Below are 144,179 nucleotides of genomic sequence, written 5' to 3' on the forward strand. Positions count from 1 at the left end.
CTGGGAGGCACTCAGGCTGCTGTGACCTCCCAAGCACAGCCAGCAGGGGGCGCTGGACACTTACCTAGGAGGCACTGAGTCTGCTGTGACCTCACAAGCAGAGCCAGCAGGGGACGCTGGACACTAAACTATGAGGCACTGAGGCTGCTGTGACCTCACAAGCCCAGCCAGCAGGGGACGCTGCACACTAAACGATGAGGCACTGAGGCTGCTGTGACCTCACAATCACAGCCAGCAGCCATGAGCCTGCCACTGGCCTAGGAGGCATTCAGGCTGCTGTGACCTCACAAGCACAGCCAGCAGCCATGACCCTGACCATGGTCCTGTGAGGCACTGAGGCTGCTGTGACCTCACAAGCACAGCCAGCAGCCATGAGCCTGCCACTGGCCTAGGAGGCATTCAGGCTTCTGTGACGTCACAAGCACAGCCAGCAGCCATGACCATAATACTGGCCGGAGAGGCACTGAGGCTGCTGTGACCTCACAAACACAGCCAGCAGCCCGGAGGTGCCACTGGCCTATGAGGCACTGAGGCTGCTGAGACGTCACAAGCACAGCCAGCAGCCATGACCCTGATGCTGACCTGAGAGGCACTGAGGTTGCTGTGACCTCACAAGCACAGCCAGCAGCCATTAGCATGGCACTATCCATGGAGACACTGAGGCTGCTGTGACTTCAGAAGCACAGCCAGCAGGGGGTGCTGGACACTAAACTATGAGGCACTGAGTCTGCTGTGACCTCACAAGCACAGCCAGTAGGGGGCGATGGACACTAACCTCTGAGGCACTGAGGCTGCTGTGACCTCACAAGCACAGCCAGCAGCCATGATACTGACACTGGCAGAGGAGGCATTCAGTCTGCTGTGACCTCACAAGCACAGCCAGCAGCCATGAGCATGATACTGGCCTGAGAGGCACTGAGGCTGCTGTGACCTCCCAAGCACAGCCAGCAGGGGGCGCTGCACACTATCTTTTGAGGCACTGAGTCTGCTGTGACCTCACAAGCAGAGCCAGCAGGGGACGCTGGACACTAAGCTATGAGGCACTGAGGCTTCTGTGACCTCACAAGCACAGCCAGCAGCCATGAGCCTGCCACTGGCCTAGGAGGCAGTGAGGCTTCTGTGACGTCAGAAGCACAGCCAGCAGCCATGAGCCTGATACTGGCCTAGGAGGCACTGAGGCTTCTGTGACCTCACAAGCACATCCAGCAGCCATGAGTCTGATACTGGCCTGTGAGGCACTGAGGCTGCTGTGACCTCACAAGCAGAGCCAGCAGGGGGTGCTGGACACTACCCTCTGAGGCACTGAGGCTGCTGTGACCTCACAAGCACAGCCAGCAGCTATGAGACTGCCACTGGCCTCAGAGGCACTGAGGCTGCTGTGACCTCACAAGCAAAGCCAGCAGGCATGAGCCTGCCACGGGCCTAGGAGGCACTCAGGCTGGTGTGACCTCACAAGCACAGCCAGCAGCCAGCAGCCTGATATTGGCCTGGGAGGCACTGAGGCTGCTGTGACCTCACAAGCACAGCCAGCAGGGGGCGCTGGACACTAACTTTTGAGGCACTGAGTCAGCTGTGACCTCACAAGCAGATCCAGCAGGGGACGCTGGACACTAAACGATGAGGCACTGAGGCTGCTGTGACCTCACGATCATAGCCAGCAGCCATGAGCCTGCCACTGGCCTAGGAGGCATTCAGGCTTCTGTGACCTCAGAACCACAGCCAGCAGCCATGAGACTGCCACTGGCAGAGGAGGCACTGAGGCTGCTGTGACCTCACAAGCACAGCCAGCAGCCATGAGACTGCCACTGGCCTCAGAGGCACTGAGTTTGCTGTGACCTCACAAGCACAGCCAGCAGGGGACGCTGGACACTAAACTATGAGGCACTGAGGCTGCTGTGACCTCACAAGCAGAGCCAGCAGGGGACGCTGGACACTAAACTATGAGGCACTGAGTCTGCTGTGACCTCACAGTCACAGCCAGCAGCCATGAGACTGCCACTGGCCTCAGAGGCACTGAGGCTGCTGTGACCTCACAAGCACAGCCAGCGTCTAGGAGCCTGATATTGGCCTGGGAGGCAATGAGGCTACTCTGACATCACAAGCAGAGCCAGCAGGGGGCGCTGGACACTAACCTATGAGGCACTGAGTCTACTGAGACCTCAGAGTCACAGCCAGCAGCCATGAGCCTGCCACTGGCAGAGGAGGCACTGAGTCTGCTGTGACCTCACAAGCAGAGCCAGCAGGGCGTGCTGGACACTGGTCCTGTGAGGCACTGAGGCTGCTGTGACCTCACAAGCACAGCCAGCAGGGGACGCTGGACACTAAACTATGAGGCACTGAGTCTGCTGTGACCTCACAATCACAGCCAGCAGCCAGGAGCCGGATATTGGCCTGGGAGGCACTGAGGCTGCTGTGACCTCCCAAGCACAGCCAGCAGGGGGCGCTGGACACTTACCTAGGAGGCACTGAGTCTGCTGTGACCTCACAAGCAGAGCCAGCAGGGGACGCTGGACACTAAACTATGAGGCACTGAGGCTGCTGTGACCTCACAAGCCCAGCCAGCAGGGGACGCTGCACACTAAACGATGAGGCACTGAGGCTGCTGTGACCTCACAATCACAGCCAGCAGCCATGAGCCTGCCACTGGCCTAGGAGGCATTCAGGCTTCTGTGACCTCAGAAGCACAGGCAGCAGCCATGAGACTGCCACTGGCCGAGGAGGCACTGAGGCTGCTGTGACCTCACAAGCACAGCCAGCAGCCATGAGCCTGCCACTGGCCTAGGAGGCATTCAGGCTTCTGTGACGTCACAAGCACAGCCAGCAGCCATGACCATAATACTGGCCGGAGAGGCACTGAGGCTGCTGTGACCTCACAAACACAGCCAGCAGCCAGGAGGTGCCACTGGCCTATGAGGCACTGAGGCTGCTGAGACGTCACAAGCACAGCCAGCAGCCATGACCCTGATGCTGACCTGAGAGGCACTGAGGTTGCTGTGACCTCACAAGCACAGCCAGCAGCCATTAGCATGGCACTATCCATGGAGACACTGAGGCTGCTGTGACTTCAGAAGCACAGCCAGCAGGGGGTGCTGGACACTAAACTATGAGGCACTGAGTCTGCTGTGACCTCACAAGCACAGCCAGTAGGGGGCGATGGACACTAACCTCTGAGGCACTGAGGCTGCTGTGACCTCACAAGCACAGCCAGCAGCCATGATACTGACACTGGCAGAGGAGGCATTCAGTCTGCTGTGACCTCACAAGCACAGCCAGCAGCCCTGAGCATGATACTGGCCTGAGAGGCACTGAGGCTGCTGTGACCTCCCAAGCACAGCCAGCAGGGGGCGCTGCACACTATCTTTTGAGGCACTGAGTCTGCTGTGACCTCACAAGCAGAGCCAGCAGGGGACGCTGGACACTAAGCTATGAGGCACTGAGGCTTCTGTGACCTCACAAGCACAGCCAGCAGCCATGAGCCTGCCACTGGCCTAGGAGGCAGTGAGGCTTCTGTGACCTCACAAGCACAGCCAGCAGCCATGAGCCTGATACTGGCCTGTGAGGCACTGAGGCTGCTGTGACCTCACAAGCAGAGCCAGCAGGGGGTGCTGGACACTACCCTCTGAGGCACTGAGGCTGCTGTGACCTCACAAGCACAGCCAGCAGCTATGAGACTGCCACTGGCCTCAGAGGCACTGAGGCTGCTGTGACCTCACAAGCAAAGCCAGCAGGCATGAGCCTGCCACGGGCCTAGGAGGCACTCAGGCTGGTGTGACCTCACAAGCACAGCCAGCAGCCATGAGCATGGCACTGGCAGAGGAGGCACTGAGGTTGCTGTGACGTCCCAAACACAGCCAGCAGCCATGAGCCTGATACTGGCCTGTGAGGCACTGAGGCTGATGTGACCTCACAAGCAGAGCCAGCAGGGCATGCTGGACACTAAACTATGAGGCACTGAGGCTGCTGTGACCTCACAGTCACAGGCAGCAGCTATGAGACTGCCACTGGCCTCAGAGGCACTGAGGCTGGTGTGACCTCACAGGCACAGCCAGCAGCCATGAGCCTGATATTGGCCTGGGAGGCACTGAGTCTGCTGTGACCTCACAAGCAGAGCCAGCGGGGGGCGCTGGACACTAACCTATGAGGCACTGAGTCTGCTGTGACCTCACAAGCACAGCCAGCAGGGGGCGCTGGACACTAACCTATGAGGCACTGAGGCTGCTGTGACCTCACAATCACAGCCAGCAGCCATGAGCCTGCCACTGGCCTAGGAGGCATTCAGGCTGCTGTGACCTCAGAAGCACAGCCAGGAGCCTGACACTGGTCTAGGAGGCATTCAGGCTGCTGTGACCTCACAAGCACAGCCAGCAGCCATGAGCCTGCCACGGGCCGAGGAGGCACTCAGGCTGCTGTGACCTCACAATCACAGCCAGCAGCCAGGAGCCGGATATTGGCCTGGGAGGCACTCAGGCTGCTGTGACCTCCCAAGCACAGCCAGCAGGGGGCGCTGGACACTTACCTAGGAGGCACTGAGTCTGCTGTGACCTCACAAGCAGAGCCAGCAGGGGACGCTGGACACTAAACTATGAGGCACTGAGGCTGCTGTGACCTCACAAGCCCAGCCAGCAGGGGACGCTGCACACTAAACGATGAGGCACTGAGGCTGCTGTGACCTCACAATCACAGCCAGCAGCCATGAGCCTGCCACTGGCCTAGGAGGCATTCAGGCTGCTGTGACCTCACAAGCACAGCCAGCAGCCATGACCCTGACCATGGTCCTGTGAGGCACTGAGGCTGCTGTGACCTCACAAGCACAGCCAGCAGCCATGAGCCTGCCACTGGCCTAGGAGGCATTCAGGCTTCTGTGACGTCACAAGCACAGCCAGCAGCCATGACCATAATACTGGCCGGAGAGGCACTGAGGCTGCTGTGACCTCACAAACACAGCCAGCAGCCCGGAGGTGCCACTGGCCTATGAGGCACTGAGGCTGCTGAGACGTCACAAGCACAGCCAGCAGCCATGACCCTGATGCTGACCTGAGAGGCACTGAGGTTGCTGTGACCTCACAAGCACAGCCAGCAGCCATTAGCATGGCACTATCCATGGAGACACTGAGGCTGCTGTGACTTCAGAAGCACAGCCAGCAGGGGGTGCTGGACACTAAACTATGAGGCACTGAGTCTGCTGTGACCTCACAAGCACAGCCAGTAGGGGGCGATGGACACTAACCTCTGAGGCACTGAGGCTGCTGTGACCTCACAAGCACAGCCAGCAGCCATGATACTGACACTGGCAGAGGAGGCATTCAGTCTGCTGTGACCTCACAAGCACAGCCAGCAGCCATGAGCATGATACTGGCCTGAGAGGCACTGAGGCTGCTGTGACCTCCCAAGCACAGCCAGCAGGGGGCGCTGCACACTATCTTTTGAGGCACTGAGTCTGCTGTGACCTCACAAGCAGAGCCAGCAGGGGACGCTGGACACTAAGCTATGAGGCACTGAGGCTTCTGTGACCTCACAAGCACAGCCAGCAGCCATGAGCCTGCCACTGGCCTAGGAGGCAGTGAGGCTTCTGTGACGTCAGAAGCACAGCCAGCAGCCATGAGCCTGATACTGGCCTAGGAGGCACTGAGGCTTCTGTGACCTCACAAGCACATCCAGCAGCCATGAGTCTGATACTGGCCTGTGAGGCACTGAGGCTGCTGTGACCTCACAAGCAGAGCCAGCAGGGGGTGCTGGACACTACCCTCTGAGGCACTGAGGCTGCTGTGACCTCACAAGCACAGCCAGCAGCTATGAGACTGCCACTGGCCTCAGAGGCACTGAGGCTGCTGTGACCTCACAAGCAAAGCCAGCAGGCATGAGCCTGCCACGGGCCTAGGAGGCACTCAGGCTGGTGTGACCTCACAAGCACAGCCAGCAGCCAGCAGCCTGATATTGGCCTGGGAGGCACTGAGGCTGCTGTGACCTCACAAGCACAGCCAGCAGGGGGCGCTGGACACTAACTTTTGAGGCACTGAGTCAGCTGTGACCTCACAAGCAGATCCAGCAGGGGACGCTGGACACTAAACGATGAGGCACTGAGGCTGCTGTGACCTCACGATCATAGCCAGCAGCCATGAGCCTGCCACTGGCCTAGGAGGCATTCAGGCTTCTGTGACCTCAGAACCACAGCCAGCAGCCATGAGACTGCCACTGGCAGAGGAGGCACTGAGGCTGCTGTGACCTCACAAGCACAGCCAGCAGCCATGAGACTGCCACTGGCCTCAGAGGCACTGAGTTTGCTGTGACCTCACAAGCACAGCCAGCAGGGGACGCTGGACACTAAACTATGAGGCACTGAGGCTGCTGTGACCTCACAAGCAGAGCCAGCAGGGGACGCTGGACACTAAACTATGAGGCACTGAGTCTGCTGTGACCTCACAGTCACAGCCAGCAGCCATGAGACTGCCACTGGCCTCAGAGGCACTGAGGCTGCTGTGACCTCACAAGCACAGCCAGCGTCTAGGAGCCTGATATTGGCCTGGGAGGCAATGAGGCTACTCTGACATCACAAGCAGAGCCAGCAGGGGGCGCTGGACACTAACCTATGAGGCACTGAGTCTACTGAGACCTCAGAGTCACAGCCAGCAGCCATGAGCCTGCCACTGGCAGAGGAGGCACTGAGTCTGCTGTGACCTCACAAGCAGAGCCAGCAGGGCGTGCTGGACACTGGTCCTGTGAGGCACTGAGGCTGCTGTGACCTCACAAGCACAGCCAGCAGGGGACGCTGGACACTAAACAATGAGGCACTGAGTCTGCTGTGACCTCACAATCACAGCCAGCAGCCATGAGCCTGCCACTGGCCTAGGAGGCACTGAGGCTGCTGTGACCTCAGAAGCACAGCCAGCAGCCATGACCCTGACACTGGTCCTGTGAGGCACTGAGGCTGCTGTGACCTCAAAAGCACAGCCAGCAGCCATGAGCATGATACTGGCCTGTGAGGCACTGAGGCTGCTGTGACCTCCCAACCACAGCCAGCAGGGGACGCTGCACACTATCTCAGAAGCACTGAGGCTGATGTGACTTCACAAGCAGAGCCAGCAGGGGACGCTGGACACTAAACTATGAGGCACTGAGGCTGCTGGGACCTCACAATCACAGCCAGCAGCCATGAGCCTGCCACTGGCCTCAGAGGCACTGAGGCTGGTGTGACCTCACAAGCACAGCCAGCAGCCATGAGCATGGCACTGGCCTAGGAGGCACTGAGGCTGCTGTGACCTCACAAGCAGAGCCAGCAGGGGGCGGTGGACACTAAACTATGAGGCACTGAGTCTGCTGTGACCTCACAAGCACAGCCAGCAGGGGGCGCTGGACACTAACCTCTGAGGCACTGAGGCTGCTGTGACCTCACAATCACAGCCAGCAGCCATGAGCCTGCCACGGGCCTAGGAGGCACTCAGGCTGCTATGACGTCACAAGCACAGCCAGCAGCCAGGAGCCTGATATTGGCCTGGGAGGCACTGAGTTTGCTGTGACCTCACAAGCACAGCCAGCAGGGGACGCTGGACACTAAACTATGAGGCACTGAGGCTGCTGTGACCTCACAAGCAGAGCCAGCAGGGGACGCTGGACACTAAACTATGAGGCACTGAGTCTGCTGTGACCTCACAGTCACAGCCAGCAGCCATGAGACTGCCACTGGACTCAGAGGCACTGAGGCTGCTGTGACCTCACAAGCAGAGCCAGCAGGGCGTGCTGGACACTGGTCCTGTGAGGCACTGAGGCTGCTGTGACCTCACAAGCACAGCCAGCAGGGGGTGCTGGACACTAAACTATGAGGCACTGAGTCTGCTGTGACCTCACAAGCACAGCCAGTAGGGGGCGATGGACACTAACCTCTGAGGCACTGAGGCTGCTGTGACCTCACAAGCACAGCCAGCAGCCATGATACTGACACTGGCAGAGGAGGCACTGAGGCTGCTGTGACCTCACAAGCACAGCCAGCAGCCAGGAGCCTGATATTGGCCTGGGAGGCACTGAGGCTGCTGTGACCTCACAAGCACAGCCAGCAGGGGGTGCTGGACCCTTACCTATGAGGCACTGAGTCTGCTGTGACCTCACAAGCAGAGCCAGCAGGGGACGCTGGACACTAAGCTATGAGGCACTGAGGCTTCTGTGACCTCAGAAGCACAGCCAGAAGCCATGAGCCTGCCACTGGCCTAGGAGGCACTGAGGCTTCTGTGACCTCAGAAGCACAGCCGGCAGCCATGAGCCTGATACTGGCCTAGGAGGCATTCAGTCTGCTGTGACCTCACAAGCACAGGCAGCAGCCATGAGCATGGCACTGGCAGAGGAGGCACTGAGGCTGCTGTGACGTCCCAAGCACAGCCAGCAGCCATGAGTCTGATACTGGCCTGTGAGGCACTGAGGCTGATGTGACCTCACAAGCACAGCCAGCAGGGGACGCTGGACACTAAACGATGAGGCACTGAGTCTGCTGTGACCTCACAAGCAGAGCCAGCAGGGGACGCTGGACACTAAACGATGAGGCACTGAGTCTGCTGTGACCTCACAATCACAGCCAGCAGCCATGAGCCTGCCACTGGCCTAGGAGGCATTCAGGCTTCTGTGACCTCAGAAGCACAGCCAGCAGCCATGACCCTGACACTGGTCTAGGAGGCACTCAGGCTGCTGTGACCTCACAAGCACAGCCAGCAGCCAGGAGCATAATACTGGCCTCAGAGGCACTGAGGTTGCTGTGACCTCCCAAGCACAGCCAGCAGCCAGGAGCCTGATACTGGCCTGGGAGGCACTGAGGCTGCTGTGACCTCACAAGCACAGCCAGCAGCCATGAGCCTGCCACTGCCCTAGGAGGCACTGAGGCTTCTCTGACTTCAGAAGCAGAGGCAGCAGCCATGAGCCTGATACTGGCCTAGGAGGCACTGAGGCTGCTGTGACCTCACAAGCACAGCCAGCAGGGGACGCTGGACACTAAACTATGAGGCACTGAGGCTGCTGTGACCTCACAAGCACAGCCAGCAGCCATGAGCCTGCCACTGGTCTAGGAGGCACTGAGGCTGCTGTGACCTAACAAATACAGCCAGCAGCCATGAGCATGGCACTGGCAGAGGAGGCACTGAGGCTGCTGTGACCTCACAAGCACAGCCAGCAGGGGGCGCTGGACACTAACCTATGAGGCACTGAGGCTGCTGTGACCTCACAAGCACAGCCAGCAGGGGGCGCTGGACACTAACCTATGAGGCACTGGGTCTGCTGTGACCTCACAAGCACAGCCAGCAGGGGGCCCTGGACACTAACCTATGAGGCACTGAGTCTGCTGTGACCTCACAAGCACAGCCAGCAGGGGGCCCTGGACACTAAGCTATGAGGCACTGAGGCTGCTGTGACCTCACAACACAGCCAGTAGGGGGCACTGGAGATAACCTATCAGGCACTGAGTCTGCTGTGACCTCACAAGCACAGCCAGTAGGGGGCGATGGACAGTAACCTAGGAGGCACTGAGGCTGCTGTGACCTCACAAGCACAGCCAGCAGCCATGAGCCTGCCACTGGCCTCAGAGGCACTGAGTCTGCTGTGACCTCACAAGCACAGCCAGTATGGGGCGCTGGACACTAACCTATGAGGCACTGAGGCTGGTGTGACCTCACAAGCAGAGCCAGCAGGGGACGCTGGACACTAAACTATGAGGCACTGAGGCTGCAGTGACCTCAGAAGCACAGCCAGCAGGCAGGAGCCTGCCACTGGCCTCAGAGGCACTGAGTGTGCTGTGACGTCACAAGCACAGCCACCAGCCAGGAGCCTGATACTGGCCTGGGAGGCACTGAGGCTGCTGTGACCTCCCAAGCAGAGCCAGCAGGGGGCGCTGCACACTATCTTTTGAGGCACTGAGTCTGCTGTGACCTCACAAGCAGAGCCAGCAGGGGACGCTGGACACTAAGCTATGAGGCACTGAGGCTTCTGTGACCTCACAAGCACAGCCAGAAGCCATGAGCCTGCCACTGGCCTAGGAGGCACTGAGGCTGCTGTCACCTCAGAAGCACAGCCAGCAGCCATGAGCCTGATACTGGCCTAGGAGGCACTGAGGCTGCTGTGACCTCACAAGCACAGCCAGCAGCCATGAGCCTGATACTGGCCTGGGAGACACTCAGGCTGCTGTGACCTCACAAGCACAGCCAGCAGCCATGAGACTGCCACTGGCCTCAGAGGCACTGAGGCTGCTGTGACCTCATAAGCACAGCCAGCAGGGGGCGCTGGACACTAACCTATGGGGCACTGAGTCTGCTGTGACCTCACAAGCAGAGCCAGCAGGGGACGCTGGACACTAAGCTAGGAGGCACTGAGTCTGCTGTGACGTCACAAGCAGAGCCAGCAGCCATGAGCCTGCCACTGGCCTAGGAGGCACTCAGGCTGCTGTGACCTCACAAGCACAGCCAGCAGCCATGAGTCTGATACTGGCCTGAGAGGCACTGAGGCTGCTGTGACCTCACAAGTACAGCCAGCAGGGGGTGCTGGACACTAAATTTTGAGGCACTGAGTCTGCTGTGACCTCACAAGCAGAGCCAGCAGGGGACGCTGGACAGTAAACTATGAGGCACTGAGGCTGCTGTGACCTCACAAGCACAGCCAGCAGCCATGAGCCAGCCACTGGCCTCAGAGTCATTCAGGCTGCTGTGACATCACAAGCACAGCCAGCAGCCATGAGCCTGATACTGGCCTGAGGGGCACTGAGGTTGCTGTGACCTGAAAAGCACAGCCAGCAGCCATGAGCATGGCACTATCCACGGAGAAACTGAGGCTGCTGTGACCTCACAACACAGCCAGTAGGGGGCGATGGACACTAACCTATCAGGCACTGAGTCTGCTGTGACCTCACAAGCACAGCCAGCAGGGGGCGCTGGACACTAAACTATGAAGCACTGAGGCTGCTGTGACCTCACAATCACAGGCAGCAGCCATGAGCCTGCCACTGGCCTAGGAGTCATTCAGGCTTCTGTGACCTCAGAAGCACAGCCAGCAGCCATGACCCTGACACTGGTCCTGTGAGGCACTGAGGCTGCTGTGACCTCACAAGCACAGCCAGCAGCCATGAGCATAATACTGGCCTGAGAGGCACTGAGTCTGCTGTGACCTCACAAGCAGAGCCAGCAGGGGACGCTGGACACTAAGCTAGGAGGCACTGAGTCTGCTGTGACGTCACAAGCAGAGCCAGCAGCCATGAGCCTGCCACTGGCCTAGGAGGCATTCAGGCTGCTGTGACCTCACAAGCACAGCCAGCAGCCATGAGTCTGATACTGGCCTGAGAGGCACAGAGGCTGCTGGGACCTCACAAGTACAGCCAGCAGGGGGTGCTGGACACTAAATTTTGAGGCACTGAGTCTGCTGTGACCTCACAAGCAGAGCCAGCAGGGGACGCTGGACAGTAAACTATGAGGCACTGAGGCTGCTGTGACCTCACAAGCACAGCCAGCAGCCATGAGCCAGCCACTGGCCTCAGAGTCATTCAGGCTGCTGTGACATCACAAGCACAGCCAGCAGCCATGAGCCTGATACTGGCCTGAGGGGCACTGAGGTTGCTGTGACCTGAAAAGCACAGCCAGCAGCCATGAGCATGGCACTAGCCACGGAGAAACTGAGGCTGCTGTGACCTCACAACACAGCCAGTAGGGGGCGATGGACACTAACCTATCAGGCACTGAGTCTGCTGTGACCTCACAAGCACAGCCAGCAGGGGGCGCTGGACACTAAACTATGAAGCACTGAGGCTGCTGTGACCTCACAATCACAGGCAGCAGCCATGAGCCTGCCACTGGCCTAGGAGTCATTCAGGCTTCTGTGACCTCAGAAGCACAGCCAGCAGCCATGACCCTGACACTGGTCCTGTGAGGCACTGAGGCTGCTGTGACCTCACAAGCACAGCCAGCAGCCATGAGCATAATACTGGCCTGAGAGGCACTGAGTCTGCTGTGACCTCACAAGCAGAGCCAGCAGGGGACGCTGGACACTAAGCTATGAGGCACTGAGGCTTCTGTGACCTCACAATCACAGCCAGCAGCCATGAGCCTGATACTGGCCTGTGAGGCACTGAGGCTGCTGTGACCTCACAAGCAGAGCCAGCAGGGGGCGCTGGACACTAACTTTTGAGGCACTGAGTCTGCTGTGACCGCACAAGCAGAGCCAGCAGGGGACGCTGGACACTAAACAATGAGGCACTGAGGCTGCTGTGACCTCACAATCACAGCCAGCAGCCAAGAGACTGCCACTGGCCTCAGAGGCACTGAGGCTGCTGTGACCTCACAATCACAGCCAGCAGCCATGAGCCTGCCACGGGCCTAGGAGGCATTCAGGCTGCTGTGACGTCTCAAGCACAGCCAGCAGCCAGGAGCCTGATACTGGCCTAGGAGGCACTGAGGCTGCTGTGACCTCACAAGCACAGCCAGCAGCCATGAGACTGCCACTGGCAGAGGAGGCACTGAGGCTGCTGTGACCTCACAAGCACAGCCAGCAGCCAGGAGCCTGATATTGGCCTGGGAGGCACTGAGGCTGCTGTGACCTCACAAGCACAGCCAGCAGGGCCTGCTGGACACTTACCTAAGAGGCACTGAGTCTGCTGTGACCTCACAAGCAGAGCCAGCAGGGGACGCTGGACCCTAAGCTATGACGCACTGAGTCGGCTGTGACCTCACAATCACAGCCAGCAGCCATGAGCCTGCCACTGGCCTAGGAGGCATTCAGGCTTCTGTGACCTCAGAAGCACAGCCAGCAGCCATGAGCCTGACACTGGGCTAGGAGGCATTCAGTCTGCTGTGACTTCACAAGCACAGCCAGCAGCCAGGAGCCGGATATTGGCCTGGGAGGCACTGAGGCTGCTGTGACCTCACAAGCAGAGCCAGCAGGGGACGCTGGACACTAAGCTATGAGGCACTGAGGCTTCTGTGACCTCACAAGCACAGCCAGCAGCCATGAGCCTGCCACTGGCAGAGGAGGCACTGAGGCTTCTCTGACCTCAGAAGCACAGCCAGCAACCATGAGCATGATAATGGCCTAGGAGGCACTGAGGCTGCTGTGACCTCACAAGCACAGCCAGCAGGGGGCGCTGCACACTAAACTATGAGGCACTGAGGCTGCTGTGACCTCACAATCACAGCCAGCACCATGAGCCTGCCACAGGCCTAGGAGGCATTTAGGCTTCTGTGACCTCAGAAGCACAGCCAGCAGCCATGAGCGTGACACTGGTCTAGGAGGCATTCAGGCTGCTGTGACCTCACAAGCACAGCCAGCAGCCAGGAGCCTGATACTGGCCTGGGAGGCACTGAGGCTGCTGTGACCTCACAAGCACAGCCAGCAGGGGGCGGTGGATACTAACCTATGAGGCACTGAGGCTGCTGTGACCTCACAAGCACAGCCAGCAGGGGGCGCTGGACACTAACCTCTGAGGCACTGAGGCTGCTGTGACCTCACAATCAGAGCCAGCAGCCATGAGCCTGCCACTGGCCTAGGAGGCATTCAGTCTGCTGTGACCTCAGAAGCACAGCCAGCAGCCATGAGCCTGACACTGGTCTAGGAGGCATTCAGGCTGCTGTGACCTCACAAGCACAGCCAGCTGCCAGGAGCCGGATATTGGCCTGGGAGGCACTGAGGCTGCTGTGACCTCACAAGCACAGCCAGCAGGGGGTGCTGGACACTTACCTATGAGGCACTGAGTCTGCTGTGACCTCACAAGCAGAGCCAGCAGGGGACGCTGGACACTAAACAATGAGGCACTGAGGCTGCTGTGACCTCACAAGCAGAGCCAGCAGGGGACGCTGCACACTAAACGATGAGGCACTCAGGCTGCTGTGACCTCACAATCACAGCCAGCAGCCATGAGCCTGCCCCTGGCCTAGGAGGCATTCAGGCTTCTGTGACCTCAGAAGCACAGCCAGCAGCCATGACCCTGACACTGGTCCTGTGAGGCACTGAGGCTGCTGTGACCCCACAAGCACAGCCAGCAGCCATGAGCATAATACTGGCCTGAGAGGCACTGAGGCTGCTGTGACCTCCCAAGCACAGCTAGCAGCCATGAGACTTCCACTGGCCTGTAGGGCACTGAGGCTGCTGTGACCTCACAAACACAGCCAGCAGCCAGGAGGTGCCACTGGCCTATGAGGCACTGAGGCTGCTGAGACGTCACAAGCTCAGCCAGCAGCCATGACCCTGATGCTGACCTGAGAGGCACTGAGGTTGCTGTGACCTCACAAGCACAGCCAGCAGCCATTAGCATGGCACTATCCACGGAGACACTGAGGCTGCTGTGACTTCAGAAGCACAGCCAGCAGGGGGTGCTGGACACTAAACTATGAGGCACTGAGTCTGCTGTGACCTCACAAGCACAGCAAGTAGGGGGCGATGGACACTAACCTCTGAGGCACTGAGGCTGCTGTGACGTCACAAGCACAGCCAGCAGCCATGAGCCTGATGCTGCCCTGTGAGGCACTGAGTCTGCTGTGATCTCACAAGCACAGCCAGCAGGGGGTGCTGGACCCTTACCTATGAGGCACTGAGGCTGCTGTGACCTCACAAGCAGAGCCAGCAGGGGACGCTGGACACTAAACTATGACGCACTGAGGCTGCTGTGAGCTCACAATCACAGACAGCAGCCATGAGCCTGCCACTGGCATAGGAGGCATTCCGGCTTCTGTGATCTCAGAAGCACAGCCAGCAGCCACGACCCTGACACTGGTCTAGGAGGCATTCAGTCTGCTGTGACCTCACAAGCACAGCCAGCAGCCATGAGCATAATGCTGGCCTGAGAAGCACTGAGGCTCCTGTGACCTCCCAAGCACAGCCAGCAGGGGACGCTGCACACTCTCTTTTGAGGCACTGAGTCTGCTGTGACCTCACAAGCAGAACCAGCAGGGGACGCTGGACACTAAACTATGAGGCACTGAGGCTGCTGTGACCTCACAAGCACAGCCAGCAGCCATGAGCCTGCCACTGGCCTAGGAGGCACTGAGGCTTCTGTGACCTCAGAAGCACAGCCGGTAGCCATGAGCCTGATACTGGCCTAGGAGGCATTCAGTCTGCTGTGACCTCACAAGCACAGCCAGCAGCCATGAGCATGGCACTGGCAGAGGAGGCACTGAGGCTGCTGTGACCTCAGAAGCACAGCCAGCAGCCATGAGTCTGATACTGGCCTGTGAGGCACTGAGGCTGATGTGACCTCACAAGCACAGCCAGCAGGGGACGCTGGACACTAAACGATGAGGCACTGAGTCTGCTGTGACCTCACAAGCAGAGCCAGCAGGGGACGCTGGACACTAAACAATGAGGCACTGAGGCTGCTGTGACCTCACCATCACAGCCAGCAGCCATGAGCCTGCCACTGGCCTAGGAGGCATTCAGGCTTCTGTGACGTCACAAGCACAGCCAGCAGCCATTACCCTGACACTGGTCTAGGAGGCACTCAGGCTGCTGTGACCTCACAAGCACAGCCAGCAGCCATGAGCCTGACATTGGTATAGGAGGCATTCAGGCTTCTGTGACCTCAGAAGCACAGCCAGCAGCCAGGAGCATAATACTGGCCTGAGAGGCACTGAGGCTGCTGTGACCTCCCAAGCACAGCCAGCAGCCATGAGCCTGATACTGGCCTGGGAGGCACTGAGGCTGCTGTGACCTCACAAGCACAGCCAGCAGGGGGCGCTGCACACTACCTTTTGAGGCACTGAATCTGCTGTGACCTCACAAGCAGAGCAAGCAGGGGACGCTGGACACTAAGCTATGAGGCACTGAGGCTGCTGTGACCTCACAAGCACAGCCAGCAGCCATGAGCCTGCCACTGCCCTAGGAGGCACTGAGGCTTCTCTGACTTCAGAAGCACAGCCAGCAGCCATGAGCCTGATACTGGCCTAGGAGGCACTGAGGCTGCTGTGACCTCACAAGCACAGCCAGCAGCCATGAGCCTGATACTGGCCTAGGAGGCACTGAGGCTGCTGTGACCTCACAAGCACAGCCAGCAGCCATGAGCATGGCACTGGCAGAGGAGGCACTGAGGCTGCTGTGACCTCCCAAGCACAGCCAGCAGCCATGAGCCTGATACTGGCCTGGGAGGCACTGAGGCTGCTGTGACCTCACAAGCACAGCCAGCAGGGGGCGCTGCACTCTACCTTTTGAGGCACTGAGTCTGCTGTGACCTCACAAGCAGAGCCAGCAGGGGGCGCTGGACACTAAACTATGAGGCACTGAGGCTGCTGTGACCTCACAATCACAGCCAGCACCATGAGCCTGCCACTGGCCTAGGAGGCATTTAGGCTTCTGTGACCTCAGAAGCACAGCCAGCAGCCATGAGCCTGACACTGGTCTAGGAGGCATTCAGGCTGCTGTGACCTCACAAGCACAGCCAGCAGGCATGAGACTGCCACTGGCCTCAGAGGCACTGAGGCTGCTGTGACCTCACAAGCACAGCCAGCAGGGGGCGGTGGACACTAACCTATGAGGCACTGAGTCTGCTGTGACCTCACAAGCACAGTCAGCAGGGGGCGCTGGACACTAACCTCTGAGGCACTGAGGCTGCTGTGACCTCACAATCACAGCCAGCAGCCATGAGCCTGCCACTGGCCTAGGAGGCATTCAGTCTGCTGTGACCTCAGAAGCACAGCCAGCAGCCATGAGCCTGACACTGGTCTAGGAGGCATTCAGGCTGCTGTGACCTCACAAGCACAGCCAGCAGCCAGGAGCCGGATATTGGCCTGGGAGGCACTGAGGCTGCTGTGACCTCACAAACACAGCCAGCAGGGGGCGCTGGACACTTACCTATGAGGCACTGAGTCTGCTGTGACCTCACAAGCAGAGCCAGCAGGGGACGCTGGACACTAAACTATGAGGCACTGAGGCTGCTGTGACCTCACAAGCAGAGCCAGCAGGGGACGCTGCACACTAAACGATGAGGCACTCAGGCTGCTGTGACCTCACAATCACAGCCAGCAGCCATGAGCCTGCCCCTGGCCTAGGAGGCATTCAGGCTTCTGTGACCTCAGAAGCACAGCCAGCAGCCATGACCCTGACACTGGTCCTGTGAGGCACTGAGGCTGCTGTGACCCCACAAGCACAGCCAGCAGCCATGAGCATAATACTGGCCTGAGAGGCACTGAGGCTGCTGTGACCTCACAAGCAGAGCCAGCAGGGGGCCCTGGACACTAAACTATGAGGCACTGAGTCTGCTGTGACCTCACAAGCACAGCCAGCAGGGGGCCCTGGATACTAAGCTATAAGGCACTGAGGCTGCTGTGACCTCACAACACAGCCAGTAGGGGGCACTGGAGATAACCTATCAGGCACTGAGTCTGCTGTGACCTCACAAGCACAGCCAGTAGGGGGCGATGGACAGTAACGTAGGAGACACTGAGGCTGCTGTGACCTCACAAGCACAGCCAGCAGCCATGAGCCTGCCACTGGCCTCAGAGGCACTGAGTCTGCTGTGACCTCACAAGCACAGCCAGTATGGGGCGCTGGACACTAACCTATGAGGCACTGAGGCTGGTGTGACCTCACAAGCAGAGCCAGCAGGGGACGCTGGACACTAAACTATGAGGCACTGAGGCTGCAGTGACCTCAGAAGCACAGCCAGCAGGCAGGAGCCTGCCACTGGCCTCAGAGGCACTGAGTGTGCTGTGACGTCACAAGCACAGCCAGCAGCCATGAGCCTGATACTGGCCTGGGAGGCACTGAGGCTGCTGTGACCTCCCAAGCAGAGCCAGCAGGGGGCGCTGCACACTATCTTTTGAGGCACTGAGTCTGCTGTGACCTCACAAGCAGGGCCAGGAGGGGACGCTGGACACTAAGCTATGAGGCACTGAGGCTTCTGTGACCTCACAAGCACAGCCAGAAGCCATGAGCCTGCCACTGGCCTAGGAGGCACTGAGGCTTCTGTCACCTCAGAAGCACAGCCAGCAGCCATGAGCCTGATACTGGCCTGGGAGACACTCAGGCTGCTGTGACCTCACAAGCACAGCCAGCAGCCAGGAGACTGCCACTGGCCTCAGAGGCACTGAGGCTGCTGTGACCTCATAAGCACAGCCAGCAGGGGGCGCTGGACACTAACCTATGGGGCACTGAGTCTGATGTGACCTCACAAGCAGAGCCAGCAGGGGACGCTGGACACTAAGCTAGGAGGCACTGAGTCTGCTGTGACGTCACAAGCAGAGCCAGCAGCCATGAGCCTGCCACTGGCCTAGGAGGCATTCAGGCTGCTGTGACCTCACAAGCACAGCCAGCAGCCATGAGTCTGATACTGGCCTGAGAGGCACTGAGGCTGCTGTGACCTCACAAGTACAGCCAGCAGGGGGTTCTGGACACTAAATTTTGAGGCACTGAGGCTGCTGTGACCTCACAAGCACAGCCAGCAGCCATGAGCCTGCCACTGGCCTCAGAGTCATTCAGGCTGCTGTGACATCACAAGCACAGCCAGCAGCCATGAGCCTGATACTGGCCTGAGGGGCACTGAGGTTGCTGTGACCTGAAAAGCACAGCCAGCAGCCATGAGCATGGCACTATCCACGGAGAAACTGAGGCTGCTGTGACCTCACAACACAGCCAGTAGGGGGCGATGGACACTAACCTATCAGGCACTGAGTCTGCTGTGACCTCACAAGCACAGCCAGCAGGGGGCGCTGGACACTAAACTATGAGGCACTGAGGCTGCTGTGACCTCACAATCACAGGCAGCAGGGGGCGCTGCACATTACCTTTTGAGGCACTGAATCTGCTGTGACGTCACAAACACAGCCAGCAGCCATGAGCCTGCCCCTGGCCTAGGAGGCATTCAGGCTTCTGTGACCTCAGAAGCACAGCCAGCAGCCATGACCCTGACACTGGTCCTGTGAGGCACTGAGGCTGCTGTGACCCCACAAGCACAGCCAGCAGCCATGAGCATAATACTGGCCTGAGAGGCACTGAGGCTGCTGTGACCTCACAAGCACAGCCAGTAGGGGGCCCTGGACACTAAACTATGAGGCACTGAGTCTGCTGTGACCTCACAAGCACAGCCAGCAGGGGGCCCTGGACACTAAGCTATGAGGCACTGAGGCTGCTGTGACCTCACAACACAGCCAGTAGGGGGCACTGGAGATAACCTATCAGGCACTGAGTCTGCTGTGACCTCACAAGCACAGCCAGTAGGGGGCGATGGACAGTAACCTAGGAGGCACTGAGGCTGCTGTGACCTCACAAGCACAGCCAGCAGCCATGAGCCTGCCACTGGCCTCAGAAGCACTGAGTCTGCTGTGACCTCACAAGCACAGCCAGTATGGGGCGCTGGACACTAACCTATGAGGCACTGAGGCTGGTGTGACCTCACAAGCAGAGCCAGCAGGGGACGCTGGACACTAAACTATGAGGCACTGAGGCTGCAGTGACCTCAGAAGCACAGCCAGCAGGCAGGAGCCTGCCACTGGCCTCAGAGGCACTGAGTGTGCTGTGACGTCACAAGCACAGCCAGCAGCCATGAGCCTGATACTGGCCTGGGAGGCACTGAGGCTGCTGTGACCTCCCAAGCAGAGCCAGCAGGGGGCGCTGCACACTATCTTTTGAGGCACTGAGTCTGCTGTGACCTCACAAGCAGAGCCAGCAGGGGACGCTGGACACTAAGCTATGAGGCCCTGAGGCTTCTGTGACCTCACAAGCACAGCCAGAAGCCATGAGCCTGCCACTGGCCTAGGAGGCATTCAGGCTGCTGTGACCTCACAAGCACAGCCAGCAGCCATGAGCCTGATACTGGCCTGAGAGGCACTGAGGTTGCTGTGACCTCAAAAGCACAGCCAGCAGCCATGAGCATGGCACTATCCACGGAGAAACTGAGGCTGCTGTGACCTCACAACACAGCCAGTAGGGGGCACTGGAGATAACCTATCAGGCACTGAGTCTGCTGTGACCTCACAAGCACAGCCAGTAGGGGGCGATGGACACTAACCTAGGAGGCATTGAGTCTGCTGTGACCTCATAAGCACAGCCAGCAGGGGGCGCTGGACACTAAACTATGAGGCACTGAGGCTGCTGTGACCTCACAATCACAGGCAGCAGCCATGAGCCTGCCACTGGACTAGGAGGCATTCAGGCTTCTGTGACCTCACAAGCACAGCCAGCAGCCATGAGCCTGACACTGGTCTAGGAGGCATTCAGGCTGCTGTGACCTCACAAGCACAGCCAGCAGCCATGAGCATGATACTGGCCTGAGAGGCACTGAGTCTGCTGTGACCTCACAAGCAGAGCCAGCAGGGGACGCTGGACACTAAACTATCAGGTACTGAGGCTTCTGTGACCTCACAATCACAGCCAGCAGCCATGAGACTGCCACTGGCAGAGGAGGCACTGAGGCTGCTGTGACCTCACAAGCACAGGCAGCAGCCATGAGCCTGATACTGGCCTGTGAGGCACTGAGGCTGTTGTGACCTCACAAGCAGAGCCAGCAGGGGGCGCTGGACACTAACTTTTGAGGCACTGAGTCTGCTGTGACCTCACAAGCAGAGCCAGCAGGGGGCGCTGGACACTAACCTCTGAGGCACTGAGGCTGCTGTGACCTCACAATCACAGCCAGCAGCCATGAGACTGCCACTGGCCTCAGAGGCACTCAGGCTGCTGTGACCTCACAATCACAGCCAGCAGCCATGAGCCTGCCACGGTCCCAGGAGGCATTCAGGCTGCTGTGACGTCTCAAGCACAGCCAGCAGCCAGGAGCCAGATATTGGCCTGGGAGGCACTGAGGCTGCTGTGACCTCACAAGCACAGCCAGCAGGGGGCACTGGACACTAACCTATGAGGCACTGAGTCTGCTGTGACCTCACAAGCACAGCCAGCAGGGGGCGCTGGACAGTAAACTATGAGGCACTGAGGCTGCTGTGACGCCACAAGCACAGCCAGCAGCCATGAGCCTGCCACTGGCCTCAGAGGCACTGAGGCTGCTGTGACCTCACAAGCACAGCCAGCAGCCATGAGACTGCCACTGGCAGAGGAGGCACTGAGGCTGCTGTGACCTCACAAGCACAGCCAGCAGCCAGGAGCCTGATAATGGCCTGGGAGGCACTGAGGCTGCTGTGACCTCACAAGCACAGCCAGCAGGGCGTGCTGGACACTAATCTATGAAGCACTGAGTCTGCTGTGACCTCACAAGCAGAGCCAGCAGGGGACGCTGGACACTAAGCTATGACGCACTGAGTCTGCTGTGGCCTCACAATCACAGCCAGCAGCCATGAGCCTGCCACTGGCCTAGGAGGCATTCAGGCTTCTGTGACCTCAGAAGCACAGCCAGCAGCCATGACCCTGACACTGGTCTAGGAGGCATTCAGTCTGCTGTGACTTCACAAGCACAGCCAGCAGCCATGAGCCTGATACTGGCCTGGGAGGCACTGAGGCTGCTGTGACCTTACAAGTAGAGCCAGCAGGGGACGCTGGACACTAAGCTATGAGGCACTGAGGCTTCTGTGACCTCACAAGCAGAGCCAGCAGCCATGAGCCTGATACTGCCCTAGGAGGCACTGAGGCTTCTCTGACGACACAAGCACAGCCAGGAGCCAGGAGCCTGACACTGGTCTAGGAGGCATTCAGGCTGCTGTGACCTCACAAGCACAGCCAGCAGGCATGAGCCTGATACTGGCCTGGGAGGCACTGAGTCTGCTGTGACCTCAGAAGCACAGCCAGCAGGGGACGCTGGACACTAAAAGATGAGGCACTGAGTCCGCTGTGACCTCACAAGCAGAGCCAGAAGCCATGAGCCTGATACTGGCCTAGGAGGCACTGAAGCTGCTGTGACCTAACAAGCACAGCCACCAGCCATGAGCATGGCACTGGCAGAGGAGGCACTGAGGCTGCTGTGACCTCACAAGCATAGCCAGCAGCCATGAGCCTGATACTGGCCTGTGAGGCACTGAGGCTGCTGTGACCTCCCAAGCACAGCCAGCAGGGGGCGCTGGACACTAAGCTATGAGGCACTGAGTCTGCTGTGACCTCACAAACACAGCCAGTAGGGGGCGATGGACACTAAACGATGAGGCAATGAGGCTGCTCTGACCTCAGAAGCACAGCCAGCAGCCATGAGCCTGCCACTGGCCTCAGAGGCACTGAGGCTGCTGTGACGTCAGAAGCACAGCCAGCAGCCATGAGCCTGCCACGGGCCTAGGAGGCAATCAGGCTGCTGTGATGTCACAAGCACAGCCAGCAGCCAGGAACCTGATACTGGCCTGAGAGGCACTGAGGCTGCTGTGACCTCACAAGCACAGCCAGCAGGGGGCGCTGGACACTAAGCTATGAGGCACTGAGGCTTCTGTGACCTCACAAGCAGAGCCAGCAGGGGACGGTGGACATTAACCTATGAGGCACTGAGTCTGCTGTGACCTCACAAGCACAGCCAGCAGGGGACGCTGGACACTAAACTATGAGACACTGAGTCTGCTGTGACCTCACAATCACAGCCAGCAGCCATGAGCCTGCCACTGGCCTAGGAGTTATTCAGGCTTCTGTGACCTCACAAGCACAGCCAGCAGCCATGACCCTGACACTGGTCTAGGAGGCACTCAGGCTGCTGTGACCTCACAAGCACAGCCAGCAGGCATGAGCCTGACATTGGTATAGGAGGCATTCAGGCTTCTGTGACCTCAGAAGCACAGCCAGCAGCCAGGAGCATAATACTGGCCTGAGAGGCACTGAGGCTGCTGTGACCTCACAAGCACAGCCAGCAGCCATGAGCCTGATACTGGCCTGGGAGGCACTGAGGCTGCTGTGACCTCACAAGCACAGCCAGTAGGGGGCGCTGCACACTACCTTTTGAGGCACTGAATCTGCTGTGACCTCACAAGCAGAGCCAGCAGGGGACGCTGGACACTAAACTATCAGGTACTGAGGCTGCTGTGACCTCCCAAGCACAGCCAGCAGGGGACGCTGGACACTAAGCTATGAGGCACTGAGGCTTCTGTGACCTCAGAAGCACAGCCAGCAGCCATGACCCTGACACTGGTCTAGGAGGCACACATTCTGCTGTGACCCCAGAAGCACAGCCAGCAGCCAGGAGCATGATACTAGCCTGAGAGGCACTGAGGCTGCTGTGACCTCCCAAGCACAGCCAGCAGGGGACGCTGCACACTAACTTTTGAGGCACTGAGTCTGCTGTGACCTCACAAGCAGAACCAGCAGGGGACGCTGGACACTAAACTATCAGGTACTGAGGCTTCTGTGACCTCACAATCACAGTCAGCAGCCATGAGACTGCCACTGGCCTAGGAGGCATTCAGGCTTCTGTGACCTCAGAAGCACAGCCAGCAGCCAGGAGCTTGACACTGGTCTAGGAGGCATTCAGGCTTCTGTGACCTCACAAGCACAGCCAGCAGCCATGAGCCTGCCACGGGCCTAGGAGGCACTGAGGCTGCTGTGACGTCACAAACACAGCCAGCAGCCATGAGACTGCCACTGGCAGAGGAGGCACTGAGGCTGCTGTGACCTCACAAGCACAGCCAGCAGCCATGAGACTGCCACTGGCCTCAGAGGCACTGAGGCTGCTGTGACCTCAGAAGCACAGCCAGCAGCCATGAGCCTGCCACGGGCCTAGGAGGCACTCAGGCTGCTATGACGTCACAAGCACAGCCAGCAGCCAGGAGCCTGATATTGGCCTGGGAGGCACTGAGTTTGCTGTGACCTCACAAGCACAGCCAGCAGGGGATGCTGGACACTAAACTATGAGGCACTGAGGCTGCTGTGACCTCACAAGCAGAGCCAGCAGGGGACGCTGAACACTAAACTATGAGGCACTGAGTCTGCTGTGACCTCACAGTCACAGCCAGCAGCCATGAGACTGCCACTGGCCTCAGAGGCACTGAGGCTGCTGTGACCTCACAAGCACAGCCAGCGTCTAGGAGCCTGATATTGGCCTGGGAGGCAATGAGGCTACTCTGACCTCACAAGCACAGCCAGCAGGGGGCGCTGGACACTAACCTATGAAGCACTGAGTCTACTGAGACCTCACAAGCACAGCCAGCAGCCATGAGCCTGCCACTGGCAGAGGAGGCACTGAGTCTGCTGTGACCTCACAAGCAGAGCCAGCAGGGCGTGCTGGACACTGGTCCTGTGAGGCACTGAGGCTGCTGTGACCTCACAAGCACAGCCAGCAGGGGACGCTGGACACTAAACTATGAGGCACTGAGTCAGCTGTGACCTCACAATCACAGCCAGCAGCCATGAGCCTGCCACTGGACTAGGAGCACTGAGGCTGCTGTGACCTCAGAAGCACAGCCAGCAGCCATGACCCTGACACTGGTCCTGTGAGGCACTGAGGCTGCTGTGACCTCACAAGCACAGCCAGCAGCCATGAGCATGATACTGGCCTGTGAGGCACTGAGGCTGCTGTGACCTCCCAACCACAGCCAGCAGGGGACGCTGCACACTATCTCAGAGGCACTGAGGCTGATGTGACTTCACAAGCAGAGCCAGCAGGGGACGCTGGACACTAAACTATGAGGCACTGAGTCTGCTGTGACCTCACAATCACAGCCAGCAGCCAAGAGCCTGCCACTGGCCTCAGAGGCACTGAGGCTGGTGTGACCTCACAAGCACAGCCAGCAACCATGAGCATGGCACTGGCCTAGGAGGCACTGAGTCTGCTGTGACCTCACAAGCAGAGCCAGCAGGGGGCAGTGGACACTAACCTATGAGGCACTGAGTCTGCTGTGACCTCACAAGCACAGCCAGCAGGGGGCGCTGGACACTAACCTCTGAGGCACTGAGGCTGCTGTGACCTCAGAAGCACAACCAGCAGCCATGAGCCTGCCACTGGCCTAGGAGGCATTCAGTCTGCTGTGACCTCAGAAGCACAGCCAGCAGCCATGAGCCTGACACTGGTCTAGGAGGCATTCAGGCTGCTGTGACCTCACAAGCACAGCCAGCAGCCAGGAGCCGGATATTGGCCTAGGAGGCACTGAGGCTGCTGTGATCTCACAAGCAGAGCCAGCAGGGGACGCTGGACACTAAACTATGAGGCACTGAGTCTGCTGTGACCTCACAAGCAGAGCCAGCAGGGGACGCTGCACACTAAATGATGAGGCACTCAGGCTGCTGTGACCTCACAATCACAGCCAGCAGCCATGAGCCTGCCCCTGGCCTAGGAGGCATTCAGGCTTCTGTGATCTCAGAAGCACAGCCAGCAGCCATGAGCATAATACTGGCCTGAGAGGCACTGAGGCTGCTGTGACCTCACAAGCACAGCCAGCAGCCATGAGACTGCCACTGGCAGAGGAGGCACTGAGGCTGCTGTGACCTCACAAGCACAGCCAGCAGCCAGGAGCCTGATATTGGCCTGGGAGGCACTGAGGCTGCTGTGACCTCACAAGCACAGCCAGCAGCCAGGAGCCTGATATTGGCCTGTGAGGCACTGAGGCTGCTGTGACCTCACAAGCACAGCTAGCAGCCATGAGACTTCCACTGGCCTGTAGGGCACTGAGGCTGCTGTGACCACACAAACACAGCCAGCAGCCAGGAGGTGCCACTGGCCTATGAGGCACTGAGGTTGCTGAGACGTCACAAGCTCAGCCAGCAGCCATGACCCTGATGCTGACCTGAGAGGCACTGAGGTTGCTGTGACCTCACAAGCACAGCCAGCAGCCATTAGCGTGCAGTATCCACGGAGACGCTGAGGCTGCTGTGACTTCAGAAGCACAGCCAGCAGGGGGTGCTGGACACTAAACTATGAGGCATTGAGTCTGCTGTGACCTCACAAGCACAGCCAGCAGGGGGCGCTGGACACTAACCTCTGAGGCACTGAGGCTGCTGTGACCTCACAATCACAGCCAGCAGCCATGATACTGACACTGGCAGAGGAGGCACTGAGGCTGCTGTGACCTCACAAGCACAGCCAGCAGCCAGGAGCCTGATATTGGCCTGGGAGGCACTGAGGCTGCTGTGACCTCACAAGCACAGCCAGCAGGGGGTGCTGGACACTTACCTATGAGGCACTGAGGCTGCTGTGACCTCACAAGCAGAGCCAGCAGGGGACGCTGGACACTAAGCTATGACGCACTGAGGCTGCTGTGACCTCACAAGCACAGCCAGCAGCCATGAGCCTGCCACTGGACTAGGAGGCATTCAGGCTTCTGTGACCTCAGAAGCACAGCCAGCAGCCACGACCCTGACACTGGTCTAGGAGGCATTCAGTCTGCTGTGACCTCACAAGCACAGCCAGCAGCCATGAGCATAATACTGGCCTGAGAGGCACTGAGGCTTCTGTGACCTCAGAAGCACAGCCAGCAGCCAGGAGCCTGATATTGGCCTGGGAGGCACTGAGGCTGCTGTGACCTCACAAGCACAGCCAGCAGTGGGCGCTGGACACTAACTTTTGAGGCACTGAGTCTGCTGTGACCTCACAATCACAGCCAGCAGCCATGAGCCTGCCACTGGCCTAGGAGGCATTCAGGCTTCTGTGACCTCAGAAGCACAGCCAGCAGCCATGACCCTGACACTGGTCTAGGAGGCACTCAGGCTGCTGTGACCTCACAAGCACAGCCAGCAGCCATGAGCCTGACATGGGTATAGGAGGCATTCAGGCTGCTGTGACCTCACAAGCAGAGCCAGCAGCCAGGAGCATAATACTGGCCTGAGAGGCACTGAGGTTGCTGTGACCTCCCAAGCACAGCCAGCAGCCAGGAGCCTGATACTGGCCTGGGAGGCACTGAGGCTGCTGTGACCTCACAAGCACAGCCAGCAGCCATGAGCCTGCCACTGCCCTAGGAGGCACTGAGGCTTCTCTGACTTCAGAAGCAGAGCCAGCAGCCATGAGCCTGATACTGGCCTAGGAGGCACTGAGGCTGCTGTGACCTCACAAACACAGCCAGCAGGGGACGCTGGACACTAAACTATGAGGCACTGAGGCTGCTGTGACCTCAGAAGCACAGCCAGCAGCCATGAGCCTGCCACTGGTCTAGGAGGAACTGAGGCTGCTGTGACCTAACAAGCACAGCCAGCAGCCATGAACATGGCACTGGCAGAGGAGGCACTGAGGCTGCTGTGACCTCACAAGCACAGCCAGCAGCCATGAGCCTGCCACGGGCCTAGGAGGCACTCAGGCTGCTGTGATGTCACAAGCACAGCCAGCAGCCAGGAGCCTGATAATGGCCTGAGAGGCATTGAGGCTGCTGTGACCTCACAAGCACAGCCAGCAGGGGGCGCTGGACACTAACCTATGAGGCACTGAGTCTGCTGTGACCTCACAAGCACAGCCAGCAGGGGGCGCTGGACAATAACCAATGAGGCACTGAGTCTGCTGTGACCTCACAAGCACAGCCAGCAGGGGGCCCTGGACACTAAACTATGAGGCACTGAGTCTGCTGTGATCTCAGAAGCACAGCCAGCAGGGGGCCCTGGACACTAAGCTATGAGGCACTGAGGCTGCTGTGACCTCACAACACAGCCAGTGGGGGGCACTGGAGATAACCTATCAGGCACTGAGTCTGCTGTGACCTCACAAGCACAGCCAGTAGGGGGCGATGGACAGTAACCTAGGAGGCACTGAGGCTGCTGTGACCTCACAAGCACAGCCAGCAGCCATGAGCCTGCCACTGGCCTCAGAGGCACTGAGTCTGCTGTGACCTCACAAGCACAGCCAGTATGGGGCGCTGCACACTAAGCTATGAGGCACTGAGGCTTCTGTGACCTCACAAGCACAGCCAGCAGCCATGAGCATGATACTGGCCTGAGAGGCACTGAGGCTGCTGTGACCTCACAAGCAGAGCCAGCAGGGGACGTTGGACACTAAGCTATGAGGCACTGAGGCTTCTGTGACCTCACAAGCACAGCCAGCAGCCATGAGCCTGCCACTGGCCTAGGAGGCACTGCGGCTTCTGTGACCTCAGAAGCACAGCCAGCAGCCATGAGCCCGATACTGTCTAAGGAGGCACTGAGGCTGCTGTGACCTCACAAGCACAGCCAGCAGCCATGAGCATGGCACTGGCAGAGGAGGCACTGAGGCTGCTGTGACGTCACAAGCACAGCCAGCAGCCATGAGCCTGATACTGGCCTGTGAGGCACTGAGGCTGCTGTGACGTCACAAGCACAGCCAGCAGGGGGCCCTGGACACTAATTTTGAGGCACTGAGTCTGCTGTGACCTCAAAAGCAGAGCCAGCAGGGGACGCTGGACACTAAACGATGAGGCACTGAGGCTTCTGTGACCTCACAGTCACAGCCAGCAGCCATGAGACTGCCACTGGCAGAGGAGGCACTGAGGCTGCTGTGACCTCACAAGCAGAGCCAGCAGGGGGCGCTGGACACTAACTTTTGAGGCACTGAGTCTGCTGTGACCGCACAAGCAGAGCCAGCAGGGGACGCTGGACACTAAATAATGAGGCACTGAGGCTGCTGTGACCTCACAATCACAGCCAGCAGCCAAGAGACTGCCACTGGCCTCAGAGGCACTGAGGCTGCTGTGACCTCACAATCACAGCCAGCAGCCATGAGCCTGCCACGGGCCTAGGAGGCATTCAGGCTGCTGTGACGTCTCAAGCACAGCCAGCAGCCAGGAGCCTGATACTGGCCTAGGAGGCACTGAGGCTGCTGTGACCTCACAAGCACAGCCAGCAGCCATGAGACTGCCACTGGCAGAGGAGGCACTGAGGCTGCTGTGACCTCACAAGCACAGCCAGCAGCCAGGAGCCTGATATTGGCCTGGGAGGCACTGAGGCTGCTGTGACCTCACAAGCACAGCCAGCAGGGCCTGCTGGACACTTACCTAAGAGGCACTGAGTCTGCTGTGACCTCACAAGCAGAGCCAGCAGGGGACGCTGGACACTAAGCTATGACGCACTGAGTCTGCTGTGACCTCACAATCACAGCCAGCAGACATGAGACTGCCACTGGCCTAGGAGGCATTCAGGCTTCTGTGACCTCAGAAGCACAGCCAGCAGCCATGACCCTGACACTGGTCTAGGAGACATTCAGTCTGCTGTGACTTCACAAGCACAGCCAGCAGCCAGGAGCCGGATATTGGCCTGGGAGGCACTGAGGCTGCTGTGACCTTACAAGTAGAGCCAGCAGGGGACGCTGGACACTAAGCTATGAGGCACTGAGTCTGCTGTGACCTCACAAGCACAGCCAGCAGCCATGAGCCTGCCACTGCCCTAGGAGGCACTGAGGCTTCTCTGACCTCAGAAGCACAGCCAGCAACCATGAGCATGATAATGGCCTAGGAGGCACTGAGGCTGCTGTGACCTCACAAGTAGAGCCAGCAGGGGGCGCTGGATACTAACCTATGAGGCACTGAGTCTGCTGTGACCTCACAAGCAGAGCCAGCAGGCGGCGCTGGACACTAAACTATGAGGCAATGAGGCTGCTGTGACCTCACAATCACAGCCAGCACCATGAGCCTGCCACTGGCCTAGGAGGCATTTAGGCTGCTGTGACCTCACAAGCACAGCCAGCAGCCATGAGCCTGACACTGGTCTAGGAGGCATTCAGGCTGCTGTGACCTCACAAGCACAGCCAGCAGCCATGAGCCTGATACTGGCCTGGGAGGCACTGAGGCTGCTGTGACCTCACAAGCACAGCCAGCAGGGGGCGGTGGACACTAAGCTATGAGGCACTGAGTCTGCTGTGACCTCACAAGCACAGCCAGCAGGGAGCGCTGGACACTAACCTCTGAGGCACTGAGGCTTCTGTGACCTCACAAGCACAGCCAGCAGCCATGAGACTGCCACTGGCCTAGGAGGCACTGAGGCTTCTGTGACCTCAGAAGCACAGCCGGCAGCCATGAGCCTGATACTGGCCTAGGAGGCATTCAGGCTGCTGTGACCTCACAAGCACAGGCAGCAGCCATGAGCATGGCACTGGCAGAGGAGGCACTGAGGCTGCTGTGACCTCACAAGCACAGCCAGCAGGGGACGCTGGACACTAAACGATGAGGCACTGAGTCTGCTGTGACCTCAGAAGCAGAGCCAGCAGGGGACGCTGGACACTAAACGATGAGGCACTGAGTCTGCTGTGACCTCACAATCACAGCCAGCAGCCATGAGCCTGCCACTCTCCTAGGAGGCATTCAGGCTTCTGTGACCTCAGAAGCACAGCCAGCAGCCATGACCCTGACACTGGTCTAGGAGGCACTCAGGCTGCTGTGACCTCACAAGCACAGCCAGCAGCCATGAGCCTGGCATTGGTATAGGAGGCATTCAGGCTGCTGTGACCTCACAAGCAGAGCCAGCAGCCAGGAGCATAATACTGGCCTGAGAGGCACTGAGGTTGCTGTGACCTCCCAAGCACAGTCAGCAGCCAGGAGCCTGATATTGGCCTGGGAGTCACTGAGGCTGCTGTGACCTCACAAGCACAGCCAGCAGCCATGAGCCTGCCACTGCCCTAGGAGGCACTGAGGCTTCTCTGACTTCAGAAGCAGAGCCAGCAGCCATGAGCCTGATACTGGCCTAGGAGGCACTGAGGCTGCTGTGACCTCACAAGCACAGCCAGCAGCCATGAGCCTGCCACTGGTCTAGGAGGGACTGAGGCTGCTGTGACCTAACAAGCACAGCCAGCAGCCATGAGCATGGCACTGGCCTAGGAGGCACTGAGGCTGCTGTGACCTCACAAGCACAGCCAGCAGCCATGAGCCTGCCACGGGCCTAGGAGGCACTCAGGCTGCTGTGATGTCACAAGCACAGCCAGCAGCCAGGAGCCTGATAATGGCCTGAGAGGCACTGAGGCTGCTGTGACCTCACAAGCACAGCCAGCAGGGGGCGCTGGACACTAACCTATGAGGCACTGAGTCTGCTGTGACCTCACAAGCACAGCCAGCAGGGGGCCCTGGACACTAAACTATGAGGCACTGAGTCTGCTGTGACCTCACAAGCACAGCCAGCAGGGGGCCCTGGACACTAAGCTATGAGGCACTGAGGCTGCTGTGACCTCACAACACAGCCAGTAGGGGGCACTGGAGATAACCTATCAGGCACTGAGTCTGCTGTGAACTCACAAGCACAGCCAGTAGGGGGCGATGGACAGTGACCTAGGAGGCACTGAGGCTGCTGTGACCTCACAAGCACAGCCAGCAGCCATGAGCATGGCACTGGCAGAGGAGGCACTGAGGCTGCTGTGACGTCACAAGCACAGCCAGCAGCCATGAGCCTGATACTGGCCTGTGAGGCACTGAGGCTGCTGTGACGTCACAAGCACAGCCAGCAGGGGGCCCTGGACACTAATTTTGAGGCACTGAGTCTGCTGTGACCTCAAAAGCAGAGCCAGCAGGGGACGCTGGACACTAAACGATGAGGCACTGAGGCTTCTGTGACCTCACAATCACAGCCAGCAGCCATGAGACTGCCACTGGCAGAGGAGGCACTGAGGCTGCTGTGACCTCACAAGCAGAGCCAGCAGGGGGCGCTGGACACTAACTTTTGAGGCACTGAGTCTGCTGTGACCGCACAAGCAGAGCCAGCAGGGGACGCTGGACACTAAATAATGAGGCACTGAGGCTGCTGTGACCTCACAATCACAGCCAGCAGCCAAGAGACTGCCACTGGCCTCAGAGGCACTGAGGCTGCTGTGACCTCACAATCACAGCCAGCAGCCATGAGCCTGCCACGGGCCTAGGAGGCATTCAGGCTGCTGTGACGTCTCAAGCACAGCCAGCAGCCAGGAGCCTGATACTGGCCTAGGAGGCACTGAGGCTGCTGTGACCTCACAAGCACAGCCAGCAGCCATGAGACTGCCACTGGCAGAGGAGGCACTGAGGCTGCTGTGACCTCACAAGCACAGCCAGCAGCCAGGAGCCTGATATTGGCCTGGGAGGCACTGAGGCTGCTGTGACCTCACAAGCACAGCCAGCAGGGCCTGCTGGACACTTACCTAAGAGGCACTGAGTCTGCTGTGACCTCACAAGCAGAGCCAGCAGGGGACGCTGGACACTAAGCTATGACGCACTGAGTCTGCTGTGACCTCACAATCACAGCCAGCAGACATGAGACTGCCACTGGCCTAGGAGGCATTCAGGCTTCTGTGACCTCAGAAGCACAGCCAGCAGCCATGACCCTGACACTGGTCTAGGAGACATTCAGTCTGCTATGACTTCACAAGCACAGCCAGCAGCCAGGAGCCGGATATTGGCCTGGGAGGCACTGAGGCTGCTGTGACCTTACAAGTAGAGCCAGCAGGGGACGCTGGACACTAAGCTATGAGGCACTGAGTCTGCTGTGACCTCACAAGCACAGCCAGCAGCCATGAGCCTGCCACTGCCCTAGGAGGCACTGAGGCTTCTCTGACCTCAGAAGCACAGCCAGCAACCATGAGCATGATAATGGCCTAGGAGGCACTGAGGCTGCTGTGACCTCACAAGTAGAGCCAGCAGGGGGCGCTGGATACTAACCTATGAGGCACTGAGTCTGCTGTGACCTCACAAGCAGAGCCAGCAGGCGGCGCTGGACACTAAACTATGAGGCAATGAGGCTGCTGTGACCTCACAATCACAGCCAGCACCATGAGCCTGCCACTGGCCTAGGAGGCATTTAGGCTGCTGTGACCTCACAAGCACAGCCAGCAGCCATGAGCCTGACACTGGTCTAGGAGGCATTCAGGCTGCTGTGACCTCACAAGCACAGCCAGCAGCCATGAGCCTGATACTGGCCTGGGAGGCACTGAGGCTGCTGTGACCTCACAAGCACAGCCAGCAGGGGGCGGTGGACACTAAGCTATGAGGCACTGAGTCTGCTGTGACCTCACAAGCACAGCCAGCAGGGAGCGCTGGACACTAACCTCTGAGGCACTGAGGCTTCTGTGACCTCACAAGCACAGCCAGCAGCCATGAGACTGCCACTGGCCTAGGAGGCACTGAGGCTGCTGTGACCTCAGAAGCACAGCCGGCAGCCATGAGCCTGATACTGGCCTAGGAGGCATTCAGGCTGCTGTGACCTCACAAGCACAGGCAGCAGCCATGAGCATGGCACTGGCAGAGGAGGCACTGAGGCTGCTGTGACCTCACAAGCACAGCCAGCAGGGGACGCTGGACACTAAACGATGAGGCACTGAGTCTGCTGTGACCTCAGAAGCAGAGCCAGCAGGGGACGCTGGACACTAAACGATGAGGCACTGAGTCTGCTGTGACCTCACAATCACAGCCAGCAGCCATGAGCCTGCCACTCTCCTAGGAGGCATTCAGGCTTCTGTGACCTCAGAAGCACAGCCAGCAGCCATGACCCTGACACTGGTCTAGGAGGCACTCAGGCTGCTGTGACCTCACAAGCACAGCCAGCAGCCATGAGCCTGGCATTGGTATAGGAGGCATTCAGGCTGCTGTGACCTCACAAGCAGAGCCAGCAGCCAGGAGCATAATACTGGCCTGAGAGGCACTGAGGTTGCTGTGACCTCCCAAGCACAGTCAGCAGCCAGGAGCCTGATATTGGCCTGGGAGTCACTGAGGCTGCTGTGACCTCACAAGCACAGCCAGCAGCCATGAGCCTGCCACTGCCCTAGGAGGCACTGAGGCTTCTCTGACTTCAGAAGCAGAGCCAGCAGCCATGAGCCTGATACTGGCCTAGGAGGCACTGAGGCTGCTGTGACCTCACAAGCACAGCCAGCAGCCATGAGCCTGCCACTGGTCTAGGAGGGACTGAGGCTGCTGTGACCTAACAAGCACAGCCAGCAGCCATGAGCATGGCACTGGCCTAGGAGGCACTGAGGCTGCTGTGACCTCACAAGCACAGCCAGCAGCCATGAGCCTGCCACGGGCCTAGGAGGCACTCAGGCTGCTGTGATGTCACAAGCACAGCCAGCAGCCAGGAGCCTGATAATGGCCTGAGAGGCACTGAGGCTGCTGTGACCTCACAAGCACAGCCAGCAGGGGGCGCTGGACACTAACCTATGAGGCACTGAGTCTGCTGTGACCTCACAAGCACAGCCAGCAGGGGGCCCTGGACACTAAACTATGAGGCACTGAGTCTGCTGTGACCTCACAAGCACAGCCAGCAGGGGGCCCTGGACACTAAGCTATGAGGCACTGAGGCTGCTGTGACCTCACAACACAGCCAGTAGGGGGCACTGGAGATAACCTATCAGGCACTGAGTCTGCTGTGAACTCACAAGCACAGCCAGTAGGGGGCGATGGACAGTGACCTAGGAGGCACTGAGGCTGCTGTGACCTCACAAGCACAGCCAGCAGCCATGAGCCTGCCACTGGCCTCAGAGGCACTGAGTCTGCTGTGACCTCACAAGTACAGCCAGTATGGGGCGCTGGACACTAAGCTATGAGGCACTGAGGCTTCTGTGACCTCACAAGCACAGCCAGCAGCCATGAGCATGATACTGGCCTGAGAGGCACTGAGGCTGCTGTGACCTCACAAGCAGAGCCAGCAGGGGACGCTGGACACTAAGCTATGAGGCACTGAGGCTGCTGTGACCTCAGAAGCACAGCCAGCAGCCATGAGCCTGCCACTGGCCTAGGAGGCACTGCGGCTTCTGTGACCTCAGAAGCACAGCCAGCAGCCATGAGCCCGATACTGTCCTAGGAGGCACTGAGGCTGCTGTGACCTCACAAGCACAGCCAGCAGCCATGAGCATGGCACTGGCAGAGGAGGCACTGAGGCTGCTGTGACGTCACAAGCACAGCCAGCAGCCATGAGCCTGATACTGGCCTGTGAGGCACTGAGGCTGCTGTGACGTCACAAGCACAGCCAGCAGGGGGCCCTGGACACTAATTTTGAGGCACTGAGTCTGCTGTGACCTCAAAAGCAGAGCCAGCAGGGGACGCTGGACACTAAACGATGAGGCACTGAGGCTTCTGTGACCTCACAATCACAGCCAGCAGCCATGAGACTGCCACTGGCAGAGGAGGCACTGAGGCTGCTGTGACCTCACAAGCAGAGCCAGCAGGGGGCGCTGGACACTAACTTTTGAGGCACTGAGTCTGCTGTGACCGCACAAGCAGAGCCAGCAGGGGACGCTGGACACTAAATAATGAGGCACTGAGGCTGCTGTGACCTCACAATCACAGCCAGCAGCCAAGAGACTGCCACTGGCCTCAGAGGCACTGAGGCTGCTGTGACCTCACAATCACAGCCAGCAGCCATGAGCCTGCCACGGGCCTAGGAGGCATTCAGGCTGCTGTGACGTCTCAAGCACAGCCTGCAGCCAGGAGCCTGATACTGGCCTAGGAGGCACTGAGGCTGCTGTGACCTCACAAGCACAGCCAGCAGCCATGAGACTGCCACTGGCAGAGGAGGCACTGAGGCTGCTGTGACCTCACAAGCACAGCCAGCAGCCAGGAGCCTGATATTGGCCTGGGAGGCACTGAGGCTGCTGTGACCTCACAAGCAGAGCCAGCAGGGCCTGCTGGACACTTACCTAAGAGGCACTGAGTCTGCTGTGACCTCACAAGCAGAACCAGCAGGGGACGCTGGACACTAAACAATGAGGCACTGAGGCTGCTGTGACCTCACAATCACAGCCAGCAGCCATGAGACTGCCACTGGCCTCAGAGGCACAGAGGCTGCTGTGACCTCAAAATCACAGCCTGCAGCCATGAGCCTGCGATGTGCCTAGGAGGCAGTCAGGCTGGTGTGACCTCACAAGCACAGCCAGCAGCCAGGAGCCTGATATTGGCCTGGGAGGCACTGAGTCTGCTGTGACCTCCCAAGCACAGCCAGCAGGGGGCGCTGGACACTAAGCTATGAGGCACTGAGGCGGCTGTGACCTCCCAATCACATCCAGCAGCCATGAGCCTGCCACTGGCAGAGGAGTCATTCAGGCTGCTGTGACGTCACAAGCACAGCCAGCAGCCATGAGCCTGATACTGGCCTGAGAGGCACTGAGGTTGCTGTGACCTCAAAAGCACAGCCAGCAGCCATGAGCATGGCACTATCCACGGAGAAACTGAGGCTGCTGTGACCTCACAACACAGCCAGTAGGGGGCGATGGACACTAACCTAGGAGGCACTGAGTCTGCTGTGACCTCACGAGCACAGCCAGCAGGGGGCGCTGGACACTAAGCTATGAGGCACTGAGGCTGCTGTGACCTCACAAGCACAGCCAGCAGGGGGCGCTGGACACTAAACTATCAGGTACTGAGGCTTCTGTGACCTCACAATCACAGTCAGCAGCCATGAGACTGCCACTGGCAGAGGAGGCACTGAGGCTGCTGTGACGTCACAAACACAGCCAGCAGCCGGGAGCCTGATTCTGGCCTGTGAGGCACTGAGGCTGCTCTGACCTCACAAGCAGAGCCAGCAGGGGGCGCTGGACACTAACTTTTGAGGCACTGAGTCTGCTGTGACCTCACAAGCAGATCCAGCAGGGGACGCTGGACACTAAACAACGAGGCACTGAGGCTGCTGTGACCTCACAATCACAGCCAGCAGCCATGAGACTGCCACTGGCCTCAGAGGCACTGAGGCTGCTGTGACCTCACAAGCACAGCCAGCAGCCATGAGCCTGCCACGGGCCTAGGAGGCAGTCAGGCTGGTGTGACCTCACAAGCACAGCCAGCAGCCAGGAGCCTGATATTGGCCTGGGAGGCACTGAGTCTGCTGTGACCTCATAAGCACAGCCAGCAGGGGGCGCTGGACACTAAGCTATGAGTCACTGAGGCTGCTGTGACCTCACAAGCATAGCCAGCAGCCATGAGCCTGCCACGGGCCTAGGAGGCATTCAGGCTTCTGTGACCTCAGAAGCACAGCCAGCAGCCATGAGCCTGATACTGGCCTGGGAGGCACCGAGGCTGGTGTGACCTCACAAACACAGCCAGCGGGGGGCGCTGGACACTGAGCTATGAGGCACTGAGGCTGCTGTGACCTCACAAGCAGAGTCAGCAGCGGATGTTGGACACTGAGCTATGAGGCACTGAGGCTGCTGTGACCTCACAATCACAGCCAGCAGCCATGAGCCTGCCACGGGCCTGGGAGGCATTTAGGCTTCTGTGAGCTCATAAGCACAGCCAGCAGCCATGAGCCTGATGCTGCCCTGAGAGGCACTGAGGCTGCTGTGACGTCACAAGCACAGGCAGCAGTGGCCGCTGCACACTAACTTTTGAGGCACTGAGTCCGCTGTGACCTCACAAGCAGAGCCAGCAGGGGGCGCTGGACACTAAACTATGAGGCACGGAGGCTGCTGAGGCCTCACAAGCACAGCCAGCAGCCATGAGCCTGCCACTGGCAGAGGAGGCACTGAGGCTGCTGTGACGTCACAGGCACAGCCAGCAGCCATGAGCCTGACACTGGTCTAGGAGGCATTCAGGCTGCTGTGACGTCACAAGCAGAACCAGCAGGGGGCGCTGGGCACTAACTTTTGAGGCACTGAGTCTGCTGTGACCTCACAAGCAGAGCCAGCAGGGGACGCTGGACACTAAACGATGAGGCACTGAGGCTGCTGTGACCTCACAATCATAGCCAGTAGCCATGAGCCTGCCACTGGCCTAGGAGGCATTCAGGCTTCTGTGACCTCAGAAGCACAGCCAGCAGCCATGAGACTGCCACTGGCCGAGGAGGCACTGAGGCTGCTGTGACCTCACAAGCACAGCCAGCAGCCATGAGACTGCCACTGGCCTCAGAGGCACTGAGGCTGCTGTGATCTCACAAGCACAGCCAGCAGCCATGAGCCTGACACGGGCCTAGGAGGCACTCAGGCTGCTATGACGTCACAAGCACAGCCAGCAGCTAGGAGCCTGATATTGGCCTGTGAGGCACTGAGGCTGCTGTGACCTCACAAGCACAGCCAGCGGGGGACGCTGAACACTAAACTATGAGGCACTGAGGCTGCTGTGACCTCACAAGCAGAGCCACCAGGGGACGCTGGACACTAAACGATGAGGCACTGAGGCTGCTGTGACCTCACAATCACAGCCAGCAACCATGAGCCTGCCACTGACCTAGGAGGCATTCAGGCTTCTGTGACCTCAGAAGCACAGCCAGCAGCCATGAGACTGCCACTGGCCTCAGAGGCACTGAGGCTGCTGTGACCTCACAATCACAGCCAGCAGCCAGGAGCATAATACTGGCCTGAGAGGCACTGAGGCTGCTGTGACCTCCCAAGCACAGCCAGCAGCCATGAGCATGGCACTGGCAGAGGAGGCACTGAGGCTGCTGTGACGTCACAAACACAGCCAGCAGCCAGGAGCCTGATATTGCCTGAGAGGTACTGAGGCTGCTGTGACCTCACAAGCACAGCCAGCAGGGGGCGCTGGACACTAACCTATGAGGCACTGAGTCTGCTGTGACCTCACAAGCAGAGCCAGCAGGGGACGCTGGACACTAAGCTATGAGGCACTGAGGCTGCTGTGACCTCACAATCACAGGCAGCAGCCATGAGCCTGCCACTGGCCTAGGAGGCATTCAGGCTTCTGTGACGTCAGAAGCACAGCCAGCAGCCATGACCCTGACACAGGTCTAGGAGGCATTCAGGCTGCTGTGACCTCACAAGCACAGCCAGCAGCCATGAGCATGATACTGGCCTGAGAGGCACTGAGGCTGCTGTGACCTCACAAGCACAGCCAGCAGCCAGGAGCCTGATATTGGCCTGGGAGGCACTGAGTCAGCTGTGACGTCACAAGCACAGCCAGCAGGGGGCGCTGGACACTAACCTATGAGGCACTGAGGCTGCTGTGACCTCACAAGCAGAGCCAGCAGGGGACGCTGGACACTAAACTATGAGACACTGAGTCTGCTGTGACCTCACAATCACAGCCAGCAGCCATGAGCCTGCCACTGGCCTAGGAGTCATTCAGGCTTCTGTGACCTCACAAGCACAGCCAGCAGCCATGAACCTGATACTGGTCTAGGAGGCATACATGCTGCTGTGACCCCAGAAGCACAGCCAGCAGCCAGGAGCATGATACTAGCCTGAGAGGCACTGAGGCTGCTGTGACCTCCCAAGCACAGCCAGCAGGGGACGCTGCACACTAACTTTTGAGGCACTGAGTCTGCTGTGACGTCACAAGAAGAACCAGCAGGGGACGCTGGACACTAAACTATCAGGTACTGAGGCTTCTGTGACCTCACAATCACAGTCAGCAGCCATGAGACTGCCACTGGCAGAGGAGGCACTGAGGCTGCTGTGACGTCACAAACACAGCCAGCAGCCGGGAGCCTGATTCTGGCCTGTGAGGCACTGAGGCTGCTGTGACGTCACAAGCACAGCCAGCGGGGGGCGCTGGACACTAACCTATGAGGCACTGAGGCTGCTGTGACCTCACAAGCAGAGCCAGCAGGGGACGCTGGACACTAAACTATGAGGCACTGAGCCTGCTGTGACCTCACAATCACATCCAGCAGCCATGAGCCTGCCACTGGCCTAGGAGGCACTGAGGCTTCTGTGACCTCAGAAGCACAGCCAGCAGCCATGAGCCTGCCACGGGCCTAGGAGGCATTCAGGCTATTGTGACCTCACAAGCACAGCCAGCAGCCATGAGCATGATACTGGTCTGAGAGGCACTGAGGCTGCTGTGACCTCCCAAGCACAGCCAGCAGGGGGCACTGGACACTAACCTATGAGGCACTGAGTCTGCTGTGACCTCACAAGCACAGCCAGCAGGGGGCGCTAGACAGTAAACTATGAGGCACTGAGGCTGCTGTGACCTCACAAGCACAGCCAGCAGCCATGAGCCTGCCACTGGCCTCAGAGGCACTGAGTCTGCTGTGACCTCAGAAGCAGAGCCAGCAGGGGACGCTGGACACTAAGCTATGAGGCACGGAGGCTGCTGTGACCTCACAAGCACAGCCAGCAGCCATGAGCCTGCCACTGGCAGAGGAGGCACTGAGGCTTCTGTGACCTCACAAGCACAGCCAGCAGCCATGAGACTTCCACTGGCCTCAGAGGCACTGAGGCTGCTGTGACCTCACAAGCACAGCCAGCAGCCATGAGCCTGATACTGGTCTAGGAGGCACTGAGGCTGCTGTGATCTCACAAGCACAGCCAGCAGCCATGAGACTGATGCTGCCCTGTGAGGCACTGAGGCTGGTGTGACCTCACAAACACAGCCAGCAGCCATGAGCCTGCCACTGGCCTAGGAGGCATTCAGGCTTCTGTGACCTCAGAAGCACAGCCAGCAGCCATGAGCCTGATACTGGCCTAGGAGGCACTGAGGCTGCTGTGACCTCACTAGCACAGCCAGCAGCCATGAGACTGCCACTGGCAGAGGAGGCATTCAGGCTTCTCTGACCTCAGAAGCACAGCCAGCAGCCATGAGACTGCCACTGGCCTCAGAGGCACTGAGGCTGCTGTGACCTCACAAGCACAGCCAGCAGCCAGGAGCATAATACTGGCCTGAGAGGCACTGAGGCTGCTGTGACCTCAGAAGCACAGCCAGCAGCCATGAGACTGCCAGTGGCAGAGGAGGCACTGAGGCTGCTGTGACGTAACAAACACAGCCAGCAGCCAGGAGCCTGATATTGGCCTGGGAGGTACTGAGGCTGCTGTGACCTCACAAGCGCAGCCAGCAGGGGGTGCTGGACACTTACCTATGAGGCACTGAGTCTGCTGTGACCTCACAAGCAGAGCCAGCAGGGGACACTGAACACTAAGCTATGAGACACTGAGGCTGCTGTGACCTCACAATCACAGCCAGCAGCCATGAGACTGCCACTGGCCTAGGAGGCACTGAGGCTGCTGTGACCTCAGAAGCACAGCCAGCAGCCATGAGCCTGCCACTGGCCTAGGAGGCACTGAGGCTGCTGTGACCTCACAATCACAGCCAGCAGCCATGAGACTGCCAGTGGCAGAGTAGGCACTGAGGCTGCTGTGACCTCACAAGCACAGCCAGCAACCATGAGCCTGATGCTGCCCTGGAGGCACTGAGTCTGCTGTGACCTCACAAGCACAGCCAGCAGGGGGCGCTGCACATTAGCTTTTGAGGCACTGAGTCTGCTGTGACCTCACAAGCAGAGCCAGCAAAGGACGCTGGACACTAAACTATGAGGCACTGAGGCTGCTGTGACCTCAGAAGCAGAGCCAGCAGCCAGGTGCCTGCCACGGGCCTAGGAGGCATTCAGGCTTCTGTGACCTCACAATCACAGCCAGCAGCCAGCAGACTGACCCTGGCCTAGGAGGCATTGAGGCTTCTGTGACCTCAGAAGCACAGCCAGCAGCCATGACCCTGACACTGGTCTAGGAGGCATTCAGGCTGCTGTGACCTCACAAGCACAGCCAGCAGCCAGCAGACTGACCCTGGCCTAGGAGGCATTGAGGCTTCTGTGACCTCAGAAGCACAGCCAGCAGCCATGACCCTGAAAGTGGTCTAGGGGGCATTCAGGCTGCTGTGACGTCACAAGCACAGCCAGCAGCCATGAGACTGCCACTGGCCTAGGAGGCATTGAGGCTGCTGTGACGTCAGAAGCACAGCCAGCAGCCATGACCCTGACACTGGTCTAGGAGGCATTCAGGCTGCTGTGAGCTCACAAGCACAGCCAGCAGCCATGAGCCTGCCACTGGCCTGGGAGGCATTTAGGCTTCTGTGACCTCACAAGCACAGCCAGCAGCCATGAGCCTGCCACTGGCCTGGGAGGCATTTAGGCTTCTGTGACCTCACAAGCACAGCCAGCAGCCATGAGACTGCCAATGGCCTAGGAGGCATTCAGGCTTCTGTGACCTCAGAAGCACAGCCAGCAGCCAGGAGCCTGATATTGGCGTGGGAGGCACTGAGGCTGCTGTGACCTCCCAAGCAGAGCGAGCAGTGGGCGCTGGACACTAAGCTATGAGGCACGGAGGCTGCTGTGACCTCACAAACAGAGCCAGCAGGGGACGCTGGACACTAAACGATGAGGCACTGAGGCTGCTGTGACCTCACAATCATAGCCAGCAGCCATGAGCCTGCCACTGGCAGAGGAGGCATTCAGGCTTCTGTGACCTCAGAAGCACAGCCAGCAGCCATGAGACTGCCACTGACAGAGGAGGCACTGAGGCTGCTGTGACCTCACAAGCACAGCCAGCAGCCATGAGACTGCCACTGGCCTCAGAGGCACTGAGGCTGCTGTGACCTCACAAGCACAGCCAGCAGCCATGAGCCTGCCACGGGCCTAGGAGGCACTCAGGCTGCTATGACGTCACAAGCACAGCCAGCAGCTAGGAGCCTGATATTGGCCTGGGAGGCACTGAGTCTGCTGTGACCTCACAAGCACAGCCAGCAGGGGGCGCTGGACACTAACCTATGAGGCACTGAGGCTGCTGTGACCTCACAAGCAGAGCCAGCAGGGGACGCTGGACACTAAACGATGAGGCACTGAGGCTGCTGTGACCTCACAATCACAGCCAGCAACCATGAGCCTGCCACTGACCTAGGAGGCATTCAGGCTTCTGTGACCTCACAAGCACAGCCAGCAGCCATGAGACTGCCACTGGCAGAGGAGGCACTGAGGCTGCTGTGACTTCACAAGCACAGCCAGCAGCCAGGAGCATAATACTGGCCTGAGAGGCACTGAGGCTGCTGTGACCTCCCAAGCACAGCCAGCAGCCATGAGCATGGCACTGGCAGAGGAGGCACTGAGGCTGCTGTGACGTCACAAACACAGCCAGCAGCCAGGAGCATAATACTGGCCTGAGAGGTACTGAGGCTGCTGTGACCTCACAAGCACAGCCAGCAGGGGGCGCTGGACACTAACCTATGAGGCACTGAGTCTGCTGTGACCTCACAAGCAGAGCCAGCAGGGGACGCTGGACACTAAGCTATGAGGCACTGAGGCTGCTGTGACCTCACAATCACAGGCAGCAGCCATGAGCCTGCCACTGGCCTAGGAGGCATTCAGGCTTCTGTGACCTCAGAAGCACAGCCAGCAGCCATGACCCTGACACAGGTCTAGGAGGCATTCAGGCTGCTGTGACCTCACAAGCACAGCCAGCAGCCATGAGCATGATACTGGCAGAGGAGGCACTGAGGCTGCTGTGACCTCACAATCACAGCCAGCAGCCATGAGCCTGCCACTGGCCTAGGAGTCATTCAGGCTTCTGTGACCTCACAAGCACAGCCAGCAGCAATGCACCTGACACTGGTCTAGGAGGCATACATGCTGCTGTGACCCCAGAAGCACAGCCAGCAGCCAGGAGCATGATACTAGCCTGAGAGGCACTGAGTCTGCTGTGACCTCCCAAGCACAGCCAGCAGCCATGAGCATGATACTGGCCTGAGAGGCACTGAGTCTGCTGTGACCTCACAAGCAGAGCCAGCAGGGGACGCTGGACACTAAACTATCAGGTACTGAGGCTTCTGTGACCTCACAATCACAGCCAGCAGCCATGAGACTGCCACTGGCAGAGGAGGCACTGAGGCTGCTGTGACCTCACAAGCACAGGCAGCAGCCATGAGCCTGATACTGGCCTGTGAGGCACTGAGGCTGTTGTGACCTCACAAGCAGAGCCAGCAGGGGGCGCTGGACACTAACTTTTGAGGCACTGAGTCTGCTGTGACCTCACAAGCAGAGCCAGCAGGGGGCGCTGGACACTAACCTCTGAGGCACTGAGGCTGCTGTGACCTCACAATCACAGCCAGCAGCCATGAGACTGCCACTGGCCTCAGAGGCACTCAGGCTGCTGTGACCTCACAATCACAGCCAGCAGCCATGAGCCTGCCACGGTCCCAGGAGGCATTCAGGCTGCTGTGACGTCTCAAGCACAGCCAGCAGCCAGGAGCCAGATATTGGCCTGGGAGGCACTGAGGCTGCTGTGACCTCACAAGCACAGCCAGCAGGGGGCACTGGACACTAACCTATGAGGCACTGAGTCTGCTGTGACCTCACAAGCACAGCCAGCAGGGGGCGCTGGACAGTAAACTATGAGGCACTGAGGCTGCTGTGACGCCACAAGCACAGCCAGCAGCCATGAGCCTGCCACTGGCCTCAGAGGCACTGAGGCTGCTGTGACCTCACAAGCACAGCCAGCAGCCATGAGACTGCCACTGGCAGAGGAGGCACTGAGGCTGCTGTGACCTCACAAGCACAGCCAGCAGCCAGGAGCCTGATAATGGCCTGGGAGGCACTGAGGCTGCTGTGACCTCACAAGCACAGCCAGCAGGGCGTGCTGGACACTAATCTATGAAGCACTGAGTCTGCTGTGACCTCACAAGCAGAGCCAGCAGGGGACGCTGGACACTAAGCTATGACGCACTGAGTCTGCTGTGGCCTCACAATCACAGCCAGCAGCCATGAGCCTGCCACTGGCCTAGGAGGCATTCAGGCTTCTGTGACCTCAGAAGCACAGCCAGCAGCCATGACCCTGACACTGGTCTAGGAGGCATTCAGTCTGCTGTGACTTCACAAGCACAGCCAGCAGCCATGAGCCTGATACTGGCCTGGGAGGCACTGAGGCTGCTGTGACCTTACAAGTAGAGCCAGCAGGGGACGCTGGACACTAAGCTATGAGGCACTGAGGCTTCTGTGACCTCACAAGCAGAGCCAGCAGCCATGAGCCTGATACTGCCCTAGGAGGCACTGAGGCTTCTCTGACGACACAAGCACAGCCAGGAGCCAGGAGCCTGACACTGGTCTAGGAGGCATTCAGGCTGCTGTGACCTCACAAGCACAGCCAGCAGGCATGAGCCTGATACTGGCCTGGGAGGCACTGAGTCTGCTGTGACCTCAGAAGCACAGCCAGCAGGGGACGCTGGACACTAAAAGATGAGGCACTGAGTCCGCTGTGACCTCACAAGCAGAGCCAGCAGCCATGAGCCTGATACTGGCCTAGGAGGCACTGAAGCTGCTGTGACCTAACAAGCACAGCCACCAGCCATGAGCATGGCACTGGCAGAGGAGGCACTGAGGCTGCTGTGACCTCACAAGCATAGCCAGCAGCCATGAGCCTGATACTGGCCTGTGAGGCACTGAGGCTGCTGTGACCTCCCAAGCACAGCCAGCAGGGGGCGCTGGACACTAAGCTATGAGGCACTGAGTCTGCTGTGACCTCACAAACACAGCCAGTAGGGGGCGATGGACACTAAACGATGAGGCAATGAGGCTGCTCTGACCTCAGAAGCACAGCCAGCAGCCATGAGCCTGCCACTGGCCTCAGAGGCACTGAGGCTGCTGTGACGTCAGAAGCACAGCCAGCAGCCATGAGCCTGCCACGGGCCTAGGAGGCAATCAGGCTGCTGTGATGTCACAAGCACAGCCAGCAGCCAGGAACCTGATACTGGCCTGAGAGGCACTGAGGCTGCTGTGACCTCACAAGCACAGCCAGCAGGGGGCGCTGGACACTAAGCTATGAGGCACTGAGGCTTCTGTGACCTCACAAGCAGAGCCAGCAGGGGACGGTGGACATTAACCTATGAGGCACTGAGTCTGCTGTGACCTCACAAGCACAGCCAGCAGGGGACGCTGGACACTAAACTATGAGACACTGAGTCTGCTGTGACCTCACAATCACAGCCAGCAGCCATGAGCCTGCCACTGGCCTAGGAGTTATTCAGGCTTCTGTGACCTCACAAGCACAGCCAGCAGCCATGACCCTGACACTGGTCTAGGAGGCACTCAGGCTGCTGTGACCTCACAAGCACAGCCAGCAGGCATGAGCCTGACATTGGTATAGGAGGCATTCAGGCTTCTGTGACCTCAGAAGCACAGCCAGCAGCCAGGAGCATAATACTGGCCTGAGAGGCACTGAGGCTGCTGTGACCTCACAAGCACAGCCAGCAGCCATGAGCCTGATACTGGCCTGGGAGGCACTGAGGCTGCTGTGACCTCACAAGCACAGCCAGTAGGGGGCGCTGCACACTACCTTTTGAGGCACTGAATCTGCTGTGACCTCACAAGCAGAGCCAGCAGGGGACGCTGGACACTAAACTATCAGGTACTGAGGCTGCTGTGACCTCCCAAGCACAGCCAGCAGGGGACGCTGGACACTAAGCTATGAGGCACTGAGGCTTCTGTGACCTCAGAAGCACAGCCAGCAGCCATGACCCTGACACTGGTCTAGGAGGCACACATTCTGCTGTGACCCCAGAAGCACAGCCAGCAGCCAGGAGCATGATACTAGCCTGAGAGGCACTGAGGCTGCTGTGACCTCCCAAGCACAGCCAGCAGGGGACGCTGCACACTAACTTTTGAGGCACTGAGTCTGCTGTGACCTCACAAGCAGAACCAGCAGGGGACGCTGGACACTAAACTATCAGGTACTGAGGCTTCTGTGACCTCACAATCACAGTCAGCAGCCATGAGACTGCCACTGGCCTAGGAGGCATTCAGGCTTCTGTGACCTCAGAAGCACAGCCAGCAGCCAGGAGCTTGACACTGGTCTAGGAGGCATTCAGGCTTCTGTGACCTCACAAGCACAGCCAGCAGCCATGAGCCTGCCACGGGCCTAGGAGGCACTGAGGCTGCTGTGACGTCACAAACACAGCCAGCAGCCATGAGACTGCCACTGGCAGAGGAGGCACTGAGGCTGCTGTGACCTCACAAGCACAGCCAGCAGCCATGAGACTGCCACTGGCCTCAGAGGCACTGAGGCTGCTGTGACCTCACAAGCACAGCCAGCAGCCATGAGCCTGCCACGGGCCTAGGAGGCACTCAGGCTGCTGTGACCTCACAAGCACAGCCAGCAGCCAGGAGCCTGATATTGGCCTGGGAGGCACTGAGTTTGCTGTGACCTCACAAGCACAGCCAGCAGGGGATGCTGGACACTAAACTATGAGGCACTGAGGCTGCTGTGACCTCACAAGCAGAGCCAGCAGGGGACGCTGAACACTAAACTATGAGGCACTGAGTCTGCTGTGACCTCACAGTCACAGCCAGCAGCCATGAGACTGCCACTGGCCTCAGAGGCACTGAGGCTGCTGTGACCTCACAAGCACAGCCAGCGTCTAGGAGCCTGATATTGGCCTGGGAGGCAATGAGGCTACTCTGACCTCACAAGCACAGCCAGCAGGGGGCGCTGGACACTAACCTATGAAGCACTGAGTCTACTGAGACCTCACAAGCACAGCCAGCAGCCATGAGCCTGCCACTGGCAGAGGAGGCACTGAGTCTGCTGTGACCTCACAAGCAGAGCCAGCAGGGCGTGCTGGACACTGGTCCTGTGAGGCACTGAGGCTGCTGTGACCTCACAAGCACAGCCAGCAGGGGACGCTGGACACTAAACTATGAGGCACTGAGTCAGCTGTGACCTCACAATCACAGCCAGCAGCCATGAGCCTGCCACTGGACTAGGAGCACTGAGGCTGCTGTGACCTCAGAAGCACAGCCAGCAGCCATGACCCTGACACTGGTCCTGTGAGGCACTGAGGCTGCTGTGACCTCACAAGCACAGCCAGCAGCCATGAGCATGATACTGGCCTGTGAGGCACTGAGGCTGCTGTGACCTCCCAACCACAGCCAGCAGGGGACGCTGCACACTATCTCAGAGGCACTGAGGCTGATGTGACTTCACAAGCAGAGCCAGCAGGGGACGCTGGACACTAAACTATGAGGCACTGAGTCTGCTGTGACCTCACAATCACAGCCAGCAGCCATGAGCCTGCCACTGGCCTCAGAGGCACTGAGGCTGGTGTGACCTCACAAGCACAGCCAGCAACCATGAGCATGGCACTGGCCTAGGAGGCACTGAGTCTGCTGTGACCTCACAAGCAGAGCCAGCAGGGGGCAGTGGACACTAACCTATGAGGCACTGAGTCTGCTGTGACCTCACAAGCACAGCCAGCAGGGGGCGCTGGACACTAACCTCTGAGGCACTGAGGCTGCTGTGACCTCAGAAGCACAACCAGCAGCCATGAGCCTGCCACTGGCCTAGGAGGCATTCAGTCTGCTGTGACCTCAGAAGCACAGCCAGCAGCCATGAGCCTGACACTGGTCTAGGAGGCATTCAGGCTGCTGTGACCTCACAAGCACAGCCAGCAGCCAGGAGCCGGATATTGGCCTAGGAGGCACTGAGGCTGCTGTGATCTCACAAGCAGAGCCAGCAGGGGACGCTGGACACTAAACTATGAGGCACTGAGTCTGCTGTGACCTCACAAGCAGAGCCAGCAGGGGACGCTGCACACTAAATGATGAGGCACTCAGGCTGCTGTGACCTCACAATCACAGCCAGCAGCCATGAGCCTGCCCCTGGCCTAGGAGGCATTCAGGCTTCTGTGATCTCAGAAGCACAGCCAGCAGCCATGAGCATAATACTGGCCTGAGAGGCACTGAGGCTGCTGTGACCTCACAAGCACAGCCAGCAGCCATGAGACTGCCACTGGCAGAGGAGGCACTGAGGCTGCTGTGACCTCACAAGCACAGCCAGCAGCCAGGAGCCTGATATTGGCCTGGGAGGCACTGAGGCTGCTGTGACCTCACAAGCACAGCCAGCAGCCAGGAGCCTGATATTGGCCTGTGAGGCACTGAGGCTGCTGTGACCTCACAAGCACAGCTAGCAGCCATGAGACTTCCACTGGCCTGTAGGGCACTGAGGCTGCTGTGACCACACAAACACAGCCAGCAGCCAGGAGGTGCCACTGGCCTATGAGGCACTGAGGCTGCTGAGACGTCACAAGCTCAGCCAGCAGCCATGACCCTGATGCTGACCTGAGAGGCACTGAGGTTGCTGTGACCTCACAAGCACAGCCAGCAGCCATTAGCGTGCAGTATCCACGGAGACGCTGAGGCTGCTGTGACTTCAGAAGCACAGCCAGCAGGGGGTGCTGGACACTAAACTATGAGGCATTGAGTCTGCTGTGACCTCACAAGCACAGCCAGCAGGGGGCGCTGGACACTAACCTCTGAGGCACTGAGGCTGCTGTGACCTCACAATCACAGCCAGCAGCCATGATACTGACACTGGCAGAGGAGGCACTGAGGCTGCTGTGACCTCACAAGCACAGCCAGCAGCCAGGAGCCTGATATTGGCCTGGGAGGCACTGAGGCTGCTGTGACCTCACAAGCACAGCCAGCAGGGGGTGCTGGACACTTACCTATGAGGCACTGAGGCTGCTGTGACCTCACAAGCAGAGCCAGCAGGGGACGCTGGACACTAAGCTATGACGCACTGAGGCTGCTGTGACCTCACAAGCACAGCCAGCAGCCATGAGCCTGCCACTGGACTAGGAGGCATTCAGGCTTCTGTGACCTCAGAAGCACAGCCAGCAGCCACGACCCTGACACTGGTCTAGGAGGCATTCAGTCTGCTGTGACCTCACAAGCACAGCCAGCAGCCATGAGCATAATACTGGCCTGAGAGGCACTGAGGCTTCTGTGACCTCAGAAGCACAGCCAGCAGCCAGGAGCCTGATATTGGCCTGGGAGGCACTGAGGCTGCTGTGACCTCACAAGCACAGCCAGCAGTGGGCGCTGGACACTAACTTTTGAGGCACTGAGTCTGCTGTGACCTCACAATCACAGCCAGCAGCCATGAGCCTGCCACTGGCCTAGGAGGCATTCAGGCTTCTGTGACCTCAGAAGCACAGCCAGCAGCCATGACCCTGACACTGGTCTAGGAGGCACTCAGGCTGCTGTGACCTCACAAGCACAGCCAGCAGCCATGAGCCTGACATGGGTATAGGAGGCATTCAGGCTGCTGTGACCTCACAAGCAGAGCCAGCAGCCAGGAGCATAATACTGGCCTGAGAGGCACTGAGGTTGCTGTGACCTCCCAAGCACAGCCAGCAGCCAGGAGCCTGATACTGGCCTGGGAGGCACTGAGGCTGCTGTGACCTCACAAGCACAGCCAGCAGCCATGAGCCTGCCACTGCCCTAGGAGGCACTGAGGCTTCTCTGACTTCAGAAGCAGAGCCAGCAGCCATGAGCCTGATACTGGCCTAGGAGGCACTGAGGCTGCTGTGACCTCACAAACACAGCCAGCAGGGGACGCTGGACACTAAACTATGAGGCACTGAGGCTGCTGTGACCTCAGAAGCACAGCCAGCAGCCATGAGCCTGCCACTGGTCTAGGAGGAACTGAGGCTGCTGTGACCTAACAAGCACAGCCAGCAGCCATGAACATGGCACTGGCAGAGGAGGCACTGAGGCTGCTGTGACCTCACAAGCACAGCCAGCAGCCATGAGCCTGCCACGGGCCTAGGAGGCACTCAGGCTGCTGTGATGTCACAAGCACAGCCAGCAGCCAGGAGCCTGATAATGGCCTGAGAGGCATTGAGGCTGCTGTGACCTCACAAGCACAGCCAGCAGGGGGCGCTGGACACTAACCTATGAGGCACTGAGTCTGCTGTGACCTCACAAGCAGAGCCAGCAGGGGGCGCTGGACAATAACCAATGAGGCACTGAGTCTGCTGTGACCTCACAAGCACAGCCAGCAGGGGGCCCTGGACACTAAACTATGAGGCACTGAGTCTGCTGTGATCTCAGAAGCACAGCCAGCAGGGGGCCCTGGACACTAAGCTATGAGGCACTGAGGCTGCTGTGACCTCACAACACAGCCAGTAGGGGGCACTGGAGATAACCTATCAGGCACTGAGTCTGCTGTGACCTCACAAGCACAGCCAGTAGGGGGCGATGGACAGTAACCTAGGAGGCACTGAGGCTGCTGTGACCTCACAAGCACAGCCAGCAGCCATGAGCCTGCCACTGGCCTCAGAGGCACTGAGTCTGCTGTGACCTCACAAGCACAGCCAGTATGGGGCGCTGCACACTAAGCTATGAGGCACTGAGGCTTCTGTGACCTCACAAGCACAGCCAGCAGCCATGAGCATGATACTGGCCTGAGAGGCACTGAGGCTGCTGTGACCTCACAAGCAGAGCCAGCAGGGGACGTTGGACACTAAGCTATGAGGCACTGAGGCTTCTGTGACCTCACAAGCACAGCCAGCAGCCATGAGCCTGCCACTGGCCTAGGAGGCACTGCGGCTTCTGTGACCTCAGAAGCACAGCCAGCAGCCATGAGCCCGATACTGTCTAAGGAGGCACTGAGGCTGCTGTGACCTCACAAGCACAGCCAGCAGCCATGAGCATGGCACTGGCAGAGGAGGCACTGAGGCTGCTGTGACGTCACAAGCACAGCCAGCAGCCATGAGCCTGATACTGGCCTGTGAGGCACTGAGGCTGCTGTGACGTCACAAGCACAGCCAGCAGGGGGCCCTGGACACTAATTTTGAGGCACTGAGTCTGCTGTGACCTCAAAAGCAGAGCCAGCAGGGGACGCTGGACACTAAACGATGAGGCACTGAGGCTTCTGTGACCTCACAATCACAGCCAGCAGCCATGAGACTGCCACTGGCAGAGGAGGCACTGAGGCTGCTGTGACCTCACAAGCAGAGCCAGCAGGGGGCGCTGGACACTAACCTATGAGGCACTGAGTCTGCTGTGACCTCACAAGCAGAGCCAGCAGGGGACGCTGGACACTAAGCTATGAGGCACTGAGGCTGCTGTGACCTCACAATCACAGCCAGCAGCCAAGAGACTGCCACTGGCCTCAGAGGCACTGAGGCTGCTGTGACCTCACAATCACAGCCAGCAGCCATGAGCCTGCCACGGGCCTAGGAGGCATTCAGGCTGCTGTGACGTCTCAAGCACAGCCAGCAGCCAGGAGCCTGATACTGGCCTAGGAGGCACTGAGGCTGCTGTGACCTCACAAGCACAGCCAGCAGCCATGAGACTGCCACTGGCAGAGGAGGCACTGAGGCTGCTGTGACCTCACAAGCACAGCCAGCAGCCAGGAGCCTGATATTGGCCTGGGAGGCACTGAGGCTGCTGTGACCTCACAAGCACAGCCAGCAGGGCCTGCTGGACACTTACCTAAGAGGCACTGAGTCTGCTGTGACCTCACAAGCAGAGCCAGCAGGGGACGCTGGACACTAAGCTATGACGCACTGAGTCTGCTGTGACCTCACAATCACAGCCAGCAGACATGAGACTGCCACTGGCCTAGGAGGCATTCAGGCTTCTGTGACCTCAGAAGCACAGCCAGCAGCCATGACCCTGACACTGGTCTAGGAGACATTCAGTCTGCTGTGACTTCACAAGCACAGCCAGCAGCCAGGAGCCGGATATTGGCCTGGGAGGCACTGAGGCTGCTGTGACCTTACAAGTAGAGCCAGCAGGGGACGCTGGACACTAAGCTATGAGGCACTGAGTCTGCTGTGACCTCACAAGCACAGCCAGCAGCCATGAGCCTGCCACTGCCCTAGGAGGCACTGAGGCTTCTCTGACCTCAGAAGCACAGCCAGCAACCATGAGCATGATAATGGCCTAGGAGGCACTGAGGCTGCTGTGACCTCACAAGTAGAGCCAGCAGGGGGCGCTGGATACTAACCTATGAGGCACTGAGTCTGCTGTGACCTCACAAGCAGAGCCAGCAGGCGGCGCTGGACACTAAACTATGAGGCAATGAGGCTGCTGTGACCTCACAATCACAGCCAGCACCATGAGCCTGCCACTGGCCTAGGAGGCATTTAGGCTGCTGTGACCTCACAAGCACAGCCAGCAGCCATGAGCCTGACACTGGTCTAGGAGGCATTCAGGCTGCTGTGACCTCACAAGCACAGCCAGCAGCCATGAGCCTGATACTGGCCTGGGAGGCACTGAGGCTGCTGTGACCTCACAAGCACAGCCAGCAGGGGGCGGTGGACACTAAGCTATGAGGCACTGAGTCTGCTGTGACCTCACAAGCACAGCCAGCAGGGAGCGCTGGACACTAACCTCTGAGGCACTGAGGCTTCTGTGACCTCACAAGCACAGCCAGCAGCCATGAGACTGCCACTGGCCTAGGAGGCACTGAGGCTTCTGTGACCTCAGAAGCACAGCCGGCAGCCATGAGCCTGATACTGGCCTAGGAGGCATTCAGGCTGCTGTGACCTCACAAGCACAGGCAGCAGCCATGAGCATGGCACTGGCAGAGGAGGCACTGAGGCTGCTGTGACCTCACAAGCACAGCCAGCAGGGGACGCTGGACACTAAACGATGAGGCACTGAGTCTGCTGTGACCTCAGAAGCAGAGCCAGCAGGGGACGCTGGACACTAAACGATGAGGCACTGAGTCTGCTGTGACCTCACAATCACAGCCAGCAGCCATGAGCCTGCCACTCTCCTAGGAGGCATTCAGGCTTCTGTGACCTCAGAAGCACAGCCAGCAGCCATGACCCTGACACTGGTCTAGGAGGCACTCAGGCTGCTGTGACCTCACAAGCACAGCCAGCAGCCATGAGCCTGGCATTGGTATAGGAGGCATTCAGGCTGCTGTGACCTCACAAGCAGAGCCAGCAGCCAGGAGCATAATACTGGCCTGAGAGGCACTGAGGTTGCTGTGACCTCCCAAGCACAGTCAGCAGCCAGGAGCCTGATATTGGCCTGGGAGTCACTGAGGCTGCTGTGACCTCACAAGAACAGCCAGCAGCCATGAGCCTGCCACTGCCCTAGGAGGCACTGAGGCTTCTCTGACTTCAGAAGCAGAGCCAGCAGCCATGAGCCTGATACTGGCCTAGGAGGCACTGAGGCTGCTGTGACCTCACAAGCACAGCCAGCAGCCATGAGCCTGCCACTGGTCTAGGAGGGACTGAGGCTGCTGTGACCTAACAAGCACAGCCAGCAGCCATGAGCATGGCACTGGCCTAGGAGGCACTGAGGCTGCTGTGACCTCACAAGCACAGCCAGCAGCCATGAGCCTGCCACGGGCCTAGGAGGCACTCAGGCTGCTGTGATGTCACAAGCACAGCCAGCAGCCAGGAGCCTGATAATGGCCTGAGAGGCACTGAGGCTGCTGTGACCTCACAAGCACAGCCAGCAGGGGGCGCTGGACACTAACCTATGAGGCACTGAGTCTGCTGTGACCTCACAAGCACAGCCAGCAGGGGGCCCTGGACACTAAACTATGAGGCACTGAGTCTGCTGTGACCTCACAAGCACAGCCAGCAGGGGGCCCTGGACACTAAGCTATGAGGCACTGAGGCTGCTGTGACCTCACAACACAGCCAGTAGGGGGCACTGGAGATAACCTATCAGGCACTGAGTCTGCTGTGAACTCACAAGCACAGCCAGTAGGGGGCGATGGACAGTGACCTAGGAGGCACTGAGGCTGCTGTGACCTCACAAGCACAGCCAGCAGCCATGAGCATGGCACTGGCAGAGGAGGCACTGAGGCTGCTGTGACGTCACAAGCACAGCCAGCAGCCATGAGCCTGATACTGGCCTGTGAGGCACTGAGGCTGCTGTGACGTCACAAGCACAGCCAGCAGGGGGCCCTGGACACTAATTTTGAGGCACTGAGTCTGCTGTGACCTCAAAAGCAGAGCCAGCAGGGGACGCTGGACACTAAACGATGAGGCACTGAGGCTTCTGTGACCTCACAATCACAGCCAGCAGCCATGAGACTGCCACTGGCAGAGGAGGCACTGAGGCTGCTGTGACCTCACAAGCAGAGCCAGCAGGGGGCGCTGGACACTAACTTTTGAGGCACTGAGTCTGCTGTGACCGCACAAGCAGAGCCAGCAGGGGACGCTGGACACTAAATAATGAGGCACTGAGGCTGCTGTGACCTCACAATCACAGCCAGCAGCCAAGAGACTGCCACTGGCCTCAGAGGCACTGAGGCTGCTGTGACCTCACAATCACAGCCAGCAGCCATGAGCCTGCCACGGGCCTAGGAGGCATTCAGGCTGCTGTGACGTCTCAAGCACAGCCAGCAGCCAGGAGCCTGATACTGGCCTAGGAGGCACTGAGGCTGCTGTGACCTCACAAGCACAGCCAGCAGCCATGAGACTGCCACTGGCAGAGGAGGCACTGAGGCTGCTGTGACCTCACAAGCACAGCCAGCAGCCAGGAGCCTGATATTGGCCTGGGAGGCACTGAGGCTGCTGTGACCTCACAAGCACAGCCAGCAGGGCCTGCTGGACACTTACCTAAGAGGCACTGAGTCTGCTGTGACCTCACAAGCAGAGCCAGCAGGGGACGCTGGACACTAAGCTATGACGCACTGAGTCTGCTGTGACCTCACAATCACAGCCAGCAGACATGAGACTGCCACTGGCCTAGGAGGCATTCAGGCTTCTGTGACCTCAGAAGCACAGCCAGCAGCCATGACCCTGACACTGGTCTAGGAGACATTCAGTCTGCTGTGACTTCACAAGCACAGCCAGCAGCCAGGAGCCGGATATTGGCCTGGGAGGCACTGAGGCTGCTGTGACCTTACAAGTAGAGCCAGCAGGGGACGCTGGACACTAAGCTATGAGGCACTGAGTCTGCTGTGACCTCACAAGCACAGCCAGCAGCCATGAGCCTGCCACTGCCCTAGGAGGCACTGAGGCTTCTCTGACCTCAGAAGCACAGCCAGCAACCATGAGCATGATAATGGCCTAGGAGGCACTGAGGCTGCTGTGACCTCACAAGTAGAGCCAGCAGGGGGCGCTGGATACTAACCTATGAGGCACTGAGTCTGCTGTGACCTCACAAGCAGAGCCAGCAGGCGGCGCTGGACACTAAACTATGAGGCAATGAGGCTGCTGTGACCTCACAATCACAGCCAGCACCATGAGCCTGCCACTGGCCTAGGAGGCATTTAGGCTGCTGTGACCTCACAAGCACAGCCAGCAGCCATGAGCCTGACACTGGTCTAGGAGGCATTCAGGCTGCTGTGACCTCACAAGCACAGCCAGCAGCCATGAGCCTGATACTGGCCTGGGAGGCACTGAGGCTGCTGTGACCTCACAAGCACAGCCAGCAGGGGGCGGTGGACACTAAGCTATGAGGCACTGAGTCTGCTGTGACCTCACAAGCACAGCCAGCAGGGAGCGCTGGACACTAACCTCTGAGGCACTGAGGCTTCTGTGACCTCACAAGCACAGCCAGCAGCCATGAGACTGCCACTGGCCTAGGAGGCACTGAGGCTGCTGTGACCTCAGAAGCACAGCCGGCAGCCATGAGCCTGATACTGGCCTAGGAGGCATTCAGGCTGCTGTGACCTCACAAGCACAGGCAGCAGCCATGAGCATGGCACTGGCAGAGGAGGCACTGAGGCTGCTGTGACCTCACAAGCACAGCCAGCAGGGGACGCTGGACACTAAACGATGAGGCACTGAGTCTGCTGTGACCTCAGAAGCAGAGCCAGCAGGGGACGCTGGACACTAAACGATGAGGCACTGAGTCTGCTGTGACCTCACAATCACAGCCAGCAGCCATGAGCCTGCCACTCTCCTAGGAGGCATTCAGGCTTCTGTGACCTCAGAAGCACAGCCAGCAGCCATGACCCTGACACTGGTCTAGGAGGCACTCAGGCTGCTGTGACCTCACAAGCACAGCCAGCAGCCATGAGCCTGGCATTGGTATAGGAGGCATTCAGGCTGCTGTGACCTCACAAGCAGAGCCAGCAGCCAGGAGCATAATACTGGCCTGAGAGGCACTGAGGTTGCTGTGACCTCCCAAGCACAGTCAGCAGCCAGGAGCCTGATATTGGCCTGGGAGTCACTGAGGCTGCTGTGACCTCACAAGCACAGCCAGCAGCCATGAGCCTGCCACTGCCCTAGGAGGCACTGAGGCTTCTCTGACTTCAGAAGCAGAGCCAGCAGCCATGAGCCTGATACTGGCCTAGGAGGCACTGAGGCTGCTGTGACCTCACAAGCACAGCCAGCAGCCATGAGCCTGCCACTGGTCTAGGAGGGACTGAGGCTGCTGTGACCTAACAAGCACAGCCAGCAGCCATGAGCATGGCACTGGCCTAGGAGGCACTGAGGCTGCTGTGACCTCACAAGCACAGCCAGCAGCCATGAGCCTGCCACGGGCCTAGGAGGCACTCAGGCTGCTGTGATGTCACAAGCACAGCCAGCAGCCAGGAGCCTGATAATGGCCTGAGAGGCACTGAGGCTGCTGTGACCTCACAAGCACAGCCAGCAGGGGGCGCTGGACACTAACCTATGAGGCACTGAGTCTGCTGTGACCTCACAAGCACAGCCAGCAGGGGGCCCTGGACACTAAACTATGAGGCACTGAGTCTGCTGTGACCTCACAAGCACAGCCAGCAGGGGGCCCTGGACACTAAGCTATGAGGCACTGAGGCTGCTGTGACCTCACAACACAGCCAGTAGGGGGCACTGGAGATAACCTATCAGGCACTGAGTCTGCTGTGAACTCACAAGCACAGCCAGTAGGGGGCGATGGACAGTGACCTAGGAGGCACTGAGGCTGCTGTGACCTCACAAGCACAGCCAGCAGCCATGAGCCTGCCACTGGCCTCAGAGGCACTGAGTCTGCTGTGACCTCACAAGTACAGCCAGTATGGGGCGCTGGACACTAAGCTATGAGGCACTGAGGCTTCTGTGACCTCACAAGCACAGCCAGCAGCCATGAGCATGATACTGGCCTGAGAGGCACTGAGGCTGCTGTGACCTCACAAGCAGAGCCAGCAGGGGACGCTGGACACTAAGCTATGAGGCACTGAGGCTGCTGTGACCTCAGAAGCACAGCCAGCAGCCATGAGCCTGCCACTGGCCTAGGAGGCACTGCGGCTTCTGTGACCTCAGAAGCACAGCCAGCAGCCATGAGCCCGATACTGTCCTAGGAGGCACTGAGGCTGCTGTGACCTCACAAGCACAGCCAGCAGCCATGAGCATGGCACTGGCAGAGGAGGCACTGAGGCTGCTGTGACGTCACAAGCACAGCCAGCAGCCATGAGCCTGATACTGGCCTGTGAGGCACTGAGGCTGCTGTGACGTCACAAGCACAGCCAGCAGGGGGCCCTGGACACTAATTTTGAGGCACTGAGTCTGCTGTGACCTCAAAAGCAGAGCCAGCAGGGGACGCTGGACACTAAACGATGAGGCACTGAGGCTTCTGTGACCTCACAATCACAGCCAGCAGCCATGAGACTGCCACTGGCAGAGGAGGCACTGAGGCTGCTGTGACCTCACAAGCAGAGCCAGCAGGGGGCGCTGGACACTAACTTTTGAGGCACTGAGTCTGCTGTGACCGCACAAGCAGAGCCAGCAGGGGACGCTGGACACTAAATAATGAGGCACTGAGGCTGCTGTGACCTCACAATCACAGCCAGCAGCCAAGAGACTGCCACTGGCCTCAGAGGCACTGAGGCTGCTGTGACCTCACAATCACAGCCAGCAGCCATGAGCCTGCCACGGGCCTAGGAGGCATTCAGGCTGCTGTGACGTCTCAAGCACAGCCAGCAGCCAGGAGCCTGATACTGGCCTAGGAGGCACTGAGGCTGCTGTGACCTCACAAGCACAGCCAGCAGCCATGAGACTGCCACTGGCAGAGGAGGCACTGAGGCTGCTGTGACCTCACAAGCACAGCCAGCAGCCAGGAGCCTGATATTGGCCTGGGAGGCACTGAGGCTGCTGTGACCTCACAAGCAGAGCCAGCAGGGCCTGCTGGACACTTACCTAAGAGGCACTGAGTCTGCTGTGACCTCACAAGCAGAACCAGCAGGGGACGCTGGACACTAAACAATGAGGCACTGAGGCTGCTGTGACCTCACAATCACAGCCAGCAGCCATGAGACTGCCACTGGCCTCAGAGGCACAGAGGCTGCTGTGACCTCAAAATCACAGCCTGCAGCCATGAGCCTGCGATGTGCCTAGGAGGCAGTCAGGCTGGTGTGACCTCACAAGCACAGCCAGCAGCCAGGAGCCTGATATTGGCCTGGGAGGCACTGAGTCTGCTGTGACCTCCCAAGCACAGCCAGCAGGGGGCGCTGGACACTAAGCTATGAGGCACTGAGGCGGCTGTGACCTCCCAATCACATCTAGCAGCCATGAGCCTGCCACTGGCAGAGGAGTCATTCAGGCTGCTGTGACGTCACAAGCACAGCCAGCAGCCATGAGCCTGATACTGGCCTGAGAGGCACTGAGGTTGCTGTGACCTCAAAAGCACAGCCAGCAGCCATGAGCATGGCACTATCCACGGAGAAACTGAGGCTGCTGTGACCTCACAACACAGCCAGTAGGGGGCGATGGACACTAACCTAGGAGGCACTGAGTCTGCTGTGACCTCACGAGCACAGCCAGCAGGGGGCGCTGGACACTAAGCTATGAGGCACTGAGGCTGCTGTGACCTCACAAGCACAGCCAGCAGGGGGCGCTGGACACTAAACTATCAGGTACTGAGGCTTCTGTGACCTCACAATCACAGTCAGCAGCCATGAGACTGCCACTGGCAGAGGAGGCACTGAGGCTGCTGTGACGTCACAAACACAGCCAGCAGCCGGGAGCCTGATTCTGGCCTGTGAGGCACTGAGGCTGCTCTGACCTCACAAGCAGAGCCAGCAGGGGGCGCTGGACACTAACTTTTGAGGCACTGAGTCTGCTGTGACCTCACAAGCAGATCCAGCAGGGGACGCTGGACACTAAACAACGAGGCACTGAGGCTGCTGTGACCTCACAATCACAGCCAGCAGCCATGAGACTGCCACTGGCCTCAGAGGCACTGAGGCTGCTGTGACCTCACAAGCACAGCCAGCAGCCATGAGCCTGCCACGGGCCTAGGAGGCAGTCAGGCTGGTGTGACCTCACAAGCACAGCCAGCAGCCAGGAGCCTGATATTGGCCTGGGAGGCACTGAGTCTGCTGTGACCTCACAAGCACAGCCAGCAGGGGGCGCTGGACACTAAGCTATGAGTCACTGAGGCTGCTGTGACCTCACAAGCATAGCCAGCAGCCATGAGCCTGCCACGGGCCTAGGAGGCATTCAGGCTTCTGTGACCTCAGAAGCACAGCCAGCAGCCATGAGCCTGATACTGGCCTGGGAGGCACCGAGGCTGGTGTGACCTCACAAACACAGCCAGCGGGGGGCGCTGGACACTGAGCTATGAGGCACTGAGGCTGCTGTGACCTCACAAGCAGAGTCAGCAGCGGATGTTGGACACTGAGCTATGAGGCACTGAGGCTGCTGTGACCTCACAATCACAGCCAGCAGCCATGAGCCTGCCACGGGCCTGGGAGGCATTTAGGCTTCTGTGAGCTCATAAGCACAGCCAGCAGCCATGAGCCTGATGCTGCCCTGAGAGGCACTGAGGCTGCTGTGACGTCACAAGCACAGGCAGCAGTGGCCGCTGCACACTAACTTTTGAGGCACTGAGTCCGCTGTGACCTCACAAGCAGAGCCAGCAGGGGGCGCTGGACACTAAACTATGAGGCACGGAGGCTGCTGAGACCTCACAAGCACAGCCAGCAGCCATGAGCCTGCCACTGGCAGAGGAGGCACTGAGGCTGCTGTGACGTCACAGGCACAGCCAGCAGCCATGAGCCTGACACTGGTCTAGGAGGCATTCAGGCTGCTGTGACGTCACAAGCAGAACCAGCAGGGGGCGCTGGGCACTAACTTTTGAGGCTCTGAGTCTGCTGTGACCTCACAAGCAGAGCCAGCAGGGGACGCTGGACACTAAACGATGAGGCACTGAGGCTGCTGTGACCTCACAATCATAGCCAGTAGCCATGAGCCTGCCACTGGCCTAGGAGGCATTCAGGCTTCTGTGACCTCAGAAGCACAGCCAGCAGCCATGAGACTGCCACTGGCCGAGGAGGCACTGAGGCTGCTGTGACCTCACAAGCACAGCCAGCAGCCATGAGACTGCCACTGGCCTCAGAGGCACTGAGGCTGCTGTGATCTCACAAGCACAGCCAGCAGCCATGAGCCTGACACGGGCCTAGGAGGCACTCAGGCTGCTATGACGTCACAAGCACAGCCAGCAGCTAGGAGCCTGATATTGGCCTGTGAGGCACTGAGGCTGCTGTGACCTCACAAGCACAGCCAGCGGGGGACGCTGAACACTAAACTATGAGGCACTGAGGCTGCTGTGACCTCACAAGCAGAGCCACCAGGGGACGCTGGACACTAAACGATGAGGCACTGAGGCTGCTGTGACCTCACAATCACAGCCAGCAACCATGAGCCTGCCACTGACCTAGGAGGCATTCAGGCTTCTGTGACCTCAGAAGCACAGCCAGCAGCCATGAGACTGCCACTGGCCTCAGAGGCACTGAGGCTGCTGTGACCTCACAATCACAGCCAGCAGCCAGGAGCATAATACTGGCCTGAGAGGCACTGAGGCTGCTGTGACCTCCCAAGCACAGCCAGCAGCCATGAGCATGGCACTGGCAGAGGAGGCACTGAGGCTGCTGTGACGTCACAAACACAGCCAGCAGCCAGGAGCCTGATATTGCCTGAGAGGTACTGAGGCTGCTGTGACCTCACAAGCACAGCCAGCAGGGGGCGCTGGACACTAACCTATGAGGCACTGAGTCTGCTGTGACCTCACAAGCAGAGCCAGCAGGGGACGCTGGACACTAAGCTATGAGGCACTGAGGCTGCTGTGACCTCACAATCACAGGCAGCAGCCATGAGCCTGCCACTGGCCTAGGAGGCATTCAGGCTTCTGTGACGTCAGAAGCACAGCCAGCAGCCATGACCCTGACACAGGTCTAGGAGGCATTCAGGCTGCTGTGACCTCACAAGCACAGCCAGCAGCCATGAGCATGATACTGGCCTGAGAGGCACTGAGGCTGCTGTGACCTCACAAGCACAGCCAGCAGCCAGGAGCCTGATATTGGCCTGGGAGGCACTGAGTCAGCTGTGACGTCACAAGCACAGCCAGCAGGGGGCGCTGGACACTAACCTATGAGGCACTGAGGCTGCTGTGACCTCACAAGCAGAGCCAGCAGGGGACGCTGGACACTAAACTATGAGACACTGAGTCTGCTGTGACCTCACAATCACAGCCAGCAGCCATGAGCCTGCCACTGGCCTAGGAGTCATTCAGGCTTCTGTGACCTCACAAGCACAGCCAGCAGCCATGAACCTGATACTGGTCTAGGAGGCATACATGCTGCTGTGACCCCAGAAGCACAGCCAGCAGCCAGGAGCATGATACTAGCCTGAGAGGCACTGAGGCTGCTGTGACCTCCCAAGCACAGCCAGCAGGGGACGCTGCACACTAACTTTTGAGGCACTGAGTCTGCTGTGACGTCACAAGAAGAACCAGCAGGGGACGCTGGACACTAAACTATCAGGTACTGAGGCTTCTGTGACCTCACAATCACAGTCAGCAGCCATGAGACTGCCACTGGCAGAGGAGGCACTGAGGCTGCTGTGACGTCACAAACACAGCCAGCAGCCGGGAGCCTGATTCTGGCCTGTGAGGCACTGAGGCTGCTGTGACGTCACAAGCAGAGCCAGCAGGGGACGCTGGACACTAAACTATGAGGCACTGAGCCTGCTGTGACCTCACAATCACATCCAGCAGCCATGAGCCTGCCACTGGCCTAGGAGGCACTGAGGCTTCTGTGACCTCAGAAGCACAGCCAGCAGCCATGAGCCTGCCACGGGCCTAGGAGGCATTCAGGCTATTGTGACCTCACAAGCACAGCCAGCAGCCATGAGCATGATACTGGTCTGAGAGGCACTGAGGCTGCTGTGACCTCCCAAGCACAGCCAGCAGGGGGCACTGGACACTAACCTATGAGGCACTGAGTCTGCTGTGACCTCACAAGCACAGCCAGCAGGGGGCGCTAGACAGTAAACTATGAGGCACTGAGGCTGCTGTGACCTCACAAGCACAGCCAGCAGCCATGAGCCTGCCACTGGCCTCAGAGGCACTGAGTCTGCTGTGACCTCAGAAGCAGAGCCAGCAGGGGACGCTGGACACTAAGCTATGAGGCACGGAGGCTGCTGTGACCTCACAAGCACAGCCAGCAGCCATGAGCCTGCCACTGGCAGAGGAGGCACTGAGGCTTCTGTGACCTCACAAGCACAGCCAGCAGCCATGAGACTTCCACTGGCCTCAGAGGCACTGAGGCTGCTGTGACCTCACAAGCACAGCCAGCAGCCATGAGCCTGATACTGGTCTAGGAGGCACTGAGGCTGCTGTGATCTCACAAGCACAGCCAGCAGCCATGAGACTGATGCTGCCCTGTGAGGCACTGAGGCTGGTGTGACCTCCCAAACACAGCCAGCAGCCATGAGCCTGCCACTGGCCTAGGAGGCATTCAGGCTTCTGTGACCTCAGAAGCACAGCCAGCAGCCATGAGCCTGATACTGGCCTAGGAGGCACTGAGGCTGCTGTGACCTCACTAGCACAGCCAGCAGCCATGAGACTGCCACTGGCAGAGGAGGCATTCAGGCTTCTCTGACCTCAGAAGCACAGCCAGCAGCCATGAGACTGCCACTGGCCTCAGAGGCACTGAGGCTGCTGTGACCTCACAAGCACAGCCAGCAGCCAGGAGCATAATACTGGCCTGAGAGGCACTGAGGCTGCTGTGACCTCAGAAGCACAGCCAGCAGCCATGAGACTGCCAGTGGCAGAGGAGGCACTGAGGCTGCTGTGACGTAACAAACACAGCCAGCAGCCAGGAGCCTGATATTGGCCTGGGAGGTACTGAGGCTGCTGTGACCTCACAAGCGCAGCCAGCAGGGGGTGCTGGACACTTACCTATGAGGCACTGAGTCTGCTGTGACCTCACAAGCAGAGCCAGCAGGGGACACTGAACACTAAGCTATGAGACACTGAGGCTGCTGTGACCTCACAATCACAGCCAGCAGCCATGAGACTGCCACTGGCCTAGGAGGCACTGAGGCTGCTGTGACCTCAGAAGCACAGCCAGCAGCCATGAGCCTGCCACTGGCCTAGGAGGCACTGAGGCTGCTGTGACCTCACAATCACAGCCAGCAGCCATGAGACTGCCAGTGGCAGAGTAGGCACTGAGGCTGCTGTGACCTCACAAGCACAGCCAGCAACCATGAGCCTGATGCTGCCCTGGAGGCACTGAGTCTGCTGTGACCTCACAAGCACAGCCAGCAGGGGGCGCTGCACATTAGCTTTTGAGGCACTGAGTCTGCTGTGACCTCACAAGCAGAGCCAGCAAAGGACGCTGGACACTAAACTATGAGGCACTGAGGCTGCTGTGACCTCAGAAGCAGAGCCAGCAGCCAGGTGCCTGCCACGGGCCTAGGAGGCATTCAGGCTTCTGTGACCTCACAATCACAGCCAGCAGCCAGCAGACTGACCCTGGCCTAGGAGGCATTGAGGCTTCTGTGACCTCAGAAGCACAGCCAGCAGCCATGACCCTGACACTGGTCTAGGAGGCATTCAGGCTGCTGTGACCTCACAAGCACAGCCAGCAGCCAGCAGACTGACCCTGGCCTAGGAGGCATTGAGGCTTCTGTGACCTCAGAAGCACAGCCAGCAGCCATGACCCTGAAAGTGGTCTAGGGGGCATTCAGGCTGCTGTGACGTCACAAGCACAGCCAGCAGCCATGAGACTGCCACTGGCCTAGGAGGCATTGAGGCTGCTGTGACGTCAGAAGCACAGCCAGCAGCCATGACCCTGACACTGGTCTAGGAGGCATTCAGGCTGCTGTGAGCTCACAAGCACAGCCAGCAGCCATGAGCCTGCCACTGGCCTGGGAGGCATTTAGGCTTCTGTGACCTCACAAGCACAGCCAGCAGCCATGAGCCTGCCACTGGCCTGGGAGGCATTTAGGCTTCTGTGACCTCACAAGCACAGCCAGCAGCCATGAGACTGCCAATGGCCTAGGAGGCATTCAGGCTTCTGTGACCTCAGAAGCACAGCCAGCAGCCAGGAGCCTGATATTGGCGTGGGAGGCACTGAGGCTGCTGTGACCTCCCAAGCAGAGCGAGCAGTGGGCGCTGGACACTAAGCTATGAGGCACGGAGGCTGCTGTGACCTCACAAACAGAGCCAGCAGGGGACGCTGGACACTAAACGATGAGGCACTGAGGCTGCTGTGACCTCACAATCATAGCCAGCAGCCATGAGCCTGCCACTGGCAGAGGAGGCATTCAGGCTTCTGTGACCTCAGAAGCACAGCCAGCAGCCATGAGACTGCCACTGACAGAGGAGGCACTGAGGCTGCTGTGACCTCACAAGCACAGCCAGCAGCCATGAGACTGCCACTGGCCTCAGAGGCACTGAGGCTGCTGTGACCTCACAAGCACAGCCAGCAGCCATGAGCCTGCCACGGGCCTAGGAGGCACTCAGGCTGCTATGACGTCACAAGCACAGCCAGCAGCTAGGAGCCTGATATTGGCCTGGGAGGCACTGAGTCTGCTGTGACCTCACAAGCACAGCCAGCAGGGGGCGCTGGACACTAACCTATGAGGCACTGAGGCTGCTGTGACCTCACAAGCAGAGCCAGCAGGGGACGCTGGACACTAAACGATGAGGCACTGAGGCTGCTGTGACCTCACAATCACAGCCAGCAACCATGAGCCTGCCACTGACCTAGGAGGCATTCAGGCTTCTGTGACCTCACAAGCACAGCCAGCAGCCATGAGACTGCCACTGGCAGAGGAGGCACTGAGGCTGCTGTGACTTCACAAGCACAGCCAGCAGCCAGGAGCATAATACTGGCCTGAGAGGCACTGAGGCTGCTGTGACCTCCCAAGCACAGCCAGCAGCCATGAGCATGGCACTGGCAGAGGAGGCACTGAGGCTGCTGTGACGTCACAAACACAGCCAGCAGCCAGGAGCATAATACTGGCCTGAGAGGTACTGAGGCTGCTGTGACCTCACAAGCACAGCCAGCAGGGGGCGCTGGACACTAACCTATGAGGCACTGAGTCTGCTGTGACCTCACAAGCAGAGCCAGCAGGGGACGCTGGACACTAAGCTATGAGGCACTGAGGCTGCTGTGACCTCACAATCACAGGCAGCAGCCATGAGCCTGCCACTGGCCTAGGAGGCATTCAGGCTTCTGTGACCTCAGAAGCACAGCCAGCAGCCATGACCCTGACACAGGTCTAGGAGGCATTCAGGCTGCTGTGACCTCACAAGCACAGCCAGCAGCCATGAGCATGATACTGGCAGAGGAGGCACTGAGGCTGCTGTGACCTCACAATCACAGCCAGCAGCCATGAGCCTGCCACTGGCCTAGGAGTCATTCAGGCTTCTGTGACCTCACAAGCACAGCCAGCAGCAATGAACCTGACACTGGTCTAGGAGGCATACATGCTGCTGTGACCTCAGAAGCACAGCCAGCAGCCAGGAGCATGATACTAGCCTGAGAGGCACTGAGTCTGCTGTGACCTCCCAAGCACAGCCAGCAGGGGACGCTGCACACTAACTTTTGAGGCACTGAGTCTGCTGTGACCTCACAAGCAGAACCAGCAGGGGACGCTGGACACTAAACTATCAGGTACTGAGGCTTCTGTGACCTCACAATCACAGTCAGCAGCCATGAGACTGCCACTGGCAGAGGAGGCACTGAGGCTGCTGTGACGTCACAAACACAGCCAGCAGCCGGGAGCCTGATTCTGGCCTGTGAGGCACTAAGGCTGCTCTGACCTCACAAGCAGAGCCAGCAGGGGGCGCTGGACACTAACTTTTGAGGCACTGAGTCTGCTGTGACCTCACAAGCAGATCCAGCAGGGGACGCTGGACAGTAAACAATGAGGCACTGAGGCTGCTGTGACCTCACAATCACAGCCAGCAGCCATGAGACTGCCACTGGCCTCAGAGGCACTGAGGCTGCTGTGACCTCACAAGCACAGCCAGCAGCCATGAGCCTGCCACGGGCCTAGGAGGCAGTCAGGCTGGTGTGACCTCACAAGCACAGCCAGCAGCCAGGAGCCTGATATTGGCCTGGGAGGCACTGAGTCTGCTGTGACCTCACAAGCACAGCCAGCAGGGGGCGCTGGACACTAACCTCTGAGGCACTGAGGCTGCTGTGACCTCACAATCACAGCCAGCAGCCATGAGCCTGCCACTGGCCTGGGAGGCATTTAGGCTTCTGTGAGCTCATAAGCACAGCCAGCAGCCATGAGCCTGATGCTGCCCTGAGAGGCACTGAGGCTGCTGTGACGTCACAAGCACAGCCAGCGGGGGGCGCTGCACACTAACTTTTGAGGCACTGAGTCCACTGTGACCTCACAAGCAGAGCCAGCAGGGGGCGCTGGACACTAAACTATGAGGCACGGAGGCTTCTGTGACCTCACAAGCACAGCCAGCAGCCATGAGCCTGCCACTGGCAGAGGAGGCACTGAGGCTTCTGTGACGTCACAGGCACAGCCAGCAGCCATGAGCCTGACACTGGTCTAGGAGGCATTCAGGCTGCTGTGACGTCACAAGCAGAACCAGCAGGGGACGCTGGACACTAAACGATGAGGCACTGAGGCTGCTGTGACCTCACAATCATAGCCTGTAGCCATGAGCCTGCCACTGGCCTAGGAGGCATTCAGGCTTCTGTGACCTCAGAAGCACAGCCAGCAGCCATGAGACTGCCACTGGCCGAGGAGGCACTGAGGCTGCTGTGACCTCACAAGCACAGCCAGCAGCCATGAGACTGCCACTGGCCTCAGAGGCACTGAGGCTGCTGTGACCTCACAAGCACAGCCAGCAGCCATGAGCCTGCTACGGCCTAGGAGGCACTGAGGCTGCTGTGACGTCACAAGCACAGCCAGCAGCTAGGAGCCTGATATTGGCCTGGGAGGCACTGAGTCTGCTGTGACCTCACAAGCACAGCCAGCGGGGGACGCTGGACACTAACCTATGAGGCACTGAGGCTGCTGTGACCTCACAAGCAGAGCCAGCAGGGGACGCTGGACACTAAACGATGAGGCACTGAGGCTGCTGTGACCTCACAATCACAGGCAGCAGCCATGAGCCTGCCACTGACCTAGGAGGCATTCAGGCTTCTGTGACCTCAGAACCACAGCCAGCAGCCATGAGACTGCCACTGGCCTCAGAGGCACTGAGGCTGCTGTGACTTCACAAGCACAGCCAGCAGCCAGGAGCATAATACTGGCCTGAGAGGCACTGTGGCTGCTGTGACCCCCCAAGCACAGCCAGCAGCCATGAGCATGGCACTGGCAGAGGAGGCACTGAGGCTGCTGTGACGTCACAAACACAGCCAGCAGCCAGGAGCCTGATATTGCCTGAGAGGTACTGAGGCTGCTGTGACCTCACAAGCACAGCCAGCAGGGGGCGCTGGACACTAACCTATGAGGCACTCAGGCTGCTGTGACCTCACAAGCAGAGCCAGCAGGGGACGCTGGACACTAAGCTATGAGGCACTGAGGCTGCTGTGACCTCACAATCACAGGCAGCAGCCATGAGCCTGCCACTGGCCTAGGAGGCATTCAGGCTTCTGTGACCTCAGAAGCACAGCCAGCAGCCATGACCCTGAAACAGGTCTAGGAGGCATTCAGGCTGCTGTGACCTCACAAGCACAGCCAGCAGCCATGAGCATGATACTGGCCTGAGAGGCACTGAGGCTGCTGTGACCTCACAAGCACAGCCAGCAGCCAGGAGCCTGATATTGGCCTGTGATGCACTGAGTCTGCTGTGACGTCACAAGCACAGCCAGCAGGGGGCGCTGGACACTAAATTTTGCGGCACTCAGGCTGCTGTGACCTCACAAGCAGAGCCAGCAGGGGACGCTGGACACTAAGCTATGAGGCACTGAGTCTGCTGTGACCTCACAATCACAGGCAGCAGCCATGAGCCTGCCACTGGCCTAGGAGGCATTCAGGCTTCTGTGACCTCAGAAGCACAGCCAGCAGCCATGACCCTGAAACAGGTCTAGGAGGCATTCAGGCTGCTGTGACCTCACAAGCACAGCCAGCAGCCATGAGCCTGATGCTGGCCTGTGAGGCACGGAGTCTGCTGTGAGCTCACAAGCAGAGCCAGCAGCCATGAGCCTGCCACTGGCCTAGGAGGCACTGAGGCTTCTGTGACCTCAGAAGAACAGCCAGCAGCCATGAGCCTGCCACAGGCCTAGGAGGCACTCAGGCCGCTGTGACGTCACAAGCACAGCCAGCAGGCAGGAGCCTGATATTGGCCTGGGAGGCACTGAGGCTGCTGTGACCTCACAAGCACAGCCAGCAGGGGGCGCTACACACTAACCTATGAGGCACTGAGTCTGCTGTGACCTCACAAGCAGGGCCAGCAGCGGACGCTGGACACTGAGCTATGAGGCACTGAGTCTGCTGTGACCTCACAATCACATCCAGCAGCCATGAGCCTGCCACTGGCCTAGGAGGCCCTGAGGCTTCTGTGACCTCAGAAGCACAGCCAGCAGCCATGACCCTGACACTGGTCTAGGAGGCATTCAGGCTATTGTGACCTCACAAGCACAGCCAGCAGCCATGAGCATGATACTGGTCTGAGAGGCACTGAGGCTGCTGTGACCTCCCAAGCACAGCCAGCAGGGGGCACTGGACACTAACCTATGAGGCACTGAGTCTGCTGTGACCTCACAAGCACAGCCAGCAGGGGGCGCTAGACAGTAAACTATGAGGCACTGAGGCTGCTGTGACCTCACAAGCACAGCCAGCAGCCATGAGCCTGCCACTGGCCTCAGAGGCACTGAGTCTGCTGTGACCTCAGAAGCAGAGCCAGCAGGGGACGCTGGACACTAAGCTATGAGGCACGGAGGCTGCTGTGACCTCACAAGCAGAGCCAGCAGCCATGAGCCTGCCACTGGCAGAGGAGGCACTGAGGCTTCTGTGACCTCACAAGCACAGCCAGCAGCCATGAGACTTCCACTGGCCTCAGAGGCACTGAGGCTGCTGTGACCTCACAAGCACAGCCAGCAGCCATGAGCCTGATACTGGCCTAGGAGGCACTGAGGCTGCTGTGATCTCACAAGCACAGCCAGCAGCCATGAGACTGATGCTGCCCTGTGAGGCACTGAGGCTGGTGTGACCTCACAAACACAGTCAGCAGCCCTGAGCCTGTCACTGGCCTAGGAGGCATTCAGGCTTCTGTGACCTCAGAAGCACAGCCAGCAGCCATGAGCCTGATACTGGCCTAGGAGGCACTGAGGCTGCTGTGACCTCACTAGCACAGCCAGCAGCCATGAGACTGCCACTGGCAGAGGAGGCATTCAGGCTTCTCTGACCTCAGAAGCACAGCCAGCAGTCATGAGACTGCCACTGGCCTCAGAGGCACTGAGGCTGCTGTGACCTCACAAGCACAGCCAGCAGCCAGGAGCATAATACTGGCCTGAGAGGCACTGAGGCTGCTGTGACCTCAGAAGCACAGCCAGCAGCCATGAGACTGCCAGTGTCAGAGGAGGCACTGAGGCTGCTGTGACGTCACAAACACAGCCAGCAGCCAGGAGCCTGATATTGGCCTGGGAGGTACTGAGGCTGCTGTGACCTCACAAACGCAGCCAGCAGGGGGCGCTGGACACTAACCTATGAGGCACTGAGGCTGCTGTGACCTCACAAGCAGAGCCAGCAGGGGACACTGGACACTAACCTATGAGGCACTGAGCCTGCTGTGACCTCACAATCACAGCCAGCAGCCATGAGACTGCCACTGGCCTAGGAGGCACTGAGGCTTCTGTGACCTCAGAAGAACAGCCAGCAGCCATGAGCCTGCCACAGGCCTAGGAGGCACTCAGGCCGCTGTGACGTCACAAGCACAGCCAGCAGGCAGGAGCCTGATATTGGCCTGGGAGGCACTGAGGCTGCTGTGACCTCACAAGCACAGCCAGCAGGGGGCGCTACACACTAACCTATGAGGCACTGAGTCTGCTGTGACCTCACAAGCAGGGCCAGCAGCGGACGCTGGACACTAAGCTATGAGGCACTGAGTCTGCTGTGACCTCACAATCACATCCAGCAGCCATGAGCATGCCACTGGCCTAGGAGGCACTGAGGCTTCTGTGACCTCAGAAGCACAGCCAGCAGCCATGACCCTGACACTGGTCTAGGAGGCATTCAGGCTATTGTGACCTCACAAGCACAGCCAGCAGCCATGAGCATGATACTGGTCTGAGAGGCACTGAGGCTGCTGTGACCTCCCAAGCACAGCCAGCAGGGGGCACTGGACACTAACCTATGAGGCACTGAGTCTGCTGTGACCTCACAAGCACAGCCAGCAGGGGGCGCTAGACAGTAAACTATGAGGCACTGAGGCTGCTGTGACGTCACAAGCACAGCCAGCAGCAATGAGCCTGCCACTGGCCTCAGAGACACTGAGTCTGCTGTGACCTCAGAAGCAGAGCCAGCAGGGGACGCTGTACACTAAGCTATGAGGAACGGAGGCTGCTGTGACCTCACAAGCAGAGCCAGCAGCCATGAGCCTGCCACTGGCAGAGGAGGCACTGAGGCTTCTGTGACCTCACAAGCACAGCCAGCAGCCATGAGACTTCCACTGGCCTCAGAGGCACTGAGGCTGCTGTGACCTCACAAGCACAGCCAGCAGCCATGAGCCTGATACTGGCCTAGGAGGCACTGAGGCTGCTGTGATCTCACAAGCACAGCCAGCAGCCATGAGACTGATGCTGCCCTGTGAGGCACTGAGGCTGCTGTGACCTCACAAGCACAGCCAGCAGCCATGAGCCTGATACTGGCCTAGGAGGCACTGAGGCTGCTGTGACCTCACAAGCACAGCCAGCAGCCATGAGCCTGCCACTGGCCTAGGAGGCATTCAGGCTTCTGTGACCTCAGAAGCACAGCCAACAGCCATGAGCCTGATACTGGCCTAGGAGGCACTGAGGCTGCTGTGACCTCACTAGCACAGCCAGCAGCCATGAGACTGCCACTGGCAGAGGAGGCACTGAGGCTGCTGTGACGTCACAAGCACAGCCAGCAGCCAGGAGCCTGATATTGGCCTGGGAGTCACTGAGGCTGCTGTGACCTCACAAGCACAGCCAGCAGTGGGCGCTGCACATTAGCTTTTGAGGCACTGAGTCTGCTGTGACCTCACAAGCAGAGCCAGCAAAGGACGCTGGACACTAAACTATGAGGCACTGAGGCTGCTGTGACCTCACAAGCAGAGCCAGCAGCCATGTGCCTGCCACTGGCCTAGGAGGCATTCAGGCTTCTCTGACCTCAGAAGCACAGCCAGCAGCCAGCAGACTGACCCTGGCCTAGGAGGCATTGAGGCTTCTGTGACCTCAGAAGCACAGCCAGCAGCCATGACCCTGACACTGGTCTAGGAGGCATTCAGGCTGCTGTGACCTCACAAGCACAGCCAGCAGCCAGCAGACTGACCCTGGCCTAGGAGGCATTGAGGCTTCTGTGACCTCAGAAGCACAGCCAGCAGCCATGACCCTGACACTGGTCTAGGAGGCATTCAGGCTGCTGTGACCTCACAAGCACAGCCAGCAGCCATGAGCCTGATACTGGCCTGGGAGGCACTCAGGCTGCTGTGACGTCACAAGCACAGCCAGCAGCCATGACCCTGACACTGGTCTAGGAGGCATTCAGGCTGCTGTGAGCTCACAAGCACAGCCAGCAGCCATTAGCCTGCCACTGGCCTGGGAGGCATTTAGGCTTCTGTGACCTCACAAGCACAGCCAGCAGCCATGAGCCAGCCACTGGCCTGGGAGGCATTTAGGCTTCTGTGACCTCACAAGCACAGCCAGCAGCCATGAGACTGCCACTGGCCTAGGAGGCATTCAGGCTTCTGTGACCTCAGAAGCACAGCCAGCAGCCATGAGCCTGATATTGGCGTGGGAGGCACTGAGGCTGCTGTGACCTTCCAAGTACAGCGAGCAGTGGGCGCTGGACACTAAGCTATGAGGCACGGAGGCTCTTGTGACCTCACAAACAGAGCCAGCAGGGGACGCTGGACACTAAACGATGAGGCACTGAGGCTGCTGTGACCTGACAAGCACAGCCAGCAGCCATGAGCCTGACACTGGCAGAGGAGGCATTCAGGCTTCTGTGACCTCAGAAGCACAGCCAGCAGCCATGAGACTGCCCCTGACAGAGGAGGCACTGAGGCTGCTGTGACCTCACAAGCACAGCCAGCAGCCATGAGACTGCCACTGGCCTCAGAGGCACTGAGGCTGCTGTGACCTCAGAAGCACAGCCAGCAGCCATGAGCCTGCCACGGACATAGGAGGCACTGAGGCTGCTATGACGTCACAAGCACAGCCAGCAGCCATGAGACTGCCAGTGGCAGAGTAGGCACTGAGGCTGCTGTGACCTCACAAGCACAGCCAGCGGGGGACGCTGGACACTAACCTATGAGGCACTGAGGCCGCTGTGACCTGACAAGCAGAGGCAGTAGGGGACGCTGGACACTAAACGGTGAAGCACTGAGGCTTCTGTGACCTCACAAGCACAGCCAGCAGCCATGAACCTGATACTGGTCTAGGAGGCATACATGCTGCTGTGACCCCAGAAGCACAGCCAGCAGCCAGGAACATGATACTAGCCTGAGAGGCACTGAGGCTGCTGTGACCTCACAAGCACAGCCAGCAGGGGACGCTGCACAGTAACTTTGGAGGCACTGAGTCTGCTGTGACCTCACAAGCAGAACCAGCAGGGGACGCTTGACACTAAACTATCAGGTACTGAGGCTTCTGTGACCTCACAATCACAGTCAGCAGCCATGAGACTGCCACTGGCAGAGGAGGCACTGAGGCTGCTGTGACGTCACAAACACAGCCAGCAGCTGGGAGCCTGATTCTGGCCTGTGAGGCACTGAGGCTGCTGTGACCTCACAAGCAGAGGCAGCAGGGGGCGCTGGACACTAACTTTTGAGGCACTGAGTCTGCTGTGACCTCACAAGCAGATCCAGCAGGGGACGCTGGACACTAAACAATGAGGCACTGAGGCTGCTGTGACCTCACAATCACAGCCAGCAGCCATGAGACTGCCACTGGCCTCAGAGGCACTGAGGCTGCTGTGACCTCACAAGCACAGCCAGCAGCCATGAGCCTGCCACGGGCCTAGGAGGCAGTCAGGCTGGTGTGACCTCACAAGCACAGCCAGCAGCCAGGAGCCTGATATTGGCCTGGGAGGCACTGAGTCTGCTGTGACCTCACAAGCACAGCCAGCAGGGGGCGCTGGACACTAAGCTATGAGGCACTGAGGATGCTGTGACCTCACAAGCATAGCCAGCAGCCATGAGCCTGCCACTGGCCTAGGAGGCATTCAGGCTTCTGTGACCTCAGAAGGACAGCCAGCAGCCATGAGCCTGATACTGGCCTGGGAGGCACCGAGGCTGCTGTGACCTCACAAACACAGCCAGCAGGGGGCGCTGGACACTAAACTATGAGGCACTGAGGCTGCTGTGACCTCACAATCATAGCCAGTAGCCATGAGCCTGCCACTGGCCTAGGAGGCATTCAGGCTTCTGTGACCTCAGAAGCACAGCCAGCAGCCATGAGACTGCCACTGGCCGAGGAGGCACTGAGGCTGCTGTGACCTCACAAGCACAGCCAGCAGCCATGAGACTGCCACTGGCCTCAGAGGCACTGAGGCTGCTGTGACCTCACAAGCACAGCCAGCAGCCATGAGCCTGCCACGGGCCTAGGAGGCACTCAGGCTGCTATGACGTCACAAGCACAGCCAGCAGCTAGGAGCCTGATATTGGCCTGGGAGGCACTGAGGCTGCTGTGACCTCACAAGCACAGCCAGCGGGGGACGCTGGACACTAAACTATGAGGCACTGAGGCTGCTGTGACCTCACAAGCAGAGCCAGCAGGGGACGCTGGACACTAAACGATGAGGCACTGAGGCTGCTGTGACCTCACAATCACAGCCAGCAACCATGAGCCTGCCACTGACCTAGGAGGCATTCAGGCTTCTGTGACCTCAGAAGCACAGCCAGCAGCCATGAGACTGCCACTGGCCTCAGAGGCACTGAGGCTGCTGTGACTTCACAAGCACAGCCAGCAGCCAGGAGCATAATACTGGCCTGAGAGGCACTGAGGCTGCTGTGACCTCACAAGCACAGCCAGCAGCCATGAGCATGGCACTGGCAGAGGAGGCACTGAGGCTGCTGTGACATCACAAACACAGTCAGCAGCCAGGAGCCTGATATTGCCTGAGAGGTACTGAGGCTGCTGTGACCTCACAAGCAGAGCCAGCAGGGGGCGCTGGACACTAACCTATGAGGCACTGAGTCTGCTGTGACCTCACAAGCAGAGCCAGCAGGGGACGCTGGACACTAAGCTATGAGGCACTGAGGCTGCTGTGACCTCACAATCACAGGCAGCAGCCATGAGCCTGCCACTGGCCTAGGAGGCATTCAGGCTTCTGTGACCTCAGAAGCACAGCCAGCAGCCATGACCCTGACACAGGTCTAGGAGGCATTCAGGCTGCTGTGACCTCACAAGCACAGCCAGCAGCCATGAGCATGATACTGGCCTGAGAGGCACTGAGGCTGCTGTGACCTCACAAGCACAGCCAGCAGCCAGGAGCCTGATATTGGCCTGGGAGGCACTGAGTCTGCTGTGACCTCACAAGCACAGCCAGCAGGGGGTGCTGGACACTAACCTATGAGGCACTGAGTCTGCTGTGACCTCACAAGCAGAGCCAGCAGGGGACGCTGGACACTAAACTATGAGGCACTGAGGCTGCTGTGACCTCACAATCACAGCCAGCACCCATGAGCCTGCCACTGGCCTAGGAGTCATTCAGGCTTCTGTGACCTCACAAGCACAGCCAGCAGCCATGAACCTGACACTGGTCTAGGAGGCATACATGCTGCTGTGACCCCAGAAGCACAGCCAGCAGCCAGGAGCATGATACTAGCCTGAGAGGCACTGAGGCTGCTGTGACCTCCCAAGCACAGCCAGCAGGGGACGCTGCACACTAACTTTTGAGGCACTGAGTCTGCTGTGACCTCACAAGCAGAACCAGCAGGGGACGCTGGACACTAAACTATCAGGTACTGAGGCTGCTGTGACCTCACAATCACAGTCAGCAGCCATGAGACTGCCACTGGCAGAGGAGGCACTGAGGCTGCTGTGACCTCAGAAGCACAGCCAGCAGCCGGGAGCCTGATTCTGGCCTGTGAGGCACTGAGGCTGCTCTGACCTCACAAGCAGAGCCAGCAGGGGGCGCTGGACACTAACTTTTGAGGCACTGAGTCTGCTGTGACCTCACAAGCAGATCCAGCAGGGGACGCTGGACACTAAACAATGAGGCACTGAGGCTGCTGTGACCTCACAATCACAGCCAGCAGCCATGAGACTGCCTCTGGCCTCAGAGGCACTGAGGCTGCTGTGACCTCACAAGCACAGCCAGCAGCCATGAGCCTTCCACGGGCCTAGGAGGCAGTCAGGCTGGTGTGACCTCACAAGCACAGCCAGCAGCCAGGAGCCTGATATTGGCCTGGGAGGCACTGAGTCTGCTGTGACCTCACAAGCACAGCCAGCAGGGGGCGCTGGACACTAAGCTATGAGGCACTGAGGCTGCTGTGACCTCACAAGCATAGCCAGCAGCCATGAGCCTGCAACTGGCCTAGGAGGCATTAAGGCTTCTGTGACCTCAGAAGCACAGCCAGCAGCCATGAGCCTGATACTGGCCTGGGAGGCACCGAGGCTGCTGTGACCTCACAAACACAGCCAGCGGGGGGCGCTGGACACTGAGCTATGAGACACTGAGGCTGCTGTGACCTCACAAGCAGAGTCAGCAGCGGACGTTGGACACTGAGCTATGAGGCACTGAGGCTGCTGTGACCTCACAATCACAGGCAGCAGCCATGAGCATGCCACTGGCCTGGGAGGCATTTAGGCTTCTGTGAGCTCATAAGCACAGCCAGCAGCCATGAGCCTGATGCTGCCCTGAGAGGCACTGAGGCTGCTGTGACGTCACAAGCACAGCCAGCGGTGGGCGCTGCACACTAACTTTTGAGGCACTGAGTCCACTGTGACCTCACAAGCAGAGCCAGCAGGGGGCGCTGGACACTAAACTATGAGGCACGGAGGCTGCTGAGACCTCACAAGCACAGCCAGCAGCCATGAGCCTGCCACTGGCAGAGGAGGCACTGAGGCTTCTGTGACGTCACAGGCACAGCCAGCAGCCATGAGCCTGACACTGGTCTAGGAGGCATTCAGGCTGCTGTGACGTCACAAGCAGAACCAGCAGGGGGCGCTGGACACTAACTTTTGAGGCACTGAGTCTGCTGTGACCTCACAAGCAGAGCCAGCAGGGGACGCTGGACACTAAACGATGAGGCACTGAGGCTGCTGTGACCTCACAATCATAGCCAGTAGCCATGAGCCTGCCACTGGCCTAGGAGGCATTCAGGCTTCTGTGACCTCAGAAGCACAGCCAGCAGCCATGAGACTGCCACTGGCCGAGGAGGCACTGAGGCTGCTGTGACCTCACAAGCACAGCCAGCAGCCATGAGACTGCCACTGGCCTCAGAGGCACTGAGGCTGCTGTGACCTCACAAGCACAGCCAGCAGCCATGAGCCTGCCACGGGCCTAGGAGGCACTCAGGCTGCTATGACGTCACAAGCACAGCCAGCAGCTAGGAGCCTGATATTGGCCTGGGAGGCACTGAGGCTGCTGTGACCTCACAAGCACAGCCAGCGGGGGACGCTGGACACTAACCTATGAGGCACTGAGGCTGCTGTGACCTCACAAGCAGAGCCAGCAGGGGACGCTGGACACTAAACGATGAGGCACTGAGGCTGCTGTGACCTCACAATCACAGCCAGCAACCATGAGCCTGCCACTGACCTAGGAGGCATTCAGGCTTCTGTGACCTCAGAACCACAGCCAGCAGCCATGAGACTGCCACTGGCCTCAGAGGCACTGAGGCTGCTGTGACCTCACAAGCACAGCCAGCAGCCAGGAGCATAATACTGGCCTGAGAGGCACTGAGGCTGCTGTGACCTCCCAAGCACAGCCAGCAGCCATGAGCATGGCACTGGCAGAGGAGGCACTGAGGCTGCTGTGACGTCACAAACACAGCCAGCAGCCAGGAGCCTGATATTGCCTGAGAGGTACTGAGGCTGCTGTGACCTCAGAAGCACAGCCAGCAGGGGGCGCTGGACACTAACCTATGAGGCACTGAGTCTGCTGTGACCTCACAAGCAGAGCCAGCAGGGGACGCTGGACACTAAGCTATGAGGCACTGAGGCTGCTGTGACCTCACAATCACAGGCAGCAGCCATGAGCCTGCCACTGGCCTAGGAGGCATTCAGGCTTCTGTGACCTCAGAAGCACAGCCAGCAGCCATGACCCTGACACAGGTCTAGGAGGCATTCAGGCTGCTGTGACCTCACAAGCACAGCCAGCAGCCAAGAGCATGATACTGGCCTGAGAGGCCCTGAGGCTGCTGTGACCTCACAAGCACAGCCAGCAGCCAGGAGCCTGATATTGGCCTGGGAGGCACTGAGTCTGCTGTGACGTCACAAGCACAGCCAGCAGGGGGCGCTGGACACTAACCTATGAGGCACTGAGGCTGCTGTGACCTCACAAGCAGAGCCAGCAGGGGACGCTGGACACTAAACTATGAGGAACTGAGCCTGCTGTGACCTCACAATCACAGCCAGCAGCCATGAGACTGCCACTGGGCTAGGAGGCACTGAGGCTTCTGTGACCTCAGAAGAACAGCCAGCAGCCATGAGCCTGCCACAGGCCTAGGAGGCACTCAGGCCGCTGTGACGTCACAAGCACAGCCAGCAGGCAGGAGCCTGATATTGGCCTGGGAGGCACTGAGGCTGCTGTGACCTCACAAGCACAGCCAGCAGGGGGCGCTACACACTAACCTATGAGGCACTGAGTCTGCTGTGACCTCACAAGCAGGGCCAGCAGGGGACGCTGGACACTAAGCTATGAGGCACTGAGTCTGCTGTGACCTCACAATCACATCCAGCAGCCATGAGCATGCCACTGGCCTAGGAGGCACTGAGGCTTCTGTGACCTCAGAAGCACAGCCAGCAGCCATGACCCTGACACTGGTCTAGGAGGCATTCAGGCTATTGTGACCTCACAAGCACAGCCAGCAGCCATGAGCATGATACTGGTCTGAGAGGCACTGAGGCTGCTGTGACCTCCCAAGCACAGCCAGCAGGGGGCACTGGACACTAACCTATGAGGCACTGAGTCTGCTGTGACCTCACAAGCACAGCCAGCAGGGGGCGCTAGACAGTAAACTATGAGGCACTGAGGCTGCTGTGACGTCACAAGCACAGCCAGCAGCCATGAGCCTGCCACTGGCCTCAGAGGCACTGAGTCTGCTGTGACCTCAGAAGCACAGCCAGCAGGGGACGCTGGACACTAAGCTATGAGGCACGGAGGCTGCTGTGACGTCACAAGCACAGCCAGCAGCCATGAGCCTGCCACTGGCAGAGGAGGCACTGAGGCTTCTGTGACCTCACAAGCACAGCCAGCAGCCATGAGACTTCCACTGGCCTCAGAGGCACTGAGGCTGCTGTGACCTCACAAGCACAGCCAGCAGCCATGAGCCTGATACTGGCCTAGGAGGCACTGAGGCTGCTGTGATCTCACAAGCACAGCCAGCAGCCATGAGACTGATGCTGCCCTGTGAGGCACTGAGGCTGGTGTGACCTCACAAACACAGCCAGCAGCCATGAGCCTGCCACTGGCCTAGGAGGAATTCAGGCTTCTGTGACCTCAGAAGCACAGCCAGCAGCCATGAGCCTGATACTGGCCTAGGAGGCACTGAGGCTGCTGTGACCTCACTAGCACAGCCAGCAGCCATGAGACTGCCACTGGCGGAGGAGGCATTCAGCCTTCTCTGACCTCAGAAGCACAGCCAGCAGCCATGAGACTGCCACTGGCCTCAGAGGCACTGAGGCTGCTGTGACCTCACAAGCACAGCCAGCAGCCAGGAGCATAATACTGGCCTGAGAGGCACTGAGGCTTCTGTGACCTCAGAAGCACAGCCAGCAGCCATGAGACTGCCAGTGGCAGAGGAGGCACTGAGGCTGCTGTGACCTCAGAAGCACAGCCAGCAGCCATGAGCCTGCCACTGGCCTAGGAGGCACTGAGGCTGCTGTGACCTCACAATCACAGCCAGCAGCCATGAGACTGCCAGTGGCAGAGTAGGCACTGAGGCTGCTGTGACCTCACAAGCACAGCCAGCAGCCATGAGCCTGATGCTGCCCTGTGAGGCACTGAGTCTGCTGTGACCTCACAAGCACAGCCAGCAGGGGGCGCTGCACATTAGCTTCTGAGGCACTGAGTCTGCTGTGACCTCACAAGCAGAGCCAGAAAAGGACGCTGGACACTAAACTATGAGGCACTGAGGCTGCTGTGACCTCAGAAGCACAGCCAACAGCCATGAGCCTGATACTGGCCTAGGAGGCACTGAGGCTGCTGTGACCTCACTAGCACAGCCAGCAGCCATGAGACTGCCACTGGCAGAGGAGGCACTGAGGCTGCTGTGACGTCACAAGCACAGCCAGCAGCCAGGAGCCTGATATTGGCCTGGGAGTCACTGAGGCTGCTCTGACCTCACAAGCAGAGCCAGCAGGGGGCGCTGGACACTAAACTATGAGGCACTGAGGCTGCTGTGACCTCACAATCACAGCCAGCAGCCATAAGCCTGCCACTGACCTAGGAGGCATTCAGGCTTCTCTGACCTCAGAAGCACAACCAGCAGCCATGAGACTGCCACTGGCCTCAGAGGCACTGAGGCTGCTGTGACCTCACAAGCACAGCCAGCAGCCAGGAGCATAATACTGGCCTGAGAGGCACTGAGGCTGCTGTGACGTCACAAGCACAGCCAGCAGCCATGAGCCTGCCACTGGCCTCAGAGGCACTGAGTCTGCTGTGACCTCAGAAGCAGAGCCAGCAGGGGACACTGGACACTAAGCTATGAGGCACGGAGGCTGCTGTGACCTCACAAGCAGAGCCAGCAGCCATGAGCCTGCCACTGGCAGAGGAGGCACTGAGGCTTCTGTGACCTCACAAGCACAGCCAGCAGCCATGAGACTTCCACTGGCCTCAGAGGCACTGAGGCTGCTGTGACCTCACAAGCACAGCCAGCAGCCATGAGCCTGATACTGGCCTAGGAGGCACTGAGGCTGCTGTGATCTCACAAGCACAGCCAGCAGCCATGAGACTGATGCTGCCCTGTGAGGCACTGAGGCTGGTGTGACCTCACAAACACAGCCAGCAGCCATGAGCCTGCCACTGGCCTAGGAGGCATTCAGGCTTCTGTGACCTCACAAGCACAGCCAGCAGCCATGAGCCTGATACTGGCCTAGGAGGCCCTGAGGCTGGTGTGACCTCACTAGCACAGCCAGCAGCCATGAGACTGCCACTGGCGGAGGAGGCATTCAGCCTTCTCTGACCTCAGAAGCACAGCCAGCAGCCATGAGACTGCCACTGGCCTCAGAGGCACTGAGGCTGCTGTGACCTCACAAGCACAGCCAGCAGCCAGGAGCATAATACTGGCCTGAGAGGCACTGAGGCTGCTGTGACCTCAGAAGCACAGCCAGCAGCCATGAGACTGCCAGTGGCAGAGGAGGCACTGAGGCTTCTGTGACCTCAGAAGCACAGCCAGCAGCCATGAGACTGCCAGTGGCAGAGGAGGCACTGAGGCTGCTGTGACCTCAGAAGCACAGCCAGCAGCCATGAGCCTGCCACTGGCCTAGGAGGCACTGAGGCTGCTGTGACCTCACAATCACAGCCAGCAGCCATGAGACTGCCAGTGGCAGAGTAGGCACTGAGGCTGCTGTGACCTCACAAGCACAGCCAGCAGCCATGAGCCTGATGCTGCCCTGTGAGGCACTGAGTCTGCTGTGACCTCACAAGCACAGCCAGCAGGGGGCGCTGCACATTAGCTTTTGAGGCACTGAGTCTGCTGTGACCTCACAAGCAGAGCCAGCAAAGGACGCTGGACACTAAACTATGAGGCACTGAGGCTGCTGTGACCTCAGAAGCACAGCCAACAGCCATGAGACTGCCACTGGCAGAGGAGGCACTGAGGCTGCTGTGACGTCACAAGCACAGCCAGCAGCCAGGAGCCTGATATTGGCCTGGGAGTCACTGAGGCTGCTGTGACCTCACAAGCAGAGGCAGCAGGGGGCGCTGGACACTAACCTATGCGGCACTGAGGCTGCTGTGACCTCACAATCACAGCCAGCAGCCATAAGCCTGCCACTGACCTAAGAGGCATTCAGGCTTCTCTGACCTCAGAAGCACAGCCAGCAGCCATGAGACTGCCACTGGCCTCAGAGGCACTGAGGCTGCTGTGACCTCACAAGCACAGCCAGCAGCCAGGAGCATAATACTGGCCTGAGAGGCACTGAGGCTGCTGTGACGTCACAAGCACAGCCAGCAGCCATGAGCCTGATACTGGCCTGGGAGGCACTGAGGCTGCTGTGACGTAACAAACACAGCCAGCAGCCAGGAGCCTGATATTGGCCTGGGAGGTACTGAGGCTGCTGTGACCTCACAAGCAGAGCCAGCAGGGGGCGCTGGACACTTACCTATGAGGCACTGAGGCTGCTGTGACCTCACAAGCAGAGCCAGCAGGGGACGCTGGACACTAAGCTATGAGACACTGAGGCTGCTGTGACCTCACAATCACAGCCAGCAGCCATGAGACTGCCACTGGCCTATGAGGCACTGAGGCTGCTGTGACCTCAGAAGCACAGCCAGCAGCCATGAGCCTGCCACGGGCCTAGGAGGCACTGAGGCTGCTGTGACCTCACAATCACAGCCAGCAGCCATGAGACTGCCAGTGGCAGAGTAGGCACTGAGGCTGCTGTGACCTCACAAGCACAGCCAGCAGCCATGAGCCTGATCCTGCCCTGTGAGGTACTGAGTCTGCTGTGACCTCACAAGCACAGCCAGCAGGGGGCGCTGCACATTAGCTTTTGAGGCACTGAGTCTGCTGTGACCTCACAAGCAGAGCCAGCAAAGGACGCTGGACACTAAACTATGAGGCACTGAGGCTGCTGTGACCTCACAAGCAGAGCCAGCAGCCATGTGCCTGCCACTGGCCTAGGAGGCATTCAGGCTTCTGTGACCTCACAAGCACAGCCAGCAGCCAGCAGACTGACCCTGGCCTAGGAGGCATTGAGGCTTCTGTGACCTCAGAAGCACAGCCAGCAGCCATGACCCTGACACTGGTCTAGGAGGCATTCAGGCAGCTGTGACCTCACAAGCACAGCCAGCAGCCAGCAGACTGACCCTGGCCTAGGAGGCATTGAGGCTTCTGTGACCTCAGAAGCACAGCCAGCAGCCATGACCCTGACACTGGTCTAGGAGGCATTCAGGCTGCTGTGACCTCACAAGCACAGCCAGCAGCCATGAGACTGCCACTGGCCTAGGAGGCATTGAGGCTGCTGTGACCTCACAATCACAGCCAGCACCCATGAGCCTGCCACTGGCCTAGGAGTCATTCAGGCTTCTGTGACCTCACAAGCACAGCCAGCAGCCATGAGCCTGACACTGGCAGAGGAGGCATTCAGGCTTCTGTGACCTCAGAAGCACAGCCAGCAGCCATGAGACTGCCACTGACAGAGGAGGCACTGAGGCTGCTGTGACCTCACAAGCACAGCCAGCAGCCATGAGACTGCCACTGGCCTCAGAGGCACTGAGGCTGCTGTGACCTCAGAAGCACAGCCAGCAGCCATGAGCCTGCCACGGACATAGGAGGCACTGAGGCTGCTATGACGTCACAAGCACAGCCAGCAGCCAGGAGCCTGATTCTGGCCTGTGAGGCACTGAGGCTGCTGTGACCTCACAAGCACAGCCAGCAGGGGGCGCTGGACACTAACCTATGAGGCACTGAGGCCGCTGTGACCTGACAAGCAGAGGCAGCAGGGGACGCTGGACACTAAACGGTGAAGCACTGAGGCTTCTGTGACCTCACAAGCAGAGCCAGCAGCCATGAGCCTGCCACTGGCCTAGGAGTCATTCAGGCTTCTGTGACCTCACAAGCACAGCCAGCAGCCATGAACCTGATACTGGTCTAGGAGGCATACATGCTGCTGTGACCCCAGAAGCACAGCCAGCAGCCAGGAGCATGATACTAGCCTGAGAGGCACTGAGGCTGCTGTGACCTCCCAAGCACAGCCAGCAGGGGACGCTGCACACTAACTTTTGAGGCACTGAGTCTGCTGTGACCTCACAAGCAGAACCAGCAGGGGACGCTGGACACTAAACTATCAGGTACTGAGGCTTCTGTGACCTCACAATCACAGTCAGCAGCCATGAGACTGCCACTGGCAGAGGAGGCACTGAGGCTGCTGTGACGTCACAAACACAGCCAGCAGCCGGGAGCCTGATTCTGGCCTGTGAGGCACTGAGGCTGCTGTGACCTCACAAGCAGAGGCAGCAGGGGGCGCTGGACACTAACTTTTGAGGCACTGAGTCTGCTGTGACCTCACAAGCAGATCCAGCAGGGGACGCTGGACACTAAACAATGAGGCACTGAGGCTGCTGTGACCTCACAATCACAGCCAGCAGCCATGAGACTGCCACTGGCCTCAGAGGCACTGAGGCTGCTGTGACCTCACAAGCACAGCCAGCAGCCATGAGCCTGCCACGGGCCTAGGAGGCAGTCAGGCTGGTGTGACCTCACAAGCACAGCCAGCAGCCAGGAGCCTGATATTGGCCTGGGAGGCACTGAGTCTGCTGTGACCTCACAAGCACAGCCAGCAGGGGGCGCTGGACACTAAGCTATGAGGCACTGAGGATGCTGTGACCTCACAAGCATAGCCAGCAGCCATGAGCCTGCCACTGGCCTAGGAGTCATTCAGGCTTCTGTGACCTCAGAAGGACAGCCAGCAGCCATGAGCCTGATACTGGCCTGGGAGGCACCGAGGCTGCTGTGACCTCACAAACACAGCCAGCGGGGGGCGCTGGACACTAAACTATGAGGCACTGAGGCTGCTGTGACCTCACAATCATAGCCAGTAGCCATGAGCCTGCCAGTGGCCTAGGAGGCATTCAGGCTTCTGTGACCTCAGAAGCACAGCCAGCAGCCATGAGACTGCCACTGGCCGAGGAGGCACTGAGGCTGCTGTGACCTCACAAGCACAGCCAGCAGCCATGAGACTGCCACTGGCCTCAGAGGCACTGAGGCTGCTGTGACCTCACAAGCACAGCCAGCAGCCATGAGCCTGCCACGGGCCAGGAGGCACTCAGGCTGCTATGACGTCACAAGCACAGCCAGCAGCTAGGAGCCTGATATTGGCCTGGGAGGCACTGAGGCTGCTGTGACCTCACAAGCACAGCCAGCGGGGGACGCTGGACACTAAACTATGAGGCACTGAGTCTGCTGTGACCTCACAAGCAGAGCCAGCAGGGGACGCTGGACACTAAACGATGAGGCACTGAGGCTGCTGTGACCTCACAATCACAGCCAGCACCCATGAGCCTGCCACTGACCTAGGAGGCATTCAGGCTTCTGTGACCTCAGAAGCACAGCCAGCAGCCATGAGACTGCCACTGGCCTCAGAGGCACTGAGGCTGCTGTGACTTCACAAGCACAGCCAGCAGCCAGGCGCATAATACTGGCCTGAGAGGCACTGAGGCTGCTGTGACCTCACAAGCACAGCCAGCAGCCATGAGCCTGATACTGGCCTGGGAGGCACTGAGGCTGCTGTGACGTAACAAACACAGCCAGCAGCCAGGAGCCTGATATTGGCCTGGGAGGTACTGAGGCTGCTGTGACCTCACAAGCAGAGCCAGCAGGGGGCGCTGGACACTTACCTATGAGGCACTGAGGCTGCTGTGACCTCACAAGCAGAGCCAGCAGGGGACGCTGGACACTAAGCTTTGAGACACTGAGGCTGCTGTGACCTCACAATCACAGCCAGCAGCCATGAGACTGCCACTGGCCTATGAGGCACTGAGGCTGCTGTGACCTCAGAAGCACAGCCAGCAGCCATGAGCCTGCCACGGGAATAGGAGGCACTAAGGCTGCTGTGACCTCACAATCACAGCCAGCAGCCATGAGACTGCCAGTGGCAGAGTAGGCACTGAGGCTGCTGTGACCTCACAAGGACAGCCAGCAGCCATGAGCCTGATGCTGCCCTGTGAGGTACTGAGTCTGCTGTGACCTCACAAGCACAGCCAGCAGGGGGCGCTGCACATTAGCTTTTGAGGCACTGAGTCTGCTGTGACCTCACAAGCAGAGCCAGCAAAGGACGCTGGACACTAAACTATGAGGCACTGAGGCTGCTGTGACCTCAGAAGCAGAGCCAGCAGCCATGTGCCTGCCACTGGCCTAGGAGGCATTCAGGCTTCTGTGACCTCACAAGCACAGCCAGCAGCCAGCAGACTGACCCTGGCCTAGGAGGCATTGAGGCTTCTGTGACCTCAGAAGCACAGCCAGCAGCCATGACCCTGACACTGGTCTAGGAGGCATTCAGGCAGCTGTGACCTCACAAGCACAGCCAGCAGCCAGCAGACTGACCCTGGCCTAGGAGGCATTGAGGCTTCTGTGACCTCACAAGCAGAGGCAGCAGGGGGCGCTGGACACTAACCTATGCGGCACTGAGGCTGCTGTGACCTCACAATCACAGCCAGCAGCCATAAGCCTGCCACTGACCTAAGAGGCATTCAGGCTTCTCTGACCTCAGAAGCACAGCCAGCAGCCATGAGACTGCCACTGGCCTCAGAGGCACTGAGGCTGCTGTGACCTCACAAGCACAGCCAGCAGCCAGGAGCATAATACTGGCCTGAGAGGCACTGAGGCTGCTGTGACGTCACAAGCACAGCCAGCAGCCATGAGCCTGATACTGGCCTGGGAGGCACTGAGGCTGCTGTGACGTAACAAACACAGCCAGCAGCCAGGAGCCTGATATTGGCCTGGGAGGTACTGAGGCTGCTGTGACCTCACAAGCAGAGCCAGCAGGGGGCGCTGGACACTTACCTATGAGGCACTGAGGCTGCTGTGACCTCACAAGCAGAGCCAGCAGGGGACGCTGGACACTAAGCTATGAGACACTGAGGCTGCTGTGACCTCACAATCACAGCCAGCAGCCATGAGACTGCCACTGGCCTATGAGGCACTGAGGCTGCTGTGACCTCAGAAGCACAGCCAGCAGCCATGAGCCTGCCACGGGCCTAGGAGGCACTGAGGCTGCTGTGACCTCACAATCACAGCCAGCAGCCATGAGACTGCCAGTGGCAGAGTAGGCACTGAGGCTGCTGTGACCTCACAAGCACAGCCAGCAGCCATGAGCCTGATGCTGCCCTGTGAGGTACTGAGTCTGCTGTGACCTCACAAGCACAGCCAGCAGGGGGCGCTGCACATTAGCTTTTGAGGCACTGAGTCTGCTGTGACCTCACAAGCAGAGCCAGCAAAGGACGCTGGACACTAAACTATGAGGCACTGAGGCTGCTGTGACCTCACAAGCAGAGCCAGCAGCCATGTGCCTGCCACTGGCCTAGGAGGCATTCAGGCTTCTGTGACCTCACAAGCACAGCCAGCAGCCAGCAGACTGACCCTGGCCTAGGAGGCATTGAGGCTTCTGTGACCTCAGAAGCACAGCCAGCAGCCATGACCCTGACACTGGTCTAGGAGGCATTCAGGCAGCTGTGACCTCACAAGCACAGCCAGCAGCCAGCAGACTGACCCTGGCCTAGGAGGCATTGAGGCTTCTGTGACCTCAGAAGCACAGCCAGCAGCCATGACCCTGACACTGGTCTAGGAGGAATTCAGGCTGCTGTGACCTCACAAGCACAGCCAGCAGCCATGAGACTGCCACTGGCCTAGGAGGCATTGAGGCTGCTGTGACCTCACAATCACAGCCAGCACCCATGAGCCTGCCACTGGCCTAGGAGTCATTCAGGCTTCTGTGACCTCACAAGCACAGCCAGCAGCCATGAGCCTGACACTGGCAGAGGAGGCATTCAGGCTTCTGTGACCTCAGAAGCACAGCCAGCAGCCATGAGACTGCCACTGACAGAGGAGGCACTGAGGCTGCTGTGACCTCACAAGCACAGCCAGCAGCCATGAGACTGCCACTGGCCTCAGAGGCACTGAGGCTGCTGTGACCTCAGAAGCACAGCCAGCAGCCATGAGCCTGCCACGGACATAGGAGGCACTGAGGCTGCTATGACGTCACAAGCACAGCCAGCAGCCAGGAGCCTGATTCTGGCCTGTGAGGCACTGAGGCTGCTGTGACCTCACAAGCACAGCCAGCAGGGGGCGCTGGACACTAACCTATGAGGCACTGAGGCCGCTGTGACCTGACAAGCAGAGGCAGCAGGGGACGCTGGACACTAAACGGTGAAGCACTGAGGCTTCTGTGACCTCACAAGCAGAGCCAGCAGCCATGAGCCTGCCACTGGCCTAGGAGTCATTCAGGCTTCTGTGACCTCACAAGCACAGCCAGCAGCCATGAACCTGATACTGGTCTAGGAGGCATACATGCTGCTGTGACCCCAGAAGCACAGCCAGCAGCCAGGAGCATGATACTAGCCTGAGAGGCACTGAGGCTGCTGTGACCTCCCAAGCACAGCCAGCAGGGGACGCTGCACACTAACTTTTGAGGCACTGAGTCTGCTGTGACCTCACAAGCAGAACCAGCAGGGGACGCTGGACACTAAACTATCAGGTACTGAGGCTTCTGTGACCTCACAATCACAGTCAGCAGCCATGAGACTGCCACTGGCAGAGGAGGCACTGAGGCTGCTGTGACGTCACAAACACAGCCAGCAGCCGGGAGCCTGATTCTGGCCTGTGAGGCACTGAGGCTGCTGTGACCTCACAAGCAGAGGCAGCAGGGGGCGCTGGACACTAACTTTTGAGGCACTGAGTCTGCTGTGACCTCACAAGCAGATCCAGCAGGGGACGCTGGACACTAAACAATGAGGCACTGAGGCTGCTGTGACCTCACAATCACAGCCAGCAGCCATGAGACTGCCACTGGCCTCAGAGGCACTGAGGCTGCTGTGACCTCACAAGCACAGCCAGCAGCCATGAGCCTGCCACGGGCCTAGGAGGCAGTCAGGCTGGTGTGACCTCACAAGCACAGCCAGCAGCCAGGAGCCTGATATTGGCCTGGGAGGCACTGAGTCTGCTGTGACCTCACAAGCACAGCCAGCAGGGGGCGCTGGACACGAAGCTATGAGGCACTGAGGATGCTGTGACCTCACAAGCATAGCCAGCAGCCATGAGCCTGCCACTGGCCTAGGAGGCATTCAGGCTTCTGTGACCTCAGAAGGACAGCCAGCAGCCATGAGCCTGATACTGGCCTGGGAGGCACCGAGGCTGCTGTGACCTCACAAACACAGCCAGCGGGGGGCGCTGGACACTAAACTATGAGGCACTGAGGCTGCTGTGACCTCACAATCATAGCCAGTAGCCATGAGCCTGCCAGTGGCCTAGGAGGCATTCAGGCTTCTGTGACCTCAGAAGCACAGCCAGCAGCCATGAGACTGCCACTGGCCGAGGAGGCACTGAGGCTGCTGTGACCTCACAAGCACAGCCAGCAGCCATGAGACTGCCACTGGCCTCAGAGGCACTGAGGCTGCTGTGACCTCACAAGCACAGCCAGCAGCCATGAGCCTGCCACGGGCCAGGAGGCACTCAGGCTGCTATGACGTCACAAGCACAGCCAGCAGCTAGGAGCCTGATATTGGCCTGGGAGGCACTGAGGCTGCTGTGACCTCACAAGCACAGCCAGCGGGGGACGCTGGACACTAAACTATGAGGCACTGAGTCTGCTGTGACCTCACAAGCAGAGCCAGCAGGGGACGCTGGACACTAAACGATGACGCACTGAGGCTGCTGTGACCTCACAATCACAGCCAGCACCCATGAGCCTGCCACTGACCTAGGAGGCATTCAGGCTTCTGTGACCTCAGAAGCACAGCCAGCAGCCATGAGACTGCCACTGGCCTCAGAGGCACTGAGGCTGCTGTGACTTCACAAGCACAGCCAGCAGCCAGGAGCATAATACTGGCCTGAGAGGCACTGAGGCTGCTGTGACCTCACAAGCACAGCCAGCAGCCATGAGCCTGATACTGGCCTGGGAGGCACTGAGGCTGCTGTGACGTAACAAACACAGCCAGCAGCCAGGAGCCTGATATTGGCCTGGGAGGTACTGAGGCTGCTGTGACCTCACAAGCAGAGCCAGCAGGGGGCGCTGGACACTTACCTATGAGGCACTGAGGCTGCTGTGACCTCACAAGCAGAGCCAGCAGGGGACGCTGGACACTAAGCTATGAGACACTGAGGCTGCTGTGACCTCACAATCACAGCCAGCAGCCATGAGACTGCCACTGGCCTATGAGGCACTGAGGCTGCTGTGACCTCAGAAGCACAGCCAGCAGCCATGAGCCTGCCACGGGAATAGGAGGCACTAAGGCTGCTGTGACCTCACAATCACAGCCAGCAGCCATGAGACTGCCAGTGGCAGAGTAGGCACTGAGGCTGCTGTGACCTCACAAGGACAGCCAGCAGCCATGAGCCTGATGCTGCCCTGTGAGGTACTGAGTCTGCTGTGACCTCACAAGCACAGCCAGCAGGGGGCGCTGCACATTAGCTTTTGAGGCACTGAGTCTGCTGTGACCTCACAAGCAGAGCCAGCAAAGGACGCTGGACACTAAACTATGAGGCACTGAGGCTGCTGTGACCTCAGAAGCAGAGCCAGCAGCCATGTGCCTGCCACTGGCCTAGGAGGCATTCAGGCTTCTGTGACCTCACAAGCACAGCCAGCAGCCAGCAGACTGACCCTGGCCTAGGAGGCATTGAGGCTTCTGTGACCTCAGAAGCACAGCCAGCAGCCATGACCCTGACACTGGTCTAGGAGGCATTCAGGCAGCTGTGACCTCACAAGCACAGCCAGCAGCCAGCAGACTGACCCTGGCCTAGGAGGCATTGAGGCTTCTGTGACCTCAGAAGCACAGCCAGCAGCCATGACCCTGACACTGGTCTAGGAGGCATTCAGGCTGCTGTGACCTCACAAGCACAGCCAGCAGCCATGAGACTGCCACTGGCCTAGGAGGCATTGAGGCTGCTGTGACCTCACAATCACAGCCAGCACCCATGAGCCTGCCACTGGCCTAGGAGTCATTCAGGCTTCTGTGACCTCACAAGCACAGCCAGCAGCCATGAGCCTGACACTGGCAGAGGAGGCATTCAGGCTTCTGTGACCTCAGAAGCACAGCCAGCAGCCATGAGACTGCCACTGACAGAGGAGGCACTGAGGCTGCTGTGACCTCAGAAGCACAGCCAGCAGCCATGAGCCTGCCACGGACATAGGAGGCACTGAGGCTGCTATGACGTCACAAGCACAGCCAGCAGCCAGGAGCCTGATTCTGGCCTGTGAGGCACTGAGGCTGCTGTGACCTCCCAAGCACAGCCAGCAGGGGGCGCTGGACACTAACCTATGAGGCACTGAGGCCGCTGTGACCTGACAAGCAGAGGCAGCAGGGGACGCTGGACACTAAACGGTGAAGCACTGAGGCTTCTGTGACCTCACAAGCAGAGCCAGCAGCCATGAACCTGATACTGGTCTAGGAGGCATACATGCTGCTGTGACCCCAGAAGCACAGCCAGCAGCCAGGAGCATGATACTAGCCTGAGAGGCACTGAGGCTGCTGTGACCTCCCAAGCACAGCCAGCAGGGGACGCTGCACACTAACTTTTGAGGCACTGAGTCTGCTGTGACCTCACAAGCAGAACCAGCAGGGGACGCTGGACACTGAACTATCAGGTACTGAGGCTTCTGTGACCTCACAATCACAGTCAGCAGCCATGAGACTGCCACTGGCAGAGGAGGCACTGAGGCTGCTGTGACGTCACAAACACAGCCAGCAGCCGGGAGCCTGATTCTGGCCTGTGAGGCACTGAGGCTGCTGTGACCTCACAAGCAGAGGCAGCAGGGGGCGCTGGACACTAACTTTTGAGGCACTGAGTCTGCTGTGACCTCACAAGCAGATCCAGCAGGGGACGCTGGACACTAAACAATGAGGCACTGAGGCTGCTGTGACCTCACAATCACAGCCAGCAGCCATGAGACTGCCACTGGCCTCAGAGGCACTGAGGCTGCTGTGACCTCACAAGCACAGCCAGCAGCCATGAGCCTGCCACGGGCCTAGGAGGCAGTCAGGCTGGTGTGACCTCACAAGCACAGCCAGCAGCCAGGAGCCTGATATTGGCCTGGGAGGCACTGAGTCTGCTGTGACCTCACAAGCACAGCCAGCAGGGGGCGCTGGACACTAAGCTATGAGGCACTGAGGATGCTGTGACCTCACAAGCATAGCCAGCAGCCATGAGCCTGCCACTGGCCTAGGAGGCATTCAGGCTTCTGTGACCTCAGAAGGACAGCCAGCAGCCATGAGCCTGATACTGGCCTGGGAGGCACCGAGGCTGCTGTGACCTCACAAACACAGCCAGCGGGGGGCGCTGGACACTAAACTATGAGGCACTGAGGCTGCTGTGACCTCACAATCATAGCCAGTAGCCATGAGCCTGCCAGTGGCCTAGGAGGCATTCAGGCTTCTGTGACCTCAGAAGCACAGCCAGCAGCCATGAGACTGCCACTGGCCGAGGAGGCACTGAGGCTGCTGTGACCTCACAAGCACAGCCAGCAGCCATGAGACTGCCACTGGCCTCAGAGGCACTGAGGCTGCTGTGACCTCACAAGCACAGCCAGCAGCCATGAGCCTGCCACGGGCCTAGGAGGCACTCAGGCTGCTATGACGTCACAAGCACAGCCAGCAGCTAGGAGCCTGATATTGGCCTGGGAGGCACTGAGGCTGCTGTGACCTCACAAGCACAGCCAGCGGGGGACGCTGGACACTAAACTATGAGGCACTGAGTCTGCTGTGACCTCACAAGCAGAGCCAGCAGGGGACGCTGAACACTAAACGATGAGGCACTGAGGCTGCTGTGACCTCACAATCACAGCCAGCAACCATGAGCCTGCCACTGACCTAGGAGGCATTCAGGCTTCTGTGACCTCAGAAGCACAGCCAGCAGCCATGAGACTGCCACTGGCCTCAGAGGCACTGAGGCTGCTGTGACTTCACAAGCACAGCCAGCAGCCAGGAGCATAATACTGGCCTGAGAGGCACTGAGGCTGCTGTGACCTCACAAGCACAGCCAGCAGCCATGAGCATGGCACTGGCAGAGGAGGCACTGAGGCTGCTGTGACATCACAAACACAGCCAGCAGCCAGGAGCCTGATATTGCCTGAGAGGTACTGAGGCTGCTGTGACCTCACAAGCAGAGCCAGCAGGGGGCGCTGGACACTAACCTATGAGGCACTGAGTCTGCTGTGACCTCACAAGCAGAGCCAGCAGGGGACGCTGGACACTAAGCTATGAGGCACTGAGGCTGCTGTGACCTCACAATCACAGGCAGCAGCCATGAGCCTGCCACTGGCCTAGGAGGCATTCAGGCTTCTGTGACCTCAGAAGCACAGCCAGCAGCCATGACCCTGACACAGGTCTAGGAGGCATTCAGGCTGCTGTGACCTCACAAGCACAGCCAGCAGCCATGAGCATGATACTGGCCTGAGAGGCACTGAGGCTGCTGTGACCTCACAAGCACAGCCAGCAGCCAGGAGCCTGATATTGGCCTGGGAGGCACTGAGTCTGCTGTGACGTCACAAGCACAGCCAGCAGGGGGTGCTGGACACTAACCTATGAGGCACTGAGGCTGCTGTGACCTCACAAGCAGAGCCAGCAGGGGACGCTGGACACTAAACTATGAGGCACTGAGGCTGCTGTGACCTCACTAGCACAGCCAGCACCCATGAGCCTGCCACTGGCCTAGGAGTCATTCAGGCTTCTGTGACCTCACAAGCACAGCCAGCAGCCATGAACCTGACACTGATGTAGGAGGCATACATGCTGCTGTGACCCCAGAAGCACAGCCAGCAGCCAGGAGCATGATACTAGCCTGAGAGGCACTGAGGCTGCTGTGACCTCCCAAGCACAGCCAGCAGGGGACGCTGCACACTAACTTTTGAGGCACTGAGTCTGCTGTGACCTCACAAGCAGAACCAGCAGGGGACGCTGGACACTAAACTATCAGGTACTGAGGCTTCTGTGACCTCACAATCACAGTCAGCAGCCATGAGACTGCCACTGGCAGAGGAGGTACTGAGGCTGCTGTGACCTCAGAAGCACAGCCAGCAGCCGGGAGCCTGATTCTGGCCTGTGAGGCACTGAGGCTGCTCTGACCTCACAAGCAGAGCCAGCAGGGGGCGCTGGACACTAACTTTTGAGGCACTGAGTCTGCTGTGACCTCACAAGCAGATCCAGCAGGGGACGCTGGACACTAAACAATGAGGCACTGAGGCTGCTGTGACCTCACAATCACAGCCAGCAGCCATGAGACTGCCTCTGGCCTTAGAGGCACTGAGGCTGCTGTGACCTCACAAGCACAGCCAGCAGCCATGAGCCTGCCACGGGCCTAGGAGGCAGTCAGGCTGGTGTGACCTCACAAGCACAGCCAGCAGCCATGAGCCTGATACTGGCCTAGGAGGCACTGAGGCTGCTGTGACCTCACTAGCACAGCCAGCAGCCATGAGACTGCCACTGGCAGAGGAGGCACTGAGGCTGCTGTGACGTCACAAGCACAGCCAGCAGCCAGGAGCCTGATATTGGCCTGGGAGTCACTGAGGCTGCTGTGACCTCACAAGCAGAGGCAGCAGGGGGCGCTGGACACTAACCTATGAGGCACTGAGGCTGCTGTGACCTCACAATCACAGCCAGCAGCCATAAGCCTGCCACTGACCTAGGAGGCATTCAGGCTTCTCTGACCTCAGAAGCACAGCCAGCAGCCATGAGACTGCCACTGGCCTCAGAGGCACTGAGGCTGCTGTGACCTCACAAGCACAGCCAGCAGCCAGGAGCATAATACTGGCCTGAGAGGCACTGAGGCTGCTGTGACCTCACAAGCAAAGCCAGCAGCCATGAGCCTGATACTGGCCTGGGAGGCACTGAGGCTGCTGTGACGTAACAAACACAGCCAGCAGGGGGCGCTACACACTAACCTATGAGGCACTGAGTCTGCTGTGACCTCACAAGCAGGGCCAGCAGCGGACGCTGGACACTAAGCTATGAGGCACTGAGTCTGCTGTGACCTCACAATCACATCCAGCAGCCATGAGCATGCCACTGGCCTAGGAGGCACTGAGGCTTCTGTGACCTCAGAAGCACAGCCAGCAGCCATGACCCTGACACTGGTCTAGGAGGCATTCAGGCTATTGTGACCTCACAAGCACAGCCAGCAGCCATGAGCATGATACTGGTCTGAGAGGCACTGAGGCTGCTGTGACCTCCCAAGCACAGCCAGCAGGGGGCACTGGACACTAACCTATGAGGCACTGAGTCTGCTGTGACCTCACAAGCACAGCCAGCAGGGGGCGCTAGACAGTAAACTATGAGGCACTGAGGCTGCTGTGACGTCACAAGCACAGCCAGCAGCCATGAGCCTGCCACTGGCCTAGGAGGCACTGAGTCTGCTGTGACCTCAGAAGCAGAGCCAGCAGGGGACGCTGGACACTAAGCTATGAGGCACGGAGGCTGCTGTGACCTCACAAGCACAGCCAGCAGCCATGAGCCTGCCACTGGCAGAGGAGGCACTGAGGCTTCTGTGACCTCACAAGCACAGCCAGCAGCCATGAGACTTCCACTGGCCTCAGAGGCACTGAGGCTGCTGTGACCTCACAAGCACAGCCAGCAGCCATGAGCCTGATACTGGCCTAGGAGGCACTGAGGCTGCTGTGATCTCACAAGCACAGCCAGCAGCCATGAGACTGATGCTGCCCTGTGAGGCACTGAGGATGGTGTGACCTCACAAACACAGCCAGCAGCCATGAGCCTGCCACTGGCCTAGGAGGCATTCAGGCTTCTGTGACCTCAGAAGCACAGCCAGCAGCCATGAGCCTGATACTGGCCTAGGAGGCACTGAGGCTGCTGTGACCTCACTAGCACAGCCAGCAGCCATGAGACTGCCACTGGCGGAGGAGGCATTCAGCCTTCTCTGACCTCAGAAGCACAGCCAGCAGCCATGAGACTGCCACTGGCCTCAGAGGCACTGAGGCTGCTGTGACCTCACAAGCACAGCCAGCAGCCAGGAGCATAATACTGGCCTGAGAGGCACTGAGGCTGCTGTGACCTCAGAAGCACAGCCAGCAGCCATGAGACTGCCAGTGGCAGAGGAGGCACTGAGGCTGCTGTGACCTCAGAAGCACAGCCAGCAGCCATGAGCCTGCCACTGGCCTGGGAGGCACTGAGGCTGCTGTGACCTCACAATCACAGCCAGCAGCCATGAGACTGCCAGTGGCAGAGTAGGCACTGAGGCTGCTGTGACCTCACAAGCACAGCCAGCAGCCATGAGCCTGATGCTGCCCTGTGAGGCACTGAGTCTGCTGTGACCTCACAAGCACAGCCAGCAGGGGGCGCTGCACATTAGCTTTTGAGGCCCTGAGTCTGCTGTGACCTCACAAGCAGAGCCAGCAAAGGACGCTGGACACTAAACTATGAGGCACTGAGGCTGCTGTGACCTCAGAAGCACAGCCAACAGCCATGAGCCTGATACTGGCCTAGGAGGCACTGAGGCTGCTGTGACCTCACTAGCACAGCCAGCAGCCATGAGACTGCCACTGGCAGAGGAGGCACTGAGGCTGCTGTGACGTCACAAGCACAGCCAGCAGCCAGGAGCCTGATATTGGCCTGGGAGTCACTGAGGCTGCTGTGACCTCACAAGCAGAGGCAGCAGGGGGCGCTGGACACTAACCTATGCGGCCATGAGGCTGCTGTGACCTCACAATCACAGCCAGCAGCCATAAGCCTGCCACTGACCTAGGAGGCATTCAGGCTTCTCTGACCTCAGAAGCACAGCCAGCAGCCATGAGACTGCCACTGGCCTCAGAGGCACTGAGGCTGCTGTGACCTCACAAGCACAGCCAGCAGCCAGGAGCATAATACTGGCCTGAGAGGCACTGAGGCTGCTGTGACCTCACAAGCAAAGCCAGCAGCCATGAGCCTGATACTGGCCTGGGAGGCACTGAGGCTGCTGTGACGTAACAAACACAGCCAGCAGCCAGGAGCCTGATATTGGCCTGGGAGGTACTGAGGCTGCTGTGACCTCACAAGCGCAGCCAGCAGGGGGCGCTGGACACTTACCTATGAGGCACTGAGTCTGCTGTGACCTCACAAGCAGAGCCAGCAGGGGACGCTGGACACTAAGCTATGAGACACTGAGGCTGCTGTGACCTCACAATCACAGCCAGCAGCCATGAGACTGCCACTGGCCTAGGAGGCACTGAGGCTGCTGTGACCTCAGAAGCACAGCCAGCAGCCATGAGCCTGCCACTGGCCTCAGAGGCACTGAGGCTGCTGTGACCTCACAATCACAGCCAGCAGCCATGAGACTGCCAGTGGCAGAGTAGGCACTGAGGCTGCTGTGACCTCACAAGCACAGCCAGCAGGGGGCGCTGGACACTTACCTATGAGGCACTGAGTCCGCTGTGACCTCACAAGCAGAGCCAGCAAAGGACGCTGGACACTAAACTATGAGGCACTGAGGCTGCTGTGACCTCACAAGCAGAGCCAGCAGCCATGTGCCTGCCACTGGCCTAGGAGGCATTCAGGCTTCTGTGACATCACAAGCACAGCCAGCAGCCAGCAGACTGACCCTGGCCTAGGAGGCATTGAGGCTTCTGTGACCTCAGAAGCACAGCCAGCAGCCATGACCCTGACACTGGTCTAGGAGGCATTCAGGCTGCTGTGACCTCACAAGCACAGCCAGCAGCCAGCAGACTGACCCTGGCCTAGGAGGCATTGAGGCTTCTGTGACCTCAGAAGCACAGCCAGCAGCCATGACCCTGACACTGGTCTAGGAGGCATTCAGGCTGCTGTGACCTCACAAGCACAGCCAGCAGCCATGAGACTGCCACTGGCCTAGGAGGCATTGAGGCTGCTGTGACGTCACAAGCACAGCCAGCAGCCATGAGCCTGACACTGGTCTAGGAGGCATTCAGGCTGCTGTGAGCTCACAAGCACAGCCAGCAGCCATGAGCCTGCCACTGGCCTAGGAGGCATTTAGGCTTCTGTGACCTCACAAGCACAGCCAGCAGCCATGAGCCTGCCACTGGCCTGGGAGGCATTTAGGCTTCTGTGACCTCACAAGCACAGCCAGCAGCCATGAGACTGCCACTGGCCTAGGAGGCATTCAGGCTTCTGTGACCTCAGAAGCACAGCCAGCAGCCATGAGCCTGATATTGGCGTGGGAGGCACTGAGGCTGCTGTGACCTCCCAAGCACAGCGAGCAGTGGGCGCTGGACACTAAGCTATGAGGCACGGAGGCTGCTGTGACCTCACAAACAGAGCCAGCAGGGGACGCTGGACACTAAACGATGAGGCACTGAGGCTGCTGTGACCTGACAAGCACAGCCAGCAGCCATGAGCCTGACACTGGCAGAGGAGGCATTCAGGTTTCTGTGACCTCAGAAGCACAGCCAGCAGCCATGAGACTGCCACTGACAGAGGAGGCACTGAGGCTGCTGTGACCTCACAAGCACAGCCAGCAGCCATGAGACTGCCACTGGCCTCAGAGGCACTGAGGCTGCTGTGACCTCAGAAGCACAGCCAGCAGCCATGAGCCTGCCACGGACATAGGAGGCACTGAGGCTGCTATGACGTCACAAGCACAGCCAGCAGCCAGGAGCCTGATTCTGGCCTGTGAGGCACTGAGGCTGCTGTGACCTCACAAGCAGAACCAGCAGGGGGTGCTGGACACTAACCTATGAGGCACTGAGGCCGCTGTGACCTGACAAGCAGAGGCAGCAGGGGACGCTGGACACTAAACGGTGAAGCACTGAGGCTTCTGTGACCTCACAAGCAGAGCCAGCAGCCATGAGCCTGCCACTGGCCTAGGAGTCATTCAGGCTTCTGTGACCTCACAAGCACAGCCAGCAGCCATGAACCTGATACTGGTCTAGGAGGCATACATGCTGCTGTGACCCCAGAAGCACAGCCAGCAGCCAGGAGCATGATACTAGCCTGAGAGGCACTGAGGCTGCTGTGACCTCCCAAGCACAGCCAGCAGGGGACGCTGCACACTAACTTTTGAGGCACTGAGTCTGCTGTGACCTCACAAGCAGAACCAGCAGGGGACGCTGGACACTAAACTATCAGGTACTGAGGCTGCTGTGACCTCACAATCACAGTCAGCAGCCATGAGACTGCCACTGGCAGAGGAGGCACTGAGGCTGCTGTGACGTCACAAACACAGCCAGCAGCCGGGAGCCTGATTCTGGCCTGTGAGGCACTGAGGCTGCTCTGACCTCACAAGCAGAGCCAGCAGGGGGCGCTGGACACTAACTTTTGAGGCACTGAGTCTGCTGTGACCTCACAAGCAGATCCAGCAGGGGACGCTGGACACTAAACAATGAGGCACTGAGGCTGCTGTGACCTCACAATCACAGCCAGCAGCCATGAGACTGCCACTGGCCTCAGAGGCACTGAGGCTGCTGTGACCTCACAAGCACAGCCAGCAGCCATGAGCCTGCCACGGGCCTAGGAGGCACTGAGGCTGCTGTGACCTCACAAGCACAGCCAGCAGCCATGAGACTGCCACTGGCCTCAGAGGCACTGAGGCTGCTGTGACCTCACAAGCACAGCCAGCAGGGGGCGCTGGACACTAAGCTATGAGGCACTGAGGCTGCTGTGACCTCACAAGCATAGCCAGCAGCCATGAGCCTGCCACTGGCCTAGGAGGCATTCAGGCTTCTGTGACCTCAGAAGCACAGCCAGCAGCCATGAGACTGCCACTGGCCGAGGAGGCACTGAGGCTGCTGTGACCTCACAAGCACAGCCAGCAGCCATGAGACTGCCACTGGCCTCAGAGGCACTGAGGCTGCTGTGACCTCACAATCACAGCCAGCAGCCATAAGCCTGCCACTGACCTAGGAGGCATTCAGGCTTCTCTGACCTCAGAAGCACAGCCAGCAGCCATGAGACTGCCACTGGCCTCAGAGGCACTGAGGCTGCTGTGACCTCACAAGCACAGCCAGCAGCCAGGAGCATAATACTGGCCTGAGAGGCACTGAGTCTGCTGTGACCTCACAAGCAAAGCCAGCAGCCATGAGCCTGATACTGGCCTGGGAGGCACTGAGGCTGCTGTGACGTAACAAACACAGCCAGCAGGGGGCGCTACACACTAACCTATGAGGCACTGAGTCTGCTGTGACCTCACAAGCAGGGCCAGCAGCGGACGCTGGACACTAAGCTATGAGGCACTGAGTCTGCTGTGACCTCACAATCACATCCAGCAGCCATGAGCATGCCACTGGCCTAGGAGGCACTGAGGCTTCTGTGACCTCAGAAGCACAGCCAGCAGCCATGACCCTGACACTGGTCTAGGAGGCATTCAGGCTATTGTGACCTCACAAGCACAGCCAGCAGCCATGAGCATGATACTGGTCTGAGAGGCACTGAGGCTGCTGTGACCTCCCAAGCACAGCCAGCAGGGGGCACTGGACACTAACCTATGAGGCACTGAGTCTGCTGTGACCTCACAAGCACAGCCAGCAGGGGGCGCTAGACAGTAAACTATGAGGCACTGAGGCTGCTGTGACGTCACAAGCACAGCCAGCAGCCATGAGCCTGCCACTGGCCTAGGAGGCACTGAGTCTGCTGTGACCTCAGAAGCAGAGCCAGCAGGGGACGCTGGGCACTAAGCTATGAGGCACGGAGGCTGCTGTGACCTCACAAGCACAGCCAGCAGCCATGAGCCTGCCACTGGCAGAGGAGGCACTGAGGCTTCTGTGACCTCACAAGCACAGCCAGCAGCCATGAGACTTCCACTGGCCTCAGAGGCACTGAGGCTGCTGTGACCTCACAAGCACAGCCAGCAGCCATGAGCCTGATACTGGCCTAGGAGGCACTGAGGCTGCTGTGATCTCACAAGCACAGCCAGCAGCCATGAGACTGATGCTGCCCTGTGAGGCACTGAGGATGGTGTGACCTCACAAACACAGCCAGCAGCCATGAGCCTGCCACTGGCCTAGGAGGCATTCAGGCTTCTGTGACCTCAGAAGCACAGCCAGCAGCCATGAGCCTGATACTGGCCTAGGAGGCACTGAGGCTGCTGTGACCTCACTAGCACAGCCAGCAGCCATGAGACTGCCACTGGCGGAGGAGGCATTCAGCCTTCTCTGACCTCAGAAGCACAGCCAGCAGCCATGAGACTGCCACTGGCCTCAGAGGCACTGAGGCTGCTGTGACCTCACAAGCACAGCCAGCAGCCAGGAGCATAATACTGGCCTGAGAGGCACTGAGGCTGCTGTGACCTCAGAAGCACAGCCAGCAGCCATGAGACTGCCAGTGGCAGAGGAGGCACTGAGGCTGCTGTGACCTCAGAAGCACAGCCAGCAGCCATGAGCCTGCCACTGGCCTGGGAGGCACTGAGGCTGCTGTGACCTCACAATCACAGCCAGCAGCCATGAGACTGCCAGTGGCAGAGTAGGCACTGAGGCTGCTGTGACCTCACAAGCACAGCCAGCAGCCATGAGCCTGATGCTGCCCTGTGAGGCACTGAGTCTGCTGTGACCTCACAAGCACAGCCAGCAGGGGGCGCTGCACATTAGCTTTTGAGGCCCTGAGTCTGCTGTGACCTCACAAGCAGAGCCAGCAAAGGACGCTGGACACTAAACTATGAGGCACTGAGGCTGCTGTGACCTCAGAAGCACAGCCAACAGCCATGAGCCTGATACTGGCCTAGGAGGCACTGAGGCTGCTGTGACCTCACTAGCACAGCCAGCAGCCATGAGACTGCCACTGGCAGAGGAGGCACTGAGGCTGCTGTGACGTCACAAGCACAGCCAGCAGCCAGGAGCCTGATATTGGCCTGGGAGTCACTGAGGCTGCTGTGACCTCACAAGCAGAGGCAGCAGGGGGCGCTGGACACTAACCTATGCGGCCATGAGGCTGCTGTGACCTCACAATCACAGCCAGCAGCCATAAGCCTGCCACTGACCTAGGAGGCATTCAGGCTTCTCTGACCTCAGAAGCACAGCCAGCAGCCATGAGACTGCCACTGGCCTCAGAGGCACTGAGGCTGCTGTGACCTCACAAGCACAGCCAGCAGCCAGGAGCATAATACTGGCCTGAGAGGCACTGAGGCTGCTGTGACCTCACAAGCAAAGCCAGCAGCCATGAGCCTGATACTGGCCTGGGAGGCACTGAGGCTGCTGTGACGTAACAAACACAGCCAGCAGCCAGGAGCCTGATATTGGCCTGGGAGGCACTGAGGCTGCTGTGACCTCACAAGCGCAGCCAGCAGGGGGCGCTGGACACTTACCTATGAGGCACTGAGTCTGCTGTGACCTCACAAGCAGAGCCAGCAGGGGACGCTGGACACTAAGCTATGAGACACTGAGGCTGCTGTGACCTCACAATCACAGCCAGCAGCCATGAGACTGCCACTGGCCTAGGAGGCACTGAGGCTGCTGTGACCTCAGAAGCACAGCCAGCAGCCATGAGCCTGCCACTGGCCTAGGAGGCACTGAGGCTGCTGTGACCTCACAATCACAGCCAGCAGCCATGAGACTGCCAGTGGCAGAGTAGGCACTGAGGCTGCTGTGACCTCACAAGCACAGCCAGAAGGGGGCGCTGGACACTTACCTATGAGGCACTGAGTCTGCTGTGACCTCACAAGCAGAGCCAGTAAAGGACGCTGGACACTAAACTATGAGGCACTGAGGCTGCTGTGACCTCACAAGCAGAGCCAGCAGCCATGTGCCTGCCACTGGCCTAGGAGGCACTGAGGCTGCTGTGACATCACAAGCACAGCCAGCAGCCAGCAGACTGACCCTGGCCTAGGAGGCATTGAGGCTTCTGTGACCTCAGAAGCACAGCCAGCAGCCATGACCCTGACACTGGTCTAGGAGGCATTCAGGCAGCTGTGACCTCACAAGCACAGCCAGCAGCCAGCAGACTGACCCTGGCCTAGGAGGCATTGAGGCTTCTGTGACCTCAGAAGCACAGCCAGCAGCCATGACCCTGACACTGGTCTAGGAGGCATTCAGGCTGCTGTGACCTCACAAGCACAGCCAGCAGCCATGAGACTGCCACTGGCCTAGGAGGCATTGAGGCTGCTGTGACGTCACAAGCACAGCCAGCAGCCATGAGCCTGACACTGGTCTAGGAGGCATTCAGGCTGCTGTGAGCTCACAAGCACAGCCAGCAGCCATGAGCCTGCCACTGGCCTAGGAGGCATTTAGGCTTCTGTGACCTCACAAGCACAGCCAGCAGCCATGAGCCTGCCACTGGCCTGGGAGGCATTTAGGCTTCTGTGACCTCACAAGCACAGCCAGCAGCCATGAGACTGCCACTGGCCTAGGAGGCATTCAGGCTTCTGTGACCTCAGAAGCACAGCCAGCAGCCATGAGCCTGATATTGGCGTGGGAGGCACTGAGGCTGCTGTGACCTCCCAAGCACAGCGAGCAGTGGGCGCTGGACACTAAGCTATGAGGCACGGAGGCTGCTGTGACCTCACAAGCACAGCCAGCAGGGGACGCTGGACACTAAACGATGAGGCACTGAGGCTGCTGTGACCTGACAAGCACAGCCAGCAGCCATGAGCCTGACACTGGCAGAGGAGGCATTCAGGTTTCTGTGACCTCAGAAGCACAGCCAGCAGCCATGAGACTGCCACTGACAGAGGAGGCACTGAGGCTGCTGTGACCTCACAAGCACAGCCAGCAGCTATGAGACTGCCACTGGCCTCAGAGGCACTGAGGCTGCTGTGACCTCAGAAGCACAGCCAGCAGCCATGAGCCTGCCACGGACATAGGAGGCACTGAGGCTGCTGTGACCTCACAAGCAGAACCAGCAGGGGGTGCTGGACACTAACCTATGAGGCACTGAGGCCGCTGTGACCTGACAAGCAGAGGCAGCAGGGGACGCTGGACACTAAACGGTGAAGCACTGAGGCTTCTGTGACCTCACAAGCAGAGCCAGCAGCCATGAGCCTGCCACTGGCCTAGGAGTCATTCAGGCTTCTGTGACCTCACAAGCACAGCCAGCAGCCATGAACCTGATACTGGTCTAGGAGGCATACATGCTGCTGTGACCCCAGAAGCACAGCCAGCAGCCAGGAGCATGATACTAGCCTGAGAGGCACTGAGGCTGCTGTGACCTCCCAAGCACAGCCAGCAGGGGACGCTGCACACTAACTTTTGAGGCACTGAGTCTGCTGTGACCTCACAAGCAGAACCAGCAGGGGACGCTGGACACTAAACTATCAGGTACTGAGGCTTCTGTGACCTCACAATCACAGTCAGCAGCCATGAGACTGCCACTGGCAGAGGAGGCACTGAGGCTGCTGTGACGTCACAAACACAGCCAGCAGCCGGGAGCCTGATTCTGGCCTGTGAGGCACTGAGGCTGCTCTGACCTCACAAGCAGAGCCAGCAGGGGGCGCTGGACACTAACTTTTGAGGCACTGAGTCTGCTGTGACCTCACAAGCAGATCCAGCAGGGGACGCTGGACACTAAACAATGAGGCACTGAGGCTGCTGTGACCTCACAATCACAGCCAGCAGCCATGAGACTGCCACTGGCCTCAGAGGCACTGAGGCTGCTGTGACCTCACAAGCACAGCCAGCAGCCATGAGCCTGCCACGGGCCTAGGAGGCACTGAGGCTGCTGTGACCTCACAAGCACAGCCAGCAGCCATGAGACTGCCACTGGCCTCAGAGGCACTGAGGCTGCTGTGACCTCACAAGCACAGCCAGCAGGGGGCGCTGGACACTAAGCTATGAGGCACTGAGGATGCTGTGACCTCACAAGCATAGCCAGCAGCCATGAGCCTGCCACTGGCCTAGGAGGCATTCAGGCTTCTGTGACCTCAGAAGCACAGCCAGCAGCCATGAGACTGCCACTGGCCGAGGAGGCACTGAGGCTGCTGTGACCTCACAAGCACAGCCAGCAGCCATGAGACTGCCACTGGCCTCAGAGGCACTGAGGCTGCTGTGACCTCACAAGCACAGCCAGCAGCCATGAGCATGGCACTATGCTCGGAGGCAATGAGGCTGCTGTGACCTCACAAACACAGCCAGCGGGGGGCGCTACACACTAAACTATGAGGCACTGAGGCTGCTGTGACCTCACAATCATAGCCAGTAGCCATGAGCCTGCCACTGGCCTAGGAGGCATTCAGGCTTCTGTGACCTCAGAAGCACAGCCAGCAGCCATGAGACTGCCACTGGCCGAGGAGGCACTGAGGCTGCTGTGACCTCACAAGCACAGCCAGCAGCCATGAGACTGCCACTGGCCTCAGAGGCACTGAGGCTGCTGTGACCTCACAAGCACAGCCAGCAGCCATGAGCCTGCCACGGGCCTAGGAGGCACTCAGGCTGCTGTGACTTCACAAGCACAGCCAGCAGCCATGAGACTGCCACTGGCAGAGGAGGCACTGAGGCTGCTGTGACGTCACAGGCACAGCCAGCAGCCAGGAGCCTGATATTGGCCTGGGAGTCACTGAGGCTGCTGTGACCTCACAAGCAGAGGCAGCAGGGGGCGCTGGACACTAACCTATGCGGCCATGAGGCTGCTGTGACCTCACAATCACAGCCAGCAGCCATAAGCCTGCCACTGACCTAGGAGGCATTCAGGCTTCTCTGACCTCAGAAGCACAGCCAGCAGCCATGAGACTGCCACTGGCCTCAGAGGCACTGAGGCTGCTGTGACCTCACAAGCACAGCCAGCAGCCAGGAGCATAATACTGGCCTGAGAGGCACTGAGGCTGCTGTGACCTCACAAGCAAAGCCAGCAGCCATGAGCCTGATACTGGCCTGGGAGGCACTGAGGCTGCTGTGACGTAACAAACACAGCCAGCAGCCAGGAGCCTGATATTGGCCTGGGAGGTACTGAGGCTGCTGTGACCTCACAAGCGCAGCCAGCAGGGGGCGCTGGACACTTACCTATGAGGCACTGAGTCTGCTGTGACCTCACAAGCAGAGCCAGCAGGGGACGCTGGACACTAAGCTATGAGACACTGAGGCTGCTGTGACCTCACAATCACAGCCAGCAGCCATGAGACTGCCACTGGCCTAGGAGGCACTGAGGCTGCTGTGACCTCAGAAGAACAGCCAGCAGCCATGAGCCTGCCACTGGCCTAGGAGGCACTGAGGCTGCTGTGACCTCACAATCACAGCCAGCAGCCATGAGACTGCCAGTGGCAGAGTAGGCACTGAGGCTGCTGTGACCTCACAAGCACAGCCAGCAGGGGGCGCTGGACACTTACCTATGAGGCACTGAGTCTGCTGTGACCTCACAAGCAGAGCCAGCAAAGGACGCTGGACACTAAACTATGAGGCACTGAGGCTGCTGTGACCTCACAAGCAGAGCCAGCAGCCATGTGCCTGCCACTGGCCTAGGAGGCATTCAGGCTTCTGTGACCTCACAAGCACAGCCAGCAGGCAGCAGACTGACCCTGGCCTAGGAGGCATTGAGGCTTCTGTGACCTCAGAAGCACAGCCAGCAGCCATGACCCTGACACTGGTCTAGGAGGCATTCAGGCTGCTGTGACCTCACAAGCACAGCCAGCAGCCAGCAGACTGACCCTGGCCTAGGAGGCATTGAGGCTTCTGTGACCTCAGAAGCACAGCCAGCAGCCATGACCCTGACACTGGTCTAGGAGGCATTCAGGCTGCTGTGACCTCACAAGCACAGCCAGCAGCCATGAGACTGCCACTGGCCTAGGAGGCATTGAGGCTGCTGTGACGTCACAAGCACAGCCAGCAGCCATGAGCCTGACACTGGTCTAGGAGGCATTCAGGCTGCTGTGAGCTCACAAGCACAGCCAGCAGCCATGAGCCTGCCACTGGCCTAGGAGGCATTTAGGCTTCTGTGACCTCACAAGCACAGCCAGCAGCCATGAGCCTGCCACTGGCCTGGGAGGCATTTAGGCTTCTGTGACCTCACAAGCACAGCCAGCAGCCATGAGACTGCCACTGGCCTAGGAGGCATTGAGGCTTCTGTGACCTCAGAAGCACAGCCAGCAGCCATGAGCCTGATATTGGCGTGGGAGGCACTGAGGCTGCTGTGACCTCCCAAGCACAGCGAGCAGTGGGCGCTGGACACTAAGCTATGAGGCACGGAGGCTGCTGTGACCTCACAAACAGAGCCAGCAGGGGACGCTGGACACTAAACGATGAGGCACTGAGGCTGCTGTGACCTGACAAGCACAGCCAGCAGCCATGAGCCTGACACTGGCAGAGGAGGCATTCAGGTTTCTGTGACCTCAGAAGCACAGCCAGCAGCCATGAGACTGCCACTGACAGAGGAGGCACTGAGGCTGCTGTGACTTCACAAGCACAGCCAGCAGCCAGGAGCATAATACTGGCCTGAGAGGCACTGAGGCTGCTGTGACCTCACAACCACAGCCAGCAGCCATGAGCATGGCACTGGCAGAGGAGGCACTGAGGCTGCTGTGACATCACAAACACAGCCAGCAGCCAGGAGCCTGATATTGCCTGAGAGGTACTGAGGCTGCTGTGACCTCACAAGCAGAGCCAGCAGGGGGCGCTGGACACTAACCTATGAGGCACTGAGTCTGCTGTGACCTCACAAGCAGAGCCAGCAGGGGACGCTGGACACTAAGCTATGAGGCACTGAGGCTGCTGTGACCTCACAATCACAGGCAGCAGCCATGAGCCTGCCACTGGCCTAGGAGGCATTCAGGCTTCTGTGACCTCAGAAGCACAGCCAGCAGCCATGACCCTGACACAGGTCTAGGAGGCATTCAGGCTGCTGTGACCTCACAAGCACAGCCAGCAGCCATGAGCATGATACTGGCCTGAGAGGCACTGAGGCTGCTGTGACCTCACAAGCACAGCCAGCAGCCAGGAGCCTGATATTGGCCTGGGAGGCACTGAGTCTGCTGTGACGTCACAAGCACAGCCAGCAGGGGGTGCTGGACACTAACCTATGAGGCACTGAGTCTGCTGTGACCTCACAATCACAGCCAGCAACCATGAGCCTGCCACTGACCTAGGAGGCATTCAGGCTTCTGTGACCTCAGAAGCACAGCCAGCAGCCATGAGACTGCCACTGGCCTCAGAGGCACTGGGGCTGCTGTGACTTCACAAGCACAGCCAGCAGCCAGGAGCATAATACTGGCCTGAGAGGCACTGAGGCTGCTGTGACCTCACAAGCACAGCCAGCAGCCATGAGCATGGCACTGGCAGAGGAGGCACTGAGGCTGCTGTGACATCACAAACACAGCCAGCAGCCAGGAGCCTGATATTGCCTGAGAGGTACTGAGGCTGCTGTGACCTCACAAGCAGAGCCAGCAGGGGGCGCTGGACACCAACCTATGAGGCACTGAGTCTGCTGTGACCTCACAAGCAGAGCCAGCAGGGGACGCTGGACACTAAACGATGAGGCACTGAGGCTGCTGTGACCTCACAATCACAGCCAGCACCCATGAGCCTGCCACTGGCCTAGGAGTCATTCAGGCTTCTGTGACCTCACAAGCACAGCCAGCAGCCATGAACCTGACACTGATCTAGGAGGCATACATGCTGCTGTGACCCCAGAAGCACAGCCAGCAGCCAGGAGCATGATACTAGCCTGAGAGGCACTGAGGCTGCTGTGACCTCCCAAGCACAGCCAGCAGGGGACGCTGCACACTAACTTTTGAGGCACTGAGTCTGCTGTGACCTCACAAGCAGAACCAGCAGGGGACGCTGGACACTAAACTATCAGGTACTGAGGCTTCTGTGACCTCACAATCACAGTCAGCAGCCATGAGACTGCCACTGGCAGAGGAGGCACTGAGGCTGCTGTGACCTCAGAAGCACAGCCAGCAGCCATGAGCCTGATTCTGGCCTGTGAGGCACTGAGGCTGCTCTGACCTCACAAGCACAGCCAGCAGCCATGAGCCTGCCACGGGCCTAGGAGGCATTCAGGCTTCTGTGACCTCAGAAGCACAGCCAGCAGCCATGAGACTGCCACTGGCCGAGGAGGCACTGAGGCTGCTGTGACCTCACAAGCACAGCCAGCAGCCATGAGACTGCCACTGGCCTCAGAGGCACTGAGGCTGCTGTGACCTCACAAGCACAGCCAGCAGCCATGAGCCTGCCACGGGCCTAGGAGGCACTCAGGCTGCTATGACGTCACAAGCACAGCCAGCAGCTAGGAGCCTGATATTGGCCTGGGAGGCACTGAGGCTGCTGTGACCTCACAAGCACAGCCAGCGGGGGACGCTGGACACTAACCTATGAGGCACTGAGGCTGCTGTGACCTCACAAGCAGAGCCAGCAGGGGACGCTGGACACTAAACGATGAGGCACTGAGGCTGCTGTGACCTCAGAATCACAGCCAGCAGCCATGAGACTGCCACTGGCCTCAGAGGCACTGAGGCTGCTGTGACCTCACAAGCACAGCCAGCAGCCATGAGCCTGGTAGTATCCTAGGAGGCACTGAGTCTGCTGGGACCTCACAAGCACAGCCAGTAGGGGTCGGTGGACACTAAACTATGAGGCACTAAGTCTGCTGGGACCTCACAAGCACAGCCAGCAGCCAAGAGTCTCCCACTGGTCTAGGAGGCAGTGAGGCTTCTGTGACCTCACAAGCACAGCCAGCAGCCATGAGACTGCCACTGGTCTAGGAGGCACTGAGGCTGCTGTGACCTCACAAGCAGAGCCAGCAGCCATGAGCCTGGTAGTATCCTAGGAGGCACTGAGTCTGCTGGGACCTCACAAGCACAGCCAGTAGGGGTCGGTGGACACTAAACTATGAGGCACTAAGTCTGCTGGGACATCACAAGCACAGCCAGCAGCCAAGAGTCTCCCACTGGTCTAGGAGGCACTGAGTCTGCTGTGACCTCACAAGCACAGCCAGCAGCCATGAGACTGCCGCTGGCCTCAGAGGCACTGAGGCTGCTGTGACCTCAGAAGAACAGCCAGCAGCCATGAGCCTGCCACTGGCCTAGGAGGCACTGAGGCTGCTGTGACCTCCCAAGCACAGCCAGCAGCCAGGAGCCTGGAGCCTGATATTGGCCTGGGAGGCACTGAGGCTGCTGTGACCTCCCAAGCACAGCCAGCAGGGGGCGCTGGACACTAAACGATGAGGCACTGAGGCTGCTGTGACCTCACAAGCAGAGCCAGCAGGGGACGCTGCACTCTAAACTATGAGGCACTGAGTCTGCTGTGACCTCACAAGCACAGCCAGCAGCCATGAGACCGCCACTGGCCTCAGAGGCACTGAGGCTGCAGTGACCTCACAAGCACAGCCAGCAGCCATGAGCCTGCCACGGGCCTAGGAGGCACCGAGTCTGCTGTGACGTCACAAGCACAGACAACAGCTAGGAGCCTGATATTGGCCTGTGAGGCACTGAGGCTGCTGTGACCTCACAAGCACAGCCAGCAGGGGGCGCTGGACACCAACCTATGAGGCACTGAGGCTGCTGTGACCTCACAAGCACAGCCAGCAGCCATGAGACTCCCACTGGCCTCAGAGGCACTGAGGCTGCTGTGACCTCACAAGCACAGCCAGCAGCCATGAAACTGCCACTGAACTAGGAGACACTGAGGCTGCTGTGACCTCACAAGCACAGCCAGCAGCCATGAGCCTGCCACTGGTCTAGATGGCACTGAGGCTGCTGTGACCACACAAGCACAGCCAGCAGCCATGACCCTGACACTGGTCTAGGAGGCGTTCAGGCTGCTGTGACCTCACAAGCACAGCCAGCAGCCATGAGCCTGATACTGGCCTGAGAGGCACTGCGGTTGATGTGAACTCACAAGCACAGCCAGCAGCCATGAGCATGGCACTATCCTCGGAGGCACTGATGCTGCTGTGACCTCACAATCACAGGCAGCAGCCATGAGCCTGCCACTGGCCTAGGAGGCACTGAGGCTTCTGTGAGCTCACAAGCACAGCCAGCAGCCAGGAGCCTGCCACTGGCCTAGGAGGCACTGAGGCTGCTGTACCCTCACAAGCACAGATACCAGCCATGAGCCTGCCAATGGCCTAGGAGACACTGAGGCTGCTATGACGTCACAAGCACAGCTAGCAGCCATGAGCATGCCACTGGCCTATAGGGCACTGAGGCTGCTGTGACCTCAGAAGCACAGCCAGCAGCCAATAGACTGCCACTGGCCTCGGAGGCACTGAGGCTGCTGTGACGTCACAAGCTCAGCCAGCAGCCATGACCCAGATGCTGACCTGAGAGGCACTGAGGTTGCTGTGACCTCACAAGCACAGCCAGCAGCCATTAGCATGGCACTATGAACAGAGACACTGGGGCTGCTTTGACTTCAGAAGCACAGCCAGCAGCCATGAGCCTGCCACGGGCCTAGGAGACACTCAGGCTGCTGTGACGTCACAAGCACAGCCAGCAGCCAGGAACCTGATATTGGCCTGGGAGGCACTAAGGCTGCTGTGACCTCACAAGCACAGCCAGCAGGGGGCGATGGACACTAAACTATGAGGCACTGAGGCTGCTGTGACCTCAGAATCACAGCACACTAAACTGTGAGGCACTGAGGCTGCTGTGACCTCACAAGCACAGCCAGCAGCCATGAGACTGCCACTGGCCTCAGAGGCACTGAGGGTGCTGTGACCTCAGAAGCACAGCCAGCAGCCATGAGCCTGCCACGGGCCTAGGAGACACTCAGGCTGCTCTGACGTCACAAGCACAGCCAGCAGCCAGGAACCTGATATTGGCCTGGGAGGCACTGAGGCTGCTGTGACCTCACAAGCACAGCCAGAAGGGGGTGATGGACACTAAACTATGAGGCACTGAGGCTACTGTGACCTCAGAATCACAGCCAGCAGCCATGAGACTGCCACTGGCCTCAGAGGCACTGAGGCTGCTGTGACCTCACAAGCACAGCCAGCAGCCATGAGCCTGGTAGTATCCTAGGAGGCACTGAGTCTGCTGTGACGTCACAAGCACAGCCAGTAGGGGTCGGTGGACACTAAACTATGAGGCACTAAGTCTGCTGGGACCTCACAAGCACAGCCAGCAGCTAAGAGTCTCCCACTGGTCTAGGAGGCACTGAGGCTTCTGTGACCTCACAAGCACAGCCAGCAGCCATGAGACTGCCACTGGTCTAGGAGGCACTGAGGCTGCTGTGACCTCACAAGCAGAGCCAGCAGGGGACGCTAGACTCTAAACTATGAGGCACTGAGTCTGCTGTGACCTCACAAGCACAGCCAGTAGGGGGCGATGGACACTAAGCTATGAGGCACTGAGGCTGCTGTGACCTCAAAATCACAGGCAGCAGCCATGAGCCTGCCACTGGCCTAGGAGGCACTGAGGCTTCTGTGACCTCACAAGCATAGACAGCACTGGGCGCTGGATACTAACCTATGTGGCACTGAGGCTGCTGTGACCTCACAAGCACAGCCAGCAGGGTGCGCTGGATACTAAGCTATGAGGCACTGAGGCTGCTGTGACCTCACAATCACAGCCAGCAGCCATGAGCCTGCCACAGGCCTAGGAGGCATTCAGGCTGCTGTGACGTCACAAGCATAGCCAGCAGCCATGAGCCTGCCACTGGCAGAGGAGGCATTCAGGCTTCTGTGACCTCAGAAGCACATCCAGCAGCCATTAGCATGGCACTGGCAGAGGAGGCACTGAGGCTGCTGTGACCTCACAAGCACAGCCAGAAGCCATGAGCCTGCAACGGGCCTAGGAGGCATTCAGGCTGCTGTGACCTCACAAGCACAGCCAGCAGCCATGAGCCTGATATTGGCCTGGGAGGCACTGAGGCTGGTGTGACCTCACAAGCACTGCCAGCAGGGGACGCTGGACACTAACTATGAGGCACTGAGGCTGCTGTGACCTCACAAGCACAGCCAGCAGCCATGAGACTGCCACTGGCAGAGGAGGCACTGAGGCTGCTGTGACCTCACAAGCACAGCCAGCAGCCATGAGCCTGACAGTGGCAGAGGAGGCACTGAGGCTGCTGTGACCTCACAAGCAGAGCCAGCAGGGGACGCTGGACACTTAGCTATGAGGCACTGAGTCTGCTGTGACCACACAAGCACAGCCAGTAGGGGGCGATGGACACTAAACTATGAGGCACTGAGGCTGCTGTGACCTCACAAGCACAGCCAGCAGCCATGAGACTGCCACTGGCCTCAGAGGCACTGAGGCTGCTGTGACCTCACAAGCACAGCCAGCAGCCATGAGACTGCCACTGGTCTAGGAGGCACTGAGGCTGCTGTGACCTCACAAGCAGAGCCAGCAGGGGAGGCTGGACTCTAAACTATGAGGCACTGAGTCTGCTGTGACCTCACAATCACAGCCAGCAGCCATGAGACTGCCACTGGCCTCAGAGGCACTGAGGCTGCTGTGACCTCAGAAGAACAGCCAGCAGCCATGAGCCTGCCACTGGCCTAGGAGGCACTGAGGCTGCTGTGACGTCACAAGCACAGCCAGCAGCCAGGAGCCTGATATTGGCCTGGGAGGCACTGAGGCTGCTGTGACCTCCCAAGCACAGCCAGCAGGGGGCGCTGGACACTAAACGATGAGGCACTGAGGCTGCTGTGACCTCACAAGCAGAGCCAGCAGGGGACGCTGCACTCTAAACTATGAGGCACTGAGGCTGCTGTGACCTCACAAGCACAGCCAGCAGCCATGAGACTGCCACTGGCCTCAGAGGCACTGAGGCTGCAGTGACCTCACAAGCACAGCCAGCAGCCATGAGCCTGCCACGGGCCTAGGAGGCACCGAGTCTGCTGTGACGTCACAAGCACAGACAACAGCTAGGAGCCTGATATTGGCCTGTGAGGCACTGAGGCTGCTGTGACCTCACAAGCACAGCCAGCAGGGGGCGCTGGACACCAACCTATGAGGCACTGAGTCTGCTGTGACCTCACAAGCACAGCCAGCAGCCATGAGACTCCCACTGGCCTCAGAGGCACTGAGGCTGCTGTGACCTCACAAGCACAGCCAGCAGCCATGAGACTGCCACTGAACTAGGAGACACTGAGGCTGCTGTGACCTCACAAGCACAGCCAGCAGCCATGAGCCTGCCACTGGTCTAGATGGCACTGAGGCTGCTGTGACCACACAAGCACAGCCAGCAGCCATGACCCTGACACTGGTCTAGGAGGCATTCAGGCTGCTGTGACCTCACAAGCACAGCCAGCAGCCATGAGCCTGATACTGGCCTGAGAGGCACTGCGGTTGATGTGAACTCACAAGCACAGCCAGCAGCCATGAGCATGGCACTATCCTCGGAGGCACTGATGCTGCTGTGACCTCACAATCACAGCCAGCAGCCATGAGCCTGCCACTGGCCTAGGAGGCACTGAGGCTTCTGTGAGCTCACAAGCACATCCAGCAGCCAGGAGCCTGCCACTGGCCTCGGAGGCACTGAGGCTGCTGTGACGTCACAAGCTCAGCCTGCAGCCATGACCCAGATGCTGACCTGAGAGGCACTGAGGTTGCTGTGCCCTCACAAGCACAGCCAGCAGCCATTAGCATGGCACTATGAACAGAGACACTGGGGCTGCTTTGACTTCAGAAGCACAGCCAGCAGCCATGAGCCTGCCACGGGCCTAGGAGACACTCAGGCTGCTGTGACGTCACAAGCACAGCCAGCAGCCAGGAACCTGATATTGGCCTGGGAGGCACTAAGGCTGCTGTGACCTCACAAGCACAGCCAGAAGGGGGCGATGGACACTAAACTATGAGGCACTGAGGCTGCTGTGACCTCAGAATCACAGCACACTAAACTGTGAGGCACTGAGGCTGCTGTGACGTCACAAGCTCAGCCTGCAGCCATGACCCAGATGCTGACCTGAGAGGCACTGAGGTTGCTGTGCCCTCACAAGCACAGCCAGCAGCCATTAGCATGGCACTATGAACAGAGACACTGGGGCTGCTTTGACTTCAGAAGCACAGCCAGCAGCCATGAGCCTGCCACGGGCCTAGGAGACACTCAGGCTGCTGTGACGTCACAAGCACAGCCAGCAGCCAGGAACCTGATATTGGCCTGGGAGGCACTGAGGCTGCTGTGACCTCACAAGCACAGCCAGAAGGGGGTGATGGACACTAAACTATGAGGCACTGAGGCTACTGTGACCTCAGAATCACAGCCAGCAGCCATGAGACTGCCACTGGCCTCAGAGGCACTGAGGCTGCTGTGACCTCACAAGCACAGCCAGCAGCCATGAGCCTGGTAGTATCCTAGGAGGCACTGAGTCTGCTGTGACGTCACAAGCACAGCCAGTAGGGGTCGGTGGACACTAAACTATGAGGCACTAAGTCTGCTGGGACCTCACAAGCACAGCCAGCAGCTAAGAGTCTCCCACTGGTCTAGGAGGCACTGAGGCTTCTGTGACCTCACAAGCACAGCCAGCAGCCATGAGACTGCCACTGGTCTAGGAGGCACTGAGGCTGCTGTGACCTCACAAGCAGAGCCAGCAGGGGACGCTAGACTCTAAACTATGAGGCACTGAGTCTGCTGTGACCTCACAAGCACAGCCAGTAGGGGGCGATGGACACTAAGCTATGGGGCACTGAGGCTGCTGTGACCTCACAAGCACAGCCAGCAGCCATGAGACTGCCACTGGCAGAGGAGGCACTGAGGCTGCTGTGACCTCACAAGCACAGCCAGCAGCCATGAGCCTGACAGTGGCAGAGGAGGCACTGAGGCTGCTGTGACCTCACAAGCAGAGCCAGCAGGGGACGCTGGACACTTAGCTATGAGGCACTGAGTCTGCTGTGACCACACAAGCACAGCCAGTAGGGGGCGATGGACACTAAACTATGAGGCACTGAGGCTGCTGTGACCTCACAAGCACAGCCAGCAGCCATGAGACTGCCACTGGCCTCAGAGGCACTGAGGCTGCTGTGACCTCACAAGCACAGCCAGCAGCCATGAGACTGCCACTGGTCTAGGAGGCACTGAGGCTGCTGTGACCTCACAAGCAGAGCCAGCAGGGGAGGCTGGACTCTAAACTATGAGGCACTGAGTCTGCTGTGACCTCACAAGCACAGCCAGCAGCCATGAGACTGCCACTGGCCTCAGAGGCACTGAGGCTGCTGTGACCTCAGAAGAACAGCCAGCAGCCATGAGCCTGCCACTGGCCTAGGAGGCACTGAGGCTGCTGTGACGTCACAAGCACAGCCAGCAGCCAGGAGCCTGATATTGGCCTGGGAGGCACTGAGGCTGCTGTGACCTCCCAAGCACAGCCAGCAGGGGGCGCTGGACACTAAACGATGAGGCACTGAGGCTGCTGTGACCTCACAAGCAGAGCCAGCAGGGGACGCTGCACTCTAAACTATGAGGCACTGAGGCTGCTGTGACCTCACAAGCACAGCCAGCAGCCATGAGACTGCCACTGGCCTCAGAGGCACTGAGGCTGCAGTGACCTCACAAGCACAGCCAGCAGCCATGAGCCTGCCACGGGCCTAGGAGGCACCGAGTCTGCTGTGACGTCACAAGCACAGACAACAGCTAGGAGCCTGATATTGGCCTGTGAGGCACTGAGGCTGCTGTGACCTCACAAGCACAGCCAGCAGGGGGCGCTGGACACCAACCTATGAGGCACTGAGTCTGCTGTGACCTCACAAGCACAGCCAGCAGCCATGAGACTCCCACTGGCCTCAGAGGCACTGAGGCTGCTGTGACCTCACAAGCACAGCCAGCAGCCATGAGACTGCCACTGAACTAGGAGACACTGAGGCTGCTGTGACCTCACAAGCACAGCCAGCAGCCATGAGCCTGCCACTGGTCTAGATGGCACTGAGGCTGCTGTGACCACACAAGCACAGCCAGCAGCCATGACCCTGACACTGGTCTAGGAGGCATTCAGGCTGCTGTGACCTCACAAGCACAGCCAGCAGCCATGAGCCTGATACTGGCCTGAGAGGCACTGCGGTTGATGTGAACTCACAAGCACAGCCAGCAGCCATGAGCATGGCACTATCCTCAGAGGCACTGATGCTGCTGTGACCTCACAATCACAGGCAGCAGCCATGAGCCTGCCACTGGCCTAGGAGGCACTGAGGCTTCTGTGAGCTCACAAGCACATCCAGCAGCCAGGAGCCTGCCACTGGCCTCGGAGGCACTGAGGCTGCTGTGACGTCACAAGCTCAGCCTGCAGCCATGACCCAGATGCTGACCTGAGAGGCACTGAGGTTGCTGTGCCCTCACAAGCACAGCCAGCAGCCATTAGCATGGCACTATGAACAGAGACACTGGGGCTGCTTTGACTTCAGAAGCACAGCCAGCAGCCATGAGCCTGCCACGGGCCTAGGAGACACTCAGGCTGCTGTGACGTCACAAGCACAGCCAGCAGCCAGGAACCTGATATTGGCCTGGGAGGCACTAAGGCTGCTGTGACCTCACAAGCACAGCCAGAAGGGGGCGATGGACACTAAACTATGAGGCACTGAGGCTGCTGTGACCTCAGAATCACAGCACACTAAACTGTGAGGCACTGAGGCTGCTGTGACGTCACAAGCTCAGCCTGCAGCCATGACCCAGATGCTGACCTGAGAGGCACTGAGGTTGCTCTGCCCTCACAAGCACAGCCAGCAGCCATTAGCATGGCACTATGAACAGAGACACTGGGGCTGCTTTGACTTCAGAAGCACAGCCAGCAGCCATGAGCCTGCCACGGGCCTAGGAGACACTCAGGCTGCTCTGACGTCACAAGCACAGCCAGCAGCCAGGAACCTGATATTGGCCTGGGAGGCACTGAGGCTGCTGTGACCTCACAAGCACAGCCAGAAGGGGGTGATGGACACTAAACTATGAGGCACTGAGGCTACTGTGACCTCAGAATCACAGCCAGCAGCCATGAGACTGCCACTGGCCTCAGAGGCACTGAGGCTGCTGTGACCTCACAAGCACAGCCAGCAGCCATGAGCCTGGTAGTATCCTAGGAGGCACTGAGTCTGCTGTGACGTCACAAGCACAGCCAGTAGGGGTCGGTGGACACTAAACTATGAGGCACTAAGTCTGCTGGGACCTCACAAGCACAGCCAGCAGCTAAGAGTCTCCCACTGGTCTAGGAGGCACTGAGGCTTCTGTGACCTCACAAGCACAGCCAGCAGCCATGAGACTGCCACTGGTCTAGGAGGCACTGAGGCTGCTGTGACCTCACAAGCAGAGCCAGCAGGGGACGCTAGACTCTAAACTATGAGGCACTGAGTCTGCTGTGACCTCACAAGCACAGCCAGTAGGGGGCGATGGACACTAAGCTATGAGGCACTGAGGCTGCTGTGACCTCACAAGCACAGCCAGCAGCCATGAGCCTGCCACTGGTCTAGATGGCACTGAGGCTGCTGTGACCACACAAGCACAGCCAGCAGCCATGACCCTGACACTGGTCTAGGAGGCATTCAGGCTGCTGTGACCTCACAAGCACAGCCAGCAGCCATGAGCCTGATACTGGCCTGAGAGGCACTGCGGTTGATGTGAACTCACAAGCACAGCCAGCAGCCATGAGCATGGCACTATCCTCGGAGGCACTGATGCTGCTGTGACCTCACAATCACAGGCAGCAGCCATGAGCCTGCCACTGGCCTAGGAGGCACTGAGGCTTCTGTGAGCTCACAAGCACATCCAGCAGCCAGGAGCCTGCCACTGGCCTCGGAGGCACTGAGGCTGCTGTGACGTCACAAGCTCAGCCTGCAGCCATGACCCAGATGCTGACCTGAGAGGCACTGAGGTTGCTGTGCCCTCACAAGCACAGCCAGCAGCCATTAGCATGGCACTATGAACAGAGACACTGGGGCTGCTTTGACTTCAGAAGCACAGCCAGCAGCCATGAGCCTGCCACGGGCCTAGGAGACACTCAGGCTGCTGTGACGTCACAAGCACAGCCAGCAGCCAGGAACCTGATATTGGCCTGGGAGGCACTAAGGCTGCTGTGACCTCACAAGCACAGCCAGCAGGGGGCGATGGACACTAAACTATGAGGCACTGAGGCTGCTGTGACCTCAGAATCACAGCACACTAAACTGTGAGGCACTGAGGCTGCTGTGACCTCACAAGCACAGCCAGCAGCCATGAGACTGCCACTGGCCTCAGAGGCACTGAGGGTGCTGTGACCTCAGAAGCACAGCCAGCAGCCATGAGCCTGCCACGGGCCTAGGAGACACTCAGGCTGCTCTGACGTCACAAGCACAGCCAGCAGCCAGGAACCTGATATTGGCCTGGGAGGCACTGAGGCTGCTGTGACCTCACAAGCACAGCCAGAAGGGGGTGATGGACACTAAACTATGAGGCACTGAGGCTACTGTGAGCTCACAAGCACAGCCAGCAGCCATGAGACTGCCACTGGCCTCAGAGGCACTGAGGCTGCTGTGACCTCACAAGCACAGCCAGCAGCCATGAGCCTGGTAGTATCCTAGGAGGCACTGAGTCTGCTGTGACGTCACAAGCACAGCCAGTAGGGGTCGGTGGACACTAAACTATGAGGCACTAAGTCTGCTGGGACCTCACAAGCACAGCCAGCAGCTAAGAGTCTCCCACTGGTCTAGGAGGCACTGAGGCTTCTGTGACCTCACAAGCACAGCCAGCAGCCATGAGACTGCCACTGGCCTAGGAGGCACTGAGGCTTCTGTGACCTCACAAGCATAGACAGCACTGGGCGCTGGATACTAACCTATGTGGCACTGAGGCTGCTGTGACCTCACAAGCACAGCCAGCAGGGTGCGCTGGATACTAAGCTATGAGGCACTGAGGCTGCTGTGACCTCACAATCACAGCCAGCAGCCATGAGCCTGCCACAGGCCTAGGAGGCATTCAGGCTGCTGTGACGTCACAAGCATAGCCAGCAGCCATGAGCCTGCCACTGGCAGAGGAGGCATTCAGGCTTCTGTGACCTCAGAAGCACATCCAGCAGCCATGAGCATGGCACTGGCAGAGGAGGCACTGAGGCTGCTGTGACCTCACAAGCACAGCCAGAAGCCATGAGCCTGCAACGGGCCTAGGAGGCATTCAGGCTGCTGTGACCTCACAAGCACAGCCAGCAGCCATGAGCCTGATATTGGCCTGGGAGGCACTGAGGCTGGTGTGACCTCACAAGCACTGCCAGCAGGGGACGCTGGACACTAACTATGAGGCACTGAGGCTGCTGTGACCTCACAAGCACAGCCAGCAGCCATGAGACTGCCACTGGCAGAGGAGGCACTGAGGCTGCTGTGACCTCACAAGCACAGCCAGCAGCCATGAGCCTGACAGTGGCAGAGGAGGCACTGAGGCTGCTGTGACCTCACAAGCAGAGCCAGCAGAGGACGCTGGACACTTAGCTATGAGGCACTGAGTCTGCTGTGACCACACAAGCACAGCCAGTAGGGGGCGATGGACACTAAACTATGAGGCACTGAGTCTGCTGTGACCTCACAAGCACAGCCAGCAGCCATGAGACTGCCACTGGCCTCAGAGGCACTGAGGCTGCTGTGACCTCGCAAGCACAGCCAGCAGCCATGAGACTGCCACTGGTCTAGGAGGCACTGAGGCTGCTGTGACCTCACAAGCAGAGCCAGCAGGGGACGCTGGACTCTAAACTATGAGGCACTGAGTCTGCTGTGACCTCACAAGCACAGCCAGCAGCCATGAGACTGCCACTGGCCTCAGAGGCACTGAGGCTGCTGTGACCTCAGAAGAACAGCCAGCAGCCATGAGCCTGCCACTGGCCTCAGAGGCACTGAGGCTGCTGTGACGTCACAAGCACAGCCAGCAGCCAGGAGCCTGATATTGGCCTGGGAGGCACTGAGGCTGCTGTGACCTCCCAAGCACAGCCAGCAGGGGGCGCTGGACACTAAACGATGAGGCACTGAGGCTGCTGTGACCTCACAAGCAGAGCCAGCAGGGGACGCTGCACTCTAAACTATGAGGCACTGAGGCTGCTGTGACCTCACAAGCACAGCCAGCAGCCATGAGACTGCCACTGGCCTCAGAGGCACTGAGGCTGCAGTGACCTCACAAGCACAGCCAGCAGCCATGAGCCTGCCACGGGCCTAGGAGGCACCGAGTCTGCTGTGACGTCACAAGCACAGACAACAGCTAGGAGCCTGATATTGGCCTGTGAGGCACTGAGGCTGCTGTGACCTCACAAGCACAGCCAGCAGGGGGCGCTGGACACCAACCTATGAGGCACTGAGTCTGCTGTGACCTCACAAGCACAGCCAGCAGCCATGAGACTCCCACTGGCCTCAGAGGCACTGAGGCTGCTGTGACCTCACAAGCACAGCCAGCAGCCATGAGACTGCCACTGAACTAGGAGACACTGAGGCTGCTGTGACCTCACAAGCACAGCCAGCAGCCATGAGCCTGCCACTGGTCTAGATGGCACTGAGGCTGCTGTGACCACACAAGCACAGCCAGCAGCCATGACCCTGACACTGGTCTAGGAGGCATTCAGGCTGCTGTGACCTCACAAGCACAGCCAGCAGCCATGAGCCTGATACTGGCCTGAGAGGCACTGCGGTTGATGTGAACTCACAAGCACAGCCAGCAGCCATGAGCATGGCACTATCCTCGGAGGCACTGATGCTGCTGTGACCTCACAATCACAGGCAGCAGCCATGAGCCTGCCACTGGCCTAGGAGGCACTGAGGCTTCTGTGAGCTCACAAGCACATCCAGCAGCCATGAGCCTGCCACTGGCCTAGGAGGCACTGAGGCTGCTGTACCCTCACAAGCACAGATACCAGCCATGAGCCTGCCAATGGCCTAGGAGACACTGAGGCTGCTGTGACGTCACAAGCACAGCTAGCAGCCATGAGCATGCCACTGGCCTATAGGGCACTGAGGCTGCTGTGACCTCAGAAGCACAGCCAGCAGCCAATAGACTGCCACTGGCCTCGGAGGCACTGAGGCTGCTGTGACGTCACAAGCTCAGCCAGCAGCCATGACCCAGATGCTGACCTGAGAGGCACTGAGGTTGCTGTGACCTCACAAGCACAGCCAGCAGCCATTAGCATGGCACTATGAATGGAGACACTGGGGCTGCTTTGACTTCAGAAGCACAGCCAGCAGCCATGAGCCTGCCACGGGCCTAGGAGACACTCAGGCTGCTGTGACGTCACAAGCACAGCCAGCAGCCAGGAACCTGATATTGGCCTGGGAGGCACTAAGGCTGCTGTGACCTCACAAGCACAGCCAGAAGGGGGCGATGGACACTAAACTATGAGGCACTGAGGCTGCTGTGACCTCAGAATCACAGCACACTAAACTGTGAGGCACTGAGGCTGCAGTGACCTCACAAGCACAGCCAGCAGCCATGAGACTGCCACTGGCCTCAGAGGCACTGAGGGTGCTGTGACCTCAGAAGCACAGCCAGCAGCCATGAGCCTGCCACGGGCCTAGGAGACACTCAGGCTGCTCTGACGTCACAAGCACAGCCAGCAGCCAGGAACCTGATATTGGCCTGGGAGGCACTGAGGCTGCTGTGACCTCACAAGCACAGCCAGAAGGGGGTGATGGACACTAAACTATGAGGCACTGAGGCTGCTGTGACCTCAGAATCACAGCCAGCAGCCATGAGACTGCCACTGGCCTCAGAGGCACTGAGGCTGCTGTGACCTCACAAGCACGGCCAGCAGCCATGAGCCTGGTAGTATCCTAGGAGGCACTGAGTCTGCTGTGACGTCACAAGCACAGCCAGTAGGGGTCGGTGGACACTAAACTATGAGGCACTAAGTCTGCTGGGACCTCACAAGCACAGCCAGCAGCTAAGAGTCTCCCACTGGTCTAGGAGGCACTGAGGCTTCTGTGACCTCACAAGCACAGCCAGCAGCCATGAGACTGCCACTGGTCTAGGAGGCACTGAGGCTGCTGTGACCTCACAAGCAGAGCCAGGAGGGGACGCTAGACTCTAAACTATGAGGCACTGAGTCTGCTGTGACCTCACAAGCACAGCCAGAAGGGGGCGATGGACACTAACCTATGAGGCACTGAGGCTGCTGTGACCTCACAATCACAGGCAGCAGCCATGAGCCTGCCACTGGCCTAGGAGGCACTGAGGCTTCTGTGAGCTCACAAGCACATCCAGCAGCCAGGAGCCTGCCACTGGCCTCGGAGGCACTGAGGCTGCTGTGACGTCACAAGCTCAGCCTGCAGCCATGACCCAGATGCTGACCTGAGAGGCACTGAGGTTGCTGTGCCCTCACAAGCACAGCCAGCAGCCATTAGCATGGCACTATGAACAGAGACACTGGGGCTGCTTTGACTTCAGAAGCACAGCCAGCAGCCATGAGCCTGCCACGGGCCTAGGAGACACTCAGGCTGCTGTGACGTCACAAGCACAGCCAGCAGCCAGGAACCTGATATTGGCCTGGGAGGCACTAAGGCTGCTGTGACCTCACAAGCACAGCCAGAAGGGGGCGATGGACACTAAACTATGAGGCACTGAGGCTGCTGTGACCTCAGAATCACAGCACACTAAACTGTGAGGCACTGAGGCTGCTGTGACGTCACAAGCTCAGCCTGCAGCCATGACCCAGATGCTGACCTGAGAGGCACTGAGGTTGCTCTGCCCTCACAAGCACAGCCAGCAGCCATTAGCATGGCACTATGAACAGAGACACTGGGGCTGCTTTGACTTCAGAAGCACAGCCAGCAGCCATGAGCCTGCCACGGGCCTAGGAGACACTCAGGCTGCTCTGACGTCACAAGCACAGCCAGCAGCCAGGAACCTGATATTGGCCTGGGAGGCACTGAGGCTGCTGTGACCTCACAAGCACAGCCAGAAGGGGGTGATGGACACTAAACTATGAGGCACTGAGGCTACTGTGACCTCAGAATCACAGCCAGCAGCCATGAGACTGCCACTGGCCTCAGAGGCACTGAGGCTGCTGTGACCTCACAAGCACAGCCAGCAGCCATGAGCCTGGTAGTATCCTAGGAGGCACTGAGTCTGCTGTGACGTCACAAGCACAGCCAGTAGGGGTCGGTGGACACTAAACTATGAGGCACTAAGTCTGCTGGGACCTCACAAGCACAGCCAGCAGCTAAGAGTCTCCCACTGGTCTAGGAGGCACTGAGGCTTCTGTGACCTCACAAGCACAGCCAGCAGCCATGAGACTGCCACTGGTCTAGGAGGCACTGAGGCTGCTGTGACCTCACAAGCAGAGCCAGCAGGGGACGCTAGACTCTAAACTATGAGGCACTGAGTCTGCTGTGACCTCACAAGCACAGCCAGTAGGGGGCGATGGACACTAAGCTATGAGGCACTGAGGCTGCTGTGACCTCACAAGCACAGCCAGCAGCCATGAGCCTGCCACTGGTCTAGATGGCACTGAGGCTGCTGTGACCACACAAGCACAGCCAGCAGCCATGACCCTGACACTGGTCTAGGAGGCATTCAGGCTGCTGTGACCTCACAAGCACAGCCAGCAGCCATGAGCCTGATACTGGCCTGAGAGGCACTGCGGTTGATGTGAACTCACAAGCACAGCCAGCAGCCATGAGCATGGCACTATCCTCGGAGGCACTGATGCTGCTGTGACCTCACAATCACAGGCAGCAGCCATGAGCCTGCCACTGGCCTAGGAGGCACTGAGGCTTCTGTGAGCTCACAAGCACATCCAGCAGCCAGGAGCCTGCCACTGGCCTCGGAGGCACTGAGGCTGCTGTGACGTCACAAGCTCAGCCTGCAGCCATGACCCAGATGCTGACCTGAGAGGCACTGAGGTTGCTGTGCCCTCACAAGCACAGCCAGCAGCCATTAGCATGGCACTATGAACAGAGACACTGGGGCTGCTTTGACTTCAGAAGCACAGCCAGCAGCCATGAGCCTGCCACGGGCCTAGGAGACACTCAGGCTGCTGTGACGTCACAAGCACAGCCAGCAGCCAGGAACCTGATATTGGCCTGGGAGGCACTAAGGCTGCTGTGACCTCACAAGCACAGCCAGCAGGGGGCGATGGACACTAAACTATGAGGCACTGAGGCTGCTGTGACCTCAGAATCACAGCACACTAAACTGTGAGGCACTGAGGCTGCTGTGACCTCACAAGCACAGCCAGCAGCCATGAGACTGCCACTGGCCTCAGAGGCACTGAGGGTGCTGTGACCTCAGAAGCACAGCCAGCAGCCATGAGCCTGCCACGGGCCTAGGAGACACTCAGGCTGCTCTGACGTCACAAGCACAGCCAGCAGCCAGGAACCTGATATTGGCCTGGGAGGCACTGAGGCTGCTGTGACCTCACAAGCACAGCCAGAAGGGGGTGATGGACACTAAACTATGAGGCACTGAGGCTACTGTGAGCTCACAAGCACAGCCAGCAGCCATGAGACTGCCACTGGCCTCAGAGGCACTGAGGCTGCTGTGACCTCACAAGCACAGCCAGCAGCCATGAGCCTGGTAGTATCCTAGGAGGCACTGAGTCTGCTGTGACGTCACAAGCACAGCCAGTAGGGGTCGGTGGACACTAAACTATGAGGCACTAAGTCTGCTGGGACCTCACAAGCACAGCCAGCAGCTAAGAGTCTCCCACTGGTCTAGGAGGCACTGAGGCTTCTGTGACCTCACAAGCACAGCCAGCAGCCATGAGACTGCCACTGGCCTAGGAGGCACTGAGGCTTCTGTGACCTCACAAGCATAGACAGCACTGGGCGCTGGATACTAACCTATGTGGCACTGAGGCTGCTGTGACCTCACAAGCACAGCCAGCAGGGTGCGCTGGATACTAAGCTATGAGGCACTGAGGCTGCTGTGACCTCACAATCACAGCCAGCAGCCATGAGCCTGCCACAGGCCTAGGAGGCATTCAGGCTGCTGTGACGTCACAAGCATAGCCAGCAGCCATGAGCCTGCCACTGGCAGAGGAGGCATTCAGGCTTCTGTGACCTCAGAAGCACATCCAGCAGCCATGAGCATGGCACTGGCAGAGGAGGCACTGAGGCTGCTGTGACCTCACAAGCACAGCCAGAAGCCATGAGCCTGCAACGGGCCTAGGAGGCATTCAGGCTGCTGTGACCTCACAAGCACAGCCAGCAGCCATGAGCCTGATATTGGCCTGGGAGGCACTGAGGCTGGTGTGACCTCACAAGCACTGCCAGCAGGGGACGCTGGACACTAACTATGAGGCACTGAGGCTGCTGTGACCTCACAAGCACAGCCAGCAGCCATGAGACTGCCACTGGCAGAGGAGGCACTGAGGCTGCTGTGACCTCACAAGCACAGCCAGCAGCCATGAGCCTGACAGTGGCAGAGGAGGCACTGAGGCTGCTGTGACCTCACAAGCAGAGCCAGCAGAGGACGCTGGACACTTAGCTATGAGGCACTGAGTCTGCTGTGACCACACAAGCACAGCCAGTAGGGGGCGATGGACACTAAACTATGAGGCACTGAGTCTGCTGTGACCTCACAAGCACAGCCAGCAGCCATGAGACTGCCACTGGCCTCAGAGGCACTGAGGCTGCTGTGACCTCGCAAGCACAGCCAGCAGCCATGAGACTGCCACTGGTCTAGGAGGCACTGAGGCTGCTGTGACCTCACAAGCAGAGCCAGCAGGGGACGCTGGACTCTAAACTATGAGGCACTGAGTCTGCTGTGACCTCACAAGCACAGCCAGCAGCCATGAGACTGCCACTGGCCTCAGAGGCACTGAGGCTGCTGTGACCTCAGAAGAACAGCCAGCAGCCATGAGCCTGCCACTGGCCTCAGAGGCACTGAGGCTGCTGTGACGTCACAAGCACAGCCAGCAGCCAGGAGCCTGATATTGGCCTGGGAGGCACTGAGGCTGCTGTGACCTCCCAAGCACAGCCAGCAGGGGGCGCTGGACACTAAACGATGAGGCACTGAGGCTGCTGTGACCTCACAAGCAGAGCCAGCAGGGGACGCTGCACTCTAAACTATGAGGCACTGAGGCTGCTGTGACCTCACAAGCACAGCCAGCAGCCATGAGACTGCCACTGGCCTCAGAGGCACTGAGGCTGCAGTGACCTCACAAGCACAGCCAGCAGCCATGAGCCTGCCACGGGCCTAGGAGGCACCGAGTCTGCTGTGACGTCACAAGCACAGACAACAGCTAGGAGCCTGATATTGGCCTGTGAGGCACTGAGGCTGCTGTGACCTCACAAGCACAGCCAGCAGGGGGCGCTGGACACCAACCTATGAGGCACTGAGTCTGCTGTGACCTCACAAGCACAGCCAGCAGCCATGAGACTCCCACTGGCCTCAGAGGCACTGAGGCTGCTGTGACCTCACAAGCACAGCCAGCAGCCATGAGACTGCCACTGAACTAGGAGACACTGAGGCTGCTGTGACCTCACAAGCACAGCCAGCAGCCATGAGCCTGCCACTGGTCTAGATGGCACTGAGGCTGCTGTGACCACACAAGCACAGCCAGCAGCCATGACCCTGACACTGGTCTAGGAGGCATTCAGGCTGCTGTGACCTCACAAGCACAGCCAGCAGCCATGAGCCTGATACTGGCCTGAGAGGCACTGCGGTTGATGTGAACTCACAAGCACAGCCAGCAGCCATGAGCATGGCACTATCCTCGGAGGCACTGATGCTGCTGTGACCTCACAATCACAGGCAGCAGCCATGAGCCTGCCACTGGCCTAGGAGGCACTGAGGCTTCTGTGAGCTCACAAGCACATCCAGCAGCCATGAGCCTGCCACTGGCCTAGGAGGCACTGAGGCTGCTGTACCCTCACAAGCACAGATACCAGCCATGAGCCTGCCAATGGCCTAGGAGACACTGAGGCTGCTGTGACGTCACAAGCACAGCTAGCAGCCATGAGCATGCCACTGGCCTATAGGGCACTGAGGCTGCTGTGACCTCAGAAGCACAGCCAGCAGCCAATAGACTGCCACTGGCCTCGGAGGCACTGAGGCTGCTGTGACGTCACAAGCTCAGCCAGCAGCCATGACCCAGATGCTGACCTGAGAGGCACTGAGGTTGCTGTGACCTCACAAGCACAGCCAGCAGCCATTAGCATGGCACTATGAATGGAGACACTGGGGCTGCTTTGACTTCAGAAGCACAGCCAGCAGCCATGAGCCTGCCACGGGCCTAGGAGACACTCAGGCTGCTGTGACGTCACAAGCACAGCCAGCAGCCAGGAACCTGATATTGGCCTGGGAGGCACTAAGGCTGCTGTGACCTCACAAGCACAGCCAGAAGGGGGCGATGGACACTAAACTATGAGGCACTGAGGCTGCTGTGACCTCAGAATCACAGCACACTAAACTGTGAGGCACTGAGGCTGCAGTGACCTCACAAGCACAGCCAGCAGCCATGAGACTGCCACTGGCCTCAGAGGCACTGAGGGTGCTGTGACCTCAGAAGCACAGCCAGCAGCCATGAGCCTGCCACGGGCCTAGGAGACACTCAGGCTGCTCTGACGTCACAAGCACAGCCAGCAGCCAGGAACCTGATATTGGCCTGGGAGGCACTGAGGCTGCTGTGACCTCACAAGCACAGCCAGAAGGGGGTGATGGACACTAAACTATGAGGCACTGAGGCTGCTGTGACCTCAGAATCACAGCCAGCAGCCATGAGACTGCCACTGGCCTCAGAGGCACTGAGGCTGCTGTGACCTCACAAGCACGGCCAGCAGCCATGAGCCTGGTAGTATCCTAGGAGGCACTGAGTCTGCTGTGACGTCACAAGCACAGCCAGTAGGGGTCGGTGGACACTAAACTATGAGGCACTAAGTCTGCTGGGACCTCACAAGCACAGCCAGCAGCTAAGAGTCTCCCACTGGTCTAGGAGGCACTGAGGCTTCTGTGACCTCACAAGCACAGCCAGCAGCCATGAGACTGCCACTGGTCTAGGAGGCACTGAGGCTGCTGTGACCTCACAAGCAGAGCCAGGAGGGGACGCTAGACTCTAAACTATGAGGCACTGAGTCTGCTGTGACCTCACAAGCACAGCCAGAAGGGGGCGATGGACACTAACCTATGAGGCACTGAGGCTGCTGTGACCTCACAATCACAGGCAGCAGCCATGAGCCTGCCACTGGCCTAGGAGGCACTGAGGCTTCTGTGACCTCACAAGCACAGCCAGCAGCCATGAGCCTGCCACTGGCCTCAGAGGCACTGAGGCTGCTGTGACCTCACAAGCATAGACAGCACTGGGCGCTGGATACTAACCTATGTGGCACTGAGGCTGCTGTGACCTCACAAGCACAGCCAGCAGGGGACGCTGGACACTAAGCTATGAGGCACTGAGGCTGCTGTGACCTCACAATCACAGCCAGCAGCCATGAGCCTGCCACAGGCCTAGGAGGCATTCAGGCTGCTGTGACGTCACAAGCATAGCCAGCAGCCATGAGCCTGCCACTGGCAGAGGAGGCATTCAGGCTTCTGTGACCTCAGAAGCACATCCAGCAGCCATGAGCATGGCACTGGCAGAGGAGGCACTGAGGCTGCTGTGACCTCACAAGCACAGCCAGAAGCCATGAGCCTGCAACGGGCCTAGGAGGCATTCAGGCTGCTGTGACCTCACAAGCACAGCCAGCAGCCATGAGCCTGATATTGGCCTGGGAGGCACTGAGGCTGGTGTGACCTCACAAGCACTGCCAGCAGGGGACGCTGGACACTAACTATGAGGCACTGAGGCTGCTGTGACCTCACAATCACAGCCAGCAGCCATGAGACTGCCACTGGCAGAGGAGGCACTGAGGCTGCTGTGACCTCACAATCACAGCCAGCAGCCAGGAGCCTGACAGTGGCAGAGGAGGCACTGAGGCTGCTGTGACCTCACAAGCAGAGCCAGCAGGGGACGCTGGACACTAACCTATGAGGCACTGAGTCTGCTGTGACCACACAATCACAGCCAGTAGGGGGCGATGGACACTACCCTAGGAGGCACTGAGGCTGCTGTGACCTCACAAGCACAGCCAGCAGCCATGAGACTGCCACTGGCCTCAGAGGCACTGAGGCTGCTGTGACCTCACAAACACAGCCAGCAGCCATGAGACTGCCTCTGGCCTCAGAGGCAGTCAGGCTGCTGTGACGTCACAAGCACAGCCAGCAGCCAGGAGCCTGATATTGGCCTGGGAGGCACTGAGTCTGCTGTGACGTCACAAGCACAGCAATAAGGGGGCATTGGACACTAAACTATGAGGCACTGAGTCTGCTGTGACCTCACAAGCAGAGCCAGCAGGGGACGCTGGACAGTAAATTTTGAGGCACTGAGGCTGCTGTGACCTCAGAAGCACAGCCAGCAGCCATGAGCCTGCCACTGGCCTAGGAGTCATTCAGGCTTCTGTGACCTCACAAGCACAGCCAGCAGCCATGAGCCTGATACTGGTCTAGGAGGCACTGAGGCTGCTGTGACCTCACAAGCACAGCAGGCAGCCATGAGACTGCCACTGGCAGAGGAGGCAGTGAGGCTGCTGTGACGTCACAAGCACAGCCAGCAGCCATGAGCCTGATGCTGGCCTGTGAGGCACTGAGTCTGCTGTGACCTCACAAGCGCAGCCAGCTTGGGGCGCTGCACATTAACTTTTGAGGCACTGAGTCTGCTGTGACCTCACAAGCACAGCCAGCAGGGGACGCTGCACACTAAACGATGAGGCACTGAGGCTGCTGTGACCTCACAATCATAGACAGCAACCATGAGCCTGCCACTGGCCTAGGAGGCATTCACGCTTCTGTGACCTCACAAGCACAGCCAGCAGCCATGACCCTGACACTGGTCTAGGAGGCATTCAGGCTGCTGTGACGTCACAAGCACAGCCAGCAGCCATGAGCCTGATACTGGCCTGGGAGGCACTGAGGCTGCTGTGACCTCACAAGCACAGCCAGCAGGGGGCGATGGACACTAAACTATGAGGCACTGAGGCTGCTGTGACCTCACAAGCACAGCCAGCAGGGGACGCTGCACACTAAACGATGAGGCACTGAGGCTGCTGTGACCTCACAATCATAGACAGCAACCATGAGCCTGCCACTGGCCTAGGAGGCATTCACGCTTCTGTGACCTCACAAACACAGCCAGCAGCCATGACCCTGACACTGGTCTAGGAGGCATTCAGGCTGCTGTGACGTCACAAGCACAGCCAGCAGCCATGAGCCTGATACTGGCCTGGGAGGCACTGAGGCTGGTGTGACCTCACAAGCACAGCCAGCAGGGGGCGATGGACACTAAACGATGAGGCACTGAGACTGCTGTGACCTCACAATCATAGACAGCAGCCATGAGCCTGCCACTGGCCTAGGAGGCATTCACGCTTCTGTGACCTCACAAGCAGAGCCAGCAGCCATGAGCCTGCCACGGGCCTAGGAGGCACTCAGGCTGCTGTGACGTCACAAGCACAGCCAGTAGGGGACGCTGGACACTAAGCTATGAGGCACTGAGGCTGCTGTGTCCTCACAATCATAGCCAGCAGCCAGGAGCCTGCCACTGGCCTAGGAGGCATTCAGGCTTCTGTGACCTCAGAAGCACAGCCAGCAGCCATGAGACTGCCACTGGCAGAGGAGGCACTGAGGCTGCTGTGACCTCACAAGCACAGCCAGCAGCCATGAGACTGCCACTGGCCTCAGAGGCACTGAGGCTGCTGTGACGTCACAAGCACAGCCAGCAGCCATGAGCCTGATACTGGCCTGTGAGGCACTGAGGCTGCTGTGACCTCAAAAGCACAGCCAGCAGGGGGCGCTGGACACTTAACGATGAGGCAGTGAGGCTGCTGTGACCTCACAATCATAGCCAGCAGCCATGAGCCTGCCACTAGCCTAGGAGGCATTCAGGCTTCTGTGACCTCACAAGCACAGCCAGCAGCCATGAGACTGCCACTGGCCTCAGAGGCACTGAGGCTGCTGTGACCTCAGAAGAACAGCCAGCAGCCATGAGCCTGCCACTGGCCTAGGAGGCACTGAGGCTGCTGTGACGTCACAAGCACAGCCAGCAGCCAGGAGCCTGATATTGGCCTGTGAGGCACTGAGGCTGCTGTGACCTCACAAGCACAGCCAGCAGGGGACGCTGGACACTAAACGATGAGGTACTGAGGCTGCTGTGACCTCACAAGCAGAGCCAGCAGGGGACGCTGCACTCTAAACTATGAGGCACTGAGGCTGCTGTGACCTCACAAGCAGAGCCAGCAGCCATGAGACTGCCACTGGCCTCAGAGGCACTGAGGCTGCAGTGACCTCACAAGCACAGCCAGCAGCCATGAGCCTGCCACGGGCCTAGGAGGCACCGAGTCTGCTGTGACGTCACAAGCACAGACAACAGCTAGGAGCCTGATATTGGCCTGTGAGGCACTGAGGCTGCTGTGACCTCACAAGCACAGCCAGCAGGGGGCGCTGGACACCAACCTATGAGGCACTGAGTCTGCTGTGACCTCACAAGCACAGCCAGCAGCCATGAGACTCCCACTGGCCTCAGAGGCACTGAGGCTGCTGTGACCTCACAAGCAAGGCCAGCAGCCATGAGACTGCCACTGAACTAGGAGACACTGAGGCTGCTGTGACCTCACAAGCACAGCCAGCAGCCATGAGCCTGCCACTGGTCTAGATGGCACTGAGGCTGCTGTGACCACACAAGCACAGCCAGCAGCCATGACCCTGACACTGGTGTAGGAGGCATTCAGGCTGCTGTGACCTCACAAGCACAGCCAGCAGCCATGAGCCTGATACTGGCCTGAGAGGCACTGCGGTTGATGTGAACTCACATGCACAGCCAGCAGCCATGAGCATGGCACTATCCTCGGAGGCACTGATGCTGCTGTGACCTCACAATCACAGGCAGCAGCCATGAGCCTGCCACTGGCCTAGGAGGCACTGAGGCTTCTGTGAGCTCACAAGCACATCCAGCAGCCAGGAGCCTGCCACTGGCCTAGGAGGCACTGAGGCTGCTGTACCCTCACAAGCACAGATACCAGCCATGAGCCTGCCAATGGCCTAGGAGACACTGAGGCTGCTGTGACGTCACAAGCACAGCTAGCAGCCATGAGCATGCCACTGGCCTATAGGGCACTGAGGCTGCTGTGACCTCAGAAGCACAGCCAGCAGCCAATAGACTGCCACTGGCCTCGGAGGCACTGAGGCTGCTGTGACGTCACAAGCTCAGCCAGCAGCCATGACCCAGATGCTGACCTGAGAGGCACTGAGGTTGCTGTGACCTCACAAGCACAGCCAGCAGCCATTAGCATGGAACTATGAACGGAGACACTGGGGCTGCTTTGACTTCAGAAGCACAGCCAGCAGCCATGAGCATGGCACGGGCCTAGGAGACACTCAGGCTGCTGTGGCGTCACAAGCACAGCCAGCAGCCAGGAACCTGATATTGGCCTGGGAGGCACTGAGGCTGCTGTGACCTCACAAGCACAGCCAGAAGGGGGTGATGGACACTAAACTATGAGGCACTGAGGCTGCTGTGACCTCAGAATCACAGCCAGCAGCCATGAGACTGCCACTGGCCTCAGAGGCACTGAGGCTGCAGTGACCTCACAAGCACAGCCAGCAGCCATGAGCCTGGTAGTATCCTAGGAGGCACTGAGTCTGCTGTGACGTCACAAGCACAGCCAGTAGGGATCGGTGGACACTAAACTATGAGGCACTAAGTCTGCTGGGACCTCACAAGCACAGCCAGCAGCCAAGAGTCTCCCACTGGTCTAGGAGGCAGTGAGGCTTCTGTGACCTCACAAGCACAGCCAGCAGCCATGAGACTGCCACTGGTCTAGGAGGCACTGAGGCTGCTGTGACCTCACAAGCAGAGCCAGCAGGGGAGGCTGGACTCTAAACTATGAGGCACTGAGTCTGCTGTGACCTCACAAGCACAGCCAGCAGCCATGAGACTGCCACTGGCCTCAGAGGCACTGAGGCTGCTGTGACCTCAGAAGAACAGCCAGCAGCCATGAGCCTGCCACTGGCCTAGGAGGCACTGAGGCTGCTGTGACGTCACAAGCACAGCCAGCAGCCAGGAGCCTGATATTGGCCTGGGAGGCACTGAGGCTGCTGTGACCTCCCAAGCACAGCCAGCAGGGGGCGCTGGACACTAAACGATGAGGCACTGAGGCTGCTGTGACCTCACAAGCAGAGCCAGCAGGGGACGCTGCACTCTAAACTATGAGGCACTGAGGCTGCTGTGACCTCACAAGCACAGCCAGCAGCCATGAGACTGCCACTGGCCTCAGAGGCACTGAGGCTGCAGTGACCTCACAAGCACAGCCAGCAGCCATGAGCCTGCCACGGGCCTAGGAGGCACCGAGTCTGCTGTGACGTCACAAGCACAGACAACAGCTAGGAGCCTGATATTGGCCTGTGAGGCACTGAGGCTGCTGTGACCTCACAAGCACAGCCAGCAGGGGGCGCTGGACACCAACCTATGAGGCACTGAGTCTGCTGTGACCTCACAAGCACAGCCAGCAGCCATGAGACTCCCACTGGCCTCAGAGGCACTGAGGCTGCTGTGACCTCACAAGCACAGCCAGCAGCCATGAGACTGCCACTGAACTAGGAGACACTGAGTCTGCTGTGACCTCACAAGCACAGCCAGCAGCCATGAGCCTGCCACTGGTCTAGATGGCACTGAGGCTGCTGTGACCACACAAGCACAGCCAGCAGCCATGACCCTGACACTGGTCTAGGAGGCATTCAGGCTGCTGTGACCTCACAAGCACAGCCAGCAGCCATGAGCCTGATACTGGCCTGAGAGGCACTGCGGTTGATGTGAACTCACAAGCACAGCCAGCAGCCATGAGCATGGCACTATCCTCGGAGGCACTGATGCTGCTGTGACCTCACAATCACAGGCAGCAGCCATGAGCCTGCCACTGGCCTCGGAGGCACTGAGGCTTCTGTGAGCTCACAAGCACATCCAGCAGCCATGAGCCTGCCACTGGCCTAGGAGGCACTGAGGCTGCTGTACCCTCACAAGCACAGATACCAGCCATGAGCCTGCCAATGGCCTAGGAACCTCACAAGCACAGCCAGCAGCCATGAGCCTGATACTGGCCTGAGAGGCACTGCGGTTGATGTGAACTCACAAGCACAGCCAGCAGCCATGAGCATGGCACTATCCTCGGAGGCACTGATGCTGCTGTGACCTCACAATCACAGGCAGCAGCCATGAGCCTGCCACTGGCCTAGGAGGCACTGAGGCTGCTGTGAGCTCACAAGCACATCCAGCAGCCATGAGCCTGCCACTGGCCTAGGAGGCACTGAGGCTGCTGTACCCTCACAAGCACAGATACCAGCCATGAGCCTGCCAATGGCCTAGGAGACACTGAGGCTGCTGTGACGTCACAAGCACAGCTAGCAGCCATGAGCATGCCACTGGCCTATAGGGCACTGAGGCTGCTGTGACCTCAGAAGCACAGCCAGCAGCCAATAGACTGCCACTGGCCTCGGAGGCACTGAGGCTGCTGTGACGTCACAAGCTCAGCCAGCAGCCATGACCCAGATGCTGACCTGAGAGGCACTGAGGTTGCTGTGACCTCACAAGCACAGCCAGCAGCCATTAGCATGGCACTATGAACAGAGACACTGGGGCTGCTTTGACTTCAGAAGCACAGCCAGCAGCCATGAGCCTGCCACGGGCCTAGGAGACACTCAGGCTGCTGTGACGTCACAAGCACAGCCAGCAGCCAGGAACCTGATATTGGCCTGGGAGGCACTAAGGCTGCTGTGACCTCACAAGCACAGCCAGCAGGGGGCGATGGACACTAAACTATGAGGCACTGAGGCTGCTGTGACCTCAGAATCACAGCACACTAAACTGTGAGGCACTGAGGCTGCAGTGACCTCACAAGCAGAGCCAGCAGCCATGAGACTGCCACTGGCCTCAGAGGCACTGAGGGTGCTGTGACCTCAGAAGCACAGCCAGCAGCCATGAGCCTGCCACGGGCCTAGGAGACACTCAGGCTGCTCTGACGTCACAAGCACAGCCAGCAGCCAGGAACCTGATATTGGCCTGGGAGGCACTGAGGCTGCTGTGACCTCACAAGCACAGCCAGAAGGGGGTGATGGACACTAAAGTATGAGGCACTGAGGCTGCTGTGACCTCACAATCACAGCCAGCAGCCATGAGACTGCCACTGGCCTCAGAGGCACTGAGGCTGCTGTGACCTCACAAGCACAGCCAGCAGCCATGAGCCTGGTAGTATCCTAGGAGGCACTGAGTCTGCTGTGACGTCACAAGCACAGTCAGCAGCCATGAGACTGCCACTGGCAGAGGAGGCACTGAGGCTGCTGTGACCTCACAAGCACAGCCAGCAGCCATGAGCCTGATGCTGGCCTGTGAGGCACTGAGTCTGCTGTGACCTCACAAGCGCAGCCAGCAGGGGGCGCTGCACATTAACTTTTGAGGCACTGAGTCTGCTGTGACCTCACAAGCCCAGCCAGCAGGGGACGCTGCACACTAAACGATGAGGCACTGAGGCTGCTGTGACCTCACAAGCACAGCCAGCAGCCATGAGCCTGCCACTGGCCTAGGAGGCATTCACGCTTCTGTGACCTCACAAGCACAGCCAGCAGCCATGACCCTGACACTGGTCTAGGAGGCATTCAGGCTGCTGTGACCTCACAAGCACAGCCAACAGCCATGAGCCTGATACTGGCCTGGGAGGCCCTGAGGCTGGTGTGACCTCACAAGCACAGCCAGCAGGGGGCGATGGACACTAAACTATGAGGCACTGAGGCTGCTGTGACCTCACAAGCACAGCCAGTAGGGGGCGATGGACACTAGCCTATGAGGCACTGAGGCTGCTGTGACCTCACAAGCACAGCCAGCAGCCATGAGACTGCCACTAGCCCCAGAGGCACTGAGGCTTCTGTGACCTCACAAGCACAGCCAGCAGGGGGCGCTGGACACTAACCTATGAGGCACTGAGTCTGCTGTGACCTCACAAGCACAGCCAGCAGGGGACGCTGCACACTAAACGATGAGGCACTGAGACTGCTGTGACCTCACAATCATAGACAGCAGCCATGAGCCTGCCACTGGCCTAGGAGGCATTCACGCTTCTGTGACCTCACAAGCAGAGCCAGCAGCCATGAGCCTGCCACGGGCCTAGGAGGCACTCAGGCTGCTGTGACGTCACAAGCACAGCCAGTAGGGGACGCTGGACACTAAGCTATGAGGCACTGAGGCTGCTGTGTCCTCACAATCATAGCCAGCAGCCAGGAGCCTGCCACTGGCCTAGGAGGCATTCAGGCTTCTGTGACCTCAGAAGCACAGCCAGCAGCCATGAGACTGCCACTGGCAGAGGAGGCACTGAGGCTGCTGTGACCTCACAAGCACAGCGAGCAGCCATGAGACTGCCACTGGCAGAGGAGGCACTGAGGCTGATGTGACGTCACAAGCACAGCCAGCAGCCATGAGCATGATATTGGCCTGTGAGGCACTGAGGCTGCTGTGACCTCAAAAGCACAGCCAGCAGGGGGCGCTGGACACTTAACGATGAGGCAGTGAGGCTGCTGTGACCTCACAATCATAGCCAGCAGCCATGAGCCTGCCACTGGCCTAGGAGGCATTCAGGCTTCTGTGACCTCACAAGCACAGCCAGCAGCCATGAGACTGCCACTGGCCTCAGAGGCACTGAGGCTGCTGTGACCTCAGAAGAACAGCCAGCAGCCATGAGCCTGCCACTGGCCTAGGAGGCACTGAGGCTGCTGTGACGTCACAAGCACAGCCAGCAGCCAGGAGCCTGATATTGGCCTGGGAGGCACTGAGGCTGCTGTGACCTCACAAACACAGCCAGCAGGGGGCGCTGGACACTAAACGATGAGGCACTGAGGCTGCTGTGACCTCACAAGCAGAGCCAGCAGGGGACGCTGCACTCTAACCTATGAGGCACTGAGGCTGCTGTGACCTCACAAGCACAGCCAGCAGCCATGAGACTGCCACTGGCCTCAGAGGCACTGAGGCTGCAGTGACCTCACAAGCACAGCCAGCAGCCATGAGCCTGCCACGGGCCTAGGAGGCACCGAGTCTGCTGTGACGTCACAAGCACAGACAACAGCTAGGAGCCTGATATTGGCCTGTGAGGCACTGAGGCTGCTGTGACCTCACAAGCACAGCCAGCAGGGGGCGCTGGACACCAACCTATGAGGCACTGAGTCTGCTGTGACCTCACAAGCACAGCCAGCAGCCATGAGACTCCCACTGGCCTCAGAGGCACTGAGGCTGCTGTGACCTCACAAGCACAGCCAGCAGCCATGAGACTGCCACTGAACTAGGAGACACTGAGGCTGCTGTGACCTCACAAGCACAGCCAGCAGCCATGAGCCTGCCACTGGTCTAGATGGCACTGAGGCTGCTGTGACCACACAAGCACAGCCAGCAGCCATGACCCTGACACTGGTCTAGGAGGCATTCAGGCTGCTGTGACCTCACAAGCACAGCCAGCAGCCATGAGCCTGATACTGGCCTGAGAGGCACTGCGGTTGATGTGAACTCACAAGCACAGCCAGCAGCCATGAGCATGGCACTATCCTCGGAGGCACTGATGCTGCTGTGACCTCACAATCACAGGCAGCAGCCATGAGCCTGCCACTGGCCTAGGAGGCACTGAGGCTTCTGTGAGCTCACAAGCACAGCCAGCAGCCAGGAGCCTGCCACTGGCCTAGGAGGCACTGAGGCTGCTGTACCCTCACAAGCACAGATACCAGCCATGAGCCTGCCAATGGCCTAGGAGACACTGAGGCTGCTGTGACGTCACAAGCACAGCTAGCAGCCATGAGCATGCCACTGGCCTATAGGGCACTGAGGCTGCTGTGACCTCAGAAGCACAGCCAGCAGCCAATAGACTGCCACTGGCCTCGGAGGCACTGAGGCTGCTGTGACGTCACAAGCTCAGCCAGCAGCCATGAGACTGCCACTGGTCTAGGAGGCACTGAGGCTGCTGTGACCTCACAAGCAGAGCCAGCAGGGGACGCTGGACTCTAAACTATGAGGCACTGAGTCTGCTGTGACCTCACAAGCACAGCCAGCAGCCATGAGACTGCCACTGGCCTCAGAGGCACTGAGGCTGCTGTGACCTCAGAAGAACAGCCAGCAGCCATGAGCCTGCCACTGGCCTAGGAGGCACTGAGGCTGCTGTGATGTCACAAGCACAGCCAGCAGCCAGGAGCCTGATATTGGCCTGGGAGGCACTGAGGCTGCTGTGACCTCCCAAGCACAGCCAGCAGGGGGCGCTGGACACTAAACGATGAGGCACTGAGGCTGCTGTGACCTCACAAGCAGAGCCAGCAGGGGACGCTGCACTCTAAACTATGAGGCACTGAGTCTGCTGTGACCTCACAAGCACAGCCAGCAGCCATGAGACTGCCACTGGCCTCAGAGGCACTGAGGCTGCAGTGACCTCACAAGCACAGCCAGCAGCCATGAGCCTGCCACGGGCCTAGGAGGCACCGAGTCTGCTGTGACGTCACAAGCACAGACAACAGCTAGGAGCCTGATATTGGCCTGTGAGGCACTGAGGCTGCTGTGACCTCACAAGCACAGCCAGCAGGGGGCGCTGGACACCAACCTATGAGGCACTGAGTCTGCTGTGACCTCACAAGCACAGCCAGCAGCCATGAGACTCCCACTGGCCTCAGAGGCACTGAGGCTGCTGTGACCTCACAAGCACAGCCAGCAGCCATGAGACTGCCACTGAACTAGGAGACACTGAGTCTGCTGTGACCTCACAAGCACAGCCAGCAGCCATGAGCCTGCCACTGGTCTAGATGGCACTGAGGCTGCTGTGACCACACAAGCACAGCCAGCAGCCATGACCCTGACACTGGTCTAGGAGGCATTCAGGCTGCTGTGACCTCACAAGCACAGCCAGCAGCCATGAGCCTGATACTGGCCTGAGAGGCACTGCGGTTGATGTGAACTCACAAGCACAGCCAGCAGCCATGAGCATGGCACTATCCTCGGAGGCACTGATGCTGCTGTGACCTCACAATCACAGGCAGCAGCCATGAGCCTGCCACTGGCCTCGGAGGCACTGAGGCTTCTGTGAGCTCACAAGCACATCCAGCAGCCATGAGCCTGCCACTGGCCTAGGAGGCACTGAGGCTGCTGTACCCTCACAAGCACAGATACCAGCCATGAGCCTGCCAATGGCCTAGGAACCTCACAAGCACAGCCAGCAGCCATGAGCCTGATACTGGCCTGAGAGGCACTGCGGTTGATGTGAACTCACAAGCACAGCCAGCAGCCATGAGCATGGCACTATCCTCGGAGGCACTGATGCTGCTGTGACCTCACAATCACAGGCAGCAGCCATGAGCCTGCCACTGGCCTAGGAGGCACTGAGGCTGCTGTGAGCTCACAAGCACATCCAGCAGCCATGAGCCTGCCACTGGCCTAGGAGGCACTGAGGCTGCTGTACCCTCACAAGCACAGATACCAGCCATGAGCCTGCCAATGGCCTAGGAGACACTGAGGCTGCTGTGACGTCACAAGCACAGCTAGCAGCCATGAGCATGCCACTGGCCTATAGGGCACTGAGGCTGCTGTGACCTCAGAAGCACAGCCAGCAGCCAATAGACTGCCACTGGCCTCGGAGGCACTGAGGCTGCTGTGACGTCACAAGCTCAGCCAGCAGCCATGACCCAGATGCTGACCTGAGAGGCACTGAGGTTGCTGTGACCTCACAAGCACAGCCAGCAGCCATTAGCATGGCACTATGAACAGAGACACTGGGGCTGCTTTGACTTCAGAAGCACAGCCAGCAGCCATGAGCCTGCCACGGGCCTAGGAGACACTCAGGCTGCTGTGACGTCACAAGCACAGCCAGCAGCCAGGAACCTGATATTGGCCTGGGAGGCACTAAGGCTGCTGTGACCTCACAAGCACAGCCAGCAGGGGGCGATGGACACTAAACTATGAGGCACTGAGGCTGCTGTGACCTCAGAATCACAGCACACTAAACTGTGAGGCACTGAGGCTGCAGTGACCTCACAAGCAGAGCCAGCAGCCATGAGACTGCCACTGGCCTCAGAGGCACTGAGGGTGCTGTGACCTCAGAAGCACAGCCAGCAGCCATGAGCCTGCCACGGGCCTAGGAGACACTCAGGCTGCTCTGACGTCACAAGCACAGCCAGCAGCCAGGAACCTGATATTGGCCTGGGAGGCACTGAGGCTGCTGTGACCTCACAAGCACAGCCAGAAGGGGGTGATGGACACTAAAGTATGAGGCACTGAGGCTGCTGTGACCTCACAATCACAGCCAGCAGCCATGAGACTGCCACTGGCCTCAGAGGCACTGAGGCTGCTGTGACCTCACAAGCACAGCCAGCAGCCATGAGCCTGGTAGTATCCTAGGAGGCACTGAGTCTGCTGTGACGTCACAAGCACAGTCAGCAGCCATGAGACTGCCACTGGCAGAGGAGGCACTGAGGCTGCTGTGACCTCACAAGCACAGCCAGCAGCCATGAGCCTGATGCTGGCCTGTGAGGCACTGAGTCTGCTGTGACCTCACAAGCGCAGCCAGCAGGGGGCGCTGCACATTAACTTTAGAGGCACTGAGTCTGCTGTGACCTCACAAGCCCAGCCAGCAGGGGACGCTGCACACTAAACGATGAGGCACTGAGGCTGCTGTGACCTCACAAGCACAGCCAGCAGCCATGAGCCTGCCACTGGCCTAGGAGGCATTCACGCTTCTGTGACCTCACAAGCACAGCCAGCAGCCATGACCCTGACACTGGTCTAGGAGGCATTCAGGCTGCTGTGACCTCACAAGCACAGCCAACAGCCATGAGCCTGATACTGGCCTGGGAGGCCCTGAGGCTGGTGTGACCTCACAAGCACAGCCAGCAGGGGGCGATGGACACTAAACTATGAGGCACTGAGGCTGCTGTGACCTCACAAGCACAGCCAGTAGGGGGCGATGGACACTAGCCTATGAGGCACTGAGGCTGCTGTGACCTCACAAGCACAGCCAGCAGCCATGAGACTGCCACTAGCCCCAGAGGCACTGAGGCTTCTGTGACCTCACAAGCACAGCCAGCAGGGGGCGCTGGACACTAACCTATGAGGCACTGAGTCTGCTGTGACCTCACAAGCACAGCCAGCAGGGGACGCTGCACACTAAACGATGAGGCACTGAGACTGCTGTGACCTCACAATCATAGACAGCAGCCATGAGCCTGCCACTGGCCTAGGAGGCATTCACGCTTCTGTGACCTCACAAGCAGAGCCAGCAGCCATGAGCCTGCCACGGGCCTAGGAGGCACTCAGGCTGCTGTGACGTCACAAGCACAGCCAGTAGGGGACGCTGGACACTAAGCTATGAGGCACTGAGGCTGCTGTGTCCTCACAATCATAGCCAGCAGCCAGGAGCCTGCCACTGGCCTAGGAGGCATTCAGGCTTCTGTGACCTCAGAAGCACAGCCAGCAGCCATGAGACTGCCACTGGCAGAGGAGGCACTGAGGCTGCTGTGACCTCACAAGCACAGCGAGCAGCCATGAGACTGCCACTGGCAGAGGAGGCACTGAGGCTGATGTGACGTCACAAGCACAGCCAGCAGCCATGAGCATGATATTGGCCTGTGAGGCACTGAGGCTGCTGTGACCTCAAAAGCACAGCCAGCAGGGGGCGCTGGACACTTAACGATGAGGCAGTGAGGCTGCTGTGACCTCACAATCATAGCCAGCAGCCATGAGCCTGCCACTGGCCTAGGAGGCATTCAGGCTTCTGTGACCTCACAAGCACAGCCAGCAGCCATGAGACTGCCACTGGCCTCAGAGGCACTGAGGCTGCTGTGACCTCAGAAGAACAGCCAGCAGCCATGAGCCTGCCACTGGCCTAGGAGGCACTGAGGCTGCTGTGACGTCACAAGCACAGCCAGCAGCCAGGAGCCTGATATTGGCCTGGGAGGCACTGAGGCTGCTGTGACCTCACAAGCACAGCCAGCAGGGGGCGCTGGACACTAAACGATGAGGCACTGAGGCTGCTGTGACCTCACAAGCAGAGCCAGCAGGGGACGCTGCACTCTAAACTATGAGGCACTGAGGCTGCTGTGACCTCACAAGCACAGCCAGCAGCCATGAGACTGCCACTGGCCTCAGAGGCACTGAGGCTGCAGTGACCTCACAAGCACAGCCAGCAGCCATGAGCCTGCCACGGGCCTAGGAGGCACCGAGTCTGCTGTGACGTCACAAGCACAGACAACAGCTAGGAGCCTGATATTGGCCTGTGAGGCACTGAGGCTGCTGTGACCTCACAAGCACAGCCAGAAGGGGGCGCTGGACACCAACCTATGAGGCACTGAGTCTGCTGTGACCTCACAAGCACAGCCAGCAGCCATGAGACTCCCACTGGCCTCAGAGGCACTGAGGCTGCTGTGACCTCACAAGCACAGCCAGCAGCCATGAGACTGCCACTGAACTAGGAGACACTGAGGCTGCTGTGACCTCACAAGCACAGCCAGCAGCCATGAGCCTGCCACTGGTCTAGATGGCACTGAGGCTGCTGTGACCACACAAGCACAGCCAGCAGCCATGACCCTGACACTGGTCTAGGAGGCATTCAGGCTGCTGTGACCTCACAAGCACAGCCAGCAGCCATGAGCCTGATACTGGCCTGAGAGGCACTGCGGTTGATGTGAACTCACAAGCACAGCCAGCAGCCATGAGCATGGCACTATCCTCGGAGGCACTGATGCTGCTGTGACCTCACAATCACAGGCAGCAGCCATGAGCCTGCCACTGGCCTAGGAGGCACTGAGGCTTCTGTGAGCTCACAAGCACAGCCAGCAGCCAGGAGCCTGCCACTGGCCTAGGAGGCACTGAGGCTGCTGTACCCTCACAAGCACAGATACCAGCCATGAGCCTGCCAATGGCCTAGGAGACACTGAGGCTGCTGTGACGTCACAAGCACAGCTAGCAGCCATGAGCATGCCACTGGCCTATAGGGCACTGAGGCTGCTGTGACCTCAGAAGCACAGCCAGCAGCCAATAGACTGCCACTGGCCTCGGAGGCACTGAGGCTGCTGTGACGTCACAAGCTCAGCCAGCAGCCATGACCCAGATGCTGACCTGAGAGGCACTGAGGTTGCTGTGACCTCACAAGCACAGCCAGCAGCCATTAGCATGGCACTATGAATGGAGACACTGGGGCTGCTTTGACTTCAGAAGCACAGCCAGCAGCCATGAGCCTGCCACGGGCCTAGGAGACACTGAGGCTGCTGTGACGTCACAAGCACAGCCAGCAGCCAGGAACCTGATATTGGCCTGGGAGGCACTAAGGCTGCTGTGACCTCACAAGCACAGCCAGCAGGGGGCGATGGACACTAAACTATGAGGCACTGAGGCTGCTGTGACCTCAGAATCACAGCACACTAAACTGTGAGGCACTGAGGCTGCTGTGACCTCACAAGCACAGCCAGCAGCCATGAGACTGCCACTGGCCTCAGAGGCACTGAGGGTGCTGTGACCTCAGAAGCACAGCCAGCAGCCATGAGCCTGCCACGGGCCTAGGAGACACTCAGGCTGCTGTGACCTCACAAGCACAGCCAGCAGCCAGGAACCTGATATTGGCCTGGGAGGCACTGAGGCTGCTGTGACCTCACAAGCACAGCCAGAAGGGGGTGATGGACACTAAACTATGAGGCACTGAGGCTGCTGTGACCTCAGAATCACAGGCAGCAGCCATGAGACTGCCACTGGCCTCAGAGGCACTGAGGCTGCTGTGACCTCACAAGCACAGCCAGCAGCCATGAGCCTGGTAGTATCCTAGGAGGCACTGAGTCTGCTGTGACGTCACAAGCACAGCCAGTAGGGGTCGGTGGACACTAAACTATGAGGCACTAAGTCTGCTGGGACCTCACAAGCACAGCCAGCAGCCATGAGACTGCCACTGGTCTAGGAGGCACTGAGGCTGCTGTGACCTCACAAGCAGAGCCAGCAGGGGACGCTAGACTCTAAACTATG

Source organism: Dromaius novaehollandiae, unplaced genomic scaffold (assembly GCF_036370855.1).
Source record: "Dromaius novaehollandiae isolate bDroNov1 unplaced genomic scaffold, bDroNov1.hap1 HAP1_SCAFFOLD_30, whole genome shotgun sequence".
Lineage (NCBI taxonomy): Eukaryota > Metazoa > Chordata > Aves > Casuariiformes > Dromaiidae > Dromaius > Dromaius novaehollandiae.